At 42.1% G+C, this 121,896-nt stretch overlaps 11 protein-coding genes across 19 annotated transcripts; 2 read left to right on the forward strand and 9 right to left on the reverse strand.

Annotated features, from left to right (window-relative positions):
• Positions 1–11,542: 11,542 nt before the first annotated feature.
• RB195_020975 (uncharacterized protein) lies at positions 11,543–52,879 on the forward strand (the record flags this gene model as incomplete). 4 transcript variants are annotated; one of them, XM_064189566.1, is made up of 25 exons in its annotated part: positions 11,543–11,812; positions 12,483–12,928; positions 12,999–13,101; positions 15,448–15,574; positions 17,737–17,841; positions 18,305–18,446; positions 19,084–19,156; positions 19,294–19,497; positions 19,591–19,863; positions 20,877–20,996; positions 21,147–21,188; positions 21,243–21,338; positions 22,434–24,927; positions 25,064–25,156; positions 25,336–35,270; positions 35,355–48,796; positions 49,816–49,839; positions 50,042–50,221; positions 50,284–50,389; positions 51,429–51,563; positions 51,635–51,785; positions 52,145–52,219; positions 52,277–52,412; positions 52,471–52,570; positions 52,760–52,879. In XM_064189566.1, 25 exons carry the CDS (start codon positions 11,543–11,545, stop codon positions 52,877–52,879), a joined length of 28,992 nt encoding a protein of 9,663 aa, XP_064045445.1. The 4 variants fall into 4 exon arrangements, with proteins under 4 accessions (XP_064045445.1, XP_064045446.1, XP_064045447.1 ...); XM_064189567.1 differs by lacking the exon at positions 49,816–49,839; XM_064189564.1 differs by lacking the exons at positions 25,064–25,156; positions 49,816–49,839; positions 50,042–50,221; ... (5 more) ...; positions 52,471–52,570; positions 52,760–52,879 and having other exon boundaries at positions 22,434–24,492; positions 24,679–24,927; positions 35,355–48,623; positions 48,682–48,702.
• Positions 52,880–55,902: 3,023 nt separating this feature from the next.
• RB195_020976 (uncharacterized protein) lies at positions 55,903–59,199 on the reverse strand (the record flags this gene model as incomplete). The annotated part of the gene is made up of 2 exons (XM_013435488.2): positions 55,903–55,954; positions 58,976–59,199. 2 exons carry the CDS (start codon positions 59,197–59,199, stop codon positions 55,903–55,905), a joined length of 276 nt encoding a protein of 91 aa, XP_013290942.1.
• A 1,656-nt stretch (positions 59,200–60,855) lies between these two features.
• On the reverse strand, positions 60,856–62,084 carry RB195_020977 (uncharacterized protein; the record flags this gene model as incomplete). Its single annotated transcript, XM_064189568.1, has 5 exons — positions 60,856–60,961; positions 61,517–61,599; positions 61,668–61,775; positions 61,830–61,933; positions 62,009–62,084. 5 exons carry the CDS (start codon positions 62,082–62,084, stop codon positions 60,856–60,858), a joined length of 477 nt encoding a protein of 158 aa, XP_064045449.1.
• Positions 62,085–63,117: 1,033 nt separating this feature from the next.
• RB195_020978 (uncharacterized protein) lies at positions 63,118–67,636 on the reverse strand (the record flags this gene model as incomplete). The annotated part of the gene is made up of 10 exons (XM_064189569.1): positions 63,118–63,220; positions 63,325–63,395; positions 63,748–63,911; positions 64,829–64,898; positions 64,950–65,036; positions 65,501–65,575; positions 66,049–66,144; positions 66,761–66,836; positions 66,898–67,069; positions 67,537–67,636. 10 exons carry the CDS (start codon positions 67,634–67,636, stop codon positions 63,118–63,120), a joined length of 1,014 nt encoding a protein of 337 aa, XP_064045450.1.
• A 5,361-nt stretch (positions 67,637–72,997) lies between these two features.
• On the reverse strand, positions 72,998–79,938 carry RB195_020979 (uncharacterized protein; the record flags this gene model as incomplete). Of its 2 annotated transcripts, XM_064189570.1 has the most annotated exons (11): positions 72,998–73,100; positions 73,226–73,296; positions 74,050–74,213; positions 74,768–74,837; positions 74,890–74,976; positions 76,652–76,726; positions 76,997–77,092; positions 77,210–77,312; positions 77,377–77,548; positions 78,159–78,261; positions 79,909–79,938. In XM_064189570.1, 11 exons carry the CDS (start codon positions 79,936–79,938, stop codon positions 72,998–73,000), a joined length of 1,074 nt encoding a protein of 357 aa, XP_064045451.1. The 2 variants fall into 2 exon arrangements, with proteins under 2 accessions (XP_064045451.1, XP_064045452.1); XM_064189571.1 differs by lacking the exon at positions 79,909–79,938 and having other exon boundaries at positions 78,159–78,258.
• A 1,837-nt stretch (positions 79,939–81,775) lies between these two features.
• Positions 81,776–82,021, reverse strand: RB195_020980 (uncharacterized protein; the record flags this gene model as incomplete). Its single annotated transcript, XM_064189572.1, has 1 exon — positions 81,776–82,021. One exon carries the CDS (start codon positions 82,019–82,021, stop codon positions 81,776–81,778), a length of 246 nt encoding a protein of 81 aa, XP_064045453.1.
• A 1,603-nt stretch (positions 82,022–83,624) lies between these two features.
• Positions 83,625–83,978, reverse strand: RB195_020981 (uncharacterized protein; the record flags this gene model as incomplete). The annotated part of the gene is made up of 2 exons (XM_064189573.1): positions 83,625–83,823; positions 83,887–83,978. 2 exons carry the CDS (start codon positions 83,976–83,978, stop codon positions 83,625–83,627), a joined length of 291 nt encoding a protein of 96 aa, XP_064045454.1.
• Positions 83,979–85,954: 1,976 nt separating this feature from the next.
• On the reverse strand, positions 85,955–88,062 carry RB195_020982 (uncharacterized protein; the record flags this gene model as incomplete). 2 transcript variants are annotated; one of them, XM_064189574.1, is made up of 5 exons in its annotated part: positions 85,955–86,070; positions 86,159–86,232; positions 87,133–87,204; positions 87,295–87,506; positions 87,979–88,062. In XM_064189574.1, 5 exons carry the CDS (start codon positions 88,060–88,062, stop codon positions 85,955–85,957), a joined length of 558 nt encoding a protein of 185 aa, XP_064045455.1. The 2 variants fall into 2 exon arrangements, with proteins under 2 accessions (XP_064045455.1, XP_064045456.1); XM_064189575.1 differs by lacking the exon at positions 87,979–88,062 and having other exon boundaries at positions 87,295–87,380.
• A 506-nt stretch (positions 88,063–88,568) lies between these two features.
• On the reverse strand, positions 88,569–100,796 carry RB195_020983 (uncharacterized protein; the record flags this gene model as incomplete). 2 transcript variants are annotated; one of them, XM_064189577.1, is made up of 15 exons in its annotated part: positions 88,569–88,632; positions 88,726–88,820; positions 89,344–89,426; positions 89,560–89,606; positions 90,991–91,099; positions 91,209–91,282; positions 92,278–92,349; positions 92,402–92,613; positions 92,955–93,034; positions 93,654–96,604; positions 96,689–96,843; positions 96,912–97,882; positions 99,655–99,747; positions 100,180–100,190; positions 100,753–100,796. In XM_064189577.1, 15 exons carry the CDS (start codon positions 100,794–100,796, stop codon positions 88,569–88,571), a joined length of 5,061 nt encoding a protein of 1,686 aa, XP_064045457.1. The 2 variants fall into 2 exon arrangements, with proteins under 2 accessions (XP_064045457.1, XP_064045458.1); XM_064189576.1 differs by lacking the exons at positions 96,689–96,843; positions 100,180–100,190; positions 100,753–100,796 and having other exon boundaries at positions 93,654–96,621; positions 96,912–97,691; positions 97,752–97,882; positions 99,655–99,742.
• A 3,970-nt stretch (positions 100,797–104,766) lies between these two features.
• RB195_020984 (uncharacterized protein) lies at positions 104,767–121,205 on the reverse strand (the record flags this gene model as incomplete). 3 transcript variants are annotated; one of them, XM_064189580.1, is made up of 16 exons in its annotated part: positions 104,767–104,782; positions 104,951–104,988; positions 105,044–105,093; positions 105,170–105,246; positions 105,947–106,015; positions 106,653–106,864; positions 107,060–107,139; positions 107,399–109,001; positions 109,141–109,541; positions 109,984–116,172; positions 116,397–116,587; positions 117,040–117,120; positions 117,315–117,487; positions 118,566–118,681; positions 118,814–121,006; positions 121,112–121,205. In XM_064189580.1, 16 exons carry the CDS (start codon positions 121,203–121,205, stop codon positions 104,767–104,769), a joined length of 11,583 nt encoding a protein of 3,860 aa, XP_064045459.1. The 3 variants fall into 3 exon arrangements, with proteins under 3 accessions (XP_064045459.1, XP_064045460.1, XP_064045462.1); XM_064189579.1 differs by lacking the exons at positions 104,767–104,782; positions 104,951–104,988; positions 105,044–105,093; ... (4 more) ...; positions 107,399–109,001; positions 109,141–109,541 and having other exon boundaries at positions 109,958–116,172; XM_064189578.1 differs by lacking the exons at positions 107,060–107,139; positions 107,399–109,001; positions 109,141–109,541; ... (5 more) ...; positions 118,814–121,006; positions 121,112–121,205 and having other exon boundaries at positions 106,653–106,804.
• On the forward strand, positions 107,247–109,879 carry RB195_020985 (uncharacterized protein; the record flags this gene model as incomplete). Its single annotated transcript, XM_064189581.1, has 4 exons — positions 107,247–107,280; positions 107,408–107,858; positions 107,907–108,918; positions 108,974–109,879. 4 exons carry the CDS (start codon positions 107,247–107,249, stop codon positions 109,877–109,879), a joined length of 2,403 nt encoding a protein of 800 aa, XP_064045461.1.
• Positions 121,206–121,896: the final 691 nt, after the last annotated feature.

Consider the following 121,896-nt stretch of genomic DNA (forward strand, 5'->3'; position numbering starts at 1 on the left):
AATTTTCGACCAGATTATGTATTAGGAGTAATAGAAATATTATCACGGATGAAAAAAAATACACTATTGCGAATGCGATCCAGGCTACACTGGGAACGAGATTAATCATTAAGCCAAAGCCAAAAGCAGAAAAACTACAGTTAGCGTCCTTGAAATCACTGATACCTCTCGACCAATCACCTTCACATCGTTTCCGTTTCCATAATAAATGTTTCAATAAATGTAAGAAAATATTCCATTAAACATTAAGTTATCATAACGGAAAGTGAAACATTCTTTTTCGAATAAAAATTTGTCTTCCTCAAATCAAAAATAAGAAAACTCATGGGAGTTCCAATTGAACAACATTAATATTGAATAAAAAATAAACAGGTTCAGTAAGATTCAATGGTCAAAAAAGCTCTGATTCTGTCCGTATTATCAGGTCTGGAAGATCACAAGTAACTCCGAAAAGAGAGTACCTCAACAAATATTTCAGGTGGTTTTCATAGAAGAAAGTTTACCCTACAAAATGGTTACACCTCTGTTGTTTGGAATTTTCCCTCTAATTTTTTTTGGGATTTAGATGAGAAAAATGGCATTTTTCCATTTTTGCCTCATCTATTCATTATTCAAAATCATGCACTTTCGGTGCTTAAGCAGAAATCGGAATTTTAGTTAGTTTTCCCATCCCAGGATATCAGCAACGTATCGAAAAATCATCCATATATTCGGATAGATGGACTAAGAACCTCCTCTCCCTCTCCTCCCTGCACTACACTTAAGCAGAATTTCTCCTTTGCGTACCGCGGACCATCTGATTCTTTTAAAATTTAGATGGGAAAGTTCGAAAAAAGTGAAAAAAAGTGTTGAATTTTGCCCCACATAATTTCCAAATCAATTCTGTTATCATTATTATAAATTGGCTAAGAGATGTTACACGTTTGGGAAAAAAAACCTGATTATCATCCAGGGACTATCGACTGATGTGTTTTTATACTGTTGCAATTACGACGAAGGGATTTTACGTAGAAGTTAACAATAAATAAACAAATCTATAGTAAATTAACAAAGAGAAGTATATACAAATATTGATGTTGGGTGCATAGTTCTGAACCATCTATTCCGTGAATAGATTTTCATCAAAATTAAATCTTCAAATGAGTGGGTGCAGTTGGAAAAGTTCAGTTCTTAATTTCCTTGCCTTTTCTCGTTTTTTCTTCTTTTCTACTAAAAACCCCATGCTGCTTTGGTCAGCAAAGAATCGGTGCGTGGGCAACAACAGCTGTATTACAATGTCCACAGCGGCGAAATCATAAGTGGATTTAAAACGCCAATGTGAAAAAAATTCTGGAGGTAACAAGGTATTCACTCTATGAGAAGAGTCGAAGTAAATAATGAAGGTATTTCATTAAAATTTCTGTGAGTTCCTGCCTGGTAGAAACCCTTGTGACTAGGGTTCTGACCAAATTTTTATTATACGAAAGAAGATTCTTTTTTGTACGCAATATTAAAGCAGTTGCAATTGGCATGCTATACCGAAGACTAGTACAAAAGAATGCAAAATTTTCCTGAAAATATGTTCAAGTCATGTCGAGTTCAAGGCAACTTATCTCATATAAAATATGAATATCGATCAGAGAAGCTAAGGTTCACGAGTAGAGATTTGCAGAATCTTGAGATTGACACCTTTCAAATTAATTTTGGCACACATGAAACAGAAAAAATGAACTGGAAAGCTATGTAACTATATCAAATTAGGGGTCCCGAAAAGTAATGTGGTCTTTTTGCCAAATTGAAAGGAATTTTTTAGCAATATATTTACTAACTAATAGTAATGTAGTTCTCCTAACTCAACGATTTTCTCCCCTCCGATAGAAGCGTCTTCATTTCTGGTTCTGCAAAGTGAAGATGATTTCTGATCTTAAAAATGGTAGTACTTTTTAAAGCCTTTGGCAACAAATGATGCAATAATTTGGGCAAAGAAAAAAGTTAAGAAAGGATGTTCGCGGCATAGTTTAATAGGAAAAAAACAATGAGGAATGGGAGAAATGATGACTCATGTCAGGAAAAAGTACCAATAGTTCGCCACGGAGTCCCTCCTAAACAATACGGAAAGATCAAAGCAGTGGATTTCTTTCAAGGAGATCGAAACCCAATCAATTTCGTAAGTCGCACTGGTCAATCATTTATCCACCATTGATAAGCTGGTTATAGAAAGTCAATGTCCATCTAATTAAATCTAATATTTCAAAAAGACAAGTCAAATGTAGTGGTGAAAATTCTAATGTAGATAGAATATGATGACATTAATGACTGAATAAACATAGCTAAATAGGACTGATCAAGTTTTTCTCTCAAATTTATTTAAAAATTTCTGTTTGTAAGTAGCCAATATGTCATGTGTCAGTAATGTTTTAATTCATTAGGAATCTCTCTGTTTTAAGCGCTCTTTTCACTTTATCACTGGAAGCAGCTGCTGACGCCGTGAACATCACAATGCGAACCGATATGCATCTATGTAGTTGATCAAGATACATATGTAGTTGAACCTGTCATAAATTAGATTACCCTAAAATCCCATAGATAAGAGCGGTCCATAGATAAGAGCGGTTTGTGCTAGAAAATGAAAATTGACGTTTGTATACGTTTTTTTTGGTGTTGTGTGCTCATGATTATCGCAATAATAGCCTACAACTCTACCTTTATTCTTACTGTTTTCTATACTCTTTCTATCCTGTATCACCTGCTATGAAACGTCATAAATCGTATACAGCAGCTTTCAAGCTAGACGCTGTCAATTATCGTGATTTGCATGGAACCTTGGCAGCGGCTAGTCATTTTGAAGTCACTGAAGCAATGATAAGAAAGTGGGTTGTTGATCGACAAAGTCTTCAAGAGATGCCAGCAACGAAGAGAGCCCGACGATACAAAAAAACCAAGCGTTGAAGAAGTTGAAGATGCCATCTACAACTGGGTTGTCAAAAAACGAGAAGAAAATAGAGCTGTCACGGTGAAAGAAATAAGGACCAAAGCAAAGGAATTAGCAGAAGAGCATGGTCACCAAAATTTTAAAGCATCTGCGCATTGGTGCATCCTGTTTATGGCGCGAAAAAAGCTCTCTGTACGAAGAAGAACAAATGTCGTTGAAGTATGGAACAAAAGAGAAAATCACAATTCCGACCCTGATCGCTCTTTGCTGATATTTGATTCTGCTCGTTGCCACGTAACTGATGAAGTGAAACTATTTTGTCAACAATATAGCAAAATTGCCGTAATACCAGGAGGATTGACTAAAATATTGCAACCCTTAGACGTCGGCATCAACAAACCGCTTAAAGACCACTTGAAAGCTGGCTGGGAAAAATGGATGAGAGATGAAGCTAAAGCAACTTACACAAAAAGTGGAATAAGGAGAAGGATGATGACGAAGTAGAAATTGGAAAAGTTTAGTGTTATGTTTAGGTATGTTGGAGTCCTTGTTGTTTAATATACAAATAAAATTTTAAAAATATTTTTTCAAAATCATTTTTTACCGGTAAATTAAACCGCCCTTATCTATGGAATTTTACTGATCGAATGGGCTCTTCAAGTTCTATCCAGAGATCAAATTCCGGCATTTCTAGAGAGATTCCGGCAGAAATTCCGTTAAAATCGCTATTTTTCTATATGAATTGTTTATTAGGTGGGCGGGGTTTAGAGTTGAGGGGCGGAGCTTCTTCTAAACTTCTTCTCCGATTTTTATTTATCCATCCATCAAGTTAGAGGGGTGACTGCATTCAATTTCAATTTCATTCCAATTCATTTTTCACCGGTAAATTAAACCGCTCTTATCTATGGGATTTTAGGGTATATCGAAAAAAGTACGATAAACTTTCCACTAGGACTAGCTTTAGTAAAGCTCTAGTACTAGCTGTCATCATAAAATTGGGAAAAAAGAATTGAAATCATAAACTTTATGTAAAAATGATCTGTTCGATCTAAAAAAAAACAATACCATCGCTATGTTTGTTGAGAAAACCTTTAATGAAGCGGATCCTTACAGAAGAACGTCATTGGAATCAATGTTCGGAGAATGTGCAAGAAAAAAGAACAGAAAATATTAAGGAAAGAAATTAACCAAATGACAAAAAATCATCAACGAATTGATTTGGTTGACCCGAGGTCAACAAATATGAGGAAAGAAAACCCTCTATCATTACCGTCATATAAAATAAACCAATTCTCAAATCGATGCGATCAATATTTAAAAATTCGAAGAGTTTATTTTCTAAACTAAATGAACACTGTATATGTATTTGAGGAAAAACATATAGCGAAATTCCAGATCAAAAAGTACGATCAGCCATCGAATCGATCGGGATTCTGTGGGTTTTTCCAAGGACGCACCTACGTCCCATAAATCTGTGCTCGTTTTTGTATCAAAATCGTATGAAAAAATAAGTTAACCTTCAGATTCATGTATGTTGGCATTGTCAGATACGTATTTATTTCCTGCTAACATATTTTATCACAAGACTATCGAACAGACCACAAATCAATTCACTTTCCCTCCGTGTTTTTTTGTATGATTGATTCTATGTATCTCCTTGATTTCACATCAAATAATTTTTAAGATAAAATTCTATTTGTTCCCAATAATAAGCTCCCGTCAATCAAATCCTTCATCCACTGAAACATTCGAATTGTGTTCCACTGATTCTAGAAGTTTTGGTGAATGACCCGAGACCTGTTGAATCCATTAACCCAACGAAATCATTTCTGTAGCTAAATTTTGAGTAGTTGAATAAATAAAATTATTAGCAGATTGTTCGCATTGAAGAGTCACATTTTTCCTACCTTTTAGGATTTTCTACAACTTGTGTGTTTGTATAAGAACTCATACTTACATACTCATACTCATACTTTTTAAAATTTTAACGCATCACCTGTTTGCTGCCTAATCTTAACCACCTTCGCGCATAGTAATAACAGTTTCGCAATCCACAAATAAAAAGATGTTCATCGTAAAATATTTGCGGGAGAAGAAAATGAAGATGGAGTCGGCAAGTATCGAATTTCATCCAGAAGGGAAAAGAACTTTTGAAGATGTTTAAAAGTCGCTAGCAAAGTATCCGCCCTCAGTTTGGAAGCAAGAACTAAGCTTTGGAAGGCCATTAAAAAAAACGAGTACCCTACAGTTAGGTGTTCTCCAACGCTATAATCCTTCATTCAGATATCTTTTGATCTACCGTTGCATTGATTTCTAGAAGTTTCGGTGAATGAGCCGAGACCTGTCAACGTGTTGAATCCATTAACCCAATGGAATTCCGGTTTACTCAACTTTGCACAGCTGAACTATTCACAGAGGCAGTCATTTACTGAGTTCGAAGATAGTTCTGAAAATCCAGAGACGACGGGAAATGTGGCTCGCTCGCTGGCCGACAAGGATGAACAGCCGCGCCTATCCTCACTCCCCTCTCGAGCTCCCAACAAGACAGGTCGGTCCTGATTCCTTCATCCCCTTTACACCTTTCTGTTTTCGTTATGCAATAGATTTCTGTTCATAACATGTATAGCAATGCATGACAGCTGTTTGTACTACTTTATTTGTTAACTCCTATCCTGATTAATTTTTATTATGGGACTTCGTGGTTCCACCATTGTCAACAAGGACACATGTGATCTGTTTGTTTAGCATAGAAAGAGAAGTACTGTAAACGTACACTTAGATAGGAACAAACGTATTCTTGTGAAATTGAGTTTTTAACGGATTTTGGGCGAAATCCAGCCGAGCGGTGAAGTTTAACGTTTTCGTTTACACTCTTCCCCAGCTGAAAATGCGCTGACCGGATTCAAAGGCCATAGTAGAACTCTCTTTAAAGTGGTTTTGAGTCAAAACAGGGAAAGTGGGAATTTTAGGATTTACTCACGTGCTGAGTGCAAGTAGCCCACTAATAAAGGCCTACATGGTTCAGAATGGGCTTAAAATAAAAATTCTCAAAAGAGAAAAAAATCGTTCTTCAACTCTCTCCAAGCCATTCAGTAGGTAAGAATTCAATGAAATTCATAAATTCGTAGGACAGCCTGATTAGATTGATTGGATCTTTAAAATTTTTTCTGTTGTTAGGTACCTATTTATTGTTCCGTTTATTTGAAAAACGTCACTTCCCAACGAGATTCCTGCGAAACCAGATAGTTTTTTTTTAGTTAAAGAAAGTCGGAAAATGCTTACGTTCATCCCCTGTTTTTTTTTTAATTCGATCCTCTAATAACTAAAAACTATGCTTTTTTATTTTGTAGTTTTCAGCAAGTTACGGAATTGCTGAAAAAGAGCTCATATAGAAGACAGAAAAAGAAAAAGAGTATAAAGAGCCTGCATAGAGGAATAATGAGGACCTTCTCTTTTGGACAAGCATTCATACCCTATTATTTATTTTTCTATTGAATTTCTGCATCAATTACGAACTCCATATCTTGGAATTAAGCACAAAACCTCAAAGAAAGATCTACCCTGTATGAGTAAATTAGGCGTTGAGAAATTCGGATGTAACTATGTTGGCTGAACGTACACGTATACTTTAACTGCGTTTTCTGTGTGATGTACTCCTGGGGGATGAGATCAGCGACACGATTCCAACATCACATGCCCAAAGTGTGTTTTTCAATGATCCAAAAAAAGGATGTTTGCGGATACACTTAAGTGTGAGGCGTTCCTCGACAGTGCCATAGTCCTAAGACATTATCCACCCCCTGTTCCTTCTGTTTCGTAAAAATACCAGCAACTGGTTACGATTTTTCAGCTATAGTTCTGAGGTTTTCCTTCTAGGAATGTCTTTCAATAGTGCCAGGAATCTTCCGACTTTTAAACTACTTTTTATAAACTTTTCGACTTAGATCTGTGCAAAAATTTTTCTGGATTTCGTGGAACACTTATTGTAGTAATTGAGGCGATTACGGTTAGGTCTTGAGAAGAGCTGCTGAAGCGTGACTTCACTACTGAAGCGTAAGGGAAACTTCATAGTTTCCTATTTTCCCATTTTTCTGAATTGCTATGGATTTTCGCGACAATAATATCTTTTTTTGAGTTAAAGCAGCTAGAAATCTTATTCTGAAATTAAGCGTATTTTCCCTTAAAAAAAACCTTCGTACATAAACAAGGATTTTGCAGACATATGCGGTATTTCCTGGAAGAAAATGTAAGCTATTTCCCATGGCATTTTTGCATGGCCCTCATAATTGTAGAGTAGCACTTACATTTGCCTTTTTTCTTCGCTCCCTGCGGTCGTAACGCTTAAGCTACATGCAAACATACGTGGTATGTATTCACACACTTCCACAAAAATCTCGTCTCTCTAGTTCGCGCTATACAAGTTCTTTTTCCATTCAAGACCCGCCAATCCGTCGCGCAATCTGCCGTGTTGGTTCCTGCTTCGAAAAAAAGGTGCTTCTCGTCGCGCCAACTACGCAGCCATGTCGCCTCGCTCTCTCCATCCATACGTGATATCCATAACGTGTACAAAACATTTGCGGATGAAGGTCAACGAGTATTGTTCGCAGAAAACAATGGTCAACGATTAAGTAAATAGGTTAACTACATTTTGCTAGTTTCAAAATTTTGACTTTTCTGGAGGGCAAAATTGAGGAGAAAATAAGAGAACTTTACATAAAAGTCGACTTCTGTGGAGAATTTATTTATCGTGCCCCGTTCCGATAACTCATGTGTCCGTCAAATTCTAGAAAAATCTAGAGAGACTGGTCTTTTATTTGTTTTTGCACTTGTTGTTGCTTTTTGCAGTGTTCTGGGAAGAATCGAACCTGTTACGTGCCTTTTCATTTGCGCGAAAGATTTTATTTCAATACTATGAAAAACAAGAATACCGTTGAAAACCTAGCAAGAGGAAGTGTGAAATGGTAACAGGCATATGTTTACGGTGCATCGGATCGGAATGTCACATTCCGTCCGTTCAGAAACCAGATTCAGGCCTCTTGCTTCCCTTCAACATATGTTCATGAAAGTTTTATGCCTATGGGAGAGGATGAATCAGAAAAACCTAAGTGAAGTCAGGCCATGTTTTCCAAATCCACAGTTTTCTGTAATATGACGAATTGCACAGTTTTTTAAAGCTGAGTATTACCTCTACAACTTTGTTGCTTCCCATACAATTCGAAACGATAAAGAAGTAGAAAATAGCTAAGTTCTATAAACTCTCAGCAAAATAAAGAGAAAAGATTATGGAATTAAGCAAAATCTCGTTTGATGTTTGAGATCCAACTATGAATTCAAGTTCATATCTTACCGTATGGTTTGAATGAGAAGAAACTGATCCTCAACAATAATTTCGGGGTCATTCTGTGCATTCTTATGAGTAGAGAGTTTGGCTGCATGTTTTCAAAGAATAAGTCTATGAAGGAGTAATCAAAGGGAGGGGACAAAACTAGGTCGAAAGAAAACAAAAACAAAAAGGGGAAAAGATTATTAGAGTTGGAGACAGCGCTAATAAATAAGGTAGTACATATACGTGTGTAGTAGGACTCCCAACAAGAGGCAAAGAAGCGTTAATATGGAGGGACACCGGGATTTTCTTCTGGTATTGAGGTACTAAACAACTAGAACAGCATGAATCCGTCGAATTTCTCAATGTCATTGAAAACGTCTCTTGGAAAAAAATATTATGAACTTGAAACATTGTTGGGATTCACTTCATGTTGATGTAGATTTCGTATCGGTGTACTGCTTCATCAACTACTTAACTATGTACAATGTTCGTTCTCTAAACCTCTCCAATGGATCGTCACACGGCCGCTCTGACGACCTGTCAGTGAAGATTTACAGCCGGCATATCGCTCTTCCCGGCAAATCTTCCAGCCGATCCGGAAAAACCTCCCAACACAAGCACACACTCACACAGTCGACGCTGTACATACTGCTGTAATGCAGCGGCTGTGACATATAGCACACCTTAACTCATGCACAATCCCGATGCTTACTTTCTTCTTCTTCTACCTCGGATCAAGTTGCATTTTTACTTTATCTGTGGACGTGTGTTTTTATTTCAAACACATGTCGCATTACCTTTGTGTTCTTTGAGTGTTTGCGTGTCTTGAAAATCACTAGTTCTTTGAAAAAATCCACCTAGGATTTTAGCCTGAGATATTTCAAACTCAAAAATATCTGTGACTCCAAAGAGTCTATGGTTTTTGCTCATCTGCACATCTGGAATGATTTATTGCAGCTTTCTTATGTCGATGAGCATGAACCTTCCCACCTTCAGAGCTTTTTTTTCCAAGTCATGCCCACTCGCAATTAATTGGTTGGCTGATGAAACGATGTATTCCCAGCTGTACCCATAGCATTATTCAGAATCACTACCGTAATCCACCACCGTAATCTTCATTCGTCGCGTTCACATTTGACAATGCACGGCATATTGCTATAAATAATCTAAGTAACTGGAACCGAGTCAATGATTCGGGAGATTTCAGATAGTCCTCAAAGTCCTAAACCTTGAGGGAACTATAATCAAGTGATTGCGGACAAGACAGGTTTATAGAAGAAAAAAGACAAAGTGGCCGTCAATAATAAATCCACTCGGGATGCGCCAACGCGTTCGACTCAATCCAGAATCCTTTGAGGGCTATGAATGTAGCCATCTATCAACGGCTTGATGGGGCTACCCTATGTCCAAAATGTTTATTTGTTTTCATCTTCTCAGGCAAATTTGATGCAGATTTTTTGACGAAGGAATCGTGAAAGACTTCGATGGCTTTGGCGCGGTATCCAACCATCGACCGTACGGTCGTAGCGGAACCTCTTACCACTATGCTACTAAGAGCAAGCTATAAACAGCTATAACCATTAAGTTCTTAAACAATTAGCCTGTCGTAGAACTATGGAATGTCATTTCTTACTGCGATGAATGTGTTCCTTCACGGAAAAAAGTACGGATTTACGAATAAAATGCGGTTGGATTTCGTTGCTTCTCGCACGCAACCGTGAACATTTGAGTGAATTGCAAGGTGTAAAGCGCAAAATTCAAGTCGTGAGCTTTTAGCGAAATTAAAAATGAAATCTTTTCACCTTTCTTCGCGTTAACTGATATCTAAATGGGAAAATTAACGAAATCTTTTCATCTAGGACAGTATTCCGAGAATTTTCTTGGTTTTCTCACAGATATTTATCGTAATGAGAGTCTCAACCGAGGTAGAAAAACTGATGTGTAAAAAGCATGTTATGGACAGTGACGGAAACTGTGGGAAAAGCTACAATCCGAGATTGCTATGGATGAAAAATTCCAAATGACGAACGAAACATGTACGATCATCTCACAGCACCTCAGCAGCTCACAACAGAGCTACACTATTCCTGAGAACCACAGTAACTGCATACGATCAGTCAGAATAGTAGTACATCCCTTAATATCATCAGCACAAACAGCTCTGCGATGATCTCGTGCTCTAATCGCGCAAACATTGATTATTGATCGAACATGTTCTTAATATCCGCTCAAGTTTATCGCCGTCCGTCCAGCGTTGGTGCGCGGCTCATCTGCTGTTTACCCACTTAGACTCCCGTGTTCCCTGGAAATCTTGAGAGTGTGTTGCTTTAGTTTTTTGAATATAAGTTGTTGATGACTTCCTTGCTCGATCCCTTCAATCTGTTTCGAGTTCCCAAGCCCTTTCATTTTTTCCTGATTAATTCTTTCGAACAAATACACACTTTTTCAATTTTATCCAGCAGCTTCTCAGCTCCCCTTCCCTCCCTTGTCCGTATTTCCACATCTTTTCTGGTCTGCAACTAAATTTAAAAAAAAAAACTTTTTTCTTTTGTTTAGAAAAAAAGACAAAGGAAAAAAATCAATCCGATTTTTTAACCAAGTTATTAGAACATCAACAGCTTCTCTAAATGTGGAAATAACCACGCTCTAAAAGTGATCTTAATTTACTGTAAGTCCAGAAATTTCGTTAATTTGGTACGTAAACAAAACAATAGCTTAGAAATAGTAAAAAAAAAATCATCTGAGGTGAACTTTTATACCAAATGAAGTGTAAGTTCTTCTGCTATGTATATATCTACATTTTCTGAAAAATATACAAGTTTATTTTCGTCTCATTTATATTCATTCATTTATTTCATTAATTAAATTTCCACACGAAATTATTCCTCAGCTCAACGTTATCATTCAAAAGGGAAAATGGATAAGGGACCCTTAAACAGCCACTACCGAGTTTTTTTTTTTTAAATAAAGAAAGACAGTATGTAGTTTCTTCAATATAGGATCCACATCGTTATCGCAGTTTTTTAGATTTACAAGCAGTATTTGGCACCGTTTCGTCTACCCAAGAAATCATAACATTGTATTTAGGCACATTTCCAAAAACCAAAATCCAGCTATAACTGCAAACAAAAACGCTCTGCACGCACAAAGACCTTCCCAGGATGTTCTCGTATAATAATATCCAATGGCCCTCACAATGAGATCGTGAAGAACAATAACTACCGTATATACTACCTCTAATGTTTGTTCTCCAAGTTCCTCGCAGCTTATTTTCCAATCGAGAGATACCATCGTGATCACTCGACATGCGACTTGCGACATTACTCGTTGCTCCCAAAAATTCGTCCGACTACGAAGCTATAGAATCGCTCTACGACCTATGTCCTGAAGAGAATCTTTCTCAAAAGGACAATTCGTCCGAAACCTTAAGAACGTTAGCGAGCGATCATTCGTCTATGACCAGTTTTATGCGAGGACTTGAGAGTGGTATAAATTGGCCCAAAGCACTCGCTTTTTTATTCAACGACCCTATTCATGTGATTTCTGAAGAACCGTGGATCTTGCTTGGATTGCAGGTATGTTCATATAGGATCTCTATGAAAGCACAGAGGATAAGTTTTCTAACACTACGCGAAAAACGTGACAGAAAGACAAAGCACTAATTAGCTGGTCATATAGTTCACTTCCAACTAATAAAATTCTATTAATTGAAATGCAGGGGGAGAGGGGGAAGTGTGGTCTGAAAAGGCTGCGATTGGTTTTTTTTTCAAACTTGTAAAAAGTCAGGATTTTCTTAACTGCAAATTTGACACGTTGACGGACCTAAAGCCTAATTGTTGTTTTCTAGAACCACAAAAATTGAAGTTATTTTTTTATCATTTTCAATTCAAAAGTCGAGAAGGTATACTTGGCCTAACGGGAAATATGCTTATTGAATAGTTGGCCCCTTCGACAAGTCAAAAGTCCCCTGTAGCAAAGAGCAAGAACAAATCACTGGGCTTATTCTCAGATTTTAGTGGTTTCCCACATGTTTGCAAGAGATCTTCGATCGTTCGATCTGTATTCTCTCAAATATCTTCTTACTGTTTATATAAAAACCTGGTGACTTCCAGGATCCTAGCTCTGCAAATATTTTTGTGAATTTTGCAAGCAATACCACTTTTCATGTGTTTGTCACTCTGTGTGCATGACAAGTCTGTCTGTTTGTCTGTGTTTGTGTTCCCCGCGAAACTCGTACTTTTTAAGGTGCTCGTGATGGTATGTCTGTGTTGTCGACGTTCGTGTTGTACGTGTTGTAACTGTTGCCGTTGTATCGGTGGTAGAAAATCGAGGCGCCGCGCTGTAGAAGATACCTATCACATTCCTGACGTCAAACGTGGTATCCTCGTTTCTGCACAAGGCTCCAACGCGAAAAAATACGTCACTCAACGGCGTTCCGCTTCCGCTAATGAAGCGTCCAGCGCCAGCGCCACCGTCAAGGCTGCGGAGGTGAACGCATGTCGTGCCGTCAGTACTGTCGAATTGTGGAGTGGTGTTCCGTTAGATGTGGATGTGGTACCGTTACAAACAAAACCTGTTACTGTATCCGATGATAGCATACCATGGATTGATGCTGAAGGAACGAATCCTGAATGTTGCAGGCACAAACACAAACCCGGTTTCAGACCATTAAGAGGATCCTCCGCTCCTGCGTAAGTTCTAATGTCCATAATTTGTGATAGTTCTTAATTTTTTCTGGGGAAATCTTGTTCATTTTTCCAGTGGTACGTCGGCGGAGCCATCTCCAACGCCTTGTGAATCGACAGTACGAAAGAGAAAGATCAAGAAAATGGAGAAAAAAAGCAGTGGTGGTGGATTTTTCCAGGTGATTGCGACAAGCTGTTCAGAAAGTTTCCAAATATGCCTTTTCTTCGCAGCAAAGTTCACAATGCAACATGCAGTCAAATGTGGAAATAGAACCATTTTAAAGAAAAAGCCCAGATATTTTTCCAAATATTCTCTTAGCTTTAACTTCCAGAGAATTTCTTCCCAAAAGTACAGGGGAACTGTAGACGTTACCTGTGATTTCATCTCCTCAAGCGTTCGAAATGCGTTGCGGAGCTCTTTGTTATTACGTCACGAATCTGCTTTACCTCTTTTTCTCCCAACACTTTTCTCACAAGTTTGCACTGCACGTTAAAATTGCAATCGGCGCCGTGGCGTTCTCTCAGAGGATCAACGACACAAAACCTTTTTGTTTGCTTGCTGAGATCCGTGTTAACATTATGGACTACTCCACGGAAAGAAAAAAAATACCAAAAACAAGAAGAAAAAAATCTTTAGGGGTCTGTCTCGCATTGTATGAATAGGGAAGGCCCAGTGCATTTCTTCATCGCGACATCATCTCACCGGTGATAGCTAAAACCGGGGAATTATTTCAGTATTCATTAAATGGCTATTCAGCAGCATCACATAAATTATAAACCCAAGTTTCCGATATATAAACCCGGATTTGCACGCGAACGGGACTGTCACGAAAAGTGATCGTCAAAATCGTAAAGTAGTTCTTCGTATTACAACGAAAATCCTCATAAAAGTTCCTTCCGAGACCAGCCAAGTCTACGATGGGGAAGTTGGGGTAGATCCAGCTTTTGAACACTGCTTGTAGGAATGAATTCCTCGAAAGTTCGACAGTTCTCTCCTTTTTTCTTGTTTCCGAAAAGTTATCAGTGTATGAGGCAAAAACAGCTATGAATGTAATACATAGAAAATTAGGAGACGCAGTTGTGTACAATCATGAAATAAATGGATGAAATAAAATCTTTGGATTTCTTTAAAATGAAATAAAAGGGTTAATTAACTGCTGTTTCGCATGCAAAAGGCTCATCAAGAGTAGGTAAAAATAATATCAGAGAAAAACAGCAACTTATTTAAAGGCGAATTCATAATTTTCACGTTACATGAAACGTTAAGGAAAGGACAGTGGCAAGATGCAAGAATTCAGCAGCACTCCCTTGCATTTTGAAAAATTCTCAATTTTATTGCCGTGTGAAAAACTCCCGGCACCCTATAACACAGAGCACAATAAAACTTAAGCGGATTCTGACAGATGTCACTGAAATGTGAAGCTACTAACAACATACTGCGTCAGTTTGTAGGAAATATTTCTCCTAGTTTCACCAAGGATTTCCTGTCTGCTTCCAAACAATGCCCCCTAAGGGACGGTCCAAAAGGGATCGGAATCTATTCAAAAAGTTTCTGGTACAAGTTTTTCTTCGTTAAATTGGATTCAACTGCTATTCAAGACTGTTATTTTACTGTTTTTAAAACGAAATGTAGTTCATTGCACTCCTGAAAATGCCTTGCGCCATAACTCGTCGAAATAGCTCTGATGTTTACGTTCTGTATGAGATTTTCTCCAAAACAAATATGACTGGACCTAAAGACGGACTCATCCAACTAGCCTAGAGAACTTGCTATCGTCTTGCAAAGGTTTCACGGATCGGTTTGAATGAATCTGTTGAGAAGAGGCGTAGATGAGCTAAATCTATCTGATGTGTGAGCATATGCGGCTGAAAGAAGAAAATACTGATGTCTTAGATCTTCATCACAAATATGCTTAGATTTGAAAATTCCAAAAAAAAAGTAATTGCTTTCTTTTGGATTTGGTCCTAATGTCAGTGGATATCACTGTCCGAAATGCGAATTAATTTGCGATTACAAGGAATCCACTTGTCTAATTCTCATTATTCCTAGCCATGAATCCAGAATTTTTATTTACTTGCTGCTTCGAATAGATGAAGGAACAAACGAAAGCTACTAGAAGATATTTGAAGAATTCCTAAACTCTTCTTTTTAAATTTGCATAGTTTTTATTCTTGGCTATCTCAGCTCCCACAGTTCGACAGGATTTCGAACTTAGAGAATGATCGTTTGTGATCGTTAATTAAGGCTGATTACAACCACCAACACTTTATCATTTTTGTTTAATGCATGTTTCGGCGAAATTTTGGATTCTCTCTTTAATATTGCAAACTTTTTGTTTTTGAAGCGTGGAAACATTTTCAAGCCACGGCACTTTTGCAATTTTCATTACTTTCAATTTTCAATTTCAAACATCAGAGTCAAAACTGCAAACGTTTGCGTATTCGTATTTTACTTATTTTCTACCTATAATCATCATTTATTTCACAATTTTCCCTTTGGCTGTGATATGCACGTTCTTCTTCAGCGCTGGTTCGGTGGTGGAGCACCGCCGGAGCGTGAACGCACCACGTCACCATCTCGTGCCATATCACCGTACCGTGACGAGAACGATTACGCCACAATTGACCGGCTTCGATACGGAAAGAGGGAGTGTACGTTTTTTTCTACTTTTCCTTTACATTGACGGGCCGTGCAAAAGTGTTCAGCCGAAGGTTACTCAGACAACTGTTACAATTTCAACGAGTTGCACATCACAGTGATTGATAACCGCTGTCCTGCAGTTTCCTCCTGGCTTTTGATCCGCATTTTCGCTAATTCTCGAACTTCGCTGCAAATTTGTTCACACGAATTTCTCGGCAATAGTTGTCTTGGGGACATTAAAATGCATAATGCGTGAATTTTACTGCATCCTTCCAATTATTCGTATAATTCTCCACAGCAGCATATTGTCTGCAAATCGCACCACACGATTCATCTCTTCTGCCTCGATGCCCTCGTCAGAACATTCTCACCCACGTAGTTTGTGTAAAGCAAGCGTAAAAATGCACTTCAATGAGCGGTGCTCATGGAAGCAGCAAAAGCAATGGATTAACGATATGTGGCTCGTCTTACCTCTGAAATTAACCTCTGTAAAAAATACCCTGCACATCCTGTCTCCGTTAATGGTCCATTCTAGTAGTGAAGAGTGCTGCATTTGAGTGAAAACGAGAAAAGTTGTTATTTTTCTTCTACTAACACCCAGTTATCCATTCGATTGGGATCAAAAAATCCATGACAGAAAAAAGCTGGTTGAAGAAACCCTTATGCTCGTGGAAGTTCAAAATAATTAATGTGTATGAACAAGGAAGCGAACACGGAAGAAAAAGCGAAAAAAAAATTTTAAACGCTCAAGAGAAATGATTGGAACCAATAGAACAACCTCAATGTTTCTAGCATCGAGAGGGGATTTTTTAAACTCTAAAGTTTTTAGCAGTAGAATTTCTTAGTATTTTTCAAGACGAAATCCTTGCACCTTATGACCGAACATTCTTTTCGAAAAGCTCAAAAAATAGCAACCATCAAGTATCATTGAAGGCACAGTAATTAGGCTATAAAATGGGTTCCATGGAAGTTTTATGGCAAAGCTGAAGATGAGTCAAAGATTTACAATATGTGCTGCAATTACACAATCAGGACACGGCCACTAATATTTGTATTCGATCGAAAAGATTATATGGATAGAAAAGAATCACACCTCAGGTTTTACTGAACCATTGACCCCCGAATGAGATATCAAGAGTTTTTGTTCTGATTTGATCGTACTAATGTAATATTAACCTATGCAGTAGAAAAAACCATTACAAAACCAGTAAAAAAAGTCATTCCTTACTTTTAAAATAGCACAAAAATATTTTTAAGCCCGTTTGTTTGCTAATTCATTTGCTATGTTAGTTTGGTTTGTTAGTGGTTTTCGTGTTAGGTCCCATAAGTTCTTACTACAATAATATGAGAAATATGTAATTGGAATACTGAAATAACTCTATGATTGCCACTATTTCCAACAATATATATATATATATATATATATAGTATAATTACATATTCAATTTTATCTGAGTGGGTGTAGCGCAATCGCTTATAGCTACGCTGTGCCCGGATGGTCGATGGTTCGAAACCGCCCCAATGCCAACCAAGCCTTTCATACCTCTGGGTTGGATAAATTAGTGCCATACTTGCCTACGAGGATAAAAACACTGCGCTGATTACTGGTCGACCTTCGCAAGTCGTTGAATAGGCCAACACGCGTCCCTAAACCTCAGCGAGTACGAACTGTAAAAGTAAGAACTAGTAAAATGCGTTGCCGCATCCCAACTGGATTGATACTCCAGTGACTTTATCTTCTATCCTTTCCAATTTTACTTACATACTATCAATATATTTAGTGACTGTTAGCGATAAAACTTCATGATAGAAAGCCGGATGGATTTTCTCTTCAAAGAGCACCGTTGCAGTAACTCATTTTATTGCTTAATTGATGATGAGGACAACAGCGCTACCGCGTCGGCACCATCTATTTCTGTTCTCAGCACAGCTGTTCGATGTAAATAACACATGCCGATCTTTGCTAGGCTGCTGTTGCTGAGAGAACACCTTCGAAAAATCGGTTAGGGATAGATGATGGTGGTACGAAAGCTTCGTGCTGAAAATCCTAAGCGCTGTAATATGTTTGCACGGAGTACAAAGTAGAACAATTGTTAAGTACATTTGTACAAATCTATGCCATCTTAGTCAGCGGACAGAATTCGCCTCCATCAATCAATATCCATGTTTTCAGCATCGATGCCTGCCTCACCACGTAATGTTCGTTTCACAGAGGATCCATCCGGAACACAGAATATGACCAGTAGTAGTAGAGCACAAATGCAATATCGACCTAGAGGTATGCGAATGTGGCGTGGATGAATATGGTCAACGAATCGTAGCACCTTCGATAACTAATATTTTTGCAGGATTTTTCGTTTATTATTCATCTCTACCCCTTTCCCCATTTTCTTTTCATTTTCGAGTGTTTTCTGCATTTTTACGTCTTTTCAGGCAAATCACTTGATTCAGCACAAAGTTTGTTCATAGAGTCCACATTTTTTTTCTGGACTTTAGTGATCAAATAGCAGACGAATTTTTGTTTATACGTCAGTCATTCGTCGTATGCACAAAAATGCGTCTATTTTAGCATGGTTGACTTCTTAGTTGTTCTTAATTTATGTGCCAACAGCAAATCTAACACTGAGAACTAATCATAGAGTTAAATGCCTGAAAGATACAGTAGATGGCATTGCTTTCCAACTCACTGTTCCAAATTTTGTAAATCGATAGCATTGTTTTCTATATGAACTCGTGTTTAGCCTCTGGAAATCCACGTGGTCCCGGCTCACGAAGCACACAACAGTCGCTCACACAATTAGATGAAGCCACAATGGATTTGCTTAGAATTAGTACCGAACCCGACTCTCCCACTAAACCTGTAGCATTTACGTCCTCTAAGAGGTATGTTTGCTAACTTTTTCTTGAGTCAATAGACAAGAAATTGAAGAAAACCAAATAAAATAAATATATCTTAGAACCAGATACCCACTCTTTCATTAAAGCCTAAACGTGAACGGCCTCTACAGGAGATACTGAACAGTGAAAAAGCTAACTTACAAAACTCTAATTTTTGGTGAATCAATTTAGAGAAAGGCGGTAATTCTTACGAAATGAAAAGAAAAGAATTTGAAGAAGAAATTCTCCATTTAGATGAGAAGATTAGTATTTATATAACGAACGCAGAAGAGCTTAACTAAAGATTCCTCGGTGAAAGTTTTCAAGGTTGTCATTCTCTAGCCACGATCAATAGGTATTTCTCATATGTGCAAATGCTAGCGCAACACTTAAGAGTACTTTTAAGGGCATTAGTTATTTTTTCAACCATCGTAGTGCCACGTAAAAAACTTAGTAATTTAGACTTTACTAGCTGTTAGTTAATGAATAGTAATCGTGTAAATACACATTTTCATTACCACATCACGTCTATATTTAAAATTTCGCATAAGAATAATGCACGCTGTGTAGTATGTAGTTTATATGTACATTTTACACAAGGAAAATAAATAAGTAAGTCCTAACAATGACACTAAAATTTCAGGATTAACCCAGCTGCCGATTATCTGCCAAAAGCCGCGTCCACTAGTTCAGTTAATAAAGTGATTAGGAGTGCGGTAAGCGGCATTTTACATAGTAGGACTTTCTTCCTCTGATGCGTTTTTCTTAACGATCTGCCAACGCTCCTATTGATTACATTCAATCTTCTCATATCTGAGAGCTCACCGTGAACTCTTAATCCTAGCGATTTTAGGACGGCGGTCGTCTTCGTGTAGCAAACGTATATACATGGGAAAAATTGGATACGGAGGACGTTGAGGAAGTGCTCGATGCGCGGAATCAGATCAAGAACGTCGATCCGAATCGTATGCGATCCAGTGGCCTGTCGCCACAGGCGATAAGACGTAATGAGACGGAAATATACGAATCACATGATCAGTACGTTGATGAGCGACAGGCTAGTGATTATGCGGAAATTTCCTCTTTGGCACTTCATTCTTTATTTTTTATAGCACTTTATTCTCGCTTCCTTGATCATTTCATTCTTCAGGCTTACGGATTCACATCACAACCGCGCCGACAAAATGACGGTGTGGTGTATTCAGTGCCATCGAATGGGTATACGGGAGAATCTCCGCTAGGTTCCCCCTATTTCCCAAGGAAAGATCAAGCCAGCTCTAGTCAAGCAGCACAACTGCTCACATCGCCGTACGCACAACGTCGGGAAGTACTACCGCCAGTACCACGACATCAGACACCTCCTGGAACACGTCGTACGGAAACCATTGTGGACTATGAGAAGAAAAAACAAGGACCACCGGTGGTGAGTTGGTGATTCATGCTGTCATAGTGAGCTTGCGGATTTGGGTTAAACATGTCAAGGGTCCTGTCCTATCTTATGTTTGGGTAAAGAGATAATTCAGTCACCACCCTCCCATTTCTATTATGCAGCTTTTTTGAATAATATTTATGTAGCCTGTATGATGTAGCAGTATTTATACATAAAGACAAATCACTTACGCCGAATAAGTATTCGATGAGTTACTTTTGCGACATTGGATTTTTTGCTCCCCGTTCTAAACATAAACAACATGGGCAAGATGAGGATTTTTCAAGTACTTCTTCAAGAGAAAAAATGCTTGCTTTGGCAATGGATTGTTAAATTACCAGTAGATTAATTATGTTTACTGTTCTGAAAATTTCAAAAAAAAATTCAATTGGGACTAGGAATTAAAAAACACTCAACATTCATAGCACGATTACTTTCCTGGTCGTGAATTTAGGGCCTTGATAATTCGGAGCATAGAAAAAAATTTGGATTGAGCCAATAATCTAGACAGCAATTAGAGGACAAGGTCACTTTTTTGTGACATTTGTTCGGGATAATATAATAAAGGGTGAAACTCCCGCGTTCTTGGAAAGGCAAATGTTTTTTGGGTCATGTTATCTCGAACAAATCCATTGATTATTTCATCCAAACGAGAGGTCAAACATACACTCATATATGTGTGTGCATATCACTTCTACTGATAGCTTTATTGACATCAATGGCATCCAACTTATTCTCGGATCTCTTCCCCTAAGGTTTTTTGTTTTTTCGTCTTCAGAATTCCCCTTTCTAGTTTCTGTTCACTTAAGTTACCCCGAAAACTATTCGAAAGTTCACGGCCTTTCGGTAAGTCATACAATGCAGTCTTTCGATCAAAGAAAGAATCAGAAAGAAGAAGGTAAAAATCAACTTACGAAGTAATATCTTAGATAAATATTTCGGATTTAGATTAAGGAACTATTTAGCAGTATTTTCTAGAATAAGTAAGCGAGGTTTTCTTGTTAAAGGTCCGTACAACAGTGGAGGGGAAACTTCGCATGGAAAAGATCGTTGGCGCTGATTTGATCACTGTCGATAGTTGTGTGTCAAGTGCATGGACGGTTCGTGACACGGTCACCAACTACAAGGTTAGTGATCATCAGAAAGTTTCCTTGAAAATAGAAATAAACCTAAATAATGAGTCAGATGGGTGGCGTTGCCACTCGACGCCATATTGTTTAGGGCACATTTCCAATCGAAAATCCTTCGTGTACACCAACTAAGGATGTTCATTTCAGATAAAATCGACTATCGGAAAGAAGAGCCTAATTCTGGAAGAAGTAAGTGTAAAAACTCACGCTTCACCTTTGACTAGTATGATTGCGAGTTTTCAGGTCAAAGATGGGCATTCGAAGTTCAAGATCACATTGATCGAGAACGGCGAGACGAAAATGGAGCGGGAGGCAACGTTGGAGGTTCCTGAATTTATGGTAAGATTGCGTTCCTTACCATATTCTAGAGTGTTTCTATGTGTTCTGTGAATGGCTGCTGTTATCTTTTATGCAGCTACTAATATTTCCGTTTTCTTGAATTTCTCTGTTAGAACCAACTAGGAGCAACTGTCAGATGCATTAAGGATAGAGAGGATTTTTAGGGACTAGTTAAACGATTGGATATATCTGATATTTCTCTTCTAGTGAAGCTTTTCCTCTCCTCGTACTCAGACTAGTTCTTGTTTGTTTGTTTGTTTGTTTGCTTGCTTGTTTTGGTGAATTCCAAAACTAGTTCTTTGGAAGGTTGTGTTTGAGTGACAGAAGAAGAAAAAGTACATCAATCACTAAAAAAAGTAGAGAACCTTTTGAATAGTAAATGTGAAAGTGACTCCCAAAAAATATTATATACATATCTATGTATTTCATTCTTGTCTGAGAAGTTAGCCTCTTTTCTCTTGTTATCCCGCTCTTGTCATGTCATGAAAAAATGAAATAATAAAGTAGAAAAGCATCAATCTAATTTTTATAGTAGTTTATAGTAGTAACATTTTAACAGTTCTGTTTTTTTTATTTTTTTTTAACAAGGCTTCTTTGGGAAAATGATAATTAAGGTTCTGAAAAGGACACCACAAAGGAAAACGAAAAGTTTCCAAGTTTTTTTTTTTGAACTCAAGCTTCAGTTTTTCACGATCAGGGTGTTCTCAGTAAGTGAAGCGGTGAAGAAATCCAGCAAAATATAACTACTGAGTCCGTTTTATACGCATCTTTGGAATATTCATGTCTCCGAGCTAAAGAACATCTGATTGATGTACCTTTTGCAGTAACAAATACCGCTGCTCCGGTACAAATATAGCGAAAATAGTGTCTCTCTGATATCTGCATTTTTCTCTTTTCTTTTTTTTTCTCCCAAGAAGACTATAGCTCTTCTTCGCATAAACAAAATAACGAAGAAGTAGACAGCATCGCACCCTTTCTCTGTTCAATTCGATCTCATTTTGTTATGATCTAACGCTTCTATTTCACTAAAATTTATTTTGTCTCCAGTATCACTGCTTAAAATTCCCTATACAAACAACGCCGAACTAATTTCAGAACAAAAAGGAATATCTGTCGGAAGTTGGCCAACGCCTCCTAAGAGATCTTAAGGAAGATGCGGATGCTGTCAGTGCCGTCACACATGTGGAAGTCGAAGTGGTCGAAGATGTGACAAACATCCTAAAGACGTATGTGATCGGTGAACGATCGGACTTCGTGGAGGAAGAAGTGGTCCATGCAATCCATTACGAGGAAACGGTTGCCAAGACTCCACCGATGGTCGAGGAGAAAAAAGTGGAGCGCATCTATGTGGATACATTCGATCGAGAGGTGCAGCGAGAGCCGGAGAAGGCCGAAATCCTACTTCTTCAGGAAGGAATTCACTTCGAAGGCGAAGGAGCGTTAAGAAGACTTCGTCGGCTGGAGACTGACGATTCCGTGGAGATCACGCACAGAGCGCGCTGTGCCAACGTTTTTGCTGACTGCAGTCTAATGCGAAGAGAGGATAGTTCGACGTTCACTGTGTACATTGATGTTCCTCTCGTTCAAACTATATCAATGATCCTCTACAAAAGGCGAATGCCATGGGAAAGACGTCAAGAAACTTCGAAAGCATATGCGATGGAGCAAGCCGGACAAGTATTCGAGGATCAAGCGAATCTTCAACGAGTTCGCCGATTCGAATCAGCTGAGGAAGAGGAGCAACAAAACATGGTCACTATTCTACAGCAAGAAGAAGTATTCCAAAGAGCAGTGGTCCATGAAGTAAGAGCAGAGAGAGAACTCAGAGAAATTGAGGCCGAAGGTGGCAACTACGAGATGGAACAGCAGGGTCAGCAGATCAAAGGTGAGATGGTCATCAAACGTCGAGGAAGAGCTCTGGAATCGCAGTCTTCAGAAGAACTCCCACCTCCGAAGAAGATCGTCATGCAGGAGAGAGAAGCTGAAGGTGGCCAGTATGAAATGGAGATGCAGGGCATGACTCTCAGAGGTGAAAAGACATTCCGACATGAGGGTAGGAGATATGAATCTGAGTCTGAAGAGTCCTGGAATGGCGGTTCACCAACGATCGTGGACCTTGTAAAGAAGGAGTCTGACTCCTATTTTGACGTCGTTTTCGAAACAGCCAACAATTACGAACCTCAGGCGATGTTTATCAAACGAGCTGTCCTGAAAAAGGAATCATGCGAGGTCAACTCTGCCTTCATGGTCCCATCTGACGACTCCGAGGAGGCGTCAGCAGTCAGGAAAGAAAAACTTGTTTGGCGCGAGAGCTATAATGGAAGGGAGTTGAGCGAGCAGTACGCAAATGTGACCATCGGCATGCAAAAACTGATCAAGCCTAATGAAAAAGAGCAGGAGATTATGAGCAATTTGGCAGCTGTTGCTCAGAGTAAATCCGAAGCACGATTCCGTGAAATGAGGGAAGAACAGGCGATGATGTTATATGGATTTGAGAACACACGTCCAAGCATTGGTGAAGCAAAGACTGTAAGAAAAGAGAAAACCGTCAATGGAGCTAGCTTCTTCACCTCGGCAGCAGAGTTTGAACATGTCACGCTCGCCACAGGATTGACTAGCAGCGGAGAGATGCTTGGAGTTCAGGGTTCATCCAAGACACCAAACAGTATCAGCGCTTCGGCAAGATTCAACGAGATGTCCTCGGAGCATGCGACAAGCGTAATCTTCCTCCAGAAAGATCAGAGACAACAAGATCACTACGTTGAAGGGATTGCCAAGGACAAGCACTTCCGAGGAGAACTTCTGCAAACCAAATCATCTTCGGAAAGTGCCATCACCTCCCATCTTGCCTTACAGAAAGCTGCTTCCTATCCATCTTTCATGGATGTGCAAAAGTGCTTTGCATCCGTCAACAAGACCACTTCCGGATTCCGCTCTTGGGCTTCTGAAAGTCACACGACCACTTCGACTATGATGTTGAGCAAAGGTGCGGCCACCCAAACAGCTGCCGTGAAGGTCCGAGATGGACATCGACAGGAAACGACCACACATATCGCCGAGTATGGAAATGCCATGGAGCACTGTGCAGTGATGCTGAAAAACACCGGAGGAGCACATGGAGTAACGTCGGCCGCGTTAGCTGAAGCGGTCACAGGTGGGTTATTAGACCTAGACACTCGTACGACACAAAAATCCTTCCACCTCACCAACTATAAAACGTTCTTACCTCCACGTGGGGAAGCGCAAATAGCGTGGCCACAAGCCACACTTAGATCCGCCTCCTTCCATCTCTCAAAGCTTTCTGAGCACCATAAAATACGTGATGAACATTTTCATCAAGATTTGCGTATACGTCGTAAAGATGTCAATGCTGAGATCACTGTGTACCTCTTGTACAAGCAAGTGTTGGGCAATTATGCGATGGCAGCGCTTGGTCTGTATCTTGGCGAACGTATCCGTAAAATCCACGACGAACGGCATACTCGTGATGAGCTTTTCACTTCGGAAAAGCTCTACGAGTCCTACAATCGTGAGATGGAGTACACGGACGAGTTCGAACGTCTGGAGGCGAGCAAGCTTCTCGTTACAGGTGAGTACTTCTTGCATGAGCTTCTTTACATTCCCGTAGCTTCGCTCACAGCTAAACATCTAACGCTGCTCGCTACAACAACATAGTGGCTTATTGCTTAGCTCAACAACACTGCATAAATCCAATAAACTTGCAGAGCGCAGCTATACGAAAGGTCATATGGTGATACAGCTAAGTGATGCTGAAGAATTTGTGGCAGTAGGCCGATTCAATTCCTTAATGGATCAGTGTTGCTAGAGCTGGAGTTAAATAAATAACTGAAACTGAGCGCTAGGCAGACTAAACTGTAGTGTCGGATTTGAGTTTCGCCTGTGATAGGCATGGTTTAGTGCGTTCTAATGTTATTATGGCTTGCACAGCGTAATCATGCAAATTTAGAATGTAACCCAATAAAAAGTTTCTTTGCAGACGTGAGATGCGGTACAGAGGCAAAAGACAAAGAAACAATGACAGACGAAATTCAAGATATACAACAACAACAACAACAACAACAACAACAACAACAACAAATCCAAGCGGGAAAATTCCCAACACAAAAAGAACAAGAAGAATACGTAACGTCGACCATGCAACAGCAACAAATGCTGCGCTCTTCAGCATCGGTGCAACATAGTACGTATGAAGAGGAAAGCAGGTCGCTTAGAGCGGAAACAAAAGAGGAACACATTGAAAAAGAACACACAATGAAGCAGACAATAGCAGAAAATGCTGCTGTCAGCGTTAGAGAAGTTGGTGATGAAAAAGTTGGTATTGAGGTGATGCAGGTTACTTCCGGAAATATTGGTGAAAGGTCTCAAGTAGTACAAAAAGTACCGGCTATGGATGGAGCTATTCAAACAGTACGTGGGTCCACCGAGGAAACCACAAGCGGATTCTGGAGCACGTATGGCAACGATGAACATGTCGCCACTAATCTCACTCAGTGGCCTACCACAACTCAACTAATTGAGAGGAAAGTCGTGGAAACCTCAGAAGAGTTTGCTGCAGCGGATTCTAGATTCCAGTTGTATCCATGCCAGTCTACAACCAGTGTTCTGAAACAAACACAGGAGTCCATGACAGAGAGAGATTTTAGTGTTGAGCGTGATTTACAGGAAGCGAGCTTTGTTCGTAAAGCTGCAATTGAGCGAAGCCAGGTCAGCTTGTCAGATATGGAGAGAGAAGCAACAACTTCGTTAGCTTATGAGTTTGGACAAGAACAGGCAAATCTTTCCGGAACGCTGGGAAGACTCACGCCAAGACCGGAAGCTGCGGAAGCGACGGAACACTCACGTTCCCTAAGCTCCACCTTACAGCATGAAGCTACAGTAACATCAAGTCAGCAACGTTCTACATACATGGAAGAGAGCATTTACAGAACTGAATCCACTGTAGAAGTGGGCTCCGTCAGCACTGTTTCTCACGAAGACTCAACCTACTTTACTGGTCAAGAATTCAAGCAGGAAAGATCGGATTTCAGTGGTAATTTAACCTCGGATGTACTGCGAAGTGCACATGACGAAATGCTCTTCAAAGACATCCGCTCTGACTCAGCAAATTTGCGGTCGAGACAAGCAACCGAAAATACAACGTTCGGATCATGGGATTCAAATGGGCGTATCGAAGACACATCCCGAACAATGACCACCAAATCCTACGAGTCCTTGGTAACGTCCAGAGAAATGCCAGCTTCCAGCGAAGAGCAAATCTTTGTGCATTCGGAAATCAAATATAGCCCGAGCGAAGCTCAAAATGCTAGTCTGAGAGACCGCCGAAGCGAATCGATTGAAAATAAATTCGGGATTTCTAAGTCAGAGAACCAGTTAATATTGACTAAGCCGACGCCAGCAGCTGGTGGCACGGAGACGTTACGGGATAGCTTATATGCGAAGCAAGAACAAGTCTTCCGCCAATACAGTGATGAAAGCGTAGGATTGTTCAGCTCTATAGGATCGCTGACACCACGAACAACAGAATCCGAACAGACATCGATTTCTGTAAATGAAATACCTATATGGAGGAGTGGTGCTTCAATGAGAGCAGCGTCGGAAGAAATTGTAGGAACAGCAGAGAGAATTAGGCGAGATGAACACTCCGCAGCAGTTCAGTTGGCTCGAAGAATTGGATTAATGGAGAACATCTCTATGAGCAGCAAGAGCAGTAAGGAAGCGTCCGTGGGAATAAACACAGCTTATTGCTCGGAATCTCCAACACAAGCAATCGCTCATTCTACCCTTGCCACGGTGGTGAAGGAAGTGATCTCATTGTTGTCGTACGAACCTCGTGAAGAGTCCTTGTACAGTTCATGGAAGACAGGTGAAATCGAGGAGGCAACGGGTGCAATCCAAGAGCCCAGTAGAATATCTGCTGCAGCTTCAAAACAGATGGTGGCACCTACAGAGCATGTCATCGAACATTCTTCTCAGTTGAAGAGGAGTGAACATCTGGAAGAGCACGGAAGTCTAGAGACTAGATCTGCTGAACAAGCTGAAGGCACATTCCAGATTTCGTCTCAAGAACGTACTTTCGCTCTCTCTTCTTACCCTAAAGATGCTACGCAAAGTGCGGCAATTCGAAGCGACAGTACAGCATCTGCCTCAGCCCATCTACATGAATTTGGCAGAGAAAGTGCACACGCAGAAAGTTTTACGTCCACATTGTCTGCTCCTCGTCCAGCCTACGAGGAAACTATCAGAACTATGCCAATTCGACGTGAAATCCTACTTGGGCTTCAAACTAAGGCAAGCACGAAAGAAGTTGCAGAGTTGTTGGAAGAACTCTCGAAACATGAACAAATTGCTGAGATTAGCATGGTGAAGGAGATGATTATAAGGTCACAGCACTCACTGAGTAGTGCCGCAACTGCCACTTTGACCGCTGCCGTTTCCGGAGCGCTCAAAAAGCCAGCAGAATCATGGAGTATCGCAGCGACAATTTCCGAAAAGCTCAAGGAAGAAATCCGAGCGATAAAGCGCTTTGCAACTGAAGAGGTGAGCGGAACATGGAGAACAGTCGCCGACGCCAACACTGCCAGCACTTCATGGCCAGTAACTCGTAATCAGTCACTGGAAGAAAAAATGAAAGCAGTGGAGATAACGTCGATATCAATGGAATCAAACTTATCGATGAGTCCAGAAGAACAAGTGTTGCATCGACGACGTCACGATGTGGCCGAGTCCACAGAACGGTTATTCGCCGTAGAGCTAGAAAAGGTTTTGGCTGAATTTAGATCTAAAGAGGAGTCCGAACAGCAGTGTAGTAGGGCTTTACCAATGTCACAGCAGGCAAGGGCTGAAGCCAGTGCCACAGAATACGGCCATGTAGAGACTTTCAGTCGAGGTGCTATTGGTACATTAGTTCAACCATCTGAGAAACACGAGACGGCCGAGAAAACCATGCACCGATTCCATCTTCTGCAGTTGGCATACACAACCAAAGCCACTCAGGAGGAGCAAGTCCAACTTGAGAAGATGCTAGAGCGTTTCGGGCAGGATCACGCGATTAAGAAGGTTCTCGAAGTTCTACAAACTGAAAGACTCATGCTTAGTGGCTTTGCTACTCGAACTCTTACCAAAGCGGTAGAAAATGTGCTCAAAAAAGGGTCTGATCGGGAAGAACTGCAACAGAATGTGACAGAAGCGGTCCGAACAGTGTTGTCCATGGCCATCAAAGAAGTTGTCGATGAAGACGCTTTCACAATGATAAGGAGCCGTGAAATATCATCTGAAGCAACATTGATGGTAGCACTGGCTTCAGTGGAGTCATTGATGGCTAATGTGAAGGCACCATTGGAAGAAAAAATTGAGATACCATCATTGCTAGAACGTATATCTTCTAAAACTACCTCTGCTACACTTCCTGAAAAACCCAAAGCTTTTTGGAGAAAGAAATTTGGCACTCAGGATCAGATATTAACCGTTGGATTCCATAAAAACACACAGAAAGATACTTCAACAGCAACAATTCCACAAACAACTGTTGATGAGGCGTTGGGCACAGCGAGAGAGTACGGACAAGAATCCGTGTATATTCACGGAGGGCTGCAAATGGTTGCTGAACGTTCAGCGCAGTCAGAAGGTGTAGAGAGTACTCAAAAAGGACGTCGCTACCTCCAATTCCTTCATGGAGTTCGAGCTACAAGCGAGGAGCAAAGCGAACTGGTTAAACTACTCAGTAAATACCAGGACGATGAGAGTGTAGCTGCTGTTGTTCAGGATTTGACGAAACAGAGAATTGCATTAAGTGGTCTAGCAACGAAGTCCATCATGACTTCAGTAGAGCATGAAATTCAGCATGCTGATGATACGAGTAACGTTAGCAAGAGAGTTTCAGACGCGCTTCGTTGTGCGGTATCAAGTGCTGTGAAGGAGATACTAGATGAAAACACATTCACGATCCTTCAGATGAGAACTGCAACATCTGCTGTCCAAATGGCTGTGGCTTTGTCATCGCTGACCACGGCTTGTGCAAATATCGTGGCTCCGAAAGAAGTTACCACAACATCTAGCGTAGAGCTTGCTCGTTCAGTGTCAGAATCTCAGGATTCAACACTCCAAATTCGAGCCACTTCTGCGGAGAGAAAGTTTGCTGTCAGTGCGGAAACCCTGACGAAAATTCTAGAGTACGTCTCAGAAGAAAGTAAAGCTGCTCGTTCCATTGCTACCCAGGTTCGTGACCAAGTAACAAACGTAGCGAAGGAATTAGGCAGCGAGTCAATAGTAGTTAACGCATCCTTCCTGACCTTAGAAAAACCTACAATTGAGGGTGAAGAAGTCGAAAGCAGGCAAGAACGACCGCAACATCTTCATGCCTTGCATATCACCAGAGCTTCGACTGAAGAAAAAGCGGAGCTAGTGCGACTTCTGAGTAAATATCAAGAAAACATGGAAGTATCGAAGGTAATCGAACAATTGTCATCTGACAAAGCAGAATTTAGTGGTTCGATGGTAAAAGAACTGATCACCGCGGTTAAAGAACTGCAGAGAAATCCTCAATCAGTCGATACAAGCACTGTCGCCATGGAAGCAATCCACAATGTGGCGTCGAAAGCTGTCAAAGAAATCGTTGACGAGACAGCTTTCATTGTGGTGCAGTTCATTGAAACGGCATCGACAGCACAATTGACGAGAACTTTGACGGCCTCAGAACAAATTGAGGGTCGTATGTATTCAGCAGAACAGAAGGAAACATCGCTTACTTCTGAATTGACAAAATGTCTCGCTTTGGGTGAAGCCACAACGCTACCAGAGCAACATCGAGCCTACATACAGGAGCGATTCGGCGCTAATGTAGAATCACTAAGTTCTTCTATTCAAAAACCAGATTCTCAAGAATCATTAGCTAGACATCTGAAAGACAAAACCACACTCAAAGTAGCGGCAGATGCTCGCGAGTACAGCCGCGAAGCCGCCGAAATCATGGCGCAGCTAATAAATCTACAACATCCTGTAGAACAGAGTGCCGAAGTGAGAGCACTACTAAATCAACATCGGTATCTCCATGTTCTTCATGGATGCAAGGCTACAGCTGAAGAACAAGCTCAGCTAATCAAATTACTAGAACGTTACCAAGATGATAAACAGGTGGCATCGGTTCTCAGAGAACTGACTACCGGAAACGTTACCTTCAGTGGGTTAGCTACTAGAACAATCATTACCTCGATCGAAAAAGTAATTGCGCGAGTTCCGGAGTCTTCAGACATAATTCTGAGAGTTTCCGAGGTCCTTCGCTCTACGCTTACTGAAGCACTGAAAGAAGTAGTAGAGGAAAATTCGTATACCGTACTTCAAAGCAGAGAAGCGATATCAACGGCAGAACTGGCTGTAGCCTTATCAACTTTGCAAACAACGTATGGATCTGTAGGAGCCTTCGCGGGAGATTCCACATCCACAAATGTTGATCTTTCGGCGAGACCGCTCTCTTCTAAAGAAGTGATTATTCCTATCCAAAGAAAATCTTCTGTTGGACGAGAGTTTGCCATCAGCGCAGAGGTGCTCCATACGGTTTTGGAAAGTGTTTCTGAGATTCAAAGCGTTACTGAGACACGATGGCAGAGTTCTGAACAGAGAACATCTGGGAGCACACGAGAACAAGGAAGAGAATCTGTCGAAGTTGGAGCTACTCTTCAGACACTTCCACAACCTCTTCCCGAAACTGAGGAGTCTTTCCTTACAAGGACAGTCTCATCAGATATTCATATTTCACATGCTATCAAAGCAACCAAGGAAGAAATTGTGGAACTTGTAAAATTATTGAAAAAGTTCCCCGAAGATGTAGAAGTGGCCAAAATAATTAATGAATTGATTTGTGAGAAAGTGAAGCTTAGCTCATCTGCAGTGAAAGTAGTAACATCGATAATTACTGAGCTTCTTAAGGGACCACAATCAGAGACTACTAGTAGATTAGTCGTAACTGTTGTGCGAGAAGCAATATCTGCTGCAATGACGCAAATCGTTGAAGAAACTACCTTCAATATTCTGAAATTCATCGACGTTTGCTCAACGGCTCAACTTGCCACTGCTTTAGCCAACGCAGCAAATGTAGAAGCACGTCTTCGTGCAGCGCAAGTGGAAGAAACAGCTACTGCACAGGAGCTGGTTCGTAGCATTGTCGCAGACCATGCCACAACTCTTCCGGAAGAACATCGTGCATACATACAGGAAAGGTTTGGCATCAATGTCGACACGGTCATGACCACATTCCAGAAGATTACCGCTACGGAGTCCTCATTCAAACAATACGAATATATGGAGACTCGTACAGAGGAGAAACACCTCCGAGAATTTGGGCGGCAGTCGACACAAGTACAAGGAGAAGTGAAGGTTCTGGACCGGCCTAAAGAACAGGCAGAAAGAGCAGAATCTACCCAAAAATCACACCAATATCTGCATTTGCTGCATAGCGTGGAGGCAACATCTGACGAAAAGGCAGAACTGGTGAAGTTGCTGAGTAAATACCAAGATGATAAGCATGTAGCAACCATAGTTCGCGAATTAACGTCTGGAAAAATTGTCTGGAGTGGATTGGCCACCCGAACAATAACAGCTATGGTTGAGCGAGAAATAGCCAGGAACGTAGAGACTTCAGACATAAGTAGAGTGGTTTCTGATGTCCTACGTGCGGCTATTTCTCAAAACGTGAAAGAGATTGTGAACGAAAACGCATTCGCTATCGCTACTTCCAGAGAAACGTTGTCAGCTGCGGAAATGACACGGGCACTGTCATCAGTGGAAGTCGCAGAAAAAGATGTTCAGACCTCTACAGAAGTTAGCACTTCTACTGGAATTAGCCTCAGTGCAAAACACTCATCCTCCCAAGAGAAAACGCTTCCAGTTCACAGTAGCTCTTACGCGGAAAGGCGATTTGCTGCAAGCATGCAAGTGCTGAATTCTGTCTTAGAGAACATTCAACAACACGAAGCAGTGTCCGCTGCATCCCCACTAAAACCAACAGAAAAAGCGGAAGGAGCTGCACGAGAGAGAGGTAATGAATCTGCTGACGTCTTAACCTCATTGAAACTCCTAGAGCGGCCATCCTCAAGAAGCGAAGAAACTGTGAGTAGCCTAGAAACTTCTAGACGATTGTATTTCACCCATGCGGTCAAAGCTACCTCAGAAGAAAGAATGGAATTGGTTCAGCTCCTGAGTAAATACCAAGAACAAGCAGAAATATCGAAAATTATCGATGAGCTTCTCTCGCAGAGCGCAGTCTTCAGCCGCTTGATCGTTGAACAAATTACAACGGCAGTTAAAGAACTGGAAAAAGCGCCTGAATCACAGTTCGCCAGTAAAATCGCGGCTGATGTTGTACGCGACGTTATTACAAGATATATCAAAGAATCTGTGAACGAAACAGCTTTCTCTATAATCCAATCTGTAGATACCACCGCGGCAACTCAATTAGCCATTGCGTTGAGCGTTGCAGAAGCTGTAGAAAGGCGGCTAAGAGCAGTGGAGGAGAAGGAAATACACCTCGTGACGGAACTGACTAGAACTCTTTCAGAAAGCGGCACAGTCACAATGCCTGAACAACATCGTGCCTATATAGAGGAGAGGTTTGGCATCAGTTTTGACTCTCTGCTAGCAAATCTTGAAAGACGGGAAGATCTGCAGACGTCGTCGCGTACACTCAGAGAGAGAACATTCCGACAAGAAAAATTCAGCACTCAGAAAATTAGAGGAGAGCGTGGAGAGGTGGCTCGCGAATACAGCAGCGAAGCTGCCGAAATCATGGCACAGCTAATAAATCTACAACATCCTGTAGAACAAAGTGCCGAAGTAGGAGCACTACTAAATCAACATCGATATCTCCATGTTCTTCACGCATGTGAAGCAACTGCTGAAGAGCAAGCTCAGCTGATTAAATTACTAGATCGTTACCAAGATGATAAACAGGTGGCATCGGTTGTAAGAGAGCTCACAACCGGTAATATAACATTCAGTGGAACAGCTACTAGAACGATCACTACCTCGATACAAAGAGAAATTGCGCGGGCGCCGAAGGATTCAGACATCAGTAAAAGAGTGTCCGACGTCCTTCGCTATGCAATTACCGAAGCGATAAAGGAAGTAGTAGAAGAAAATTCGTTCACTATGCTTCAAAGTAGAGAAGCGATATCAACAACAGAACTGGCTGTAGCTTTATCAACACTGCAAACAAGGTATGAGTCTGTACGCGCTCCTACGGAAGACTCCATATCCACAAATGTTGATCTTTCGGAGAGACCGCTCTCTTCTAAAGAAGTGATTATTCCTATTGATGGAAAATCCTCTGTTGGACGAGAGTTTGCCATCAGCGCAGAAGTGCTCCATACGGTTTTGGAAAGTGTTTCTGAGATTCAAAGCGTAACTGAGACACGATGGCAGAGTTCTGAACAGAGAACATCTGGGAGCACACGAGAACAAGGAAGAGAATCTGTCGAAGTTGGAGCTACTCTTCAGACACTTCCACAACCTCTTCCCGAAACTGAGGAGTCTTTCCTTACAAGGACAGTCTCATCAAAAATACGCTTATCATACGCTATTAAAGCAAGTAGGGAGGAAACACTGGAACTTGTGGAGCTTCTGAAAAGATTTTCTGAGAATGCTGAAGTGACCAAAATTATTGATGAACTGATCCTTGAAAGAGTTGCGCTTAGCTCGTCCGCGATGAATGTAGTAACTTCTGTAGTTAAAGAACTCCTAAAGGGTCCTCAATCAGAAACCACCAGTCGTTTAGTGGCAGCTCTTGTCCGTGAAGCGATATCAACTACAGTGAAACAATTCATAGAGGAAACCACTTTCACTATTGTGAAATTCATCGACCGTTGCTCGACAGTTCAACTTGCCACTGCTTTAGCCAACGCAGCAAATGTAGAAGCACGTCTTCGTGCAGCACAAGTGGAAGAAACAGCTACTGCACAGGAGTTGGTTCGTAGCATTGTCGCAGACCACGCCACAACTCTTCCGGAAGAACATCGTGCATACATACAGGAAAGGTTTGGCATCAATGTCGACACGGTCATGACCACATTCCAGAAGATTACCGCTACGGAGTCCTCATTCAAACAATACGAATATATGGAGACTCGTACAGAGGAGAAACACCTCCGAGAATTTGGGCGGCAGTCGACACAAGTACAAGGAGAAGTGAAGGTTCTAGACCGGCCTAAAGAACAGGCAGAAAGGGCAGAATCTACCCAAAAATCACACCAATATCTGCATTTGCTGCATAGCGTGGCGGCAACATCTGACGAAAAGGCAGAGCTGCTGAAGTTGCTGAGTAAATACCAAGATGATAAGCATGTAGCAACCATAGTTCGTGAATTAACGTCTGGAAAAATTGTCTGGAGTGGATTGGCCACCCGAACAATAACAGCTATGGTTGAGCGAGAAATAGCCAGGAACGTAGAGACTTCAGACATAAGTAGAGTGGTTTCTGATGTCCTACGTGCGGCTATTTCTCAAAACGTGAAAGAGATTGTGAACGAAAACGCATTCGCTATCGCTACCTCCAGAGAAACGTTGTCAGCTGCGGAAATGACACGGGCACTGTCATCAGTGGAAGTCGCAGAAAAAGAGGTTCAGACCTCTACAGAAGTTAGCACTTCTACTGGAATTAGCCTCAGTGCAAAACACTCAGCCTCCCAAGAGAAAACGCTTCCAGTTCACAGTAGCTCTTACGCAGAAAGGCGATTTGCTGCAAGCATGCAAGTGCTGAATTCTGTCTTAGAGAACATTGAACAACACGAAGCAGCGTCCGCTGCATCCTCACTAAAACCAACAGAAAGAGCGGAAGGAGCTGCACGAGAGAGAGGTAATGAATCTGTTGACGTCTTAACCTCATTGAAACTCCTAGAGCGGCCATCCTCAAGAAGCGAAGAAACTGTGAGTAGCCTAGAAACTTCTAGACGATTGTATTTCACCCATGCGGTCAAAGCTACCTCAGAAGAAAGAATGGAATTGGTTCAGCTCCTGAGTAAATACCAAGAACAAGCAGAAATATCGAAAATTATCGATGAGCTTCTCTCGCAGAGCGCAGTCTTCAGCCGCTTGATCGTTGAACAAATTACAACGGCAGTTAAAGAACTGGAAAAAGCGCCTGAATCACAGTTCGCCAGTAAAATCGCGGCTGATGTTGTGCGCGACGTTATTACAAGATATATCAAAGAATCTGTGAACGAAACAGCTTTCTCTATAATCCAATCTGTAGATACCACCGCGGCAACTCAATTAGCCATTGCGTTGAGCGTTGCAGAAGCTGTAGAAAGGCGGCTAAGAGCAGTGGAGGAGAAGGAAATACACCTCGTGACGGAACTGACTAGAACTCTTTCAGAAAGCGGCACAGTCACAATGCCTGAACAACATCGTGCCTATATAGAGGAGAGGTTTGGCATCAGTTTTGACTCTCTGCTAGCAAATCTTGAAAGACGGGAAGATCTGCAGACGTCGTCGCGTACACTCAGAGAGAGAACATTCCGACAAGAAAAATTCAGCACTCAGAAAATTAGCGAAGAGTGTAGGCAGGTGGGAGCAAGGCTACAATCCGTTCAAAGTCCGCCGCCTGCAACAGAAGAATTCACAGCGATTATTGACCAATCCAGACGCGTTCATCTTTCTCACACCACTAAGGCTTCGAAAAGCGAAACGGAGCAGTTGGTGCAGATGTTAAAACGATATGAAGACCATTCAGACATCGCTACAACTATTCGCTTCCTTAGCCAGGAAAGTACAGCATTCAGTACGGAGGTAACGCAAAGCATGACCACTACGGTTGAGCACGCCATAGCGGCAACGACGAACGAAGAAGCAGTGGGGTCTACAATTGCCGCGAGGTTACGAATTCTTCTGAATGAATCCATCAGAGCACTCACTGATGAGGTGACGTATGAAAGCTTCCAGACAATGCCGGCCTCTAGTGCTATTGCGACACTTCTGGTAACACTATATTCGCTAGAGTCTGTCATAGCAAAGGTATCTGAACAAGCACCTTCTGCTACAGCAGATGTATCCGTCGGCCAGCTTCAGCGCACTGAACAAATACAAGAAACGCAAATCAGCTTAGCTGAACGACGTCGTCTGCAGCTTATCCACGTCGTAAAAGCTACTTCCGAAGAGCGAGCTGAACTTGTGCGAGCGCTTGAGAGATATCAAGAAAACCGTGAAATTAGCGAAGTACTGCGCATTCTAGAACGAAGCAATGTAGTGCTAAGTCAGAGAATCACCTCTCAAATGATATCGATTCTCGAAGAAAATCGAAGCGTCCGCACGGCTGAAGCTCGAGAAGAAGTTGTGGAGAAACTACGGGAAACTCTAACCCATACTGTTCAACTGCTCACAGAACCAACTACTTATGCAATGTGGCGTACATCTGAACCAATTACATCACTCAGTACTCTTGTACTGACAGTAGCGTCAATAGAACGCGTTGTGGCAAACTTTACCGCTCCGGAAGAAGTGCAGACAGAAGTTGAGACCTCTCTTCGTAGAGAGACCGCTGAAGTTATTTCTAAGATCCTCTCGGTCACCACCAAATCAACTCAAGAGGCACGGCTTGGAGCAGATAGCACCACTGAGTCAATTACATTAATTAACAAGGAGATCGAGGAGGCTTCTATGGTAGAGGCGCCTCAAATTCAAACGGTTCAGTCATCGTCTGTTGTGAAGGAATACGGCAACGATGCTGCCGAAGCAAATGTTATTGCGGGGGTTCTCGCTTCACCACCTCCAGAAGCAGAAGAAGCCAGCATAGTACGAAAGATGCAGCAAGTGTTGTTCTTGAGATGCGCTATAAAAGCATCTCAGGAGCAGCAAGAACAGCTGACAGCATCAATGTTCCATGCTCTCGATGAAGAATCTACGAGTAAAGTTGTTAAGGTGATAAAAGAACAAGGAACAGGTCTGTCCGCTTGTGCGACAAGCGAAATCCAGAGCGCATTGGATAAGGAGTTATTCCGTACTGGGGAATCAGAAGAAGTACAAGGTCAAAGTGGAGAGCGCATCAAAGCTGCTCTCACCAGATGCATCGGTGCGTTGACGGACGAAACAGTGCACACGCTTTGGAAGACTGCGACCAAGAGCGAGATGGTGGAACTAGTGAAGTCTCTTGTCCTTCTAGAAGGTGTTGTTCTGGATACTTTTGAGCCCACTGAAGCTGCTACAGAACTCGTAAAAATGCTTCGAAGAGAAGAACCGAAGCAATTGCTGACAAAATTAATGACTGCAATAGAACAAGAGTTTATTGAGAGAACGTTCACCTACTCCAGAATTCAACAGGATGTACGTGTACGTGGAGAAGAGGCTGCACAAGAAATTCTAAGGCAATTCCCGGATCAACACACTGCAGCAGCCAAGAAAGCAATTCGGGAGTACGGAGAAGAAAGTGCTAATGTGGGCATCAAAGGTGGAATTCTTGAAATCTATGCAAAACAAGAAGAAACAACCTCTACCTACATAAGGGACCGAAGGAGAATCCTGTTAGAGTCGACAATGGCTGCAGCAACGTACGAGAGTGCGGAAACACATACAAACATTACACATCCAGAAGATGTAGCAGATTTCGTAGCCAGTAAACAAATGCCTGTCACTATTACTAGTTCGTTATCCGCACTAGCGTATTCTGATAGTCAAATCACCAGTGACCTTTCAATTAGAGCTGCTGAACAAGATAGTACGTTAAGTTTTACAGCAAAGGATCGTATCAAGGTGGAGGATGCTGTTAGCACTAAACAAACTTCTGAAGAAACTGAACACGGTATTTGGGAAACTGCGCAGAAAGCAGCGTTTAGTGAGATCACATTAGCACAAAAAGCAAAAGAATTCGATCAAATGCAAACTGCACTGCAAGCAAGTACAGAAAAATCAACGGAAATCGAACAAACGTTAGCAAATCTTCAGCAAGAATTTGCAGAAATGCAAATCGCTACCAAGCAAAAGCAAAGTGACATTAAAGAATTCAGCATAGCAAATGAATCACAAGAAGTTGAACTTGAGAAAAAACAAAGTATGGCCGGTGAATTCGCAAAAATTCCAGAAGTGTCCAGATCAGCAACAACGTCGAACGCTCACGAATTCGGGTATGAAGCAGCGGGGACCCTTTTCACACACGGGTATTTACAAACAAGACCACAAGAACAGGCTACCGCCGAATCTACATTCATCCAGGATCGACGTCTTGTTGACGTCAAGACGGTTTCTGCATCCCAAGATGAAAGTGTGGAAAGAAGTGAAGAACTCAAAAAAGATGTCAGAACCGCTGACACGACGGAAAAAACGACCGCCACAAGTTTGCTGGACACTTCTTCCTTGTCACTGCGAGCTTCGCAAGAGGAGCATACGATAAAAACAGTGGAATATTACAAACGAGAACAGAGATACGACGTTGGACGAACTCAAGCGGAGAAACAAAGGTTGGCAGCGAAAGAATCAACGCAGGAAGTCGGTGAAGAAGCCGCATATGGAATCTGGAGAACTGTGGAAGGAGTTGAAACAGAAGTTTCGCTACCAAACAGTGAACGTAAACAGGAACAGTTGTCCACATCAATCCATGCATCGACAGAAGAGACGGTCGCAACTTCAAGCGATTTCCAGAAAATGAGTTCCGCTGAAGCGTTATCAACAGTCAATTTGGAGAGAACGGATTCCACTGCCAAGATGTTTTCGGTTGAACAACAACGTTTCGAATCGAGATTTACACAGCACGAAGCTCAGGCTGAACGCTCAACAGTTATTGCCGATGTGACAGCTGCTTCTGATGTTGCGACAATGCACGAATATGGCTCAAGCGATATTCAGGTTGGTGGAGCTTTGGGTCATCTCACTCCTAAGAAATCCGAATCTGCTGAGGCAGCAGTCCAAATCCCGCATACCCAGCGACTTGAAACGCTTACGAAGATGGCCGCTAGCACGGAAATCACCATAGAGAAGACAGATGCAATTGGAAAAGCTGAAGCCATGGAATCGACAGTTATGAAAGAAGTGATCTCAAACAAAGAAGAAGCTCAACTGTCAACACCGGGAATGACTGTGGAGCAGGCGGTGGTGGATTTCAACCGCAAAAGAGGATCGACATCATATGGGGTTGGGAAATCCATGTCTGCGACAAGCATCGAAGCAGCTCAGATTACAAGTAAAGAAACCTCTGTCAGTTCAGTATTTGGTATATGGGATTCCGGTATTAGTATAGAGGATTCTCAAAAGACAATTCGAGAAACGAGTGTAGAGTCGTCAGATGTGACATTGTCGCTAAGAGCCAGTGAAACAGAAGCGGTGCTGTCCGAAGTTGAACTGTTAAAGCAACCAACTGATTCTGCCATGTCTCTAGTGAAAGATGTCCGAAAAGAAGAAGGCAGACGAGGGTTCTCTATCGAAGAACTCGACGTAACAACGAGTTATCAACGATGTGCTATGGGTGAAATTGCTGTAACAACTGAAAAAGACATTGTAGTAGTTTCATCAACCGGTTCAGCAACGGAATTTGCAAAAGAACAGGCAGAACTGGTCGCAGTACTGGGCTCTATCGAACCACCATTGGAAGAGTTTAAGAGTGTATCCGTAAAACTTGAAGCAAGTAAAAAGCTTGAATTGGAAAGTACGATGAAGGCTACTGAAGAAGTCAGTTCTGAAACTCAGTCTCTTTTGCAAAAAGAGGAAATGAATATGCAATCAGAAAGAACTGTCAAAGAGACAACAACAGAACAAGAAATGCGAGGCATTAAAGCGAGCGAATTTAGTTCAGCAGATCAGACCGTTTCCTTGATCTCAGGAGGAGAAAAGGGAGAATCAGATGTCCAAGTGACAGATAGAATTGTAACGGCCTCAACTGCGAAAATGCAAGAAAGCACACAAGAAGACGTGCAGGGCATTTGGCGCACCCCATCAGGAGCAGAAACCACCTTTACTCTCAAAGAAAAAGAAGTATCTGTTGAGAAACGAACACTCTCGACAAAAGCCTCATTGCAAGAGGATGTACTTATGAGTGAGGAAAAAATCCATGACGTTTCTGCCAAAGTGGAAAGAATAATGATGGAAAAGGAACACGAAGACGCTTCGAGGAAATACTTCATAGCTTCAGAAGCGTTGTCGAAGAGTGTGGAAAAGAGCGGAGTTGAAGCCGTAGCCGGTGAATCAATCTCAGAAAAACGAGTGGCAACGACCGCTGGCAAATTCAGGGAATTCTCCAAAGAAGAGACTGTTTTGGGACTTGTCGCTCACACCATTGAGGCTCCACGGGGACAGCATGAGGAGCAAAGTATATCTATCCGAACTTCCAGCACAATCCGCCTCGGCGAAAATATGGAGGCGTCTAAGGAGCAGTTCGCGGATCAACCAGTCATGCTGACCAAGGATGAAGATAAGATGTCAATGCAATACGTTACTAGTCAAAAGCAAGAAATTATCGGCGTAGCCAGGTTGAAGGCAACACAAGAACATCACGTAGAAGTAGAAGTAGACAGAACGAAACAAGATCAAATTGAAAACCAGTCAGAGCTGCTTGCAGACAAATCTAAACAGGAGAGTGCGCTAGCAACCAGCGAAAGCAAAGATGAAGCGGCCGCAGCGATCGTAAGAGTTATGGACACTTCCGTAGACGCTGAAACAACGCTGCGAAGTCGTGCGATGGAAATAGAACGAACGATGAAAGAAGTAGTAGCAAGCAGTGAAGTTGTTGCTGAGGCAATGTGCGAGTTAAGCATGGCTGCCACAGCCGACGCTACACAAATCGTAGATGATAGGGAGCAAGCGAGCGAATTACGTCGCCTAGGGATTAGCGAGCGACAGGAACACATAGTTTTAGATCATCCATCGCAATCTGCTGATGTTGTAGGTGCGCAGACGTATTTCCATCAGGAAAGCCAATCAAGTGTTCAAAGGGAGTACGGCCGCGAAGAACAGATCCAGGCACTTTCTATGTCAAGGATTGAAGCGCCCAGAAGACAGAGGGAGCATGAGGAGATAACTCAGAAGATTAGCAGGACGTTAGCCCTGGAAAAGCAAGTGCAAGCAACAACGAAAGATGTGGCAGAAATCTCGACAGATTTGAGTGCGGAATTTGCCCACGCCCATACTTATAAGGAAATGGCCGATTTGCAAAGAGCGAAAAGTGTAGGTTGCCTGCATGCGGCAACGGAAAAGGCGATGGAAATAGAAAAACACCTCAGTCAAAGTCAGCATGAACTTTACACTGAGCGACGGTTCCAAACGTCCCGCGACGAATTCCTGTCATCGCAGTCCTACAGGGAGTTCATCTCTGAGGTACAAGGTCTTACCACGCAGTGGGATATCATCGAAACTGATCAGGCGGCGCTAATTTGTTGGAAAGATATGAACCAACAGACATCGCAGCTGCTCACCAAGGCAGTAACGGACGAAGACATCGGAACCACCTTAGACTTGACCATTAGACGCCCTACTCGACATGATGAACTGGAACTGCCACTTGGTTCTCAGGATTCGGTAGAACGTCAACTGAGCATTGATGAGAGAGAAACTAGTTTGAGTCTTCAACGAAGCACTTCTACCTCGGTGGCTCAGCACACTGCGCCAGTGAAGGCTAAGACTGAAAATCATGGAGAGTTCCATGAGTTTTCCAAAGAAGAAGCGACGACTACTACTGAATTTGGAAAGCTCAGATCGAAACGCGTACTTCAGGAGGATGTGACGAAGAGTGTGGCTGACACCAGAAAATTGGTAGAGATGCATTCGACCGCAGCATCACAAGAAATCGAAACTTCAGTGGAAAATCTGCTCGCACGGCAGTTTGAAGAAGAGGCCAGTGCAAAACTCGTCACTACTGCAAATCAATTAGAACACCATGAACGACTAGCTGCTACTAAGGAATCTTCTCTAAATTCTACTATGCTATTTCAACGAAAGGACGAGATAGCCACTGTGGAAAAGTTGAACGAAGACAAAATTGTGGTGAAAGACACTGGCAGAATGTCCGAATCCAAAGAAGAAGTGGCAGTTTCTCGCTACGATACTTATGTGGACGAACTGTCCGAATCGAAAACTATTGCGATAAGCAATCATGATTATTCTGAGGTCAATTTGCGTGGAATAGAAGAGTCAAGAACGGAATCGTCAGCTAACATCGGAAAAGGCGAAGAAATACAAATCGCGCAACGAGACATACCACTGAAGAGCAGTGAGACTCAAGAACGAAAGTTCCTGATTCAAATGACAAAATCCGAGAAGCATTTGGAACGAGTTGACGATGAAGAAGTGTCCGAAAGCATTAACACAATGTCTGTAAAAGAGCTAGCAACCGGACACTATCATGAATACGGTGATGAAAATATGCAAATTTGCACACTTTTCGGAAAGATCGTTCAGAAAAAATTCGAGGCTGATGAGGTTGAGGATTCGCTACCGGTAGCTCGAAGATGGCAGGAGAAATTCGCCACAGAAGCAGCTGGCGATGAGAATATAGTGGTAACGCCTTATCTTGAGAAAGTATCCTCCTTGGAGGAGCTTACGAAAATAATACGAGCAGTAAATGACAGCCAAGCAATCTCACAGATGAAGGCGTCAACTTCAGAAGCGGCCACATTTACATCTGCCTATTCAAAATCAGGACATAGGGAGACTACAAGCATAAAACTTCGAGCGAGATCCAAGGAACGAGCAGAGAAAAAGTTGCAGGAACAAGAATGGAATTTGCAATCGACTTCATCGGAATGGCAGACCATCTTAAACGATCTAGAGGCCGAAATCACTCAAGCAGAAGCGCTACAGGAAAGCTTCACACTATTCACCAAAGCCTCGGCTTCCACAGCCATTCTAAAAGAAGAGCAGATTTCCAGACAGGAAACTTCGTACGGAATTGGACGTTCCATATCCACTGCATCTCTGAGCAAGGAAACAAAAACGTTCGGCATCGACCACGAAGAGAAAACGCTCCATATAGATCGTTACGATGAGGATTTCGCCGAGATCGAGCAATTTGTGGATGAAATAAATCGAGAGCGAGGAGTTGTCAAGTCATTCCGTGAATATGGCCATGAGGAGAGCGATAGTGGCATCGCGCTCATCCGAAGGACTCTCGCAAGAACCAAGGAGTCATGTAGTCATACAGTTAGCGTTTCCGCATCACTTCAGCAAACGTTTGTCACTCATGCTGCAGAGGACGATCGTCGCGACGCCGTCGTGGAACTCACACTGCCAAGCTCCTCGTTAGGTACTGAAGTTGTTCCTAAAATTCCCTTGAAGGAATCAGTCAGTTTATCTACAAAACATGTCAGTGAAGAGACAGCAAGCACTACCTTGAATTACAATCGATGCAATGAACGGGCTTACGAAACCACGGCAAAGAGAAAGCATTTCATCAGAGAAAAGAGCACCGAAACGATAAAGGAGGTTGAGGAAGGAGAAGTGGAGATTCTTTCCAAATGGGAAGGTGTCGAAAGAGATCTTGAAGCTGAACTGCTTCTGCCAAGGAAGTTGGCGGTAACATCGAGCTTGGCCACATTCCAAACCTCTGAGCAAGTAGAAACTCTGACAAAGGCTATGATTATGCCCGAAGAAGCGCTTCAAACGGTTTTGGTGAGAACTATCATTCCAATTGAAGCGATCGCTAGAAACTTTGCTATTGAAGAACTGGTGATGGATTCTTCCCTAGAAACTAAACCTACAGATATCCTTGTAAATGAAATTACATTGGCAGACAAGGTGCTCAGAAAGGAAATGTGGAGATTGAGGGAGAGCGGTGATGTCAAATTTAATGCTGTAATTAATCTACATAAATTCGAAATCCAAAAGCCTACACAAAAGAGGGAAGTGTGCTTGCCAGAGAAGATCTGCATTTCAGCAGCTCCATTATATCTCAAAGCAGATGCAGTGGAAACCGATGTCGTCTGGGTAACTCCCCATCTGCTCAAGACACCCGATCAGTTCACTGTCGGAAAGAAGGTTGACGCCGCCAATACGATGCCGGCGATGCGAATGAAGACGATGGAATGTGGGGACGAGAAGATTCGTCTGGCAGTGGAGCTTCTAGGAACAAAGGGAGGAGTTGAGATGAGCGCCATCGAGTGGCCACTTCCGAACAAGGCGGAGAGTATTGTAATGGAAACGGAAGAGTTCGGAGATGAGCATACGGTCCTCTACGGGCAGATTAACAGCAAGCAAATAGATTACGGAGATACTGAGCTGACAAGAGCTATTCCTCGAGTAGAAATCCTTTCGCTTAGAACACTGGAAAGCAAAGAAGAGGCCGAAGAAATCCCAGTTGAGCTTGGTATCCGCAACCAGGAAGAGAAATTCGACAAGTTGGTTAACATTGGCACTAAAGGTGACAATATCAGCTTGAAATGTTTGGAGAGTGGAGATGAGACTGTTGTTCTTGGACTTGCTTATGATACTCCAGATGTTCTTGAACATACTTTGAACAAATGGACCGATAAGCGCTATGGTGGCGATTATTATCTTTACGCTAGAACGCCTACTTCTGAAGATCGCATGGCAACAATAATGTTAGCCCAGAAGGTTCAGCTAGAAAACTTACATTATAAGCAGATCCAGCGCATAAAATCCGAGATCAACCTGAGAGTTACCGCTGCTACAACAGAAAACACTACAGTACACCTGAACTATGAGTCACCTATGCGAAAAGAGAACGCGGCTACCACAAAACCATGCCCGAACATTGCGGAACCCTATGTGGGCAGATTTATGGAGAGCCAAGAAGAATTTGCAAATATCTACTATGATTTCGGTCTCCCAGGTTCTCCGCGTGTTGTTGATTTGATTCAGAAGGTTCCGCTTACTATAGAAGGAGCAAAATTGACTTGTGAAGCCGCCGACGACGTCCACATCGAGTCCAATCCTGCACTTGGTCAAGAGCCACAGTTTGCAGTTGCATCTACTCTTGTTAAGGATTCAAATAAGATTGAGCCAGCTTCCCTTAACACATTAGAACCCACATCTCTAACCATTAGCTACGCCACCAGCTATAACAAGGCTGATGAAAGCGTTCAGCACCTATTTGTTCACAAAGATGTCCATCGCGGATCAGATATTAAGGTAACGATGAGAGAAAGTCGAGAGGAGAAACACACGCTCTATCAACAGTACGAGCAGGAAGCCATGAAAGAGGCAGTGGAGAAGACTCACGCAATTGCATGGTTCGGCGGAAGATTCCAGCTCAGCGCCGATGCTTCAGAAGTACATGAGATTAGTGCCACCAGAGAAATTGAGAAGATCCGCGAAGCTGTGGCACATTGCGAAAAACAGACAATTCTTGCCGAAGTTGCTCAGCCGCAACAGATAACCACAAAGGCAGCTACTAGCGAGACTGTAACTCTGGATCGCGACTGGAAACGCGACGACATCACCTATACGATTGGCAAGATGATGGTGGCTGCCAACTCAGAAAGCGCAACAATGAGAGTGGAAGAGAGCGCGGAAAACATAGAGAACATCTATCCAATCTTTAATAAACCAAACGACAAATTCGATTTAGACCGTACGATGTACATCCCGAGACATGGTGGAGTGCAGATGCTCAACGCCAAGGCTGCTGATGATGTTTGCGAATCATTTACTGCCGATCTTGTCAAGCCGACCACCCAGGATTTGCAAGCAAAGCACACTACTATCATCGCTAACACCACCACACCGGCTCAACTTCACACCTATTCATTCAAGACTACAGATCTGGTAATAAACCAGGATCTGTGTCGCAGCAGTGACAATGAAGTGGACAGAAAGACGTTCACCGCAGCTAATAAGGGGATTCCAATTACCTTTACTGCTACGGAGTCACTAGAAAAGACAATAGCTTCGGCTACGAGCCTTCGCCGCGACGACAGCACTCATCGTGAGTCGATTCTCATCAAGGACAAGCGTTATGGAGGTGCTGTGGAACTGTCCACCAAGTACGCGACTGACGTTACATCGACAATGAGCGGCACTCTGTTATGTCCACGACCAACAGATTTATCTTCACAGAAACTAATAGTAATAGGAAACAATACTTCACCGATTAAGCTCAACACCTATGCTAGCATTATGGAACAACGTTTGGTGGATACTGTATGGAATCGACAAGAAGAGCAATATACAGTATCGAAGAAAGTCTCCGCAGCAAACATGGACTCGGAAGCGATAACACTCAGAGAGGCTGGCGACAACCATGAAACTACACATTGCGCTTACAATCGTGACGCCGCCGAAGCGGAAATTGCGAAGACGATGGAAGAAAAGAGGAAAGGAGGAGTGGTATCGCTGAATACGAAATCTAGCAGAGAATGTGCTTCTGAATCCGATGAAACGCTTGTCGCCAGCCGTCTGGCGCTTGTGCAAGTGGAAAAGATCGTAGTCATAGCAAACAAAGTTCCTGGAGTGACACTTTCGACGTTCGCTACAAGTGTAGAGACGCAGACATTAACGGAAGATTGGTATAAGCCAGAAAGCCGTGAGATGAAAGAAATTGTGCTAAAAACACCGCAGCTCGGTGAACCTACAGAGATGTCGGCTGGAGAAACCACTGACACCATGGAAAACGTTTTCATCCAACTGCAGAGAAAGGATGCTAAGGAAGATGTTACCGGTACCACTTTCATTCCCTTCAAAGGCGAACCATCCATTTTGTACAAGAAAGCTTCTGGGGATACGTACGCAAATGTGGAATCTTCTCTGCAATGTTTGGAAACCTTCGAGTTGGATGCGTCAGTAGTGGTAACCGATCGAAATACAACAGAAACCCCAACACTCTCTTGTGTGTGCTCGACTGAAGCATCCACATCGGGTGTATTCAATCTTAGTCGTCTTGGTGATTCTCAGGCAGTGAGAGAGGTGAAGGAGGCGGTTAATCGTGGCCTAGGCATAATCGTAAACATGTATGAATCCACGCTCGAATCTGAAAGTTCCACTATTGTTTATGAACGCGATGATAGTACAGCGTTCATTTCAGAGACAATCCATGTTCCTAGAGAAGGCGGCAAGTTCCTGCTATCCACTGGTCACGCGAAGGAAGAATCGGCTATTGTGGACGTCAGCTGGACAAAGCACCGCGAGGATCTGCTGGAAGCGTTGTGGAAGAAGATTCTAAGGAACGAGGAAAGTCCAGTGGAATTGTTCGCTTCGGCAACTGAGGAATGCGCCACTGGCGTCAGTAGCCTCCTTCAAAAGAGTTCTCAAGTTGAACTAACCTCAATAAAGAGAGACGCACCAAGGTTAGGTGAACATGTTTCGAAATCAATTATCGAGTCCACCACTGTGGAGGAGATCAGCAATGTTCAACTCCGTCGTGAGGAAGGACATACCGAGGTTGAGAGTGTCGTCAAACTTGCAGCCTACGGCGGCAGTGCTGACTTGCAGACCAGTTATGCAGAAGAAAATCACACCGCTATCACCCCGCAAATTGTCAAGCCAGAATCAACAGAAGCGAAAGAAACGGTCAGAGTTATCCATCGCGAGGAAACTGCAGAAACGTGGGTAAGCGCGGCATCTGAGGAGGCAATCGGTTCCGGATTTGCCATAGATAGTGGTCGCTCTTCACAAGAATCTACACTAATAACAAAAGTCGCTTCAAACACTGCTGAACCAGTCAAGTTCAGCTCTATGGAAGTCGTTGATAACGTAATTTCCACAAACTATGCACTCAACAGCGAAGCTAAGGGTGTAGTGGAAGAATCTACGTTGAAGGAAGCGAGATATGGAGGTGGAGCGAATCTATACTGCCAAGCTGCCAGCGAAATTTCACCTGATACTATCACCGCCAGCCTTAGAAGCGAGAATGAAGAGCAGGAGAAAAGCTTCAGCGTTAAAATTGCTCGAGAAGAAACTTCAACATTATCTACAAGCGCCTCTTCCGAAGAATCAATCACTGCCACTAAGGATGTGCTCTGCAGCAGAATCGCTGTCGAGGACGTATCTACGACTCGTGATGAGGTAGTTGTAGGCCCGCGAACAGGTCTCGTTTCGAAATGTAGCGAGGAGACGATCTTCCATCTCTACTACAGTTGTGAATACCAGCCCACTTTGTCCACGATGGAGGTGTCCATAACACGTGCAGAGGTTCTCGTAGGACAGCCAACAGGCCTCAAATCGAAGTGTAGCGAGGAAACTATCTTCCATCTCAATTACAGTTATGATTACCAGCCTGTTGAATTCACGGCAACATTCGTGAGTTCGGAATCGCGCAAAGAAGGTGAAGTACGAGTTGAGATGGAGGCAGCGCGCAGTGAACGCGTAGATACTGAAGAGTTGTCGGTCAGCCGCCGTATGGTGGAGGTCGAGGTGGAAGGCGTCGTAATGCGCGGCGCGCGTGAAACATCACCCCTTTTACTACATACAGAGTCCACATCCGAGTCGATAGTGCGTATGGAGCAGTCTATCGAAAAGGTACATCTGCGAATGCAAGAGGTCGAAGAAGAACACACCAGGAGTGAATCCGAGGAACGAAGGAAGAGGTGAGTTCTTTGGGGTTGTTTCTTTCTGCCTCACTTGAAATGAGTAGGTTGTCCGGAATACACCTGTCGGGAATATCTTTGAAGAAAGAAAAAAAACTCCGAATTAATTACCACGTCGTGGGTGAATTGTGACCGTCTGTTTCACTGTTGGAAACAAATAAATAGTACATATAGTCGGGTCAAAACGACATGGACCAAGGTGCAGTTGCGTAGGCGGCTGCGCTCCAAACAAAGCGGTGGAGATAGCGGTTGGAATCGAGGTGAGGCCACTGCGACCTACAGCAATGAACGGTGGTAGAAGGGACTCTCACTCGATCCTAACCGCTAGGCTCCATTGCACTGCTTCGTGCGCAACCGCTTACGCAACTGCACCGCGTCTCATGTCGTTTTAATCCTACTATACTTGAGTTAGTGGGTTTTCACAAGAATAATTTTTCCCTACCAACAAAGCTTAAGCTAGCCTCAGGTCATTTATGCACCCATGTCGTAAACCCACTGATTGACTGGAGTAGGCAAGAGGAAAGACAACGCGTATGGTGCCAAATTCTTCTAGCAAAATGAGCTCAGGAACAGTCGAAGATTTGAAGAACAACATTTCTCTCATTTCCCAGATTGTTTCTTGCGCGTAATACTAGGACAAGGACTAGGACTAGAGTTAGCCTGAACTTTTGAGCACTAAACTTTGGAAGTTGTGCACGCTACCACGCGAGAACTAGTCCCTAAGAGAACCAGCACTATTCCCAAAACGGTTTAATTGTTCTAATTTGTATAAGTAAGCAGACAGATCCTTCCAAAAAAGAAACACTATGTGGAAAATATTGAATTATCTCTCAAGGTTGCAACTATGAGCGGGCACGGGGGCGAGGACCAGTTTTCATGTATACTTTGATCTAAACAACAAAGTAACTGAGATTTTATTAATTCAATGTATTTCAACAGTGGAACAGAACTTCAATATGATATTTCTATGTATTGAACAAGGATTGAATTAGAGATCCGACTATATATCAGTATTTCAGATCGTCCCAGAAAGATATTACAGAGTAATGTTGTATCATTTTTAAGTTTTAACAGTCTAAACATAATCCCCATAGATAATATTAACAGAATTCGTAGTGGACGCAAGGTAGTCTAAAAGCTCGTGTGTTTGAATGTGGTGACAATGTAGACTACAGAATATGCATTGTGTTATGAGAACCCCAGTCAATAATGACTGGGATTCGATTAACCACCCCATGAATTTAGGGTCAGTTTCGCGTCGGAAGTTACCGAGAAGACGATGGAGATGATCGATCACAGTCTGGACATGAACATGTCGATGACAGTGGAACCCGCCTTCCAGAAGCCGTCCATTATCAAAAAGCCGATGAAGAAGGAACGTGAACATCGACACAGAGAGTTGAGACGAAACGAGGCACCAGCATTGTTAGTCACACTATTCGAAGTGTAGGGTAGTTTCCAGCATTCTAGATCCTCGTATACTTTAGCGCCCCAATGCGTCGCAACAGCCTTCTCCAAGCGCTTGCAATTGGCAGCCCTCACAATGTTCCGCATTTCAAAACACTTCAGGATATTATTCGAGCGATAAAACACGTGAGTTACGCCGGACTATAGACGAACCAAGACCAAGTAGCTTATGCAATGAATGTAAAAACTTACGAGGGACAGACAAAAATAGGAACATCTTCTATTCTAAGTTTTTAAGTTTTTAACTACTTTTGCGAAGTTGCGAAGTTCTTAACTACACCGTACAGTGTTGCCCCTTTCATCTGTACCCACTACTCAGTTCCTTTTAGAAAAATTGACAACGGGGGTCAACTAACTAATGTACACTACATTTCTTACATTTATTATTTGCTTCATATTATTAGAGCGGTGCTAAGCATGAAAAGATGAAGTCGTACATCACGCTAAAACAGCAATTTGAAAATATTGGGTTTTCTTCCTTACTTCTCAGTGTAAGATTCTGGATGGTATCAGCGAGGCTGTATCCAAGAACAATAAATCTGGAACTATATATGCCTAGTATTGCCCAGCATGAGAACGATCTGCTAAAATTTACAATCTCTTGGAATCCCTAGACACCTAATTCTTCTTGAACGACTTAATTTCATGAGAACTTCAACAAATCCGTTATTTATTACAGCGTTGTAAAAGTTCTGGGCGGAAACTCTGGATAAGATCACGTGCAGGGAGCTTCCACAAAAATATTTGTACTCATTTGAAGAAAATACAGGCTGAGGCACTTGTGCTGCGCACTTGTGCGTCAACTCAACGCGTGTTCATCTTGTGGCGCGATAACGTTTCTAAGGGTTCAGGAGAACCCAGTCGGCTCAAAACCAGCTAAAACTCCGTGCGTGCCTGCGGTGGACGCGGCGCGGGCACTGCAACTGGTTGTGGTCGAGGTGGGACCCTCACTAGCTCCATTTCGACTGCAGCATGACTGGAGTGTGAGTGGAGCTAGCAGGGATCCCGCCTCGATTACAACCGCTAGCCCTACCGCGCCGCAGGCGCTAGTGCGCTGAGCGTCGGGTCGTTTTGAGCCAACTACTCGTTACATTGGCATAATTGCAGCGAATGTAGTAGCCCGATGCAACAAAAGTGACAGTGATTGTATGTAGTGTCGCTTCAGGCAGGTCTCGAGTATTCGAACCTGATTTTCGGTATCGACTACACAAAGTCGAACTGTTACCAAGGTGAACGAACGTTTGACGGTCGTACACTGCATTATTTGGACAAGAGTGGAGAAATGAATCCATATCAGCAGGTCAGCAGCGATGTTTTCGTCATTCAATCCCATGCTCTCACAAATATTCCCTTCCAAACCATTAAATTCAGGTCATCGAAATTGTGGGCAAAACGTTGTCGTCATTCGATGCGGACGGTATGATTCCAGCATATGGTTTCGGTGACGAGGAGTTCACCGACAAAGGCATTTTCAACATAGCCGATCGATATAACCTTGAAAAGGATTGTAACGGATTTGAAGGTGAGCATATGTAGTGTCGTTATCGAAACTCCCGCAGGAGGTATCCTCTCCTGATTTTTTTTCATTTATTTGATTGGACGGTTGTGCTGGTGCATAAGGTGGAATACAATTTCCAAAACTATCAATCGTTTGAAATTCCTAAGGTGACATTCTAATTTGACCATCATATGAGTTCTCGTCTAGTCCCTCACGAATATGCCAGAAATCTGCCCATTGTTACAATCTCCAAAAAAAAGTCCTTCATAAGATTAAGGAAAAGAGGAGTCAGTCAGACATTTTTGCGCAGTCAAGGTTACAACAAAAACTACGTTTTAACACGGAAAACCGGTGATAAAAGTATAAATATTTGTATTTTTCAGAGGTCCTCAGAGTATACAACGAAGTGACCCCGAAGGTAACTATGAGTGGACCAACGAATTTTGTTCCGTTGATCGGTAAGCGCTCAATGTCCCCTAATCCATGAAGTACACTTAAACATTCGAACTATACAGAACGTGCAGTGGAAATTTGCAAAGAGAAGCATTCCTATCACATCCTCGTTATTGTTGCCGACGGTCAAGTGACGAACGAGAAGATCAATCAAAAGGCAATCGCTGCTGCATCACATTATCCGCTCAGCATTATTATGTAAGTCTCTCGATCACTGTAATGTTGTACGAACTGTGAAAAGGATTTTTCGCTTAAGGGTCGGTGTTGGTGATGGTCCTTGGAATATGATGGGACGATTCGATGAAAACATTCCCAAACGGTTATTCGACAACTTCCACTTTGTCGATTTTCACAAGGCAAGTGCTAAGATCTAAGATCCATCTGGAAATAAACAAGAGCGAAAGAGGGAATTGGGACATAGATCAGAATATATATGGCCGTCGGCCCTCGAAATGAGAAGAATTCACGTACAATTCCGATCTAGTGAAAAAAGAAGAGAAGGGATGTAGAATTTGCAGAATATTCCCCTAAATCCTTGATTTTAGGTCATGTTCAACGCGCCGAACGCTGAAGCATCGTTCGCGTTGAATGCTCTAATGGAAATTCCGGATCAATACAAAGCAATCAAGGAGCTCGGACTGTTGAAACACAGTCGAAGGGGTTAATTAAGTTGAATGACGAGCGTACGAGCGAGTACCGTAGCGCCTGCAAACTAACGCACCGATTCAAGCAGGCGAATCTTCTCGTAGAATAGTGCTAGTGCAAACCCGGTGTAGTCGTTTTGGCTTCATGCCAACGACAGTTCATATAGGGTAGATATCTATTCAATTCAAAAGTACATACTTCTAGCTAATTCTAAGAGAACAGCGCCTGTAGGAATGTCAGATTTATGCGAATGTGCGCGGGCACACGACTCACGAACTCGAACGCGTACTGGCCGCGGCCAAATTTTTCTGCTCAAAAATCTTCGCCAAGAAGATGCTCATTGCGTGAAATTCGGTTTCTGCGTATGGTGATGTGTTGCGTTATTTCCGCTCTCGTAGGTATTTTTTTAATGTTTGAAACATTCACGAATTCACCGCTCGATGCCAAAAGCGTCGCTTTTAAACTGCAACACGTCGACCTCGTCGTCTGCGTTTCGATGCGCTTTCACTAAAATGCGCGTTTTTGTGATAGTCTTAGAGTTGTTCTTCTAAAATCGTTCGAAAAATATATTTTTAAAAAAACACATGCACACAATTCCGCGCTCCAAAATATGTGGAAATGCGGACGTTGTAAAATGTTTGTTGTAATTATTGTTATAAATAAAATAGGCAGCTAACAACTAAATAAAAGTTGCTTGTCTTGTGTTCATTTGCATGTACATACAATCGTAAAGGAAAACACTGAATTAAACTAATGTACGGGGTACCAAAGAAGAAAAACAAGACGTTCAGTGACTGTGAAACTTACTTGATTCTGGACTTCAACAAAAAAAAGTGATGCGCAGATTGAGAGATTCGCTAGAAAGACGCAACAGAACGGGAATGCTTAGTAGTGAAACGAGTAGGTAGAGTTGATGTAAACAGTAGAATCCAAGAAAGCAGAAATCATAGCAACAAGTTTCATGTTTTTCGTTCACCGATGACTCTCATTGGTTAGTGCCACATCGATCCGTAGATCATCATAGCATCGAGATCAAACTCATGCGGAACATCCAGAACCCACTGTAACCACCATAGTCCAATAGTTCAGTCCAATAGTTCTTCTCTTAAACGAGGTACAAATCGATTCCCATCTGAAGATAACATCAAACAAATCTGTTGCTACGTTCGCTACATAGAAAGCATCTACTATCTATGTCTACCCTACTATAGATGAGTATTCTTCGGGAAACATACTTCAAATTTGTTTCCATTCAACCGCCCGCATAAAGCCTCCACAGTTATGAACAGTTAGAAACTCAATCTCAAAAATCTTGGTACATATAGCACAGTCAAAAGTTTTCATGGTGCAATGTTGCGTGAACAGCCACGCACAAATTCAGTCACAGACAAAAAGCGATCGTATTACTCTGACACTTCAACCCCACTGATGGATAGAGGAAGTATCTCAACGTCTCTCCAGCAAAGTGAGATCTTCCGGTAGCAGGTGCACGGCGACGATGCGCGGCACTGAGAGCTCCGCAGTATTCTACGTACAGATCACCCTTCGTCTCCATCCTTCCTATTCAGATTGGGATAAAATCAATGGCAGTAAGGTCGACCCTCATCGGTCCCATATTCTAATAATAAGCTTCATTTGCTCTCCAGTCATCAAATCACATTTTTGGTCCAAATTCACAACTACTCGACAGTGTCTAAGATATTCTGGATCGGGCGAAGATATTCTGGACAGTTTGGAATTGGTCGAAGATACGCCGGACGCTTTGGAACCGAAATTGCTTGACGTACAATCACTGAGCATTATGATGACTATTGTGGTTACTATCCATGAAATAGAACAGTCCTTCTTTCTTCTTATTCAATTAGAATCGACAGTGGGTGCATCAATGCTGAAAACAGAACCGAAGAAAGCTATATATGCCGGAGCATTCCTGTGTTTCTCTCCTCGAATTCGAAGACAAGGAGGTCGTAGAAGCCCTAGCTCTAGATTAATAACTTCACTTGTGGCATACTTTTGACAACTTTCGTCTATTACTCAACTAAGCAAGAAGAGACAGAATCTAGTGCTGGGAAAGACAGCGTATCACGAAATTGACGACGACAGGATTTCTCCACGAATAGTGTTGTTTACGACTACGAGCGTAATGAAGCTCAAATTCCTCTGGTAATCCATAAAAAAAAGCATCCGAAATAGCATTTTTTGCACGAATGTCTCCAGCGATTGGACTTGGTATGAAAAAAAAAAACGCGAGCAATCATTTCAACGCCCAACGTGCACAAGCCAACTAATGTAACTCTAATAAGCAGCAGGTGCTCCCTAACCTGCACAATCGCAGAGGGATTGCGTCCTCAGATTGCTCTACAACCCATGACAAATAGCTACGTTAGAACCAACGGTACAAGCAATCGTTTTTGTGAGTTACTAGAGAGAATTGAACGTTCTCACTTTCATAATGGTAAGCTGCACCTCCACTTCTAATCATATGTTTGTGATGAGATCCCAACATCGTCAACTTGCTGCTACACTACCTTCAAAGTGGAAAGTGGTTGTACCTCAATGCCACATGGAGTAATGCAACAAAATTTGTGCACAGCCTTTCTTGAGATCCGCTGCCCACAGACTACAAAACAAATAGAGACAAAAGTCAGAAATACGTCCCTCCTTTGGACTTCACACCACCGCACTTGTCCATCATGCAGACAACCAAACCCACACAGGATTTCTTCTTAACAATCTCCTTTACGAAAATTTTAGAAAGATCCTGAATTCCAAGAAAACTACACACTGTCTATTTCTAGCAAACGCTTCAAATGAGCTATGCTTAATCGTAGTATAATGACACGAGGTGATGGGAATGGGGCATATCCCAGCAGTTAAAAATCTAAAGTGAGTATTCTACGAAGACAATCCACATTCGTGGGATCTTACGATAGGACTGTTAGAAAGACAAAAACAATCTACCTCTTGTATCTACAAAAAGTAGTCCTAAAAAAAGTTCACATAAATTATAAAAACGTTTATAACAACATTCAACAAAACAACATTAGTTGGCGGCGACCTTAGGCTTCGGGGTGGTGCCCTCACGGAATCCATTTCTGAAAATGATATTTTTAAGAATGAAGAGTGAAGATAATATAAGACAGGACAATGAAAGCGAAGGGAGTCTAACCAAAGAGCGGAGAAATAACAACAAGTTAGAGAACTCGGGATGCTAGAAAGAGGTGAACAGCAAAAATACACTTCATTCTGGTACCGAAAATTCCGAATCTGCAATGTTCTCGTGCAGACGATGATATTTTATTCTATTTGGATACAATAATATAGTATAATAATATATAATTATACAGGTATCTGTATTAAACTAGTATCTCCTTGATTTTTATTTTAAAAAAGGTGTGTAGCAGCACAGTGCAGTCTGCAAGGGTTTCGACTGCGGCTGAAATCCCTCTCAAATCATTGTATAGGCCGCTACGCATTCTCAAAACTCAAACAGTTCCAAGTTGAAGTCGAACGCATAAGCACCACGGGGAATGATCAATGCCGTGCACTTTATCCTTATAAAAATAATGCTCTACTTAAAAAATGAAGTTCATGCACAAAGAAAAATCAAAATCTGAAACTCGATTTCATAAATTTCATGGAAGAGGGAAAGAATGGTTAGTTGCCAGCAGTTGTTTGCCAACACCATGAAAATTGGTGCATAGGAGCGATTCTCACATAAAGCTTATGTGTTTTATTATTATTATGATTTTTAGGTGACATTTCAAGTGTTCGCTCACTTCAATTAATACTTACTTCCCACAAAAATACTTTTCAGTAAGGGAGAAAAGCTACGTTAAACAAGATCGTCTGGAAGTATTCCATTAATAAATGCATATGTGCCTATTTACTTCTCCCGAAAACTGGAGCTCCTCGATATTCCCTAAAAATGTCTTGATACTAAGAAGTTCCGAAGCATATAATCATGAAAAATTCATTGAAAGACTGATAGCGTTTGTGCAAAGATGTGATAAATGTGGGCAACATGTTTGCGATGCAAAGAGTAGTTTCATATCTTACATAAACTACATGAAAAACACTTCATTTATCGTCATTTAGAGTTTTCATCAAAGTTTAGAGCAGACCCAAGAATCAGCCTTTTTATCAAATCAAAATCAAAATATCGGTAATTACAAAAAGGAAGGTTGAAGAAGAACACCCAAATTGCTACAGAGGCGCCGCCAAAATATTACGAAAATATAAATTGGACAACAATGGCCACGTACTTCTAAATGGTTCAGCCAAAATACTGAAATCAGTGTTACGCTGATACAGCCATAAAATAAGAAATTTAAAACCTCTTATTCTGAGCAACTTATGATAAAACGAAAAAAATCAGCACCAGCTTCAAAAGCTGCTTCAACCAAGATGTGATCAAACCGTATAAAAGATAAAACCTAATGTAAACCCAAATGAAAGAACACCTTCATAAACAATACTGACAAGATTTCGCTCGAATAACGTCTAAGAGTTGGATTCTTGCCTAACATAACCCTTTTAGCTGAATTTATTTCAATGAAACGTTCAGCACTGTTGAACCAGTGTCTAGTTTCGCTGAGCACCAGCAACAACAGTAGATGATGGTAGCCCTTATGATAATCACTACGATAACGAGAACCTGCTGGCATCCACCACGAGTAATAACTGTTAGGTATAAAAATACGGAATCGTCATTTACAGTGTAACAAACTTTCCGCAGAAGAACAACAAATATTGGAAAATCACATACATCATTATCATTGTCATTTTGCACCACCTTTATACCACCAGTTTGAATTTGTTCACCGAAAATCGGAAGTATTTAAGACTGAACTGACTTTCGTCTGCATGCAAAAAAGGGTCAAATAATAACAGCAACGCAAGAGAGTAAGCCTCCTGAACCCTTGCTTATTTCAGAGATTTACCCAATCGCGGTCCAATCCAAACCACCAAGAGAAAGCCGAGAGAACTTCCCACAAATGGATGAAGGTAAACTAAAAAGTACTTTCTAGAAGACTACAAAAAGAACACCATAAATATGACGCAAAGAAGCACCCATGAAAGAGAAGAACACCAATTTACTAAAAAAATCTTTACTGTGTCACACAGTAAAGAAAGATTAAGGTTAACAGGAGTGCCACTGAACCAAAGTACCAAAACGGAACAGTTCAAAATACAGCATTGATTTCTGGCGTCTCTACGAACTGATTACTATAGGTCCCTAACTCTAAAAATTTTTCCGCTACCCCAGTGAAACACACGAACCCCAAAGACCAGAGGCTGTAATACAAAACCGAAGAACAGCTCCATAACAACTTTGAAAAACAAGCAACTCCACTAAGGATGCTCATTTTTAACATTGTTTGTAAGCTCAAGGGCAACATAAAAGCAAACGAAGTTACTCAAGTTAAGTTACTGTAAAGAAATTCAATCCTAGTTAAAAATAACGTTCTATGTCCATAAAAGGAAGAGTTTTTCTGATCGACAATGAAGTGAAAGGATTTCTTTTCTTTCTAATATGTTACAATTTCCAGGTCTTTTCTTTTTTTGTCCTTTTTTAAGATATTTTGTTAACATTGTCTTAAAAATGCCAATTCTTGGGAACTCTTCATTTTCAGAATTCCTGGGCACTACCTCTAGCATAAACGTGAATCATCATGGGTTCTTCATCATCGACTTCCATCAATACGAAAGTAGCCACCTTTTGGTATACCAGAAATAAAGTTATAAACATAACAACCACAGAAGTGATCTCATCTTAAAAAGAGTTTTCGACGTTTTATGGTAATTCAAAATTATCAAAAATTTTCGCCCCGTAATTAAAAAGTGAACCCTGATTGGAATGACAACGCAGTGGCCTGTAGAAACTAAACAAAGTAGAAAACATGCTTCAGCTATGGTACTTCATTCGAGTGTTGAGTGTAGTATACCACTTTAAGAAGCGGTCATGCCTCCAGAAACTACCTCTTTCTAAGAAGACAGAAATGAAACCTCAGATTAAAAAAGAGAAGAAGGAAAAGAAATATAATTGAAAAACGAACAGCGAAACATAAGAAGGATAATGAACGAAGGAAAAAGGAATTAAGGAGCATACTCACCTAAAACGTCTGTGCACATTTCGAAGGTGGCGCATGCGACCAGTACCGGTGGTTCTTCTGCGGATTGACTTAGCTCCCCAGTTGTACTTGCGCTTCTTAGCATCTGGATATCCACACGATGCACATCTCTTCTTCTGGATGTGGAAACTCGATCGCCCACAACGTTTGCACAACGTGTGCGATTTTACATGTTTCTTACCGAAGGCCTGTGTACCCTTAGTCATCTACAATTACAATTTAAAGCAGTAAAAGCGTTGAGGTGTTTGTTAACTAAACCGCTGATATAAAACAACGTAAAAACAATGACGAATATAGATTCCAATGTGATCCGTTCAAGCAATTCAGCAAAGGACGTCAGAAAACGGCAGGTGAAAGAAACAAGAAAGGAAAGCACTTGATAGGAAAATGCACAAGAATACAGCAACCATAAGCGATGAATTATCAATGTAGAAGACAAATTAGGCGAGCAAAACTGAGTAAAAACAAGGAAGAAAATCTCCTTCCTGGCAAATTAGACCAAGGAATCCCAGAACTAAATAGGAATTGAAAAGTCCACTGAAGTTTGCTGCTGTAGCTTTCCAACATTAATTGGAGAGGAATTGACTCACAAATTAAGAAAAAAATACTGAAAACCAATTTTAGGGGAAGAACAACACGAAATGGCTGCGGCCGCCGGCACGGAGTGTTATGGTATTCGTCGCGGGAACTGGTGAGGCGAGAAAGTCCAGTCCTTTAATACCGTATTGTTGCAATGGTGTCGTGTTTATTCCTAGTTTCCTCGATTCCCATGTGTGACGCTCTGGAAAGGTTCCGTTCGTTTTCTCGATTTGTTTTTATCACAAGGAAGAGGAAGTATTGTTCGAGGTTCAATGAGAACTCTTAGGATATCTTATGTTTCCAGGGTAAATTCATATATTAATGAGTGAGGAGGACCTAAAATGAAGTGTCTGCAGTTTCTTGGTAGTTCTTTTCTTCTCTTAATTCCAAGGAAAAACACAATACATCATAATAAAGAATAGGGCGAGCCACATCATATTGTTCAGGTCACCCAGACATTGCAAAAAAAAGGAAAATCAAAAGTTATGAAAAAAAAATCGTGAAAATATGAAAAAATCTTCTTTATTCGGGAAACTACACAACACAGTTCTGCGCAGTGCAAGAAAATCACTTCAGAAAAATTCAGTAACTCGATCTTCAACGGTTGGTGGAAGTTGTTGATGAAGTGGAAGAAAAAAAAGTGGAAGAAGTCTGGAAAAAACAGAATTGATGACTATGGTAATAGTACAAATGAGATTTGGCGAAAGCAATTCGTATGAAAAAAAAACTGTCCATTCATTGGAAAGGAGAAAATGCATTCTTCTTCTACCACTGAAACTTTATGTAACTGTGGTCCTATGATGAGACGTTCCAAGCCCCACTATAAAATTTCCATACACTGTATAATATAATTCGGCTTCAATGCTATCCAGACATAATGTATGTTTATGCTTATGTTTAAGCAGCGGATATAGCGGTCGGAATCGAGGTGGGACCGTTGCGAAGTGCAGTGGCGAGAAGTGTTAGCATGCGTCCCCACTCGACCCTGACCGCTACGCTCCACCGCACCGCTTCGAACGCAGCCACCTACGCATCTTCACCGTTATGACCCTACTATATCCGATTTATGTCGTTACACTCGCTCATTGGACTATTTACTCGTTTCCAATTTGTATAAACCAGGAATTATTTGTCTATAGACACTTAGATCCCACGAGAAATCCGAAACATTCTTTTTTGTTCAGGAAATCTAACCGAAATCGAAATTCTTATGGACCTTGATTTTGTGTTTTTAGATTTATATTTAACATATTCTAAAACTGACCTGAACATTTTCTGAACTGTTATACGTCGTTGTAGTTTTCAATCAACGGCGGATAAGCATCAATATCAGGGAACGCTTTCTCTAGTTCTAGGCGAAAAGGAAGGTTTTTGTACTGTCCAACAAGCCTTAAACTAGTTTATTTAAGAGCACAGTACCTACGACGAGAAGACAAATTCGAAGAGAAAAGCAGGCTTTTCTCGTCGAATTTCTGGAACTTTTTCTGTGGAAAATTTGCCTCATTTCTCAACATAACTTTGAACACAACCATTCGCCTACACAACTAATCTATAGAGTTCTCAATTTTTCCAAGTAGCTAGAATTTTCAAAACAAAGCACATGAAAAAATCGGAAAAAGCAATGTCGGAGGAGCAATTACGTAAACGGGAACAAATTCAAAGGTCATTTTTTCCCAATTTGTCCCTGCAGAAGGCGGAGGCGGATTGGCGGGATGGTGCGGACGCGCAGTCTTCGTTCCAGAGAACTTTTTTTTGCTCTACAATATGGGAATATGATCTACGGCTCATCTACCATGCTGAAATTTGGCCACTAGGAGCGGAATATTCTTCGTTCAGGACTTTTACATTCTCAAATGGATTGTGTCGTCATTTCATAGAAATTATTGGAATCTATCAAAAGATTCTCGTTGTTAGCGTTGCAAATCATTGTCCACGCTCGCCTACCGTATAGCTTCACCAATTTGTTCTGGTGTGAAATATTGTTCTATATTGAATGAGCGGGTATGTTCCACGGCCATACGAAACACCTACAAACATCCAAAAAAAGTTTAATTTTGTGCGGGGGTATGAAAAAGTAAAGGACGGTAAAAATTACATCATCTATATAATCCCTAGCTTCACTGGATAATTTCACGTATTTAGCACGTAGTTTCGTTATTTTCTCGTAAAGGATCGGATCGTCACGTCTTACTTGCTCCAGAATCTACAATGGTATATACTAATTGGTGTTTTCTTCTGCACGTGCGCTTTTACCCACCTCATCGTCATTTTTCCCCCAAAATTGAAGATTGCGGATATAGTTGAGATCCTTAGAAGTCATTCTGGATACTCGCATAACGAGATCGAGAGCAGCGCTTTCGCCTAAACATAGTGGATAGTCGGGAACTGTTCAGGGGACTTTTATTTTGCCAAGAATAAAAGGAAAACACAGTTTGCCTGGCTTTATTCCACGCGGCCAAATTGCATAGGAAACAGATACGAATGTACACACGTAGAGAACCTTGTGATACATGCCCGGAATGAAACATACTCAGAATAACTACCAGATAGTGGAATGCATTATCCTAGGATAAAGGTATTGTGGATGATAGAGAAGTAGTTGTTCTAAGAGAAGTCAATTTGCGGGCCATGTCAGGAAAACCCCTCAACTCAACAAAGAGGTTTTTGTTACGAGTTAGCGAAAGCCAAAAGAATCTTTAAATTATCAATGTGATTTAACTTCTTCTCTTCTAACTTATTGGCAATTTTTAAAATTATTTGTTGTTATTGCTATTGTTTATTATTTCCTATCACTTCTTTATTAATAATTAATTACTAGTTACTCGAGTAGCAGAGTAGAATCCAACTACTTTTTTGAGCTGCCTCAGATTATTCGTCAACATTTTCTGAATGCATCTCCTCAAAAACAGAAGAGAAATTGGAAAGATGCGGTGTTTGCTTACAAATAAATGGAATTTTCAAACTCTTTGCATATTTTGAAAAATTAAGCAAATTATGCTTATTCTGAAGACATTTTCAATGCGCTATTATAATAGCACTTCTTATTTACGATATAACCAATATTATTTCCTTGTTTATTCACTACTTCATTTATAATACTCTTGCGTTTCAAATTAAGATAATGTAGTCAAAAATAGCGATATTTGCAATCCTGGCTGTGTATTTAAAAAAAATAAATGAACAAGTAAATAAAAATAAATGTATTATGAAATGACACCTTTGCCTCGACACACATAAGTGTCGTTTTTTGCAGATCTACGTAAGGAGTCCAAATTTGAGAACCATCGTCAGAAATATTTGATTGCAATAAAGTGGAGGCCATCTTGCAAAAGCGGATGGAGAAAAAATGATAGACCCTCATCTATATCCACCTTTAACCCCGTTCCCGAGACCAAGATCCCATGGACGATCTGGTTCTAAACTATCAGGCTTACGGACATCAAATTGCTGTAACACCTAAAAATCATGGAAAATATGCATATTGATTAAAAGATGGTCAAAAATTTATTATAAAAAATGGTCAATATAACTGGAAAAACACGGATTTAATTCCCAAGGAACACTTTCACTGCCGCTATGGATTCCTCAAGTGACATTTGGTCCATCGCAGCAGCTTTTTCACGTATATCAGCGTACAACGCTGTGGATCTGAAATCGAACATATACATTAAAGACATCTTAAAAATAAACTATGAATTCGTAATAATTTTCAAATCAACAAGAATTTATTGATAATAAGTGCTAGGACTTACAGATAACGTTCTCCATAACTATTCACGGTGGTAACGATTAATTTCCCTTTATTTTCCGGACGTTTTGCGAGCTGAAACGTTCAACAAATCGGCAGATTGCTAGTTTTGAATTAGTTCAATTCAAAATTGTTTTCAAATCGTATACTCCTTCCATTTTTTTTCTGTAGTTGAAAAAAATTGTCAGCGACAGGATACAACGAACTGTGACTTCGATTTTTGTATGGTAGAAATAACGCTTACATCACAGAGCTTACATTTATGACGGCCCTGATGGCTGAGAGCAAGTAAGCTAGCATTTGAAGTATAACACATTGATAAATGCTTCACATAAGCTACACATTTACACTACTTTTTCTCCAAAAGTTCAGCCGGAAATTTCTGGAAGAAGAAAATAGGGTGAAACAAAAATTGTAATGGTTGTACCTGCATTGCAGCACAAACATTTGCGCCGGACGATATTCCACCAAGGATCGCCTCTTCCTTGGCTAGCCTCTTCGCCATGGCAATAGCATCATCGGAATGGACACGAAGAGCCTCGGTGAACAGAGAACGATCGAGCACTTCTGGGATCATACCAATACCCATGCCTGAAATTATAAATCAAAATAGCCCGTGGCCACAAAACTGACGTACTGAAACTGAACCCTCATTAATACTACACTTGCTTATAGATAGCAAAATTGATCTTGAACGATAATTTCCAAAGATTGAATGTCCTGACATTTGTGTAAAAAAACGAGTAATGTACCTAAAATCTCCAATTACGCTCTAGTCGAATTTTCGGCATTGTGAACTGGATTTACATTTCCTTCATTTACCGACGAGATGCTTTTGAAACCATATTTATGGAGTGATGTTTCGTCAATCTCATCCTTATCAAAGGACTCGAAATGTTTTGAGGTTTTTGATGCTGTGGATATCCCGTCAGAACTCCCCCACTTTCCTTGCCAGGCCTCGATATCGTTCTAAGTGCACCACGCAAGAACTCAAAACAACGAAAGAAGCTGAAAAGTCTCACCGGCTGGCGGGACTGGTGATCCAGCGAATTTATATCCGACACTTTATTTCAAACTCATTTCCATCAGTTCTTTCATTTTTGTGCCATCCTAATGGTATCATCGAACTTTCACACCTTTTACCAGCCGAATGTTCCTTGACGCGAGTTCAGCATCCCTCCACTTTTTCCGAATATAAGTAGCAGTTCACGCTAAGTACTTTATCTTGTAGAATACTCCGATCTTCAAGGAAAAAAGTACACATAAACCACACAACTAACGTATTTTAACTGAATCAATATTTTCTGCAAATGTAAAAGCGAAGACGTGTAACAACTGTAAAATTCTTTTGCAATGTTTCAGGTAAGTCTATGTGTGTGTGTTCAGCTGTGTGAGCGCGACGCGTCTGCCGCAACGCAGCATCTTTCCCTTGTTTGATATATACTTTCCCTCCACTTTGCTTTATCAGTCTTGATTGAATCCATGTGGATTCGAATGATCGCCTGTACCTTGTATCTTATGCGGACTATGCGGTAGCCCATTGATAACAGATGATTCGAATGGTTCGACTGGATGCACCTGAAGTATCTGCACTCACTTCGCTACCCACCGAATCCAGAAGAAATGCACCTGAATATTTGGGTTCTGCTCCTTGAGATACCGTCCCACACCGGTGCAGGTCCCTCCCGAGCCCACACCGAAGCAAACGAGGTCGACCTGAATACAAAGTTTGTCGGTGGATCATTAAACTAAAAACTAGGATCGCTACAAAAACTGGTACTATTAGAAACATGATTCACTCTTCTGATATTTATGGATGGTCATGATCGAAGGCGACAAAAATTCAGCGGTCACTTCCCTCGCGATGTTTCCCTCATTTTCAACAAAGTTTCATTCTAACACCCCTAACCCGTCGTAGAAAATAAGTGAACTGCTACTGGGAGCAGAATGGAGCAGAACTCAAAAGAGTCAATTATGAATGCGGTCATTCTACTCTTTTTTTTCCCTCAAAATGAGTCACGCCCTCAAATTTCTTTAATCAGTTTTAGTTAAGTGTGCTTTCTGCGGTGTTTCCGTAGTAAATACGGGTTATTAAAATACCCTGACATACGCATGCCTAATAATACCTTAATATGGATCATGAGCAGTTATTGGAAGGTTACTAGTTTTTTTTTTTTTACCTTCCCATCTGTCTGCTTCCAAATCTCAGGTCCGGTCGTACGGTAGTGGGCTTCAGGATTAGCAGGATTAGCAAACTGAAAACACAACCTGCAACAAAATAGGACACGAGTGAAACGTAGACATCTTAGGGGGGTATTCATTTATTTCTACATACAAATACTTTCCCGAATGCGCTCTTTTATTTTATTTATTACTTCGACGCGGTGTACTTGATTTGTTTCCATTCAATTAATATTATAATCAATTAATTGACCAATTTTTTGAGTTTGGACAAGCAAAATAAATATAATGGGATGAAAGGAATAAATAGATCAGAATAAGGAGTGGTAACAATTTTGGGTCCTGTTTCTCATTTATATCCTACAAGTCTTCAAATTCGTTTTAGTTTATTTTCTCCTATTTACGTATCTGCTTCCATAATCTGTATTCTTCATCAAAAGCGGAGAGACGACGAGGTCCTGGCCGAACCTGCAGGGTCCGGGGAAGAGGACCTGGCGGGGTCTGAAGACGTCTCCGTTCTATACTATTACGTCAGACTGAACGGTACCTGATTCAAAATATGTGAATTCGGTATCAGCGCCGCCAATTCCTTTGCCCGCTCGATGGCTCCCTTCACAGCGATTGCAGGATCGGTGAGCACAACCTGAAAGTGATGAGTCCTCTGGAATATTGCTAAAACTTGACAACTTTCACATCTTTTTTGTGGTTCTTATGCAAAGAATGTCGTAAAATGACAGAAATTTCCACTCTTCACGGAGAAAACTGGATGTAGAGCGTTGCTCCGTGAGGATAAACGAGCCTAAAACTCCTTAATACTGTTGTAGCTTTGTGAAGAGGTCCACAAGGGATTTAAAGTGTTCGTTTTGGGACCGCCTATAGCCCAACTATGTCAGACGAGGCCCATTACATATCGCCTGTAAAAGACGTGAAATGTGTTGCGCAGACTGGTTGACATATTGCGTTCGGATAAAAATCATATCATGGGGCACTTGTGTACCAGTTTTCGTCGTATAGTTTAAGTGGTTGGGGATTTCGCGAGAAAAAGATGTCGCTTGTACAAAATCAAGTCTTGGACATGGGCCAAGTCAACTAACTACAGCAGATTTCGTTTTTTTTTCAAACATTTTATTCTCTTTCAGAGTTCTATTGATAGTAACAATTCCAGATTTCTTACATTTATTTTGTAAGTTTTTAGTATGGATTTTTCAAGGACATTTATTGCTTTTAATATTTTTAGAACTAGTTTTCGACAGACTTACCTCTGCACCGTAAGCCTTCAGAAGTGCTCGCCGTTCAACACTCATCGATGACGGCATCGTCAAAATTAACTTGTAGCTAAACGAATTGCTGTTGAACTATATATTTATCACACATGAATCCATGGGATCCAGCTCACCCTTTCAGGGCAGCACAATATGCCAACGCTATGCCCATATTCCCGCTGGTCGGCTCGATCAGTACCGTTTTTCCGGGAGTTATTTTTCCCTCTTTCTCAGCAGTTTCAATCATATTGAAGGCGATGCGGTCCTTTACCGATCCGGCCGGATTCATGTACTCGAGTTTTACAGCTGCAAATGCCACCATCACATTCTGGGCATGCTTTTTCTCAAAATTCGTTGCACCTTTTTTTCGGCGAGAACTGGTCGCTGTACGAACATGTAATTTCCTTTATTTTTGTCAAAGACTGCTCAGATAAATCGAGTATTTTGAGAAAACTTAGCTATTGTGAAAAGAAAAAATGCCCTAATGTTATAAATCTTGTTTGTTAATTACAAAAAGGAAGCACATTGCTAGTCCATGAAGAAATTCGCGAAGAGTGGTAGCATGGCAATGCTGATCGATGCTATCATTGTTCAATCTATGATAGACCTTATGAAGAGATCAGGAAAGAGTGGAAAGCGTTTACCGACGTCTACATATGTGGAGACCAGTTCTCGTAAGAGATTTTGCACAAGCGAAGGTTATTCCTCCGATAAGCAATGCATAAGAACCCTATTACTCTTCTACAAACCCGTTTGTGGAAATAAATCCTTACCAATTGTTGCTTCTAATCCTTCGGTAACCTTATTCAATTTTAAAAGTGGAGTGTTGCCGATCACATCACCACCAGATAAAGCCATCGTCTCACGCGACATTATCTGAAGATAAGAAAGGATAGAGACCGTTGTTATAGTTTATGCATTTCTAAAAATACATGAAGAAATAAACAACGAAAGAAGCAAAAACGTCGACGCCAAACCCTCATGAAAGAGAGTGAAGTTGTCCCATCAAGGTCCCACCTTTCCCCCTCACCCATAGTCAAGAATTCGCTTAATGCGATTTTATCCGCTCTTCGACGTTGCTTTAAGGAAATCTGATTTCAGTGAGCGAGTAGCACAATTTCTCTATACTCAGTTGGAAATTCTTAAGAGTTTTATGAAAGGTACTTTCGTACATAATTTAAATATTCAGCGGATTTCGTCAATGGCTCCTGTTCGAGGATCAGTTTTCGCCTGTGCCACAAAATACAATTTGATCAAAACTACACTTTTTTGTTCCTATGAGCAGCTAAAACTAATGTCTCGTTTACCTAAAGAAAACTGGAGGGATCGACAGCGAGGAGAAGGGATATGGAATAGGAAGTCTTTAGCTGGTAGCTAACCCCCGACCAACAGTTACCTGTCGAATACCATTACAACCGTAAGGTTAGTGTTCAGGAAAAAGGACAACCCATTCAACAGTAATGCGTTCAGATCTAGTCGCCATTCCATAGTAATAATGGATAACTTGGAAGAACTGCACTTTTTAGGAAACAGATCTCGCTAACCGCTTTACTGTAAAAGTTATCCTACTGTTGCTCGTTTAAAGGAATCGAGTACGTATTTAGCGAACACACTGTACGCCATAAACTCTGCTACGATAAATATTGCTAATTCTATAAAATTTGTTACCATTTTCCTAATTTCGGTAAACGTAACGAAATTTTTTTTGCTAAGAGACAAAACGCTTCGTAGAAACTTTGCGATTGAGCCTACTGCCAACTAATTGTAGCAGTTTGAAAAATTTTTGCACCGTTCACCGAAATGAAGCGAATTTCTCGTGGGGGAAATATTCTGCAAAGTGGACTATGTAGTCAACAGAGGAATATACATAATTTTTTTAGAAGCAGGAACGGAAATTATAATTTTCCAGCGGTTTTCAGTTTATATGATCCTTTATATTTTTAGAGTTGCGAGAAGTGAAATAGTTTTCCTTCGTGGAGTTGTTCTACGAAGAGGGGAGAATTCTGCGGAAGTTTCAATTTCCAACGAGAACTCGTCGGAAATTGAGGAGAGTCGCATAGAAAAGTTACATAGAAAAGATAACGGCTATACAAGATTAATATTGAAGAAATTAGTCGAAAATGAGAGAGCATTGTGAAAAAAACATGTTTGCCTACGACGAAATTTTGAGATTTCAACGGTTTTCTAAGGTTGATTCTCGCACAGCAGAAGCACCAACTACACAGCGTCTCAGCAAAAAAGATCGTGGAAGTGCAGAATAAATTTTTAATTATGAGGAAAAGCATCAGTTATGTCTGATGAAGACGAGCATACATGTTCTTCAGTGTTGGAACACTTTTACGAGAGCGGGGTTAACTGTAGTATTGAAGAGTAATAAGGTGAACTCGCTAAGAGAATCTTTTTTGTGTTTTCGACTAAAAGATTAAATAAACACTGCAAATTCCCTGTAGACTAGTTTTTGGCAGTGGGTCATCATGTCGCTTTTAAAAATAACAAAAGTAAGACACAGACGTATAACGCTGACAATGATAAAAATACTGCTGTGTTATTTACATCTTAACCGGATTGTATTTAATTTCCTGCAGTAAATGAATTAACAAAGGAGAACTCAGTGGTTAAAAACGGCAACTCGTTCAAATCCACTGCATCGCTGACCTATCCTCGAAAGAACGTTTAGGTCGAGAGGTTCTAGCTGCGCCCACTATCCAATTTAGATTCGACCTTGCGCTAACGAACTATCATCTTTTCACAGCGCATTGGAAGGTCGAAAGATGAGCGGAAAAACGAAACTTTAATAGCTACAACGTTTTTCTAAAATTGAAATCGTTCAACAGAGGTTTTACGAAACGGCGATTGACAGGTGAAGTGAACGCTGAAGGAAACCCATTCACGCAAATGAAGGGAATTTTCGTTAAGTGCTGCACGACAAAACGAAATTAACGTTGAATGCTAACAATGGAGAGATAAAATTGGTCGGAATACAAGCAAATATTGGGATTTATCTGCCACCAGATTAATTCCACTAAGCAAACGTTGGTCATTTTATGTGGATGTGACATAGATTAAAAAGTCCCGTTAAATCTTAACTATTAACTCGGTAAATCTTACTAACTCAAATATCTCTGAAGTGATGTTCATTTGCAAGTTAAGGAAAAATATTTCCACTTCTCTTACCAATAAAGTACATTCTAGGAGATTTTATTGTCAATTTCTGAAGATATTTTCATTGAACGGTATAGAATGGAGAGAAACAAAGCCCATAAATATTTATAATGTCGAGTATCACAGTGCTATAAAGAGAAACTGAGAACCAGAACAAAAAGGGAGAACAAAAAGGTAGGTCATGGAGCTACAGACCCCTTTATAAACTGCTGCGAACTAGGATTTCTGTGACAATTTTCGGGAAAAAACACCACGACGACCACGTATGTCTGTGCTTCACTTGATAATATTGCTATGAAAAATATGTACAAGAAGATTTAATAGGAATCCACAGAAAAAGATAGGAAACATTAGATAATTTGTTTAATTCTTCAATTACTAATAAAAAAAAATGCGCCATCGACCACAACAATTTTCAACAAGGCGGTCTGCGATCGGCGATCAACATTTATCTAACATTGATCGGCAATCAGTCACCAAAACGCGTTGATCTTTGCGCTAATCGACCTGTCATCGACGAAAGCATTAGAAATTTGAACATTTCAGAGTTCTATTTCGGAGAAAAAACTCTCACTCCAATATCTTTTTGTAAGCGGATGAGCACGGAAGTAAGACCAAAGATCTGACAGCTGAGTTTTGTTCGCTTCTAATTCTTCTGCAAATTTTTTGGACATTGGACTGGTTCTGACCTGTGCCTTACTCGCTTACTCTTTACTCTGGTACATCAGAAAAGTACAAATTAGAATAAGAGGTCAAGAGATCTGAATTTAACCTCCGATCATCTGTGTTCTGACGCTGCTGATCTCATCTCACTCCAGAACGTTACCTTATTAGTTCTTGAGGAGTAAGCTAATGAATGGAACTATTAACGTAAAAGTCGAAAAGATGTTTCCTCGAGAGAATCTATTGACTTTTCGGATCCCAGCCACGATCACGTAAAAAAATTGGCATTGACCCAGATTTGTGAGTGTTGACAATGGGCCTCATGAAAATTTAATGTTATCAATTAAAATTTTACTCTGAAGCTGTTTTTCTTTGCATAGAATACATCGATCGATTTGATTCTAAAACATGGTGAGATTATCAACGGCGCACAAAGTAATCATGAGGAATCCATTAATGTAACGAGACTATAGATAGAAGACCACGAGTGATAGTGATCTTCAATCAACGTATTGCGTACTCCACGAAGCGTACGTGATTACATAATAGTCGCGGAAAACAAGGAACTGGTTTTTCGATCATCCGTATCGCATCACTTGGCTTTAAATGGCATAATTTATGAGAATTACAGTTCCCAGTGACTAAGTCACTGGGAAACCTAAAGGATTTCATTGAAAGAAAAACTGAATAGAAAGGAGTCCCATAAATTCAAGCATGACTGCAGCGCTAAGTTTCTATCCTTATATTGTTCAAACGCAATAAAATTAAATATACCTTTCTATTTCACCGGGAAAAATTTCAACTTTTTTCATTTTTATCAAGTGCAGTTCATACTTACTGCATCCGTTCACAAGTCTTTTTTTTTTTCGTCTCCCTCATTGATGTTTACCTAATCCATTCATATCTCGCTGCATTTTTCCTTGGCCTTTCTTTTTCCTGAAACAATTCTTTTAAAATCGAATTTTCTATGGGATTGTCTCTAATTACTACTTACTGCTATTTCTGCTGAGTGAAGTTGTAAAATAAAAAAAATAATTAAAGTTAAAGCAGTTTAAATTTGTCAACAATCTAAAAGAACAGAACAATGTTTTAAAGTGTTTCTGAAACACTATGCAAGAATTCCTCAAGGATGCAAATCCTGCAGATGTATGATAACAGAGTGACTTTTAATTTCCAGAGGATGTCTCTGAACCTTCATAGTAAAAGGCTAGTACATAACTGTTGTATACGTTATTTCTGGAACGTTCCAGAATGGTGTCTCATTAGGTGCAGAAAGTACCAGAAAAAGAAGACTGAGACACCAAATACTGGTTTCTCACAAACAAATTGCAAATAGCGAGAAACATAAAAATATTGCACGTAACTAGTTTGAATGGAATCGGCGAAGTACGAAAAAATCTAAGGGTGTTAGAAGAAAATTTCTGCTGCGCAACACTTAGCGTCAACTACTCGAAAAAACATCTAAGGCAAAAATGAAAAGATAAATAAGAAAGTTTTTTTTTTAACAAATATGTACAAATTCCTCAAAAATCCTTTTTTTCCTCAATCTCTCAAATTTCCGCAAATATGTAGTATCACTTTATTTCTGCTTTTGAGGACTTGTGGAAAGCGATTAATTTTACGGTATGATGTATCCACAAAGAGTTACTATGTACAAGGATAAAGGCAAAATTCGGAAAGTTCGGAAAATTGTGGTTTTCGGACTATTTCTTCACAAGTTTTCTCTGCATTATTAGGTCGCTTGTTTCCTTTTTGTACTTTTTTAATTTTTTTTAATTCAACAGCAAGGACATTTCAGATAGTGTTATAGTCAGCCGAATAGTCAGCGATCATCATTCATCGATTTGATGGATTGTTTTTTTTTTGACTTAGGAGTCTCATCAATGTAAATTAAAGTGTTGACGATAGTTTATCCATGAGATATTGCAAACCATGGTATCATTGAGGGTTCCCATAGGGTTGTATCTTGTCTTTTTCCGTTTAACTGAATAGTTTAAATACACAAGATAAGTCTTACGGAATTTCTGCAATCATTAACAATCACATTACCCAGTATCTTCTTAGAAATTCCGTCATATTCCTGTGAAAACTACGAGAAAGCACGAAAAAAAAGGTTGAAAAATTTAAACGTCGCTCTATCTTTTGTCCATAATTCCTTCTAATACCAAGATAAGCTTTCCTGGAGCTACGAAACCCTGCTCTCGGAGTTGTAACTCTTCCATGAGGAACAACGTTGAGCGTTTGATCGACATCTGGGAAATTCTAATAATTATGATGAGCATGGACGCTGAGAATAAACTTCAAAGAACATATGACGATCACTCTTTGATTTGCGATTTTATGATAATAAGCGATTTATTGAGAACAGCTACATTAATGTAAGTGAAATATGTTCATGAAATCACGACGCTAATTTCCGAGGAACGTTTTCGCCACCGTTATGGATTCCTCAAGTGACATTTGGTCCATAGCTGCCGCTTTTTCACGTATATCCGCATATAAAACAGTGGATCTGGAATCAAGAACGAAATTTGAAGAGCAGTGAACATCATAAATAATGCTCTCTAATCACTTATAAACTTGAAATTCTTCTTAAAAAAATAACTAAATAAATACTAATAGTAAATAACTACTTACAGGTAACGTTCTCCAAAACTATTAATAGTTGTGACTATTAGCTTTCCTTTATTTTCTGGGCGTTTTGCAAGCTAAAAAAATTCTGCACATTTGAACGATTAATTATAATGACAACTGCTTTTGTTATTGAGCTAAAATACAGAAAACTAAAATGCATTGTCAAATACGAAATGATATCGACACAGAAAAATACAGTCATACAGGGTGCGGCGCTGGAACGAAGTGTTTTTGAAATGGGGATGTTACTCGCGGATTCGAACTGAAGGATCGTGCTGCACTGTGTTACAGGATCAGCGCCATATTATTTTACTTTCAGTTGTCATGATAGAGCCGTGGACATTAGCGCATTCGCGTATGATTGTTATGTCAGAAGTGACGAATTCGAAAAGTGGACTCAGCGTGGATTCCATCGGAGATTCAATATTAGTCTAAATAACTCCGTTCTCACTCATTACACAATTTTACGTTAGGCTAATAATTTCTGGAATAGGATAGTGAATAATAAGGAGAGAAAGCCGCTTGATCCTGAATGTAGTGCAAAGCTGGAAAGAGTGGAGGTCAATTTCTTCACCGACCAGAACAATCCAGGAACGAAAACGGACATCACATCCCAGATGTAATTTTCCTTTCATGAGTCATCGAAATGTTATATTCTTACTTATCTTGTTTTGTTCCTTTCAGAGCAAAAATTGAAGATTTTATTATTATTTCAAAAATCCTTGGTTTTCGCTCCGCCTTCTGTTTATAGGTATTTAGAACTATAGATTCAGAGATATCAGGTATGTGGATAGAGCTAGAGAGATAGGTATGGATGAAAGCCGTACCTCGATCGCCGCGCAAACATTTGCGCCGGACGATATTCCACCAAGGATCGCCTCTTCCTTGGCTAGCCTCTTCGCCATAGCAATAGCATCATCAGAGTGTACGCGCACAGCTTCAGTGAACAAAGAACGATCGAGCACTTCTGGGATCATTCCAGCACCGATGCCTCAAATTTTACAAAATAAGTGGACATATGACTATCGTGAAGTCCGCGCCGAACGCGTTCAATCGCAAAGCATCCGATGGTGCACCGCGGCGCTCCACGGTCGGATCAAAACGCCCGGTTGAAGCCAGTGCGCTCGATGTGGCGCCTTGGAGCTGTGGCGGATCCAGTCAAGGTGGGACTCTCATCTCTGCAGTCCCAATGAGTAGTACCAGCTCCACGGCAACCGCTCCACTCCGTCGTTCCGCTTCGAACGCCTCTTTGACTGCACTGGGCTTCAAGTCGTTTTGACTTGACTTGACTACAAGTGGAACCCAATTACCGTTTTGTCAGAAGATAGTAAAGTTAGACTGGTTAGAAAGGGTCTTGAGGTCAAAAAGTTCGGAAGATACACAAATGTGTAAATAAGGCACACATAGTCTACATAACTGCTATATTTTCAAGTGAGTCAATCCAGTTTCCGCGAGTGAAAAAAATAAAATCAGTACAGAAAAGGGTGTACAAACGGTCAAATCGCTTTTATAATGCTCCATATTCTTTGTGAAAATACTACGTACCTTGTATCTTATGATGACCACCTGGTAGCCCATTAAGGACCGATGATTCGAATGGTTCCACTGCATAAACCTGGATTATCGGTCTTCAGATGATTTTTCACGAAGTATACGGCAAAGCGTACCTGAATATTTGGGTTCTTCTCCTTGAGATATCGTCCTACACCAGTCAAGGTACCTCCCGTACCCACACCGAAGCAAACGATGTCGATCTGATAGCAATAGTAAAATTAAATCAGATAATTACACTGACGATTAACATCTCCCGATTTTTCCTCAAGCTACCTAATTGGGAGGTTGTTCTTTCAAATTTGTTGTAATTAATTGTAACTGTGTTGCAATTTATTTGTTCATTTAAACAATTTTTCATGAGCTGCTCATTTCAGGTGTGCGATGTGGTGAGCGACAAAGCTTGAAACGGTGTCTCATCTTCACTGCATGACTTATTCGACCTGACATTATCGCCTGGGGCGATTGCCCGCATCTTGGCCGAGGTGGGTCCTTAAGCATACCTCTGCCCAATCTTCTCGATCTTCAGCAAGAGCTCGTACAGAACCATTCGTAGCAGCTCCATACACTGCGAAACGAAATCTCGCCTGAACTGCCTATCCATCAAGTCTTTTTTCACCACCTTAGACCAGAACTTCCGTTATCGGCACAGTGGCCTATTCCAACTTCAATTCGAGAGAATCCTCAGTACACGATTAACAAGACGATTAAGATTAACACGACGTCTTGCTGCTCTCCTTAGTATATGAGAAAATAGGGGAAGACGATTTTCCTAAGCCTCTTTCGATGGCGGTGCACGATGTTCCACTACATATTTTGTTCTACTGAAATAATGTTCCCTGACCCATGTGCTTACTAATGTAAGGTTTCCGGCCTTGTGTCGTGTCTACCTGTCTCAGATATCAGGTTTGGAGTTGCCTCTCTGAATCATAAAACGATTAAACGGTAAGCAGAGTCGTGGCGCGGTATTGAGGAAGGTAGGCTGTGTGATTTAGTAGACGTTCACGCTGGTATTTTGAACATCTCCTAGGCTTACTCTTCTATTGGGGCCGGATTTGCGAGTTTGATTGCTACCTGTCGCCCGCTTATACCAAACACAATCAGGCATTTGAGCATACTTTCATAGCATATGACTATAAAACTTGCACAGATATATGGCGGAGGGAATTCAAACGCTGCAAAAAGATGTTGTCGTCTAGAACAACACAAAACAGAACTCAAATAAGCCTTATATACAAAGGTGGGATAGAACTTTTGGAAACAACTCTCGCAGGCTATGGAACAATGACGACTCTACGTTTTGTTACGCTCTACTACCGGACATGAGGGTACTCGGGTTGTTCGGTGTCATCACTTGGGATTGCTCGGATCACTCGGTGTCGAGAAGGTACGCCAGGAATGAGACGCGAAATCTCGCCGACTATGGAGCAATGACGAATGGGTATGGATTCTGTGTGAGCTCTCGCCAAACGTCGAGGTTGTTGGAGCTGTGTTCAACTATGCCTCGGCGAAGATACAGGCATCACTCGATAATTCCAGGCCGGCGATTGAGTTAACTGAGGCACTCTTCGAACGGGGAATTACTCGTGTTCTGATGAAATTAGGATGACTAACATGATGTTTCCCCTTCCACAAGTGATCGCAAGGTTGCCAAGGTTTGGACAATTTCGCACTTTCACAATCCGGTTCTAAGATGCATTTTTCATCCTTGAGAGGTTTTTTTTCCAGAAATAAAGTGCGCAATTTTGTGCTTGCCATAGACTACATAATCTGACAATTTCCCTATGACAATTATAATCCAAAGCAAACCTCATGAAGAAGGCATTAGATGACTACAAATCTACATGGATGATCTAGGAGTAGAAGTATGGAAGTTACCTTTCCATTTGTCTGTTTCCAGATTTCTGGTCCAGTGGTACGATAGTGAGCTGCTGGATTAGATGGATTGGAAAACTAAAAGTGGAAAGAGGAAATTCCTTCGATTCATTTGTTTCTTCGTTTTGTTAAAATATGTTCATATCCCCTGTTTCTGACTTCCTGGTACTGTTTGCGTACGCGACGAAGACGCCGGCTCAGAAATTAGCGCACAGGCGCTCCTGCATTTCAGAAAATCCAGTAGAAAAGGTCTGGTCAAATTCAAATGTCAGTCTCATGCTTACGTATACTTCTGTGGTAAGAATTGAAAGGATCTAATATATACAGAAATGATTATTTGAACACCACCTGATCTAAAATATAAGAGTTTGGTATCGCCGCTGCTAGTTCCTTTGCCCGCTCAATGACTTGCTCCAACGTCATTTCAGGATCAGTGAGCACAACCTGCAATCATCATGAAGAATCTTTCAAATCTTCCATAACAAAAATGCGATAGATGCGATAAATCTTTGGGGTTTTCCGAGGAAAAACGAAACGTTTGGTTCCGTCACTTTTACCAACAGATCCCAGAGGTTTTGGAAAACTCATCTCAGCACCGTAGGCTTTAAGTAGTGCTCGCCGCTCGATACTCATCGTAGATGGCATGACCAGGATCAACTTGTAGCTGAACAATTACTCATAAGCCAGTGTTTTGTCTGACAAATTAATTTATGTGGATTCCAGCTTACCCTTTGATAACAGCGCAATACGCCAGCGCTATACCCGTATTTCCGCTGGTTGGTTCGATCAGAACCGACTTGCCGGGAGTTATTTTCCCCTCTTTCTCGGCCGTTTCAATCATATTGAAAGCAATGCGGTCCTTTACGGATCCAGCTGGATTCATATACTCGAGTTTTACCGCTGTATGAACAACACATTTTAAGAGGAGAAAAGAGTCTGAGTAGGTCAACATCTTTGAAACAGCATCTGGAATTGACGATGTTGGATCTCTTCACGAGTAGACACAGTTAGCCGCGTGGATTACGAGTAGCGCAATCACGCTTAATTTTTCCTGCACTGGAAAAAATGGCGTGAGAAAATCGTTTCCCGGTAGAATTTCAAAACGAGGCACCTGACAACGTGTCATGTATGCGAGCACAGACATACGCACCGCGTCTTACAGCTAGCGGACAATCTGGGGGAGCTGCTGGCGCTACCTCTCCTGTTCGCGGGCAGACGCTGCATGAGGAGACCTGCACGTAAGTGACACGTTGTCAGGTGTCTCGTGGGAAAATTCGAACGTTCTCCACGCTATTTTTCAAAATAATTAGAGGAAATGAGCATGATTGTCTTTGCACTCGTGACGCTTAATCCTATCTTTTCTAGTGGAGAAATACCAATATCGTCAGTTACGTGGTTTGCTGCTTTTAAGATTTAAATATTTCAATTAGATTTTCTCCAAAAATTTAGAAAAAAATAGACGTAGAAATACTGTTTAAAGAAATGTAAACTGTAAATTACACATTCTTACCAATAGTAGCGTCTAGTCCTTTGGTGATTTTGTTCAATTTTAGAAGTGGAGTATTGCCGATTATCTCATCACCAGTAAGAGCCATTGATTCACGTGACATTTTCTGGAGAAGGAAAAACGATGCAGACAAAGGATCTATGAAAAACATGTGAAAAAAAGAGAAATACAGCGATGAAGGAAAGGAGTGAAGAAAATTGACTGCACCAGTTAACGTTGTTCTCTAGTTCTCTATTATTCTATTAGGTTATTCCATAATTTTCTCTACATGCTTATTTTACCGCTAGTCACGTACATAATTTGAAGGCTTCTTTTTTTTGCTCTGCAAAAGTTCAACAATTTTTTTTCAAAAGCAGAGTATTTGTTTTCAAATTTTGGAGAAGAGAAATTGGATTTATATTCGAAAAAAAAACACTTGGAAAACAACACTTCGAATCCGAAGATTCACCGAGGCGCCTCGAGATATTTTTCTATTGTTTGTGGTGAAAAGGTGCTCTACGCTAGAGTACTGCTAAACAATGGTCCACAAAGCTCAAAAATGATAAATTCGGACCGCAAGACACTCCACACACCAATCGCTCATCCGTTTTTGACGAGCACCAACTGAAGAGACGAGAAAGAGCGCTACGAGGAGAGAACTCGAACCTCATCCATACACAAAACCAATTACTCGAGAGCCGGTTCGGTAACTTTTTGTGGTCGATTAAAACCGAACAACAGCAAATATTAAAAACGCTGTTCTCTGATGACTCGGTATTTCATTTCTCAAATTTAGAAACAAATTATGAGACTTAAAAACTACGGTTGAGGTTTTATAGAGCAGAAAAGGAGCTTTTAAACCACTACTTATTTGCATGACTCAGACATGAAAACTACAAACCTAAAAAAAATAAAAGAAAAATCAACGGAAAACGACGACACCACAACAACAAAACAACAGGAAGCACATAAAAAAATAACTTAATAAATACTCGGTATTATTTATGTAAAGCTACATAGTGTATTAGCGTTTTAATTTCACCTCAAGAAGAAGTTGTTTCAACGAAAGAGTAACCCATGCGCAGGTGAACAATTCCTGTGACTGCAACGGTGGATCTCTAAAGCTGCTCTGGGAAAAACACAAAAAAAAACAGAACAGAAAAAAGCATTCAACGCAGACCCAACAGGGTTTAGGAACCAATTTTTGTATATTGCCACGAACCAGTAAAAACAACAAGGTGACAGCTTCCGTTCTCCTCTGGCAGAGGACATTTCCACTACTCAGGTGAAATGTACTTGACAAGCGTTGCAGTAGAGATCCACACAGATGAGGGTTCAGCTTTTTTTTAAGATGAATACAAAGAAATAAAGAGCATGAATACAAAGAATGAAGAGAAACAATACATTACAAAGAATTATAAAGAATATCCCTAGAACTCCTACAAATTAGTGATGTTTTTGCATGCAGAAAAAACGAAAGTCATTAAAGATTGACTGATTGATTGAAGGTTTAGGGCTTTAAAACTCTTTGTATGCGATGATCCAGTTTAAAAACGTGCTAACGTTCTTTCAATCCATGACTTTATGTCGAGATTGTTCAGATGAGCAAAAAAAAAAAAGTCAATGAATCACATCAATCGATTTCTCACGTATACTTTTAGTTGGATGAATTCGGATCGAATAAGAAGAAGTGTAGGAGATGTAGGAGTGCGAGCGATAGGGAGGAGGAAAATAAAATGAAGGCCGCTTTTTGTTCAAATCGTTGTTCAATTACCTCAACACTCCCCCAACCACAATCGATCATCGGCAGTTTGAACCGCGATGCAACACTCAGACTATGTGGCGGTGAACAACGAAATAAAAGAAAATTAGTAAGAGTCAAAATAAGCTAAGAAACTGAGCTAAAAAAAGGTTAGAAAAATACATTAATTGGTTTTGTGTGTTCCTTAAAGGCATCACCCCACGAATCTGAGGTGGTGCGAGTTTTAGGTGGGTTATGCAGGATCGTAGATTATGGGAAGGAGGGTGATACCGTGCATTTCTTTCTAGTTTCCGTAAAAACCGCTCGGAAGATTCGGTTTCGGGCGTTCCGTTGCGCTATTTTCTACAATGAGTTCGATTGGAGCGCGCCAGTGTTGTGCTTGCGCCGCATCTTCCGGGCTGTTTTTCACGGCAATTAGAAAGAAATTGACGGAATCACCCCTCTCTCCATAATCTACGATCCCGTAAACGAATGCTTCACCTGAAATCCGTGCCACCTCAGATTCGGGGGTTTCAACTAACGCTCGAAATTATTGTGATTTGGGTGAAGAAACCAACATTGTCTATCCCCTTCATAACTTCTAAGAGCAAACATTTAATCTTAATAGGGTAAAGATAAAAAGAAGAAAGTGCTATTGCTGCTCCAAGACGGTAAGGAGTTTCTTAGCATATCGCTGTACTCTTCTGCTTATTTTAATTCGTTATCCGGAATAACAGGAAGAGCAAAAAAGGCACTGATGCGATGTACCTAATCACGAATTCATAAGCGACAAAAGGGAAATGTCCTCCTCGATTCTAATCAGTATCAGTAGCGAGGGAGGGGTTTTTATAGCAGAAAAAGAAATGATGAAACGTTTGACAAACAAATTGTAAGCATAAGCACAGATAAGATATGTTAATAAAAAACGATGTGAATACGCAATGAAACGATAGAGGACGAACAAACGAAAATCGCACAAAGACTGAAAAAAAGCTTAGTTAGGATCGGAAAAGTAGTTTTAAAAAGTCAAAAAATTGGAAAAATATGATAGTGTCTGCAATTATACAGGAAAAATCTGTAACAGGGAGAGGTGAAACGTTCCTTGTAGTATCGATACCTGGTCAAAAAAGCACAAAAACGGGAAAAATCATCATTTTTGGATCAATGCGACTTATACGTGTCGACGGAAGAAAGCGACACAGATAAGAGGCAGGCGGGAAAAAGAAAAAAACTCGGAAAATTTTCATTTATACATAGTTTCTATAAAAGGAAATTCTTGACATGATGTTATTCTCAGGATGTAATCTCTTGAATCTTTCGGTAGGCATTAATCGCTCCTATTTGAACAACCATGTAATGAATTTCATGCTCTCATAACACTAGGTGGAAAATAAAAAGTTCTCAGCGCTTTTTCGCTTTATTTCGACGATAGAATTAACATGGTTAGGACTAACCGACACGGATCAAATAGGTGGCGTTCGAAAGTTTTGTTGATTTTGATGGCAGTTTCAAAATTCCGCAATTGAAGATTTCCTAGTCCTTAGTAGCAAAAGTCCTGGGTACCTCATTTTCACAAGCTTCTCTTGAGCCCAGTTTTGTGCCATCAAGAAAAAAAGAGATGCTTTAAATGGTGATAGTCGCCTGGTGCCAGGACTGGACTGGAAGGTTGGTGCGGCAGAACCACCTATCCTGGCTTTCAAAGCGTCTGACGTCCCGTTAAAGTTGTGAGCGGCCTGGTATTACCTTGATGGAACCAAATACCTTTCCGATTGGCGAATTCTGGCCGCTTCTGGTCAATCGCCCGCTTCAAGGTCAAATGTTGACAGCAGAGATTCGAACTGAGTGTTTTGTCCGATGGGAAGAGCTCAGAATGGATGATTCCCTCCAGCTCCCACCTAACTCACAGCAAAACCTTCTTGGCTGTTAATCCAGGCTTGACGATCGTTTGGGCCAGCTCGCCGCGATAGAACCACAATTCTTTTTGGGTTTTGTTCTCGTATGTGGTCTGTGTTTGATCGGCGGTCACCATTCGCATCAATGATGGGTCGATTTCGTTAAATTTCAGCAGAGAATCGCAGGCATCAATTCGATCCAAAAGGTTCTTTTGCGTCAATCCGTGTTGCACACATACATCGATCTTCTTCATGAGAAAAGGGTTTAAACAGTTTTCTGGCTAATTTTGAGCCCTCGACAATAGAAGACGGGTCCGATTTGACGATTTCCGTGACTTTATCGACAAACACTTTTCCGACGATTGACCTACCAGAGCGTATCTCATCTTCGACGTCCATATTACCGGAACGGAATCGGTTGATCCACAGGTTTGTTGTTGTTTTCGATACTTTTCATCTTAATCGTAATGGTGCTGAACAATTTATCGAATCCTCTCCTTCTTTGCCTCCATTATGGAACGCTGCGACATACAACTGACTCCATCGAACGTAAGACTGATAAGGGACATTTTTTGAAGCGTTTCTAGCGAAAACACTCAGAACCTTTTACTACTCTCTAATATCTAAAATAGAGAGGATGTGGCGCAGTCGGTTAGAGGTCCCTTGTATGGTCGAAACCGCCCTAGTGCAAACAAAGCCTTTCGTCCTGCCGAGGTCGATAAATTGTTAGCAGGCTTGTCTGGAACCATAAAGACACTGACTTGATGATCGGCTGGCCCCCGCAGGTCATTGTATAGGCCAAGACGCGTTCCAAAATCTCAACGATTACGATTTGCACTAAAACGCGTTGGCGCATCCCAAGTGGATTGATACGTCAGTGACTTTTATCCGTTTATTTAATATCTCACACCTGTTCATAGTATGTTTCGCAGTGATAGTGATTTTGTTGTTGTTTAAGTGATGTTTCGCAGTGATTTCGCGACTGATATTCTGCGTTGCTGATTTTATCCAAGAACTGTTCAGTACAGAAACTGCCTATAGCACTTTTTTTAGAAACACCTATATTCCTCATAGTCTATCCAATGTCTCTCTCATGACAACTGTAAAATTTTGAGACTCTTCCTCAATCTGAGAATTTTAAGCGGGATTTCGGGAAATGGTTTGCAAATACTGGATGTTTACAGTCAAAAATCCGCTATGCCTGTTTATGTTTGAAGTGCGTTTACAACGAAATTTTAATTTGCTCTTTCCGTGACCTTTCAGCGACAAAAAAGGTTCTGCGGTGAATTTTTCATGTCTCATGCGTTTCTTGGGAAATTTGCCGTGTTTTTCATCTCTGCTCTTTTCTCCTCAACTTTATTTTTAGAAATTCATACCACGTTAAATTTCTTAAGCATCAGCACGTTCTAGATAGTTTTCGAACTTTTTCTCGAACAAGTTACTTCCCCATGACTCATTGAAATGTTTTAATTTTTTGGAGTGTTCGTACATTCTTGTTTACAATTGTACTCGACATTACACAGTACACTATTCAAATTTACTTTCTTAAGTAAGCATTATGCACCCAATACAGATGTTTTCTTTTCCTACATATGCTCCTTTCCGTTCGTATGTTTAAAATGTTGTTCGTGGTTTAAAAATTCAAAAGTAGATTGGTAGCAGTATTCTCGATTTCAAAAAAAAAGTAACAAATGAAGACGTAAGATACTTAAGATAAGATATGTAGAATAAGATAAGATAAAATATGAGAAAATCCACTGTTATTCTACATATCGTGACCCATCAGAACATTAATCAGACAACGTGAGTTTACGCTACGAGGTCTTGAGCTGCGAATGATATATAGTCCAAATGATCTTATCCAAAAAATCCAAATGGACCGCCTCCAAATCCTCCAAATCCATACGGACGATATCCGTAGCCACCTCCAAAGGGACCTCCAAAGCCGCCTCCAAATGGACCTCCAAAGCCGAATCCTCTTCCATAATAACCCCAAGGGCCTCCGCCGCCCCAACCGCCATAGCCCCACCCTCGTTTCACACGAGGTAGTGGGTCACTGAAATTGCTGATAACAAAAATGGTACTAACGATGACAAGAGTTGTCAGAAACCCAACAAACCTCGTTGAAGCAACAGGACTCTGAGTAGAAGGCACGACTTCAGAAAAAGCTGCTAACAAGCTTAACAAAAGACAGAGAGTGTGCCGTTTCATACCTAAAAAATCTTGGAAATGTTCGGAGATTTCTCGTAAGGTCAACAATTTTCTTGAAAAAATTTTCCTTTTTATGAGCATCACAAATCTGTTCGAAAGGTGTCACGTTTTCAATTTTTGCGTATTACTTTCTCGGTACTTTCTTACTGTCACTTTCTTTCTTTCTCCATTTTCTCTAAATCATTGAAAACAATTTTGAAAACTCTCTCTAGGTTTCGAAGTTTATAGTATTAGTACAGTGCAGCAAGCTACAGAACATGCAAACATACAGTCACAAAAAAACTACTTTTGTTGCTGTAAAAACCCTAATAGGTCACCGTTCCGAGAAATTTTTATGGTTTTTTCTGCAGATTCCAAAAAGTTCAAAGAGTTTGACAAGCGGTCTGAGGCCAGTGCACAGATGCAAACCGTAGAACTTCAAAGGTTGCATCCTTCAAAATTGACGATATTGGGATCTCTGTGGGACAACTAAGAGTTCAGGTTGTAGATTATGAACATGACAGTGACCCCACGATAGCCCTCTAAGCGGCACCTTAGAACTCTTGTACACGATCCGGTACCGTCACTAGTCTGTTCGTTAGTTACACTTGAATAGGATGCTGAAGGAACATAATTGATTTTCGACTGCTCGCTCGTGAACGCGACGCGAGTGGTGGCTCGATCTAATGTAGCCTGCAATAACCAAGATCGCTTCGCAAACCGTTTTTCAGGACGATTAGAGGGAAATGAGCATGGCCACCCTCATACTCGTAATCCAAAATCCGATATTGTCCCACAGAGACCTTAACATCATCAATTTTGTGATACTTTGAGACAGGCAACCATGCATTGAGCCGAAGTACGACGATAAATGGTTTCGTAAACTAGGGGGAAAATATCAAGAAGGGCATTTCGGCAAAAGGGTCATTTAACAATTAACTGACAAACCGTGAACGAAATGTCCGTAACCACGGCATCATTGTATAGTTGCTGTGAAATTCACCAAGGCCACACATTTTCAAAGAGGTTTGAAATTCCAGTTTTATTGTCGTGCGAGTTGTTTTTACAAAGAAAATTGTACAACACATTACAAATCCAGCTTTTCTTGAACCCCTGTGACAAATCTTTTGTTTTATTCCAGAGAAGGAATGCAATCTTTGCATCAGATGGCCTAAAAAGAGTGGCATTTTTCCCTTTCATTATGCCTCTATGAAACAAATCTTACTTGTTTCAAGATGAAAGTTATAAATTATGAAACAATGAAACGGATATAAACAGACGAACCAAACCAGACTTCAGACCGTGAACTGTTTCAGATCAAGTAGAACGGGAAATTGCTCAAGATATCCTAAAACTTGAAGGTAGTTCTTGCTTTTATATCAACGCATCTTCAGGTCACAATGTACTTTGTGTTTGTTACCTTCTTATTCGTACTACGGTGTTTGTACTCATAACTCGGGCAAGTTTGAAGTAATTTCTGTTCGATTCAAGATTAAATAGTGTAGTATTCGCCAAATTAAAAATCTTTGAACATCATGTGAGGCACTAGACTGTCCTTGGTGGCAAAGTGATGGTGGTGCTTGAAAAGTACACTTAAAACACTTTCACAGAATAGCCGTCACCTTGAGATATTTCTCACAGATTGCTCAAATTTTGTGGAGGTTTAGGATACAAATATTTGTTTCCATGCATCCGTATGCAGTTTTTCACTGCAGGTTGTGTAGTCCGATCAGAACAGCCTGAATTTTCGTGCATTTCCGTAAGCGACTGGGCTTATCTTATTATTTTATTATTTTATCATTTTATTTTGATATTAAAATCTTTCAACCTTTATTTTTTTTGGTATATTTATTCACTTTTAATGGCTTCTAGAAAACATGTGCATGCGTTAAGAACATGAGGACACAGCTTACACAGAGCTCTTTGTCATAAAAGAATTCAAGTGGAATTTGTCATTTCGAAATTTTTTTTTCAGCAAACCGCTAAAGTTGGTATGCTCAGAAAGACTTTAAAATAGTGTCGGCCACACGACGGACGTCCTTATCCTTGAATAAGTATGGAACTTGCATTGCGATTCCTTGTGGTGATGTGAGGATACTACGTAGATCGGCACCTGAGTCGTTTTATGAAAACAATGGAGAGTTATGTACAGGGATTTTTCTTAGGAAACAATGACTGGCAGTTTCTACCCAAGGTCTCACCATCGAATCCTACTGCAATCACTGTTTTCCATTCTTTTGTCACGAATAGCCTTGGTAATGTCTTCGGTTTCTTCCTTAACAGTGAAACTATCACAGGAGGCAACCACTCAACTTCATGAGGGGTCTTAATCACTTCATGAGGGGTCTTAATCAAGGTGTCTGTATCAACACTCACTGGTTAATTGTTGTAGTTACTACGACCGAACTGTTCATTGTGCTGTTTTCCCGGTAACGGGCCTCGCCCTCCAACCATCACCATGATGGATCAGCGGAACGAAATTTGTGGGAAAGACCGTATAAGGGAAATATGGTCACATGCATTAGAAATCTGTTATTTCTGGTACTTGTATTTGCAACTTCTGTTCTCTGCTGTTTACTACTCGAACGTCCAATGCAAGCGGAAAAATAAGCAGCAGAACCTATGTGTAGTACTAACAGTACTTCGAAGTCTTTCTGTTCAACTTTTAATATAAGTAGAATTAGAGGTTCCTTCCTACGAAGTTCAAGTTTGAGTAAGCCAGTGAGTGTTGATACAGACACCTTGATTAAGACCCCTCGTGAATCCATCCTGATATCTCATCTAGTAGATCCCATCCTCAGCTCTTAGTTAAGTTGCTCATTCAACTCTCAGTGGTTATTTTTCATTGGATCGTTCTGAACTTGGAGAAAAAGGATCTCATTAAGGGATTTCTCATCCTCTGTATCCGTGGCGTGACCTAACAATCCACCATAAATTGCCTAAAAAGCCATATTTGCTTTATAGAGCTGAACCTGAGTTATGCTTGCTTCTTTCTTTTTTTTGTTTTTCCGTTTATAGCATATCTGTGGTGTTTTTGAAAAGATTCTATGAAACACTCTAGGATTTGGCGATTGCAAGGCGATTGGCCACGTCCGCGAATAGCTTGCGATAGTCGTGTTGCGACGAGCAACGAAGAAAAATTGTGGGAAGGACAATGAACATTAACGGAACTCACTGCGCCGACAAAAACACCAAGCAATTAGCGCGTCCTTTCAAATCCTTGAAGAGGTTTATGTATTCGATAGCTCTGAAATAATGAGTGTTTGCAAGCGCAGTTATGGAGGGAAATTTTTAAACAGCTTTAAATTTTAAACATTTTCAAGTTAATCGAACTCACTGCGCAGTATTGGAGTGTTCGTTAGTGTTTCGAAGTTGTGTAGCGGGTGTCAAATGTTTCGAAAACTCTTCATAGGTTACAGCCATTCTGTCGAGTGCCGAATTAATATTGATTGGTAACACGGGGACGTAGCCATAGGTCGCAATACCCGCAGTCGACACTTCCGTTCCTTCGAAGAAACGATGTGCGAGAAATTTTATAAAACGAATCTCCTAAACATCCTATATCAGCGGAGAAAATAACTAAATTAATCACAAATGAGCACAGTACATGGATGTCGTTGCTACAAATTCGAATTGTTTTGCCGGGAAAATCTGGTCCTAAGTCCCATGATTAGGCTGCACCTATTTACAACCGCACGCATTAGCGGCAATTTGTTGCTCCAACGAAAAAAACTACATTGGAGACCACACGCTCAGCGTTTAGGAGAGCTTCAAGAAAGAGAAGAAAAGGCTTCTTCTAGGATACGGTGAATTAGTTCTTTTTCACGCTGCCTGAATTTATGCGGAGTGCAAAAATTCAAAAAAATGAAATTGAAGTCTTTTTTGTCCACGGTACCTAGATTGTTGATTCAGTGTATCAAAGGCCCTGACACCTATTCATTTGTTCTCGAAGACTACTAACCGGAATAACAACAACAATGGCAGTAAGAAAACAGCAATCTCATATTTTTATTGATCTCACCAGTATGCTACAAAAAAATAGAGAAATTAGTTCTCTCTCAAAGTCAAGCTTTTCTAGTATTATGAACTTGACCCCAATTGACATTCAGGTCACCTGCAGAATTTCTAAAATTTATGGCAAGATTAGGGGGTTTATGATTTTATCCAGTAGAGCCAGAGAGGATCGACGTTTCTGTTTCGCATCTCTTTGGGACCCTGCATACGTAACGGACGAACCGACGAAAGGACCTTCATCGATAATTAATCTTTGAAATGCTCCAACGCGTTCGACTTCAATTCAGAAATTGTTGAGATTTATGAACGCGTGCGGGGCCTGAACGACTCGAGAATCGCAGGACGAGCGCAATAGTTCTCGTATGTAGATCTGGATAAATCGTATGTAGATCTGGATAAATCGTATGTAGATCTGGATTGCTATGTTTTATGTGAGGATCAAGCAGAGTTTTGAACGTGAAGTAGGTGACGATCAATGAGTATTTACAAGTAATGAGTATTTACAAGCGCAGTTATGGAGGGAAATTTTTAAAGAGCTAATTAATCGAACTGACTGCGCAGTATTGGAGCGTCAAACTTATCTGAGCATATGCGCTCTCATTCTTCCCGTAACTGAAGAGGTCTGCAACGAGAAGACAATGAATATTGTCCTTTATTGGCACTGAAAATCGGGAATACAAATTATATCCATCGTGATTCCAAAAATGAACGTTTCCACTGGGAAGTTCCCTTTTAGGATTTTCTAGGCACTCACCTACATCCCTGTTCTTTGGCGATTTTCCTGCAAGTGACTCGGATGTAACAAAGAACAGTGCAAGGATTATGATTTTTAAAACTGCATCCATCTTCCTGGAATATATTTTCTGTCTAGTCCACTAAATTCTTTGTGCATAATCTTTATGATTTCATTCCTTCGCAAATCACGACATCAGAAACGTTGAGAAGTGGATGCGGTAGGATTCGAGCAGACCATATCTCTTCACCGTTTCTATGCAATGTAGCAGTTCAATTTAGTCTGAACATTACAGTTACTTGTAGCAAATTACTTTGTTCTACAACTATTGCTAGAAACTGGCTTCTTAGATTAGCCTTCCATTCGGACATATACGCTTTTCCTCCAAAATTTTTCCTACTTATCTGCGATGTAGTAAGAGAAGTCGCCAAAATGTTTTTTGAAAAGAATAATCTAAGTCAAAGCGGCTCCCGGTCACATTTGCATATTTCAACCTGTCGATGGTTCATCTAGATCAATTTCTTAACAGTTCATTGATTGCCCCTAAAGAACAGAGTCACCTTCGGTGAAGCAATCAGCTAAAATTCGAAATTCATACGTAGTGATTTGAAATGTTCTGGTGTTCTAATATTCATTTACCGGACAAGAAGATTTGCAAAACGGTCTTAGCGCTGCCTTTTCCGCCAGAACTTCTGCAGAAACATGAAAGAAGTTGAGTCTCTCTAAAAGGGTACCTCGTTCAATATAAATAATATATTCGTAATTATAATTGAATAACTATATATAATTATATATAATTGAATATACGTAGTAAATGTATGTAACAGAGGCGAATAAAGCGAAACAAAAACCTACCGAGGCAAACAAGCACGAGGTTTTCGGTCCGATGATTTAGACTTCCACTTTATCAGGAACCATCATTTTTTCACTGTCAGAAAAAAGTTCATTCTCTGATAATATTTCAAAGACACATCAATGTGTCATCAATAATTACATAATTTTTGTCTTCGGTAATAAAATGATGGTATAACACCTTCTTTTTTCACGTTTTTGAGTATTCTCGGTTTCAGATAAAATATGCAGCGTTGAGGCAAGAAAAATCTCAGACGAAACTTCAATTCCCGAACTCATGATCCGACACTACACTGCGTAGTTTGGTAAACTGCATGCAACGTTATTGAAAGTTGGACGAAATGAGAAACCTGCGAAAGATTTACAAATTTCGAATTTGCAAGAAAAAAGTCAGACGATAATGTAAATCCTTCCTTGGCGAGTTCCCATGAACTTTCTACTCACAAATCCTGTAGTTCAAACTTTTAATATTCTAAATCGGGATAGAGTGCCGAACTTAAATTGTGGGACCGGATGCGAACGGCAGAAGATCTCGAACATGTATAATTTTACTGAAGCGCTTTGTTGTTTATTGTTGCTGTTTCTTTTTTTTTTTTGGTGCGGCGACCATGAGGAAACGGTTAATTCAGATTTAGGTTACTTACGCATTTGAACAATTATTTATTTTATTCATTAGCAATTTTCTGAGCACTTTAGCATTTTCCATGATGATCCCCACAATCCCCAATCTGGGCAGAAAACCTGTAAAGGAGCGAAAGAGTCGACCTCAGTGGTAGTAAGATTAGGAGCATAGTATATCTACAATGAAGTTCTATGAATGTTACAATCCCAAAAAAGCTTTGAGAATTCCGTGATTTCATTCGAAATTCTTTAAGCCAATGAAAATTCTTTCGAATCTATTGTCTAACGCTTTCTAAGCACGTATTGATTCTTCACATTGGCAGTTATGTTCTTAAAAATTATGTCACCAACATTTCCTGGAGGCTGCGAGAGGTCGGCTACGCGTGCCGCTTGCGCAGATTTGTTCAAAAAAAAAGTTCAACTATTTTAAAAATCTCATATTTCAGCTAATTAAATGAAAAATGAGCGGGTGTGGCGTAGTCGGTTAGAGGTCCGTTGTAGCCACACGGTTGAGGGTTCGTAACCGCCCTACCGCAAACAAAGCCTTTCGTCCTGCCGAGGTCGATAAATTGTTAGCAGGCTTGTCTGGAAGGATAAAGACACTGGCTTGATCACCGGCTGGCCCCCGCAGGTTATTGTGTAGGCCAACACGCGTTCCAAAACCTCAACGATTACGAATTCCAGTAAGACGTCAGTGACTTTATCCTTTATCCTTTTTTTGAATGAAAAATAGTTAAGCCCAGTTTTTTTTTTATCTTAGAGAAACAGATACATATAAAACTGATAAATCTATCACTGATTCTCGATCAAAACCCTTCTAGGACGTCTTCAACCACCATGTCCACATGTTTTCTCGTAAAGGATTCTGGGATCATCAGTGAAGTTCCCTGTGGCCATTCTACGATATCGCTCAGGTTGTTGTCTGAAAACTTCTCCTCTTCAGTATAACTATGGTTCTTTACAAAATTCATTCAATTAATAAATAATTTTTTCTTCAAATGGCATTAACGACAGCGCAGATAGTGTCTTACCATCAAATCCCACAGCAACGATTCTCTTCCATTCTGGATTCAGAATCAACCTTGGCAGTCCATAGGTGTTCTTTCTGAAAACGGTCAGAAGCAACTGAATTGAGCAGATTGTTGATTTCTTTCGCCTAGCAGTTACATAAAATAGTTCAGTAACAAACACAAAATCAAGCAGTTCCAAAACTACTCTCTTTTTCAATTTAAATGTCTTCCTTGCACACTGAAGTCTTATAGAGAAATTTTGAAAACTAAGAACAGAGCATTAGAATTGGCTACGAATGATCAGTCATAAATCGTATATAAAAACGTAATCGCATACTACAAGTACGTATGGAATGCAGTTCTGGTACTGCAAGCAGCACAGTAAACTAATAGTCTAGTGTGCAATTCATCAAAAATTAATACACCATCTTATCGCCTCGAGGCTGATCCATAGTTTCCATGATCATTTCGGCTGCTTCTTCTATTTATAAACGCACATGCAGGGTGGCAGAGTATAAGTATAATACAAGAACTTGCCACTTGGTAATTATGGACTAGTGAATCGATTCACAACGTTGATTTGCTGTGAGGTTATTTTACAAAAGTAGTGATAGTGCGGCTGCTGCTCAAAGGGAATTCTAACGTCAATACAGTCTGGTCACCCTGGTGGTTTCTTTTTTAAGAGCTGAACGAGTCTTCTCGAAATTCTTAAACCATATTTTAATACCGTTGCCAGTTGGAACAAGGGCATGATGTCCTAGATTGTAATGACGTCAAAATTTCGATTGAGTCGCACCATCATATTTTTGTGAAATGACTTCACAGCAAATGCACGTTATGAATAGATCCATTGATCTATGATTAATAAATGCCAAGTAGTTGCGTACTGAAGCATTCCACACCCACCTGTCTCCTAATTCTTCAGGCCTACCACCACTATGTTCGAAATTCCGCTTTTCCTTGTTTAACTCTGGCTACCGCTATCAAATCTCGTCTCAAAACGATTCATATGTTTTTCGACTGCTGCGCAAGATAAAACCGATCGAGATAAGCTTCGATCTCTTCCTTAAATGCCTGAAAATCAACTCACCGTGCCGAAAAGAATACTAAGCAATTAGCCCGACCATTCAAATTCTTGAAGTGTTTGATGTCGTAAATGGCTCTGAAGAAAAGAAAAAGATGGCGATATTCACGAAATCAAGATATAGACTTACTCTTGTGTGTTTGAATGCTCGACGTTGTCTCCGATCCTGGCACTTTGTTCAAGATTTTTAGAGAACTTTTCGTGTGAAACAGCCATGTTGTTGAGCGCAGAATTAAGATTGATGCGTGTCTCAGGAACGAATCCATAAACGGCAATACCAGCTGTCGATGCTTCTGTGAGTTGGAACAAACGGAGGCTGATCTCATTTATGAGTTGCTTTTCCTGAATTCCTGATAAAAATTAGAAATTCTAACGTTTACACGAACTAAGACTACATGAATTTGAGGATCTGGTAATAATATGCCAAGATTCGGCTTTCACTCGTTGCTTTGAGTAACGTCTTAGTAGATAATAAATTCCTCTCTCGATATAAGGTTGATCGCCACCCTCGGCTCCAATTCACTTCAGTATCATCCAGACTTATTAGAGAATCAGGCTGTTCTGTTCCCATCGCACAAATACGTAATATACTGACCAACCTTTTTACATCTACATGAAGAAGAATGAAAACCAGAAGGCGGAGAGAAGTGCGCTATAGAGTATACACAGAGAGCTAGGCTCACCTTGACATATCTACTTTCATTCCTTCCAAAAGCGTACATATCTGCCACAAAAAGACAATGAATATTGTTCTTTAACTGCTCTAAAACTGTAAGATTGAGAAGTACAAATGCAAATATTTCATACGAGTAGAAAAACTTCTGAAATATTAAGAGACATCTAGAAGTGGAGAGGTTGTAAAGATGCAGTTGTTGGAAAGAAATCAGATACCACAGCTAATTTTTAGTAAACGTAGGTACTTTATTACTACTACAGGTTTGAGGGCTGGGTTTTCTTAACAGAAACAATAATGTGAGAAACAAATGCAAAGCTCAATACCAAATCTTAGATAGCTAGTTTATCCTTGAAAAATGTGAAGCTTTTAGTTTCTTCTTTAGTTTTTCGGCATATGATAATGCCAAAAATCTGCTAATATCACTGTTATTGACCGGCATATCTAAAAATTCCAGCAATAAAGTTTCCACCGCCGTTTTTGTAAATGGTTGGTTATTACCAACAGTAAGCAATCAGCAAGTCTTTGCGGCAAAAAGAAATCCTATGGGCTTGATCTGCAACGAAATTGCAGAAAACTGAAAATGCCGAAATTGAAGCGAGATTGAGACAAAAAAGTGCTTCATTATTATAAACATCTGGTCTCGTTTGGAGACTTCGTTTTTAGCTTTTTTATAAGGTTCGTACAAAAAAGCTGCAGCTAAAAGAACTTATGAAGGTGCTTATGAGTATAACAAATGTAGTAGTCTTAGACTCTCCGGTTGAAGAATTTAGTTCCAAGTTCGTCGTTGTCGTCGTCGGTTCTCTAGTTGTTGTCGTTGGCTCTACCGTCGTAGTCGTCGTCGGCTCTCTAGTTGTTGTCGTCGGTTCTCTAATTGTTGTCGTTGGCTCTACCGTCGTAGTCGTTGTCGGTTCTCTAGTTGTTGTCGTTGGCTCTACCGTCGTAGTCGTCGTCGGCTCTCTAGTTGTTGTCGTCGGTTCTCTAATTGTTGTCGTTGGCTCTACCGTCGTAGTCGTTGTCGGCTCTCTAGTTGTTGTCGTCGGCTCTCTAGTTGTGGTTGTAGGCTCTACCGTCGTACTCGTCGTCGGTTCTCTAGTTGTTGTCGTTGGCTCTATCGTCGTTGTTGTCGTTGGCTCTCTAGTTGTGGTTGTAGGCTCTACCGTCGTAGTCGTCGTCGGTTCTCTAGTTGTTGTCGTTGGCTCTATCGTCGTTGTTGTCGTTGGCTCTCTAGTTGTGGTTGTAGGCTCTACCGTCGTAGTCGTCGTCGGCTCTCTAGTTGTTGTCGTTGGCTCTCTAGTTGTGGTTGTAGGCTCTACCGTCGTAGTCGTCGTCGGTTCTCTAGTTGTTGTCGTTGGCTCTATCGTCGTTGTTGTCGTTGGCTCTCTAGTTGTGGTTGTAGGCTCTACCGTCGTAGTCGTCGTCGGCTCTCTAGTTGTTGTCGTTGGCTCTCTGGTTGTGGTTGTAGGCTCTACCGTCGTAGTAGTCGTCGGCTCTCTAGTTGTTGTCGTTGGCTCTATCGTCGTTGTTGTCGTCGGTTCTCTAGTTGTTGTCGTTGGCTCTACCGTCGTTGTTGTCGTTGGCTCTCTAGTTGTGGTTGTAGGCTCTACCGTCGTAGTCGTCGTCGGCTCTCTAGTTGTTGTCGTTGGCTCTATCGTCGTAGTCGTCGTCGGTTCTCTAGTTGTTGTCGTTGGCTCTACCGTCGTTGTTGTCGTTGGCTCTCCAGTTGTGGTTGTAGGCTCTACCGTCGTAGTCGTCGTCGGCTCTCTAGTTGTTGTCGTTGGCTCTCTAGTTGTGGTTGTAGGCTCTACCGTCGTAGTCGTCGTCGGTTCTCTAGTTGTTGTCGTTGGCTCTCCAGTTGTGGTTGTAGGCTCTACCGTCGTAGTCGTCGTCGGTTCTCTAGTTGTTGTCGTTGGCTCTATCGTCGTTGTTGTCGTTGGCTCTCTAGTTGTTGTCGTTGGCTCTATCGTCGTTGTTGTCGTTGGCTCTCTAGTTGTGGTTGTAGGCTCTACCGTCGTAGTCGTCGTCGGTTCTCTAGTTGTTGTCGTTGGCTCTCCAGTTGTGGTTGTAGGCTCTACCGTCGTAGTCGTCGTCGGTTCTCTAGTTGTTGTCGTTGGCTCTATCGTCGTTGTTGTCGTTGGCTCTCTAGTTGTTGTCGTTGGCTCTATCGTCGTTGTTGTCGTTGGCTCTCTAGTTGTGGTTGTAAGCTCTACCGTCGTAGTCGTCGTCGGCTCTCTAGTTGTGGTTGTAGGCTCTACCGTCGTAGTCGTCGTCGGCTCTCTAGTTGTTGTCGTTGGCTCTACCGTCGTAGTCGTCGTCGGTTCTCTAGTTGTTGTCGTTGGCTCTATCGTCGTTGTTGTCGTTGGCTCTCTAGTTGTTGTCGTTGGCTCTATCGTCGTTGTTGTCGTTGGCTCTCTAGTTGTGGTTGTAGGCTCTACCGTCGTAGTCGTCGTCGGTTCTCTAGTTGTTGTCGTTGGCTCTCCAGTTGTGGTTGTAGGCTCTACCGTCGTAGTCGTCGTCGGTTCTCTAGTTGTTGTCGTTGGCTCTATCGTCGTTGTTGTCGTTGGCTCTCTAGTTGTTGTCGTTGGCTCTATCGTCGTTGTTGTCGTTGGCTCTCTAGTTGTGGTTGTAGGCTCTACCGTCGTAGTCGTCGTCGGCTCTCTAGTTGTGGTTGTAGGCTCTACCGTCGTAGTCGTCGTCGGCTCTCTAGTTGTTGTCGTTGGCTCTACCGTCGTAGTCGTCGTCGGTTCTCTAGTTGTTGTCGTTGGCTCTATCGTCGTTGTTGTCGTTGGCTCTCTAGTTGTGGTTGTAGGCTCTACCGTCGTAGTCGTCGTCGGCTCTCTAGTTGTGGTTGTAGGCTCTACCGTCGTAGTCGTCGTCGGCTCTCTAGTTGTTGTCGTTGGCTCTACCGTCGTAGTCGTCGTCGGTTCTCTAGTTGTTGTCGTTGGCTCTATCGTCGTTGTTGTCGTTGGCTCTCTAGTTGTGGTTGTAGGCTCTACCGTCGTAGTCGTCGTCGGCTCTCTAGTTGTTGTCGTTGGCTCTACCGTCGTAGTCGTCGTCGGTTCTCTAGTTGTTGTCGTTGGCTCTATCGTCGTTGTTGTCGTTGGCTCTCTAGTTGTGGTTGTAGGCTCTACCGTCGTAGTCGTCGTTGGCTCTCTGGTTGTGGTTGTAGGCTCTACCGTCGTAGTCGTCGTCGGTTCTCTAGTTGTTGTCGTTGGCTCTCCAGTTGTGGTTGTAGGCTCTACCGTCGTAGTCGTCGTTGGCTCTCTAGTTGTGGTTGTTGGCTCTACCGTCGTAGTCGTCGTCGGTTCTCTAGTTGTTGTCGTTGGCTCTCTAGTTGTGGTTGTAAGCTCTACCGTCGTAGTCGTCGTCGGCTCTCTAGTTGTTGTCGTTGGCTCTCCAGTTGTGGTTGTAAGCTCTACCGTCGTAGTCGTCGTCGGCTCTCTAGTTGTTGTCGTTGGCTCTCTGGTTGTGGTTGTAGGCTCTACCGTCGTAGTCGTCGTCGGTTCTCTAGTTGTTGTCGTTGGCTCTCTGGTTGTGGTTGTAGGCTTTACCGTCGTAGTCGTCGTCGGTTCTCTAGTTGTTGTCGTTGGCTCTCTGGTTGTGGTTGTAGGCTCTACCGTCGTAGTCGTCGTCGGCTCTCCAGTTGTTGTCGTTGGCTCTCTGGTTGTGGTTGTAGGCTCTACCGTCGTAGTCGTCGTCGGTTCTCTAGTTGTTGTCGTTGGCTCTCTGGTTGTGGTTGTTTACCGTAGGCTCGTCGTAGTCGTCGTCGGCTCTCTAGTTGTTGTCGTTGGCTCTCTGGTTGTGGTTGTAGGCTCTACCGTCGTAGTCGTCGTCGGTTCTCTAGTTGTTGTCGTTGGCTCTCGTGTGTGTGGCTCTATCGTCGTGTCGTCGTCGGTTCTCTAGTTGTTGTCGTTGGCTCTATCGTCGTTGTTGTCGTTGGCTCTCTAGTTGTGGTTGTAGGCTCTACCGTCGTAGTCGTCGTCGGCTCTCTAGTTGTTGTCGTTGGCTCTACCGTCGTAGTCGTCGTCGACTCTCTAGTTGTTGTCGTTGGCTCTACCGTCGTAGTCGTCGTTGGCTCTCTGGTTGTGGTTGTAGGCTCTACCGTCGTAGTCGTCGTCGGTTCTCTAGTTGTTGTCGTTGGCTCTCCAGTTGTGGTTGTAGGCTCTACCGTCGTAGTCGTCGTCGGTTCTCTAGTTGTTGTCGTTGGCTCTATCGTCGTTGTTGTCGTTGGCTCTATCGTCGTTGTTGTCGTTGGCTCTCTAGTTGTGGTTGTAGGCTCTACCGTCGTAGTCGTCGTCGGTTCTCTAGTTGTTGTCGTCGGTTCTCTAGTTGTGGTTGTAGGCTCTACCGTCGTAGTCGTCGTCGGCTCTCTAGTTGTTGTCGTTGGCTCTATAGTCGTTGTCGTCGTCGGTTCTGTTGTTGTTGTCGTTGGCTCTCTAGTTGTTGTAAACTCTGCAGTCGTTGTCGTAGTTCTGGGCTCTATAGTTGTTGTACGACCTATGGTTGTCGATGTCGTAGCGTTTCCAGTCGTGTTTCCTTTGAAAGTTTCCGTTGTCCATTGAAGTGGAGATGTAGGAGTTGTAATGGTTGTGAACCTAACTGGAAGAACACTAGTAGCCGATTCAGTTAGTTTTGGGCCATTGGTATTTATAGTGGTTATTTCGGTTAAAACTACTCTTGTGTATGTAGTTGTAGAGGTAATTGCATCCTTCCACACCATTATACATGTAGAGTTTCTGTTCGTTTCCTGCGTAGTCCTTCTTATTGTTGTCGTGTTGGAATTGTCTTTCGCTTTATATATTCTCACCGTTGTGTTATTGGTAGTCTTTTCTGTAACTGTCGCATTTCCGTGACATAAAGCTAATTTATTTCCTTCGTCTCCGTCACAGATTGGGACCTCTGTTATTGTGCTCAGAGGTCCGCTGTTGGAAGTTGAATCTAAACGTCATTCATTGTTGGTAAATAATGATGATTTGGAAAGGAGATATAGTTGGATCCAAAGCGGATCCCTACACCTTCTTTATTTTATGGTGTTTCATGGTGCTCAAGAAATTAGGGATTTGATTAGCAGGTTTCGTGATCTGTTTTCTTAGCAAGAAGATTTTAAAACAATTAATCCAAGAGAAGAGGAGCGATTCCAAAAACAGAAGAAGGTGGTATTCTCAGGATAGAACCAAGAATTTTGTTGTATTACTTTGTTTTTTTCTTTTTTTTTTTTGTTAGCAACTACTCTCACGCACAAATTTTTCTCCTCGGTAGAAGTATGCTTTTGATGGAACGAAATCGAATGATGGCTGTGGTAGGACCCGCAGGAAACCCTCTGTGTAATCAATTGGCTCAAAATTTTTATGCCCTGGAAGCTTTGCAGGAAGTAGTTATTGCGGTCATTATTATTATCTATCAACTGCTGATCAGAGTTAAAGGTTTGGGAACACAAATTGAACGTATATGAGTCCGTTCTGATTCGTTTCTATTCAACTTTGATGTTTCATTTTCTTTTTTCGGCGGCACAATGCAATAATGTGCTCAATCTCTTCATAGTTGTCTCTCCTTGTTCTGATCCGGATGAAAGAAGTAGATCAAAATAAATTGGACGTTTAGTCAATGGAGACGATTATACATGTAGACAACCGCACGGAGTGTGCGATTTCTCGTGTTCGCTCTCTTTCAGCTAACTTTCCTTTTGTTTCGCGTAATTGTGAGTAAAAATCTTACACCTCTCCTCAAACAACACTACTGCTGTTCTCCTTGTCGCTAATGTTGGCTCTGTGAACTTTGGGGCTTTCTCTTTCCTCAGTGAAAACAAAAATCTCCCTTTAGGCAAGACCTTACGATGTTGTAGTCTGATTCATAATACAGGAGAGGAGAGGAGAGTTTATGAAGTTCTGCCACTTTCCATGGATATCCTTAGTTGTCACGGCAAGCTTTGAAAGTCTCTCTTCCGCTGGTTTATAGATCCCGATGTGAAGTTTTTAGGCATTCTTCTAGACTCAGTTTTAACGTTGAAATCAGCAACAATGACTTCGTGGATGCTGTACAAATCCTCTGTGGATTTTTACCAGGTTGGTATAGAAAGTTTAGACTTCTTCGTAGCTTTATGCTGAAGCGTAGGTGACAACGTTATTCATAACTGACCTTGCTGCTCAAATTTCCATCTGTATACGTTCTATTTTGGTCGCCAGTCGTTTCAAAGAGTCAGTATTCAATCCCACGCTAGTGTTGGTGAGGAAACCGCCTACGCCAACTCTTCCACTTTCGCATGTTCTTAAGAGCACTTCCTGTCCAGTCTCATTTGCGGCACGTGCGTTGTACATACAGATCCTAGTCAACCGAGTTCTTTTTTTTTCGGAAACCTAGACCGCCTGTCCAACTCCGTCTTTTTTGGCGTTACCGTGCCAAGCGGTCGTTCGAAGTCAGGTCTCTCTCCTTCCTATTCAGAGCAATGAATTCAAAACGAGAAGGACGCTACCTTATGGTCCCCGGAGTTTCAGATAAAGGGAAGACATTTGTAGCGCATTTTTGTTAGTTTGATTGGTAACCAAAATTAGATACAATTTCAATTCAATTCGCATTACTTTTCCTCTTTTGAGCAGGAGGGGAGGAAAGAATTCTGCATCCTCATCTCATGGAATAATTGTGAACCTATTTACCACTTTGTAGATTTTTCCTTTTCCCGATTGAACTGCTTTGAACGAGACTTGGCAAATTACCTCTTGCTTCATTTTCCGAAAGCGATGTGGGAAATGTGAGAACTGTGTGAAGAAGGGTTATGGCAACCAAAACCAAAACCCTGTCCATCTTACCTAAAAAGCAAGCTTTGACTTCTCGCCATACGTGTACATCCTTTCTCTTTCTGTCTTTTTTTTCCCTCTCCTTTTACTATCATTTCAAAGACCCAAGCTTCCAGTTTTTAGAATTCTTATGAAAAGACACCACAGATGTCACAGATAGCAGCTGCGCTGACACTCAGGTATAATAGCAGTGCCCACTTTCAAAATCTATTTTATAGGGCCAAGTTCGACTTTCATTGAACCTTGGCATCGTAGAGTTGAATGGAGTACTAGTTTTTGAGCAGAACCAAGATTGCATTTTATAGGGTTTGCTAATACTTCAACAACTATTCAAAGCTGCTGAACGCTGTCAGTGTTCATTTGGATATAAAAAGTATGCAACGTGAAATGAAACCATATTTACCAAAAACAACCAAAGAAAAAAAACGAGAACAAGTCTTTTACCTTCTGTATATCTCGTACACTAATCAACTTTCATAGAGCGAGATGGTGAGTCTCTCTGAAATGCGGCGACTATTGAGAAGTTGGAATATTTAGCTGTGCAAACAACAACTGCTTAATCAAATATGATTCAGTTATCAGCCAGCACCTTAAAAAAGTACAATTCGTGTCAAATATCGGTGGTGTAGTGACACTTCAGGAGTGCAAAAAACATCATTGACAGAGAATCCTTTCAAAATAAAAAAAAAGAAACTTCGAAGGTTTCAGTATCTTTGACAACAACAGCTCTCGCCGATAGTCAGATTAAAACGAGAGCCAAAATCGTTAACAACTTTTATTACTGCCAACGTTTCTATGTCGTCGCCTTCCTGATAGCGTGGAAAGTCAGATCATTTGTAATATATCCTCTCAAATGCCTCACCCAGAACAAGTCATCGTTCCCTAAGCTGCTACATCCAAAATCGAAACCAAGAGAGTCCAAACGGCTCTAGTATTAACAATGTAGACTTGTTTAGCTGTAGATGAGTTCTGGAGAGGTTTTACCATCTATTCTTAAGCTCTGCTTACTTGCTTTACCTGATTTGCAGGTCTTCTTTGCGGTTTTTGTTCTCTTCGTACATTCCAAAGTTGGTTTTCGGATCGTTAAAGCAATATATTCAACTACAGTTTTGATGTATTGCGGTATTAAGCATGTAGAGGGAGTGACGTTGTTTGTATGTACATAGAGGTTGCACCATATTCTCCCCGTAATGATCGGTTCCCACTTAAGGTTGATTTAAGGTGACGGTTAAGATGTATGCGTTGTGAGGATCTGAAAACTACGCTTCACAACTATTTCCAAGAGAAAAGGGCGCTTTCTTTCCTGTTTACTAAAATCCAATCTTGTATAATTATCTACTTACTATACAGAAACGAATACTACATAGTTTATTTTTGTTTCATTGCAAAAGTTCTACGATTGTTTAAGGTGAAATGTTTCCAATACAACATTGACTTCTTTAACATTCCCCATAGTGTTCAAGAACATAACGTTAGTTGCGATTCCACTTGGCTTCTAAACAACATTGTTCGAATCCGTCCTCAAAGAACACGAAATGAATTCATGTGGCTTTCTGTGAACCCACAAAAGTGGACAATTTCGTGGCGTTCGATTTCACACAACAAGCAACCATAATCTCACCGTCAAATCCAGCAGCTACAACTCTCTTTCAAAAAGAACTTGCCATCAGTATAGGCAAACCAGATGTGTTCTTCCTAAAAATTTTCACTTATTTATCACTAGGACTGAATGAGGTACTGAGGTAACGTATACGAATCTGATCGATTACCTACACTGGCGGTACTGTTGTTTGTTACAAACTTTTTGCTTTCAAGTACAATTCTTTCTTATTTTTTTTCGATCAAAAAAGGAAAGGTCAAAGAAATAAATCGGTACGTTTTCTGCAGCACTTTTTCCTGGTTCGTTCGATCAAAGAAAACCCCCATAGATGGCACAAATCTTCGAGCAGGTTCACCGATTTCAACACTGATTAAATGCAGAAAGTGGATAGTAGTGTGAAGATCCGTTTTGATCACTTTACACTTTATTTTATTGATCTGAAAATCAAAGAGAAAAAATTAAAAAATCAAAACAGCATTTTCCTTCCTGGGAAAGAAACCGCCTCCAAATGTTTTTGCAACATTTTACGAACATTTTTTCTTTATACATCTCTAATTGATTCTGGGTAAAATCCTCACGGTTTGTTCCTCTATCCAGTAAACTTTGAAGGCTCATTACATCGCCAGTTTTGCTGTAACCTATTACTGAACTAAGCTACCAGAAGAAAATTGGTCACCATCGTCTCTATGCTCTTTCCATTGAAAGAAAAAAGGAACGGTTCAGGCAGTTAGTTTCTGGAGAAAAGCTATCCCTCCATTTAATATTAAGGGGTGAATAAGCTCACTTTTTTTGTTTCCCCTGGATTCATCTGGTGTGAATATGATATCATAACTTACTCACTTTGCTGAAAAGAACTATTAGTGATTGATTATTAGTGATGCATCGATAGCATTGATGGGACTGAAATGCACATTACTAATGATTCGCAAATTTTTCTCACTTTGTAATTGCGAGAAGAGGCAAGTACAAGCAAATTTGCACCCAACTTCGCCTTCCGGCTACAGCGTTTGGGTATTTTAGCAGCACTTTTTGGAATACGTTTGAACTACGTTGACCTCTCCCATCCCTCTTTACTTTCAGTCATATTTTGTCGTAAGTACTTTTATGCGCAGCATGAAGTAAAAAGTGTTTGAAAAATTTGTTTCCCTTTTTGTACCTTTTTTTAGGCCAGAAATTTTGACGATCCCTGTGAAAAATACAATTTTGGGGATTGAAATACAAAAAGATGAGAGAGGGGATGGCCTCATCGTGTGTCGCCGAGAAACACAAATGGGTGGATGTTGAAAGGATTTTATGCACGAAAGTTCCAAAGGGACTTCCTGACCAAATATCCCATTTTTTGGGGAATGGCTGAACTGAAAGTTAATCCAAGAATCTTATTCAAGTTCTTTCCGGACACCTAACTGAACTTTGATAATTGTCATTAACCTCGCCAGAACCGCTTTATTTCGAACGTACTGCCTCCTGAACACTCGTTAATGTTCCCTAGTGATTATTCCTGGAGATTGGAAGATAACAAAAAGAATGTATGCAGCGAAGAAATGGATAGACCTCACTCTCCAACGCTTGAAGCTCCACACGTATACTGATATTCCCTCTTTAATTCATATATTCAAGATTTTCACATCCTAGTAATAGTTAGTGGAGAGGAAGTGCACAAAAGCAAACGGAATTTGCACAATGTAGGATTTCTCACTTGCAATGTATAAGAGCAAAGTACTCTTATATTAATGGACATGGGTTTTGCAAGAATAAAAACCGTGAAAATGACGGGAGATAATGTTTCAACGAAAATGATGGCATCACGTTTTTTTTTTACAACGTTTCAAGGCAGTATGAACAATATCTGTGACAGTATGAACTCTTATCTGTGAGTTTGAAGGGAAAATATTCTTTTTCTTGAGGGAATCAAACGAATTCAAAATTACGGAATTACTTGTATCAACAGCATGCTCGTCGCTATTATAGCCTTCATTGCCAAGCGGGCAAAAATATGTTGGAGTGCAGTTAACAGCTTTATGTGTACATGAAGCGGCTCTTTTCTCTTTATTTCGGAAAAAGGAGTATTTGATGACTTTCAAATACTGTTGTTAGGAAAAATGGATGTCTTGATCGTACATCCTCCGGGTATGATCCAAACAGTTTCTTCCCCCAAAAATCAATTAAATCAAAGGAGTGTGGTGGTGGCTGATAAATGTGCTTCAAGTTTTCACTGAAAACTTAGACATTTGGCTGGAAATTGATCCGAAATTCCGGAAGCCAGGTCTGCGTTCAATAAAAAAGGACCGGTTTAGCTCTCAGGTATGAAACCGATAGTAATTAAAGTGATAGTGATTAAAGTACATTTGTATTTCACAGTTTGCATTTTACATTTGTAAAAATAACACAGTTTGTCGTCTTGTATATCCTCATAGTTGAGAACATGCTCTTTGGCAACTTCCTAATTTTTTTTCTGGTTATTTCTGAATTATTCAATCTTATATATTTCCACTATCTTACAACTATTTGTTCAGAACCGTATTCTGTTCTCTAAAACAGCCTAAGATGTACGCATATTTGTCATATGACTGATTCATAGCCATCCTGAGTCAAGTGCAAATAAGTCATTAGTTAATATGGAGGAATAGTAGGGTATTTAAGTGCAGTAGAAACACTTTTCCCTAGACTTTTTCCAGCAGAAAGGGATTATTTTACCAGTGAAAGACCAAAACTCACAACACAACAATGTGCCTGCTCAACACATTATTGTACATATTCACCCTGCGAAAATGCTATGCTTGACTGCTTTTCGACTGAAAATTGTCCAAGCCACAAAAACGAGTTGTTCGATTGTTCAACTTTTATAGGCTTTACTGTACTATCTTCACCTCCATGGATTTACTTACTGATCAACTTCAGAACCCACTTTTATGTGTATGCACGGAGAATTTCTCAAGAAAATTAGTATTTCTCGAAATATGAGAACTCTGACCAATTCCGAACTTCAAATGGCCAGAGCCCTAACTTACAACATCCTACGAAGTGAACCTAAACAAACATTTGCAAAGACTCCCGACTTCATGTAGTACAGAAGGGTACAGCCACCGGCATTCTTCATCGTTCTTTCATTCATTCACTCGTTTGCGAATATCGTCCCGGAAGGACCAATAAAGTTCATTTTTTGCTGACCAACTTGTGGCTATAGTGGTCCTGTAGAAGGTAAGTCAACATCTGCATGATCTCATTTATCCATCAGGAAAATAACGTGCAAATCAAGGAAGTCACGATTTGTTTTCGGAAAAAGACAGTGGATGCCAGAGACGTAGTAATGATACAATTTTTACTAAAGTTTGGGAAGACAACTCCAGTATCCTCAATGTAACGGTTGTTGCTAGTCGGGAACGTCTTCTCCATGTTTTGACTAAGAAGTTTTGCTCGAATGTAATCAAGTATTATCTGTTAATGATCCTGAAATATCAAATCAAAAATAATAAATTGATGAATTGATAGGACCAGCGATCCTCGAAATCGCAATTCAGCTCTTCCGATCGACCGCAACACCTTCTGGTTCGCTTTTTCTTTCTATCGAGTGCGCATCGCGGTTGTGGGGATGAACGTACGTACAGACACACCTACCTTAACAAAAGGAACGACTGCTGGCGGTTAAAATGCTTCTAAAATGGCATTGACAACGTCGTTAACGTTGCGTTCTGTGAACAAGTACGGAACCTCCAAAGCGAGGCCTCGAGGAGGTTTAACCATTTTGCTCAAATCCGCTTCTGAATATATACTTTCTGTATTTCAGAAAAATTAATGCAATAAATGTCATGTTGAAGGCTTCTAGAAACTGCTCACTGCTATATCCAACTGCAACAATCCTCTGGAAGTTGGCATGTTGTGGATCCAATAGCGGAAGACTCCAACTGTCTCTCCTAAAATGCACGTTTTGAAGTGCTACTAGAACGGACAAGCCTATTACAGATTTGTTATTATTGAGCTTCAATTGTTTTGAGGCAGTTCATTTCATGCTGAAAGCGGAAAGGGGCGGTGAGACATTCCGCTGTGACTCAAACATGATCGATCGGAGGCTGGATTCAGACCTGCTGTCAACGAAGCTTTTCGTTCCTCCGGGGTCGATAAATTGGTACCAGACTTATCTGATAGGATAAAATCACCAACTTGACCCTTCGACTAGCCCCGCAAGTCACTGTACAGGCTAGTTCTACATTCGCAAACCTCAAACGATTCTGAATTGAAGTAAACACAGTGGCATATCCCGAACGTATTAGTTAACGCTATACGCTTTATCCTTCATCCTTGCTCATCACCCACTAATATTGGTATTATGTAAGCAAAGATGCGAGTTGCGGCATTATCACTTTGCTTCGAAAGCAGCAATCAAGTAAGAAACGTGGTCGGCCTGTGCACTTCATTATTTTTTCCACGTCGTATTTCGTTTCTGTATTTGAATGATTAATACCTACCCGAACAAAAGATATGTAGTTTGAAAAAAAATAGAAGCTTAATGAATTTAAAAATTTATATGTACAACGTACTTTCCCTATGTTCTCACTAATTTTGTGCGAGGGGATACGAATACTTCTCGAACCATCAATACTTTGAAACACTTACTGTGCTGATATGAATACTAGGCAGTTGGCTCGATTTCGCCAGCGAAAAACATTAAGTTCATGGATCGCCCTGAAAATTGGTATATTTGAACCCATCATGCTTTCTTCAACTTTTCACTAATTAGTAAAGTCTATTTTGTTGTGTACTCTTTCTTAGGCTTCTGCTTAACGTTGCAAATTTTCTACAGAATGATGTAACTGCACACAATGTGGTTTTACACCAAATTCAATGCACAAGCGGTCTAACAGTAGCCCAGATCTAGGAATCTAGCGACGGACCAAATCTTAACAACCTTGATTCATTGAAAACTTGAAACATCGAAGACACACTTCTGGAGCAGATTGTTTCTTAGTTTGGTAAAGAAAAGATACCCTTGCGCTCATGATCGTCCTCAATTTTAAATCAGTGGGAGGTGTTTTGGATTTTTTGGAACGAAAGTCAAATCAGAAACAGATACTAACAAACAACGTTCACTAACTCTTATCCAGTATAGAACAGAATCGAGCATCGGAGATTTCACTCAGTCTTGCCCCGAAAGAATTAGCAACTTTATCCCATTTTCTATGGAATGAGTATAGCCTGTGACCAAATGTACCCAACCCTTCGATTATTTGGTAGAGGAAAGAAGTAGAGGAAGAATGTGTTCCTCTAAGAATTAGAAGAAAACCTACCACCTGCAAGATCTTGCAAAAAAGCAGTAACTTACTCTGCGGTCGTAGAAGGATCATTGGTAATCGTCATTTCAGTACGTCTTTCCACATATTTTGCGAAGATCTCATAAGAGTTTTTCATTTCCTTCAACGCAAGCACCAAATCCATGGGTAATGTGGGTACATATCCATATGTTGTAATTCCCATAGCTGAGTTCTCAGTACTTTCGAAGAAACGGGCGCTTACGTTTTTTATAAACTGTCTCTCCTAAATTCCTCATAAATTAGTGATAAATGGTCTTCATGAAACCACGTTTGTCATACACTAAAACCATATATGACTTGTAGATTCTGGAAGCACACATTTTTTGGAAGTTTTCAAATAACTGACGCGCTCTACCCCAAACATACTCTCTTTGATGCACCTCTATTCCAGGACGGTATTAAATGATATAATACTGACCTGCTCATACAATATTCGATAGCGGTCGAAGTTGTAGAAGTCACCGACAATAAGGCAGCGAACATTCCTCTTACGTGGCCCTAGATGTGAAGAGTTTGATTGTTAATGAGTGTAAGGTGACTTATACGATTCCATCTAAAATATCACATTATGAGACCTTCAAATTCGTAGACAGGCAATTGGGAGTATGTTTTCTCATCAATTAGTTATCTATAGTCAAAGTAAGCTAGTAAAGTGACGATAGATCACAGGATATCTACTTCAACAAGTGAAAACTTCTTTGAAATACAGCAGAATACCCTCACTTGCGTCAACTACGAAGATTTTTAAGAGAAATACCTTTTGCAGTAGTCGGTTCTATAAACTCTGCAGTGGTAGTCGTCGGTTCTAGAGTGGATGTTGTCGTTGGCTCAGCCGTTGTTGTCGTCGGTTCTAGAGTGGATGTTGTCGTTGGCTCAGCCGTTGTTGTCGTCGGTTCTAGAGTGGATGTTGTCGTTGGCTCAGCCGTTGTTGTCGTCGGTTCCACAGTGGATGTTGTTGTTGGCTCAGCCGTTGTTGTCGTCGGTTCTAGAGTGGAGGTTGTGGTTGGCTCAGCCGTTGTTGTCGTCGGTTCCACAGTGGATGTTGTTGTTGGCTCAGCCGTTGTTGTCGTCGGTTCTAGAGTGGAGGTTGTGGTTGGCTCAGCCGTTGTTGTCGTCGGTTCTAGAGTGGAGGTTGTGGTTGGCTCAGCCGTTGTTGTCGTCGGTTCCACAGTGGATGTTGTCGTTGGCTCAGCCGTTGTTGTCGTCGGTTCCAGTCGGTAAGTGGATGTTGTGGTTGGCTCAGCCGTTGTTGTCGTCGGTTCTAGAGTGGAGGTTGTCGTTGGCTCAGCCGTTGTTGTCGTCGGTTCCACAGTGGATGTTGTCGTTGGCTCAGCCGTTGTTGTCGTCGGTTCTAGAGTGGAGGTTGTGGTTGGCTCAGCCGTTGTTGTCGTCGGTTCCACAGTGGATGTTGTCGTTGGCTCAGCCGTTGTTGTCGTCGGTTCCACAGTGGATGTTGTGGTTGGCTCAGCCGTTGTTGTCGTCGGTTCTAGAGTGGAGGTTGTGGTTGGCTCAGCCGTTGTTGTCGTCGGTTCCACAGTGGATGTTGTTGTGGGCTCAGCCGTTGTTGTCGTCGGTTCCACAGTGGATGTTGTTGTGGGCTCAGCCGTTGTTGTCGTCGGTTCTAGAGTGGCCACAGTGGATGTTGTTGTTGGCTCAGCCGTTGTTGTCGTCGGTTCCAGAGTGGATGTTGTGGTTGGCTCAGCCGTTGTTGTCGTCGGTTCCACAGTGGATGTTGTTGTTGGCTCAGCCGTTGTTGTCGTCGGTTCTAGAGTGGATGTTGTGGTTGGCTCAGCCGTTGTTGTCGTCGGTTCTAGAGTGGATGTTGTGGTTGGCTCAGCCGTTGTTGTCGTCGGTTCCACAGTGGATGTTGTTGTGGGCTCAGCCGTTGTTGTCGTCGGTTCCACAGTGGATGTTGTTGTTGGCTCAGCCGTTGTTGTCGTCGGTTCTAGAGTGGAGGTTGTGGTTGGCTCAGCCGTTGTTGTCGTCGGTTCCACAGTGGATGTTGTTGTTGGCTCAGCCGTTGTTGTCGTCGGTTCTAGAGTGGAGGTTGTGGTTGGCTCAGCCGTTGTTGTCGTCGGTTCCACAGTGGATGTTGTCGTCGGTTCCACAGTGGATGTTGTCGTTGGCTCAGCCGTTGTTGTCGTCGGTTCCACAGTGGATGTTGTTGTTGGCTCAGCCGTTGTTGTCGTCGGTTCTAGAGTGGAGGTTGTGGTTGGCTCAGCCGTTGTTGTCGTCGGTTCCACAGTGGATGTTGTCGTTGGCTCAGCCGTTGTTGTCGTCGGTTCCACAGTGGATGTTGTCGTTGGCTCAGCCGTTGTTGTCGTCGGTTCAGGGGCAGGGAGCCGTTGTTGTCGTCGGTTCTAGAGTGGATGTTGTCGTTGGCTCAGCCGTTGTTGTCGTCGGTTCTAGAGTGGAGGTTGTCGTTGGCTCAGCCGTTGTTGTCGTCGGTTCTAGAGTGGATGTTGTGGTTGGCTCAGCCGTTGTTGTCGTCGGTTCCACAGTGGATGTTGTCGTTGGCTCAGCCGTTGTTGTCGTCGGTTCCACAGTGGATGTTGTCGTTGGCTCAGCCGTTGTTGTCGTCGGTTCTAGAGTGGAGGTTGTGGTTGGCTCAGCCGTTGTTGTCGTCGGTTCCACAGTGGATGTTGTCGTTGGCTCAGCCGTTGTTGTCGTCGGTTCTAGAGTGGAGGTTGTCGTTGGCTCAGCCGTTGTTGTCGTCGGTTCCACAGTGGATGTTGTCGTTGGCTCAGCCGTTGTTGTCGTCGGTTCTAGAGTGGATGTTGTCGTCGGTTCTAGAGTGGATGTTGTGGTTGGCTCAGCCGTTGTTGTCGTCGGTTCTAGAGTGGATGTTGTGGTTGGCTCAGCCGTTGTTGTCGTCGGTTCTAGAGTGGAGTTGTCGTTGGCTCAGCCGGTGTCGTCGGTTCCACAGTGGATGTTGTCGTTGGCTCAGCCGTTGTTGTCGTCGGTTCCAGAGTGGATGTTGTCGTTGGCTCAGCCGTTGTTGTCGTCGGTTCCACAGTGGATGTTGTCGTTGGCTCAGCCGTTGTTGTCGTCGGTTCTAGAGTGGAGGTTGTGGTTGGCTCAGCCGTTGTTGTCGTCGGTTCCACAGTGGATGGGGGTGTGTTGGCTCGCCGTTGTTGTCGTCGGTTCCAGAGTGGATGTTGTCGTTGGCTCAGCCGTTGTTGTCGTCGGTTCCACAGTGGATGTTGTTGTTGGCTCGCCGTTGTGTCGTCGGTTCTAGAGTGGATGTTGTGTTGGCTCAGCCGTCGTGGTAGTGGGTGGTTGGCGGTTGTGTCGGTTCGGTGGAGTTGTCGTTGGCTCAGCCGTTGTTGTCGTCGGTTCCACAGTGGATGTTGTGTTGGCTCGCCGTTGTTGTCGTCGGTTCCACAGTGGATGTTGTCGTTGGCTCAGCCGTTGTTGTCGTCGGTTCTAGAGTGGAGGTTGTGGTTGGCTCAGCCGTTGTTGTCGTCGGTTCCACAGTGGATGTTGTTGTTGGCTCAGCCGTTGTTGTCGTCGGTTCTAGAGTGGACGTTGTCGTTGGCTCTGCAGTGGTAGTCGTCGGCTCTAGAGTGGATGTTGTGGTTGGCTCAGCCGTTGTTGTCGTCAGTTCCACAGTGGATGTTGTTGTGGGCTCAGCCGTTGTTGTCGTCGGTTCCACAGTGGATGTTGTTGTTGGCTCAGCCGTTGTTGTCGTCGGTTCTAGAGTGGAGGTTGTGGTTGGCTCAGCCGTTGTTGTCGTCGGTTCCACAGTGGATGTTGTCGTTGGCTCAGCCGTTGTTGTCGTCGGTTCTAGAGTGGAGGTTGTCGTTGGCTCAACCGTTGTGGTAGTCGGTTCCACAGTGGATGTTGTCGTTGGCTCTGCCGTTGTTGTCGTCGGTTCTAGAGTGGATGTTGTCGTTGGCTCAGCCGTTGTTGTCGTCGGTTCTAGAGTGGAGGTTGTGGTTGGCTCAGCCGTTGTTGTCGTCGGTTCCACAGTGGATGTTGTCGTTGGCTCAGCCGTTGTTGTCGTCGGTTCCACAGTGGATGTTGTCGTTGGCTCAGCCGTTGTTGTCGTCGGTTCTAGAGTGGAGGTTGTGGTTGGCTCAGCCGTTGTTGTTGTCGGTTCCACAGTGGACGTTGTCGTTGGCTCTGCCGTTGTTGTCGTCGGTTCTAGAGTGGAGGTTGTCGTTGGCTCAGCCGTTGTTGTCGTCGGTTCCACAGTGGATGTTGTCGTTGGCTCTGCCGTTGTTGTCGTCGGTTCTAGAGTGGAGGTTGTGGTTGGCTCAGCCGTTGTTGTCGTCGGTTCTAGAGTGGAGGTTGTGGTTGGCTCAGCCGTTGTTGTCGTCGGTTCTAGAGTGGAGGTTGTGGTTGGCTCAGCCGTTGTTGTCGTCGGTTCTAGAGTGGAGGTTGTGGTTGGCTCAGCCGTTGTTGTCGTCGGTTCCACAGTGGATGTTGTTGTGGGCTCAGCCGTTGTTGTCGTCGGTTCCACAGTGGATGTTGTTGTTGGCTCAGCCGTTGTTGTCGTCGGTTCCACAGTGGATGTTGTTGTTGGCTCAGCCGTTGTTGTCGTCGGTTCTAGAGTGGAGGTTGTGGTTGGCTCAGCCGTTGTTGTCGTCGGTTCCACAGTGGATGTTGTCGTTGGCTCAGCCGTTGTTGTCGTCGGTTCTAGAGTGGACGTTGTCGTTGGCTCTGCAGTGGTAGTCGTCGGTTCCACAGTGGATGTTGTCGTTGGCTCTGCCGTTGTTGTCGTCGGTTCTAGAGTGGACGTTGTCGTTGGCTCAGCCGTTGTTGTCGTCGGTTCTAGAGTGGAGGTTGTGGTTGGCTCAGCCGTTGTTGTCGTCGGTTCCACAGTGGATGTTGTTGTTGGCTCAGCCGTTGTTGTCGTCGGTTCTAGAGTGGACGTTGTCGTTGGCTCTGCAGTGGTAGTCGTCGGCTCTAGAGTGGATGTTGTGGTTGGCTCAGCCGTTGTTGTCGTCAGTTCCACAGTGGATGTTGTTGTGGGCTCAGCCGTTGTTGTCGTCGGTTCCACAGTGGATGTTGTTGTTGGCTCAGCCGTTGTTGTCGTCGGTTCTAGAGTGGACGTTGTCGTTGGCTCTGCAGTGGTAGTCGTCGGTTCCACAGTGGATGTTGTCGTTGGCTCTGCCGTTGTTGTCGTCGGTTCTAGAGTGGACGTTGTCGTTGGCTCAGCCGTTGTTGTCGTCGGTTCTAGAGTGGAGGTTGTGGTTGGCTCAGCCGTTGTTGTCGTCGGTTCCACAGTGGATGTTGTCGTTGGCTCAGCCGTTGTTGTCGTCGGTTCTAGAGTGGAGGTTGTGGTTGGCTCAGCCGTTGTTGTTGTCGGTTCCACAGTGGACGTTGTCGTTGGCTCTGCAGTGGTAGTCGTCGGTTCCACAGTGGATGTTGTCGTTGGCTCAGCCGTTGTTGTCGTCGGTTCCACAGTGGATGTTGTCGTTGGCTCAGCCGTTGTTGTCGTCGGTTCTAGAGTGGAGGTTGTGGTTGGCTCAGCCGTTGTTGTTGTCGGTTCCACAGTGGACGTTGTCGTTGGCTCTGCAGTGGTAGTCGTCGGTTCTAGAGTGGAGGTTGTGGTTGGCTCAGCCGTTGTTGTCGTCGGTTCCACAGTGGATGTTGTCGTTGGCTCTGCCGTTGTTGTCGTCGGTTCTAGAGTGGAGGTTGTGGTTGGCTCAGCCGTTGTTGTCGTCGGTTCCACAGTGGATGTTGTCGTTGGCTCAGCCGTTGTTGTCGTCGGTTCTAGAGTGGAGGTTGTGGTTGGCTCTGCAGTGGTAGTCGTCGGTTCCACAGTGGATGTTGTGGTTGGCTCTGCCGTTGTTGTCGTCGGTTCTGGAGTGGAGGTTGTGGTTGGCTCAGCCGTTGTTGTCGTCGGTTCTAGAGTGGAGGTTGTCGTTGGCTCAGCCGTTGTTGTCGTCGGTTCTAGAGTGGACGTTGTCGTTGGCTCTGCAGTGGTAGTCGTCGGCTCTAGAGTGGATGTTGTGGTTGGCTCAGCCGTTGTTGTCGTCGGTTCCACAGTGGATATTGTCGTTGGCTCAGCCGTTGTTGTCGTCGGTTCCACAGTGGATGTTGTGGTTGGCTCAGCCGTTGTTGTCGTCGGTTCTAGAGTGGACGTTGTCGTTGGCTCTGCAGTGGTAGTCGTCGGCTCTAGAGTGGATGTTGTGGTTGGCTCAGCCGTTGTTGTCGTCGGTTCCACAGTGGATATTGTCGTTGGCTCAGCCGTTGTTGTCGTCGGTTCTAGAGTGGAGGTTGTGGTTGGCTCAGCCGTTGTTGTCGTCGGTTCCACAGTGGATGTTGTCGTTGGCTCTGCCGTTGTTGTCGTCGGTTCTAGAGTGGAGGTTGTGGTTGGCTCAGCCGTTGTGGTACTCGGTTCTGGAGTGGAGGTTGTGGTTGGCTCAGCCGTTGTTGTCGTCGGTTCTAGAGTGGAGGTTGTGGTTGGCTCAGCCGTTGTGGTACTCGGTTCTGGAGTGGAGGTTGTGGTTGGCTCAGCCGTTGTTGTCGTCGGTTCTAGAGTGGAGGTTGTGGTTGGCTCTGCAGTGGTAGTCGTCGGTTCCACAGTGGATGTTGTTGTTGGCTCAGCCGTTGTTGTCGTCGGTTCTAGAGTGGATGTTGTGGTTGGCTCAGCCGTTGTTGTCGTCGGTTCTAGAGTGGAGGTTGTGGTTGGCTCTGCAGTGGTAGTCGTCGGTTCCACAGTGGATGTTGTTGTTGGCTCAGCCGTTGTTGTCGTTGGTTCTAGAGTGGAGGTTGTGGTTGGCTCAGCCGTTGTTGTCGTCGGTTCCACAGTGGATGTTGTCGTTGGCTCAGCCGTTGTTGTCGTCGGTTCCACAGTGGATGTTGTCGTTGGCTCAGCCGTTGTTGTCGTCGGTTCCACAGTGGATGTTGTCGTTGGCTCAGCCGTTGTTGTCGTCGGTTCTAGAGTGGAGGTTGTGGTTGGCTCAGCCGTTGTTGTTGTCGGTTCCACAGTGGACGTTGTCGTTGGCTCTGCAGTGGTAGTCGTCGGTTCTAGAGTGGAGGTTGTGGTTGGCTCAGCCGTTGTTGTCGTCGGTTCCACAGTGGATGTTGTCGTTGGCTCTGCCGTTGTTGTCGTCGGTTCTAGAGTGGACGTTGTCGTTGGCTCAGCCGTTGTTGTCGTCGGTTCTAGAGTGGAGGTTGTGGTTGGCTCTGCAGTGGTAGTCGTCGGTTCCACAGTGGATGTTGTTGTTGGCTCAGCCGTTGTTGTCGTTGGTTCTAGAGTGGAGGTTGTGGTTGGCTCAGCCGTTGTTGTCGTCGGTTCCACAGTGGATGTTGTCGTTGGCTCAGCCGTTGTTGTCGTCGGTTCCACAGTGGATGTTGTCGTTGGCTCAGCCGTTGTTGTCGTCGGTTCCACAGTGGATGTTGTCGTTGGCTCTGCCGTTGTTGTCGTCGGTTCTAGAGTGGACGTTGTCGTTGGCTCAGCCGTTGTTGTCGTCGGTTCTAGAGTGGAGGTTGTGGTTGGCTCAGCCGTTGTTGTCGTCGGTTCCACAGTGGATGTTGTTGTTGGCTCAGCCGTTGTTGTCGTCGGTTCTAGAGTGGACGTTGTGGTTGGCTCTGCAGTGGTAGTCGTCGGTTCCACAGTGGATGTTGTCGTTGGCTCGGCCGTTGTTGTCGTCGGTTCCACAGTGGATGTTGTCGTTGGCTCGGCCGTTGTTGTCGTCGGTTCCACAGTGGATGTTGTCGTTGGCTCTGCCGTTGTTGTCGTCGGTTCTAGAGTGGAGGTTGTGGTTGGCTCAGCCGTTGTGGTAGTCGGTTCTAGAGTGGAGGTTGTGGTTGGCTCTGCAGTGGTAGTCGTCGGTTCCACAGTGGATGTTGTGGTTGGCTCAGCCGTTGTTGTCGTCGGTTCTAGAGTGGACGTTGTGGTTGGCTCTGCAGTGGTAGTCGTCGGTTCCACAGTGGATGTTGTCGTTGGCTCGGCCGTTGTTGTCGTCGGTTCCACAGTGGATGTTGTCGTTGGCTCTGCCGTTGTTGTCGTCGGTTCTAGAGTGGAGGTTGTGGTTGGCTCAGCCGTTGTTGTCGTCGGTTCTAGAGTGGACGTTGTCGTTGGCTCTGCAGTGGTAGTCGTCGGTTCCACAGTGGATGTTGTCGTTGGCTCTGCCGTTGTTGTCGTCGGTTCTAGAGTGGAGGTTGTGGTTGGCTCAGCCGTTGTGGTAGTCGGTTCTAGAGTGGAGGTTGTGGTTGGCTCTGCAGTGGTAGTCGTCGGTTCCACAGTGGATGTTGTGGTTGGCTCAGCCGTTGTTGTCGTCGGTTCTAGAGTGGACGTTGTGGTTGGCTCTGCAGTGGTAGTCGTCGGTTCCACAGTGGATGTTGTCGTTGGCTCGGCCGTTGTTGTCGTCGGTTCCACAGTGGATGTTGTCGTTGGCTCTGCCGTTGTTGTCGTCGGTTCTAGAGTGGAGGTTGTGGTTGGCTCAGCCGTTGTGGTAGTCGGTTCTAGAGTGGAGGTTGTGGTTGGCTCTGCAGTGGTAGTCGTCGGTTCCACAGTGGATGTTGTCGTTGGCTCAGCCGTTGTTGTCGTCGGTTCCACAGTGGATGTTGTCGTTGGCTCGGCCGTTGTTGTCGTCGGTTCTAGAGTGGAGGTTGTGGTTGGCTCAGCCGTTGTTGTCGTCGGTTCTAGAGTGGAGGTTGTGGTTGGCTCAGCCGTTGTTGTCGTCGGTTCTAGAGTGGACGTTGTGGTTGGCTCTGCAGTGGTAGTCGTCGGTTCCACAGTGGATGTTGTCGTTGGCTCGGCCGTTGTTGTCGTCGGTTCTAGAGTGGAGGTTGTGGTTGGCTCAGCCGTTGTTGTCGTCGGTTCCACAGTGGATGTTGTGGTTGGCTCAGCCGTTGTTGTCGTCGGTTCTAGAGTGGAGGTTGTGGTTGGCTCTGCAGTGGTAGTCGGTTCTAGAGTGGAGGTTGTGGTTGGCTCAGCCGTTGTTGTCGTCGGTTCCACATTGGATGTTGTCGTTGGCTCTGCCGTTGTTGTCGTCGGTTCTGGAGTGGAGGTTGTGGTTGGCTCAGCCGTTGTTGTCGTCGGTTCTAGAGTGGAGGTTGTGGTTGGCTCTGCAGTGGTAGTCGTCGATTCCACAGTGGATGTTGTCGTTGGCTCTGCCGTTGTTGTCGTCGGTTCTAGAGTGGAGGTTGTGGTTGGCTCAGCCGTTGTGGTAGTCGGTTCTAGAGTGGAGGTTGTGGTTGGCTCTGCAGTGGTAGTCGTCGGTTCCACAGTGGATGTTGTCGTTGGCTCTGCCGTTGTTGTCGTCGGTTCTGGAGTGGAGGTTGTGGTTGGCTCAGCCGTTGTTGTCGTCGGTTCTAGAGTGGAGGTTGTGGTTGGCTCAGCCGTTGTGGTAATCGGTTCTGGAGTGGAGGTTGTGGTTGGCTCAGCCGTTGTGGTAGTCGGTTCTAGAGTGGAGGTTGTGGTTGGCTCTGCAGTGGTAGTCGTCGGTTCCACAGTGGATGTTGTCGTTGGCTCAGCCGTTGTTGTCGTCGGTTCTAGAGTGGAGGTTGTGGACGTTGTTGGTGCGGTCATTTTTGTCGTATTTGGCTTTTGCGTGGATGTTTTACTTGCTCCTAAAAGGTGTTTTTGAAACAGCACTATTATTGCAAATGTTTGAAGGACCTGATGTGCTTTGTGTGTTCTTGGTTGTGTTTCTGAAATTTATTTTTGTGATTTTTACCCTGTTTGATCTACTACCTCGTCATGTTCTTCTTTTTATTCTTCGTAATTTGGAAGCAGTTTTTTTCCTCCGTTCAAGTGTTATTTTTGTGTTGATGTTTTCCTTGAAATTACTCACCAAACTCTGCTATCCTTGTAGCTACATTTACTTCTTCATTTTTCCCAACGAACCCAACATTCTCTTTGCTTTGGTTGAATGTCTTCGTCAAAACCTCTTCTGGTTGTGTATTTGAAACTACAAGTATCTTCGATTCCTCTCCGTATTTGTTCAATGCTGCTGTGATTTTTTTCGTATCGTCGTCCTCCATCCTTCAAGTTATTGATTTTCGTGGTGCTATTCTTTCTTTTTCTAGACTTCAGCTTGACGATGTCGGGTCTCAGCGGGGAAGTATAGTGTTCGGAGTGCAGAATGCGAGTGGGAGCGTCCTCACTCAAATACTTCTTATCGTACTAAGAAGACCTGAATTCGGCGTTGGCCCGCGCCGTCTTTGTTCATTGTTTCTACTTTAATATCCTGGAGAGATTATCTCAATGACTGTCGACCGTTAGCTCGTGGTCTCGGCGAATGCAGAAGGGCAGCTCTTTCTGACGTACAGCGTAAGGACTGATTCCTTTTCTCACGCATTTTTCCGGAACGGTTAAAGCAGATTGAGCTGGGCCACGCTAATGCTCGTAATCTACACCCCGTACCACATATCCGCCTACGGAGACTCCAATATCGTCAGTTCCGTGATATGCTGCATTCGACTTATTTGATCTACCTGTAGTTGAAGTTGCAAGGAATATAGTGCACTAGAAGATCGTCCGGCCGTTTGCTATGTTTCGCAAACTGCTCTACCGCTCTAAAAACAATCTACTTTGCTCATATATTATCGAAAAGAACAATTTTATAAACACTTTCAGAACAGAGAATGATTTTAGGCGACCGAATTCTTGGAAAAAGAGAATCCATAAATGATTTCACCTAATGTTGGCCACTTATTTCATCCAATCGTCAGATAGTTCACTGTCACCAAAATCTTCTCAACAGACTTACGCGGTTTGATTGGCTTTTTCATTCTCCTTTGGTCGGATTTTGTGCAATTCGTTCACTGCGTCCAGAGCTCTCAAAGGAGGAGTTGCTTGTGCATCGTTTGTATAAAGAATGAAGCTGTATCTTTGTCTCTCGTTTTTCATCAGCAGGATAGATTCACGAGTGTTGTTGATGTTCTGGAAAGGAATAAAACCGAACATACAAAAGCAGCTTCAAGAATCTTTGGTCGGATTTTGTCCAATTCGTTCATAGAAAACCTATTTTTTAAGCTGTTTTCTCGTGTTTTCTGTCAACATCAATATCATCATCATATTCATGCCCAAACTAAATGTGAGTAATTTTTACTGTATCGCAGGATCACATACAATAAAAGTTGTATCTGGTTAGTTGGTGCAAAAAAGGAAGCAGCAGTAAAAAAGAGGAAACCACGGTGAACGTGGCTAGTGGGGGTTAGCCGATATGTCAACTCAGTGTTTTGATCCTCCCAGACAAGTCTGATACCATTTCATCGGAGGGATGAAATGCTTGATGACCACAAGGGCGCACTCGAACCTCCGATCGATCATGCCGACAGTGGAACCGCTTACCGACTGCGCTACACTCGGCTTATCTCAACTAGACCATAATGAATTTGATAAGACACTCTGTGACAGTAATTTCAAGAAAGCACTTCTCAAACTCGTATTGCTGCTGAGAAATGTTTTGAGCCATGTGTATTTTAGGATACCATGATTTGAACTGTGTTCTCTAGCAGACATTCCTCCGTAACCGCGCCGTAATCGTGCAAGAAGATCACCTCGATTCTTCTAAATCACTGCCCCGTTTCTTGTCATGGAAGCATATTTATTGACTTGCAGAAGACTACATGCGTGGGCATAGCGCAATTGGTAGAAGGTTAGGCTGCGACTACCCGACCTATGTTTCGAGAGCACACTGGAGCGTACCATACCTTTTGTCCTTTCGAGACCGATAAACTGCTAGCAGTCTTTTCTGGGAGGATGAAAATGCTAGCATAATAGATAAGCTGATCCTGTCGAACTAATACATGCACCGCAGAGGCTAAATCTAAATCCGCGCATAAATCTCAATCTATTCTCAATTGAAACTGAACTGTTTGATGCGATCCGTAAAGGAATGATAACCGTGGAATTCGTCACCTTCCCTCAGCTGAGGACTCCACACAGATAACATGAGCACAAGCATCCCTTTGATCAGGTAGTTACCCAGGTAAAAAAAAATTGTTTTAGCACCCACCTTGTCAAGACTGCAGTCCCCGTCGTTATCATTTGGTGAGAGGCGTAAAAATCTGGCAACTGACATTTGCTTTTGATCTCCAAGGTACATAGAATAATACATCACTCTCTCACTATCTAAATACGATATATGTTCTACACTTTCAAGGAAATCTTTTTCCATCTCTAACATGCACAAGCGGAGAGCATAGAAGGAAACAAAACTCCACTCAAAAACTATTAAGCTAAATGCGTTTAGTGATTACCCACATGATTCTGACGTTGTAGTTCCCTCAGCTGTGGTAGTCGTCGGTTCCACTGTCGACGTTTCAACCGGTTCTAAGGTGGGTTCTTCTGTGGTGGTCACCTCTTCCGCAGCTGTTGTGGGTTCTTCTGTGGTGGTCACCACTTCCGCAGTTGTTGTGGGTTCTTCTGTGGTGGTCACCACTTCCGCAGTTGTTGTGGGTTCTTCTGTTGTGGTCACCTCTTCCGCAGTTGTTGTGGGTTCTTCTGTTGTGGTCACCTCTTCCGCAGTTGTTTTGGGTTCTTCTGTGGTGGTCACCTCTTCCGCAGTTGTTGTGGGTTCTTCTGTGGTGGTCTCCTCTTCCGCAGTTGTTGTGGGTTCTTCTGTTGTGGTCACCTCTTCCGCAGTTGTTTTGGGTTCTTCTGTGGTGCTCACCTCTTCCGCAGTTGTTTTGGGTTCTTCTGTGGTGGTCACCTCTTCCGCAGTTGTTGTGGGTTCTTCTGTGGTGGTCTCCTCTTCCGCAGTTGTTGTGGGTTCTTCTGTGGTGGTCGCCTCTTCCGCAGTTGTTGTGGGTTCTTCTGTTGTGGTCACCTCTTCCGCAGTTGTTGTGGGTTCTTCTGTGGTGGTCACCTCTTCCGCAGTTGTTGTGGGTTCTTCTGTGGTGGTCTCCTCTTCCGCAGTTGTTGTGGGTTCTTCTGTTGTGGTCACCTCTTCCGCAGTTGTTGTGGGTTCTTCTGTTGTGGTCACCTCTTCCGCAGTTGTTTTGGGTTCTTCTGTGGTGGTCACCTCTTCCGCAGTTGTTGTGGGTTCTTCTGTGGTGGTCTCCTCTTCCGCAGTTGTTGTGGGTTCTTCTGTGGTGGTCGCCTCTTCCGCAGTTGTTGTGGGTTCTTCTGTTGTGGTCACCTCTTCCGCAGTTGTTTTGGGTTCTTCTGTGGTGGTCACCTCTTCCGCAGTTGTTGTGGGTTCTTCTGTGGTGGTCTCCTCTTCCGCAGTTGTTGTGGGTTCTTCTGTGGTGGTCGCCTCTTCCGCAGTTGTTGTGGGTTCTTCTGTTGTGGTCACCTCTTCCGCAGTTGTTGTGGGTTCTTCTGTGGTGGTCTCCTCTTCCGCAGTTGTTGTGGGTTCTTCTGTTGTGGTCACCTCTTCCGCAGTTGTTGTGGGTTCTTCTGTGGTGGTCACCTCTTCCGCAGTTGTTTTGGGTTCTTCTGTGGTGGTCACCTCTTCCGCAGTTGTTGTGGGTTCTTCGGTTGTGGTCACCTCTTCCGCAGTTGTTGTGGGTTCTTCTGTTGTGGTCACCTCTTCCGCAGTTGTTGTGGGTTCTTCTGTGGTGGTCACCTCTTCCGCAGTTGTTGTGGGTTCTTCTGTGGTGGTCTCCTCTTCCGCAGTTGTTGTGGGTTCTTCTGTTGTGGTCACCTCTTCCGCAGTTGTTTTGGGTTCTTCTGTGGTGCTCACCTCTTCCGCAGTTGTTGTGGGTTCTTCTGTTGTGGTCACCTCTTCCGCAGTTGTTGTGGGTTCTTCTGTGGTGGTCTCCTCTTCCGCAGTTGTTGTGGGTTCTTCTGTTGTGGTCACCTCTTCCGCAGTTGTTTTGGGTTCTTCTGTGGTGGTCACCTCTTCCGCAGTTGTTTTGGGTTCTTCTGTGGTGGTCACCTCTTCCGCAGTTGTTGTGGGTTCTTCTGTGGTGGTCACCTCTTCCGCAGTTGTTGTGGGTTCTTCTGTTGTGATTGTCGCTGATGTTCTTGGTTCCTCGGGAACTGTTGCTGGCTCCAAAAATTTAGTTGTGCTCGCGACTTCTTCCACTGTGGTGGTCACTAGGGAAGTCGAAGTTACTTGTTCATTATGTAATGTTGACTCATTAATTTCCGTCGTGGCGGTGGATTTGTCGGCGGGAAGTTCTGACATTTTTCTGTTAAAATTAGGCTTTGGAACAACATTTGTTGTAATTTGTGTGATGAATTTTCTAACTATGCTGGATGTAGTTATTATCCTATCTTCCCTTACGAAGGTGGTATTTCTTACAACTTCTGATTCAAAATTTTTGGTGATTTTCGTGATTTCTTTCTCTTGGAAAGTAAATTTTGATACTGATGTGCTGTTGTGCGCCCTCTCAGATAATGACGACGTTTCGTTTTCTGCAAATGGTGCTCTTCTTTGCAATTCGTTTGAAGCTACGTTGTGTACATTATCCTGGTTTATTGTTGTCAGTGCTTTACCGAAGAAGGGTCCTGGAACATAGACTACTTTGGATTTGATAGTTGAAGTGACCTAAATTGCTGTTGAGGTGCTTTTGAATCGGAGACATGACGTTTGAAAATGATTATGAAGCTTACCTTCATAGTTTTCATTTGAATGTGGCGCAGCAAATATGCTTGCTTCAACTATTAGGACAATTCCGGAAAGGACCCTTTTCATTGACCATTGCATCCGCCTCTGAAAAAAAGTCTCTAAATCCTTGCTAGCCGCAGTTATGTGACATTTGCATTCGAGATTGTGTGAAGTTGACTGATCATTTTTAACCTGTTCTTGTTGTTTTCTGCATTTGCTTCTGCACAATGAAACCGCTTTAAAAAAGGAGCAAATAGAATAAGGAAGCAAAGAAATTTATCACGAAAAAAAAATCCAGTGAAATTGAGAAGGCATAAACACATTTAGATGCTCAAAATAAAGAAAAAGAAATGGTAGAAATGGATTTCCTGTTGCTTTGACATTATTAACATTACAATATTTGCGTTCTGAACTTCTCAGTACTGAGGAAGTGGAAGCAACATGGATGGCAGTTTCGTCTTTATTACTAAGAAATCTCGTTACGAAATTACAGTGCTGGTGACTGTAACCCGAATGTAAGTTACAGTTTTTTTTCTTTTCTCAACAACACGACTAGATAAACACGACAGAAAAATCGCAGCGTTTCGCGTATGTTCTCAAATTTACATATGAAAGCAGTGAACTTTCACTTGTGAGTGCTTTATTCATTTTAAAATAAAACATCGTTTATTGACTAGCTTCCTTTTCATGGAAAATACAAAATGCTTTGATTACCGCATTTCTTTATCGTCAGAGTCTGGATATAAGAATAGAATTTATTCAACACAGCAATTATGCATGTACACAACGG

The sequence above is a fragment of the Necator americanus genome, chromosome II (genome assembly GCF_031761385.1).
Source record: "Necator americanus strain Aroian chromosome II, whole genome shotgun sequence".
NCBI classification, from domain to species: Eukaryota; Metazoa; Nematoda; class Chromadorea; order Rhabditida; family Ancylostomatidae; genus Necator; species Necator americanus.